Source organism: Erinaceus europaeus, chromosome 17 (genome assembly GCF_950295315.1).
Source record: "Erinaceus europaeus chromosome 17, mEriEur2.1, whole genome shotgun sequence".
Lineage (NCBI taxonomy): Eukaryota > Metazoa > Chordata > Mammalia > Eulipotyphla > Erinaceidae > Erinaceus > Erinaceus europaeus.
Genome location: NC_080178.1, coordinates 64,139,165 through 64,279,616, shown reverse-complemented (window position 1 = coordinate 64,279,616; position 140,452 = coordinate 64,139,165). Strand labels below are relative to the sequence as shown.

The following is a 140,452-nucleotide window of genomic DNA, read 5'->3' as shown; positions in this document are numbered from 1 at the left end:
GCCACCAGGCCTCCTGGGGTTTGAGACCTCTGAGGTTCAGGGCCAAGGCCAGCTTGGGGCACATGAGCCAGGGAGGAGAGACTCAGTCTAGCCTCAGAAGAGCTGGAGACACTCCTGGAGACTGTGCAGCAGGTGCAGAAGGCGAGAGCCCCACCCATGCAGCCTGTCCAGCTCTGCTGTGACCCAGCTCTAGCCCCAGGCTGCCAGTGCTCAGCAAGGTGCTCGCGCTGTGCTCACACTCCTGGAATGTGCTCGTCTGCTCAGCAAGACACATGTGACGGGAGCTCTGTCTGTCAAGAGCCACCCAAAGGATGAGGATGACAATGACAACAATGATGATGGTGACTCCAGTCAAGAGACTGTGAAGTGGGGAAAGGGAGACAAGAAGCCAGAGGCAGGAAAGACCACCCCAAGGCAGACAGAAGGACCAGCTGGACAGAACCAGCTACCTTCAAGGTCCCTTTCCCCAGGAAGGCCAGAACCTTCTCCAGCCCCAGACCTATTTCTGTCTACCCAACATTGTCATTTATTCCCTTTCCTTTTCATTAAAAAAAAAAAAAAACTAAAAAACTAAACTGGGGCCAGGTGGTGGTGCACCTGGTTAAGTGCACAAGGACCTGATTTCAAGGTTCGCACCTTCAGAGGGGAAGCTTCATGAACTGTGAAGCCGTGCTGCAGTGCTCTCTATCTCCTCTTCCCTCTTAACTTCTCTCTGTCTCTAGCCTATATATATTGATAAGAAAGACTGGGAGAGGGAACCAGAGCACGCCTCTGGCATATGTGGTACTCAAGATCCAATTCAAGACCTTCTGCTTGTGAGTCCAATGCTTTATCCACTTCGCTAATCCTGGGCTGCCCAACACTTTCTTGAAGGCACAATTCAAGACCACCCACTTCAGAGAACCTTCTAGAATGTGATGCTGACTGACTGACAGTCTCTGGGTCTTCCACCCTGAGGAGTCCTGGCCTGTCACAGTTTGTCCACTATGGTGTCCTTGTAGTTATTCTCTGGGAGGTAGAGTCTAGGTTTTCATATTGACTGTGATCTCCTCCAGCAGATAGAAGGTCCCCGAGGTGTAGCCAGGCCTTTTCTTAACCGTCTCTGTGAAGACAACCGTCTCTGTGAAGACGGGGACTCTCCTCACCTCATCAGACAGGGGATGGCAAAAGTCCATAGAATGAGATCTTCCTGGTTGTCTTCCAGCCAGGCACCCTCCCCGGGAGTGGCACAGAGAAGAGAGGCCAGGCCAGCATGCAAAAGGAGGTGCATGACTGTGGGGCAGCCCAGATGGGAGCCAGTCAGGAGTAAGACCTCACAATTGGTGAATTGTATCCCAAGCGGCTCCAGCACCAGGAGGCGCCACCAAGAACACCACTCAGGTTCACTGCCTGTGTCCTGTGCCTTCCCCTCCAAGGAAGTGACAGTAAACACAGTGACCCTGGGACACGTGCATCCTCTCTCCACCTCCCTCCACACCCCGGCCCCAGACACGAGACAGGCTGAAAGGAAAAGAACAAAGGCTCCTGGACCGCATCGGGCCGGCTGCCCCAGCCTGAGCAGCGCCGGCCCGGCCGGAAGCCCCAAACAAAGGCCCTGGTCCGAGTAGGGATGAAGGCAAAGGGTAGCCTGGCCTGGGGTGTGTGTGGGGGGTGGGGTGGGAGGGAAGCTAGGGAACGTCACTGGGCATCTCTAGGGATCTGACTGAGAGGGAAACGAGGACAGGATGGCAGCCAGCCCTCCCACCACACACACGTCACTCCACTAATGTTTATGGGCCACCTGCTGTATTCCACACATGCCACATCTCACCTCCTTCACCCACACTCCACACACGTTCTCTCACCCCCTACAGCAATCCACAGCCCTCAGCACCTCCTCAGCATCCAATACCCCTAACCCACTGGGAGACAAGATCACACCATCCACGTGTCACTCTGAAAAAAATCACCCAGCTCAAATGCCCACACCATGACTCATACACATACCTGATTGACCACCACACACATGCATATATACATGCATAGACACATGACCCCCAGACATGGGGACACATGTGAGCACGCCAGGATGTCACACTCTTGTGGGCACTCAGCCCCTCAGCAGACAGCCAGCCCACTTCCTCCACACATACCTTGTCAACCAGCTCCTTGCCCTGGCCCCTGACCCAGCCTGTTGCACTGTTTCGAGTTACACAAACAGCCACCGCACATGACACCCAAACACCAACACATAGGCCCCAACAGACTCCCCCAGATAAGCCCAGCACGTGCCACTGACTCCATGCCAGTCACCTCAGCTGGAAACACTCCCCTTGCCCCCTGGCTCTGCTGAGGCACCCAATGACACCTTTCATCTCCACTCTTGCCCTCAGCCCAGTGGCTCTTCCTGTATAACACACCAGCCAATGGCATACACAACCGTGCCCTCCATGCCCAGGGTGAGTTGTCCCTCCCACACCCCGTGATGACAGACATACAATCACATATGCACAAGTTCCCTACACACACAATTATCATACAACCAGCTACCCCACCCACCCACCCACACCACAGCCCCCCAGCTGCACTCACAGTCCTCATCAAAGGCCCCCACAAGTCCCCCCAAATCCTGCTCATGATGACACAACACACATGATCACATGCACACCACGCACTGGACAGTCCCTACAGGTGACTGACACCAGGTTGTGCCGGCCCCTCCCCCATCCCAAGCCCCAGGCAAAGAATGACAGCAGGAATGGGGGAGTTATAGACTACACCCCGCACCAGACTACAACCCCACTGGCCTGGGAGCCCTGGGCACTGCCCAAGGGCTGAGCCTCCAGGTCAAGTTCTTGCACCCAGTGCCCAGGCCACGCCTAGCCACACAGGGAGGGGCGAAGATACTGGGGACCTGCCCCCACCCCGCCCTGAGTCTGGCCCCGCCTTACCACAAAGTGGAGGCTGAGACAAGCAGAGGAGACCCTAGGGAGAGACCCTGGAGTAGAGACACAGACCTAGAGCAACTGGGGGCAGTGACAGTGGGATGGAGAAGGGAGACCACATGACAACAGCCACCAAACAAGAGAAACAGAAAGGAAGCCCAGAAAGACTCAGGCAAGTGGGGGCCTCCACGCCCCGAGAGCAGCCAGAGGAGAGGGTGAGCTCCTTCAGGAAAAATCTGGAAAGCAGCAACAGGGTGGGAGCGTGGTGACAGAATGAGAGAGACGGTGATGGAAAGAGACCCTTGGCGAGGGCTGGGGGTGTCCTGGGTCAGGACTGGAATCCAGACGTTTGAGGGGACTCTGGAAGGGGGTGCAGCCAAGGCTGTGGAGTAGAAGCTCAGGGGCTCTGGGGTCGAAAACTGGGGGCTTTGGGGCTCTGCGTGTGCCTGAAGGGAAACACAGATGGCGGAGAGTCACGGGTCTTCCACTCCTCCCCAGCTCCGAGTCCCCCACCTGAAGGGAGCCCTCCGCCACCTTGGGGTCCCTCAGCGGGTTAGGGGTGCAGTGCAGGCGTGAAGTCTGGACCCAGGGGGTTCCCACTCCTCTGAGGAGATGTTGCCATTCAAGGGCTCCGGGAAGGAGCTACAGTCCGAGCCCAGGAGTGGGATTCAGAAGTAGCAAGGGGCCCCCAGCCTGGGGGGTTCGGGCAGCAGGTGGCCCCTGGAGCAGGCGGCTCCAGCCCGGGTCTCCTCGTGGCCAGCCGGGGCGGGGGTGGGGGAGCCCTACCTGCAGGCTGTCGGCGCATGGCTGCGGCGGCGGCGGCTCGTCCGACTTGAGGAAGACCTGCTGGCCCCGCCTGAGGAATTGGACAACAGCGATGAGGATGTGGTGCAGCACCAGGACCATGCTCGCAGCCGCCCGCCGCCCGCCGCCCGCTTGCCCCGCCGCTGCGCTCGGTCAGCGCGTCCGCGACAGCTTCAACGGGTCCGCGCGGGCGCCCGCCCAGGCCCCGCCCACACGGACACAACCACGCCCCCTCCCGCCCCCGCCCCGCCCCGCCGCCTTAGCCACGCCTCCTCGTGCCCGGCCCCGCCCGCCCGCAGCCTCCGACAGCCGCGCCGCGGCCCCCACGCGACTTCCCTCCACCTCGGGGTCTCGCACCCGCCCGCTGGTCCACAGCTAGGGTGCCCCGCAGGCCCCCGCACTCGGCCTTGCTCCCTACCTCTGGCCGCTTCGTCACACGTCTCAGGGGGCCCCATCAGCCCTCCCTGCCCCCAACCACTTAGATTGTCCAGGAGCCAGGAGAGAGCCAGCCCCAAGACAGCCCAGCACAGGGCGAGAGGGTGGGAAACAGCTGCGAGGACCCCAGAGCTTGCTCCTTTCTTAAAAAAAAAAAAAAAAAAAGGCGGGGCTGGGGGGGCAGGAAAAGTCGCCGCGAGACGCACAGGCCCCGGGCGGCGCGGGAGCAAGTGCGCGAGGGTGACACGTGCGCACAGACACGCGAGCTCACAGGCCGGCGCTCGGCAGCGAGTGAGGCGCTGCACCCCCAGCCCTGGCCGGCGGTCAGTGCAGGTGGCCCCCGGGGGCCCGACAGGATGCATGCCCCAGGGCCACACAGTCCCGGGTGCCGCGTTGGGATGGGTGCTCGCCGGGCGCGTTTCTCCGCAGAGCCGCAGCTGGGCTTGGTGACCGCGGCAGCCACGACACTCCTGCGCCCCCTGCTGTCCGGACACAGCAGCGCAGCCGGCCCTACTCGTCTCGGAGAGAAGCGGGGCGGGCGGGGCGGGTGAGCCCCAACTAGCTGGAAGGCCAGGGCGGGGATGGCCTGGGGTGTTGGGATGAGTTTGAGGGGCAGGGTGCCTTAGATTCTCGCCTGAACACTGGCAGCGACTTGCTGCATGGCCTCGGTCAGATTGCCCTCCGGATTTCCAGGCCTGTTTCTCAGATCTGCCAGAAGCATCAAACTCCAGTATGGTAGGAAGGCAATCTGCCAGTCCTTGATGCCATCTGACCTAAATCCTTCCGTGTGCACCACTAGTTCCTCTCTCTGCACCCCACCCACCCCACTCCCATTATGAGAGTGACTCAGTGCACCCCTCACCTCTTAGCTTCCCAGCCTCCCCATCTCACTGGGCTGATTCATCTAGGCCCTTTCTCCCCTGGGGAATGATGATGTCCTCCACACTGAGTCACTGGGTCCAGTTCTGGACACTGTCCAGGCACCGAGCACACAGGCTCCCTAGCTGTGTGGCCACCAGTGGGAAGGGGCTTCCACACCAGGTTCTCTCCTGTGGTTCTGGACATGCGGCTTCCCCTGCTCACACATCTTTGATGGCTCCCTGCTACCCAGGACAATAAAGCCCAAGACTTCAGCCTGACACATCAGACCCTGTACAGCTTAATGCCACACTAGCTCAGTAGGACCTCACACTGTCACTTCCTGCCTACCCATACGGGTGACTGACTCATCCTCACCCCACCCCCAGTACCCTCTAGATCCTACTAACCCACTTATCTATCATTCAAAGGCCACCTCCTCCAGGAGTCCTTCCTAGGTTGCTCCCTTGTCCTCTGGGACTCCCTCCTCCCATTTTTCCTAGAGTCATGTTGGGGGGTTTGGGGGGATCAGGGAACTTGCCTGTCACTAAGTGATCCAGGCCAGGACAATGTCTTCTGTAGTCTCTTCAGACCAGGGGCAATCTGTCCTACTTACGAATGCTCTAGCAAAAATTACAAGGGCCCGGATGTGTAAAGGTGCTGGCCCAGAAAAGGAACTCCATTTTTGGCCTGCGTTTCCTGCTCTGTAAAAGGAGGTGACTGGTGTAGGGGTTATTGTGAGAACTGAGTCTCAGTCCGGCACAGTTTTGGTAAATCCCAAGTACCCATCACCAGCTCAGTCCTGGGCCCTGGGCAGCCTGGATAGAATAAGTACCCAGGAGGCATCTGCTGCAGACACTGGTCAGAGCTGCTTAAACTGGCTCTGTGTCTCCTTGAGCTCCAAGAGGTTCAGTAATCAACCTTCCAATTCAAGCATTCCTCAGAGGGCAGAGGTCCAGCCCTGCTCGAGTTTTGCTGTGTGACCCTGGGCAGGGCACTGACCCTCTCTAGATCTCAGAGAAATGTCAAGACACTACCTTCAGTGATCAGACTTTTTCCTGTTGTATTTTTACATGCCATATAGTCCCTGAAATTCTCCAACCAAGTCTCTTTCAGAAGAGGAAGCCTCATGCTCCTTAAGGTGGCAAAGTGACTGGCATTGCCCTGGCACACATGCATATTCTCTCTCTCATTTGTTTATTAAAGCAAGAGAAAGAGAAAGACAGAGCATCATTCTAGCATATGCAGTGCTGGGGACGGAACTCAGACCCTCACACCTACAAGTCCTGTGCTCTGTTGCTGTGCTACTTACTGGGTCACCCTTGCCCTGGCTGTCACTGGGAAGGGACCCTTTATGACTAGACTTCTCCCCTCTCCCACAGGGACCTGTCCCCACCCCCCCCCCACCCCGTCTATATTCTGTGCTGGATTCTCACCCAGATGCATATGAGAATCAACTGGGGGGCACTTTAAAATGCTGATGCCCAGGGACCCCCCCCACATCTCAGATATTTTTATGCTGCCACCCCCAGCCCCCACCCACCTGTCAAGTGATTCTGATCTTCTGGTATGTTGCCAAGTTGGAAAAGCCTGAATTACAAGCATCTTGCCCCCTGGGTGGTCTTACACTCTGCCCTCCTCTGCCACAAGGAAGTCCAGCCCCAGCTGTGCCCCCAACACTGGCTTAGGGGTGCCTGGTCCAGAGCTCACCATTTCTCATCTCCTCACTTCAGGGACTGCTTAAGCCGCCTAGAGGCCTAGCTACCTCAGACTGAGTATTTCAGGAACAGGTGACTCAGCTAAGAGCCTGTCAACTTGGGTCAACTTGACCTCAGGTCTGGCTCGGGAAACTGCCCTCCCTATGCTAATAATAATGCTGTCTCCTCTGCTGTGGGCACTGTGCCCACAAAGCACTTCCTCATCTGGGGCTGAGGGACACACAGCAGATCCCCCATAGACCCCATTTCTGCCCTGAGCGCCCATAGCAATGTGTCCTGTGGGTCTGTGAGGTGCCAACAGCCAGGACCAGGTTGAACCTGAATCTCCTATGGCATGCTGGTGGCCTCAGGATTCTCAACCACTGTAGAGGCTGGCCTGGTTATCTCTGAGGGTCCAGGCTATTCGGGTGGAGGGAAGTGGGATCCAGGCAGGATGAGCTGGGCAGCCAGGTCTGCTAAGTGCACCAAGTCCAACAACCATAATTAAGAACTGATCCACCACAGAGCCTGGACTGGAGCTCCTGGACCAAAAACCAGTCCCATCCTCCAAGGGGCAATCCAAGAAATCTTCTGGAGGAAGCTATCCTCACCACGCCGGCCCTGGAGAGGGCCTGGGTGTGTGCCTGGCCTGTTGGTGGGATGTGGGAGGAGGTGGGAGAGGGCATAAACATAATTCTAGAAGCCTAAAGCCTTGTGAAGGCTCGGGGTACTTCTGTGTGGTAGCTGAACATGTGTGCATGTGTGTGTGCACAGATGGGTTTGTGCATGTACACGTGCAGGTGAGTGTATCCAGGTGCGTGGCTGTCCCAGTATGGCAGGTGAATGCACATGCGTTTGCTCAAGTCACACCTAATGGAGGGGCTGTGGTGGGTATATATACCTGGGTCTGCTCTGTATTCTCGCTCTGGGACCCACTCCCATTATGAGAGTGACTCAGTGCGCCCCTCACTTCTTAGCTCCCCAGCCTCCCCATCTCACTGGGCTGATTCATCTAGGCCCTTTCTCCCGGGGAAATGCTGTCCTCCACACTGAGTCACTGGGTCCAGTTCCGGACACCATCTAGGTACAGTCCAGGCACACAGAGAAGGGTCTGGCTCCACACAGGCTCTGGAGACAATATGGATCTTGACTCTAGGAAGGCAGGATGGGCTCCAGAGCAATGAATGCAGCAGAGTACAGGCCAAGTGTGGTGGGTCAGCCACAGGTCTCATCAGGTCCGTAGTGTCTCCATAGGATTTGCAAATGTGTTTGTTCTGCCTGCAGCAGATAGCCCCCTCTGTGGCCCTAGCTGGCAAGGGAGCCGCAGGATTCTTGTCCTCACCACCCACCAACCTGGAGCTGGCCTGTCCCTTTACCCTCCATCTGCTCTGCTCTCAGCCAACACTAGGCACCTGGCACCTGGCACTGGCACCTGGGACAAGGCTTGACCCAGAGGATCTGCCCCCAAAACCACTGTGGACTGCAGGAACCACCTCCTTCCACCTCTGCTCTATGTCAGGATTCTCTGACTGCATTTGAGTGAGTGCTGCTGTCTCACTCTTCATGCTAGGTGCTCCTCCAGGGAGAGACAGGGTCTGACTCAGTTCTGTGTCCACACCCAGGATGGGGGGCTCACTCCCTCCACAGTCAGCCCTCCCTAAGGATGGCTCTTAGTGGCACAGACTGGCTCTTAGTGGCACGGACTCCTCTCACTGCAACAGCCTGTCACATCCTCCCCGAACATGCCAGGGGAGGGGAGGTGTCAGGGCCACCTCAGCTCACAGCAGCTCTGCCACCCTTTCTTCCAGTTTGGGGTGGAGTTAGGCAAGTGGGCTGAAGGGTCTCCTGTCATCCTCCCTCCTCAGGAGTCTGAGCAACTCAGAGACTAACTCAATAACCTTTGTCTTGGCAACCTCCATGAAGCCCACTCCTTCACTGGACTCCACTATCACTAGTCCCATTCCCTCACTTCACCCCAACCCCTCAATGAGTCCCTACCCCTTCACTGAGGCCTCTATTCCTTTGGTGGTTCCCCAAGACCTCACTAAGCCCCTCCTCTCACTAAAACCCACATTTTCACTGAACCCCACTGAACCCCATCCCCTCACTGGATCCCAAAGCTTCACTGAGCAATCACGCCCATTCTGCAGGACCTGGAGGGGCTGCTCTGACTCAACCCTCAGAGGCTGGGCGACAATGCTCCCTCTTGAGTCCTGGCTGGCAGGCTGGCCTGCATCCCCACCTAGGCAGCTGCAGCCTCAGACCTGCCTTCCTTCCTTCTTCCTGGGCTGGCCCCATATAAGAGTATCTCTATCTGCACAGGCCAGTGACCCCCAGCCCTCCCAAACACACCCCCACAGACACACACTAATACATCCTGCAGACATATATCTATACATACACACATCTTAACCCCTCACACACACACCCCTTATACATATTTGTACATGTGTGTACACATGTGCATATGCACATAACAGGGCTGCTCAGAGGTTTGTTCACTTGGGATGTCAAGGCAAAAGAGACTAAGTAACAAGGACCAAGGCCCCTGTGCTCTGCACACTCCCTGCCAAACCAGACACTGTCACGCTAGGAGGCTTAGAGGTTCTAGGAACTCCCCGAGCTTTGTGTTCTAAGAACTCTGAACCTTTGTTACAGATTACATTATTCTAGGAGGCTGTGCTTCTTGCGTTCTGTGAAAGTGAGCACTGGCACAGGAGCCTCGGGTCTCTCGAATTCTAACAGCCTGAGCTGCTGTGGCGCCATGAATCCAGCACCAGGTTTCCACTTCCTTGGAGCCAGCAATCTGTGAGCTGAAGGACCAGTAGTCCCCGCCAGCCCTGCCCATTGAGGTGACGGCCAGCCTTCACCTCTTTGCCTGCCTCTCTGCTAATGAAACCTACATGACTTTCAGGGTTGGGGAGGGACACACCAAGCGACTGTCTTTCTAAACACCAAGTCTTCCGGTTGGCTGAGTGTCATTTAATCCCGATACCATTAGCCTAATTTTACAGCTGATGAAACTGAGGCCCCAGGATATGAGTTTATTTGCCTCTGAAGTCCCACAGCTAGAAACAGCAGAACAGAGAACCAAGTTGGCCCTTCACAAGCCCAAGCCTGCAGGCTGCCTCCCTCCTGGCCCTTCCTAGTTTGGGGAGCTGCCCTGGAGCCCCAGCTCCAGAAGGCACAGATTGCCATCCACTTCTCTCGCTTCCCTGTGCTGCAGCCTGTCAGGCTTCCTGATCTTATTGATCCAAAGGCACTGGATCTGCACAGACTTGTGGTGGTGGTGGTGGTGGTGGTGATGGGGCTGGAGACTGGCGTCTGTTTCTAGGCAGCAGTTGCTATGGAAGCCAGGTGCTACCAGCCCCGGGCCTAACAACGCGGAGGCGAAAGGCAGGGTGGGTGGAGGCCTTCCAGGGAAGCCAGCAAGAGAGAGGGAGGGTGGGTTTCTTCCTCTCCAGGCTGGATGGCTGCCCTGGCTGGTCAGGCAAGGGGAGGAAAGAAGAGGCAGAGACTCAGATAATAAGAGACATGGAGAGAGACTTGCAGAGACAAAGGGAGTCCAGAGGCTGGGAGACATCATTACAGAGCTCAAGCTGCAGGAAGAAGAGAGAGAGTAAGGAGAAATAGGAGGAAGCCCGAAGGGAGCCACAGGAGGTGAGCCTGTAGCAAGACGTAGTATAGAGGCAGCCGGACAATAGAAGAGGAAAGGACTGGCCAGCAACTCAAGGAGGGAAGCAGAGAGCAGAGAAGTAAGACAATGGGTGTACAAAGGCACTGAGGCCACCAGAGTCCCATGCTGGCCCCATTATTGCCCCTTCCTCCCTGGCCTGCTCTCCATTGAAATCACAGACTCCAGCATCACAGACTCATGCAGGCACAACCCTCAGAAGCCTGCTCACAGGCCCAGGTTTCTCACACTCCTCCCCGACAGGCCCTGCCCTGCCCTGCATAGATGATGGACACTGTCTGAACAGCAGACACTCACGCCCTGGTCCCAAGCCAGAGGTTGGATAGCCATGAAGATGTACTGGGACAGAGATGACGCCTGTCCCCCCACCAGAGCGAGTGAGAAGATGGCATTGCCCTCGCTGTCAAGGAGAAGCCCTAGGGGTCATGGCAGGATGGGGTTGGGTAGGCAGCCTCTTGTAAGGAATCCAAAGCAGCCTGCCCCTCAGGGCAGGAAGTCACAGACATGCTGTGACAAGTGACAATTTACTTAATCCTCTGGGTAACCTGTTACACATGAGAAGACCAAGGTCCCCAAAAGAAAGTCATAGATGAGCACTAACTACCAGCAGGTGCCCGAACCAGGACTGAGCCCAGTCTCCTGGGCCCACAACAGGTGCGAGGGCCTAGTGGAGGCCCCTCTGCCACTCTGTGGGGTAGGGGGAGGTAGGTGGGATGGGGGAGCTCCTCAGAGGGAGAGAGGGGTCCAAACCTGCCTCCAGGCATCTCGCCTCCCCATGTCAGAATGGGTGGCAAGGTCTCAGGTAGCTGCGCTTGGGACCAGCAGCACAGTCAGCCACACCTGAGAGCCACTTTGGGGGCACATGTGCTCTCAGACGCACCTCCTCCCGGCAGTCTGTCTCACTCTCTGCAGCCTCCGGGGGAAGGACAAGATGGGGCGGGCGAGCTGAGCACCTCCTAGGAGGCCCCAGAGGTAGGGAGCACTCCACAGACACCGTCTTACTACTTTGACCTTGAGGACTTCCACAGACCCCACCCCCAACCTGCAGGGGTCTCCCTGTGCTCACCTCTCAGCCGCTGTGACCAGAGCTACCAGTAGCAAGTAAGTGCACACTGGTGTCTCAGTTTGCAGAGCTCATGGTAGGAAGGTAGGGTCTTCAGGCAGAAAGGGAGGCAGCAGGGGACAGTGACAGGCCCCTGCAATCCCCTCACCCACCCCGACTCCACCACACCCTCTGAGAGCTGGGCCTGGGCTGCAGTCCAGAGTATCGACCTGTACTCCCCTGGGCCCCAGTTCCTGGAAGACAGTACTGCAGGGATGATTGACTCACTGCCTCCCAGACTCCCCTCTGCTGCCTGGAGGGCTGCCTCCTCCATGCAGGCCCCCTGGATGGTCAGTGCCACAGGGTGACAATGACCAGCCACCCCTCACCTGGCCCAGGCAGGTAGGGGTAAGAGGGCCTGTGTGGAGTGCATGTTCCACACTGTGGTGTGTCCATGTGTGCTGTCCATGATGTGTGTTTTATTGGCACGTTCCCATGGCTACACAGGCACATATCTGCCACAGGAGCAGAGGAGAAGCAAACGAAAGATATGAGCTGAACAACCTGGATGTAAATCCGAGTACCTACTGCCCCAGAGGTAGTGCTGTGGATAAGGTGTTAGACTTGCAGTCATGAGGTCCTGAGTTTGATTCCTAGTATTGCATGTGCCAGAGTGGTGCTCTGGATTTCTGTTCTTTCTCTCTTTCTCTCATAAATAAATAAACAAATCTTTTTAAAAGTCCCAGCTCTGGGGCTAGGCAGTGGTGTGCCCAGTAGAGCACATAAATCACTATGTGCAAGGACCCAAGTTCAAGCCCCCAGTCCCCACTTGCGGGGGGGGGAGTTTTACAAGTGGTTAAGCAGTGCTGCAGATGCCTCTCTTTCTCCCTATCTCTCTGTCTACTCTCAATTTCTCTCTGTTCTATCAATAAAAGAAAGAGGGGAAAAGTGGGATTGGGGAGACTGCAATGGATTCATTATGCAGACACCAAACCCCAGCAACAGCTCTGGTGGCAAAAAAAAAAAAAATGCCAGCTCCTCTATGCTTCCTGGCTGTGTGGGCTTATGTAAGTCATTTAGGTCTCAGTTTGCCTGTCTGTTCAGTGGGGATGGCAATGGTATTTGATGAGCAGAAGGAACCGGCAATGCTGCAGAGCTCTTGCACAAAGCCCGGCACAGACCGTTGCTACCTAGACCTGCCATCACTGTCACCACTGTGCATGTGCTCACATGCAGGTGAGGGCACTGTGCAGATGAGGGGCTGCAGTCAAACTCCCAGCTCAGCCACAGAGAAAGGAGGCCCACAGTACTCATCTAAAAACACCTGTGCCAGTGAAGCTGAGTGGGGAGATGGATGGTGTGGTAGCCGCCAGCAGGACTGGTGATTAGAAGGCTAACAGCCCAGCATCCGGAGGGGAGTGGAAGGGGGCCTGAGCTGCAAGGCCATCCATCAAAGCTAGCGAGCCCAGCAATGCTGCTTGCTCAAGCAGTGGGTTAAGGGAGGGTGAGGGCGGTGTGGGGAAGAGTGTACGTAAACTGAGGGCAGGCTAAGGCGGCAGGCTCCAAGGCTCCTGAGTGCCTCAGTAACACTGTTGCCTGGGCACCTCGGCTTCCTCTTCAGAACCATGGTGCTGGGAACATCCAGAGATGCTGTAGCCACAACAGGCCCCAGCCCAGGAAAGGCCCTGAAGGGATGGAAGGGGCTTGGGGATGCACTAGCTTCCTCATGGTACCCAAGGTCCCTGTGGCCTGGAGCAAAGGGATGTGTCAGTGTCTGAGCTGGGAACCTAAAGACCCACTTTTTTTTTTTCCCATGAGGATTGTCACTGGGGCTCACTGCCTTCACCACTAATCCACTGCTCCCTGCAGCACTTCCCCCCTCTTTGATAGAGAAGTGAGAGGGGAAGGGGAGATACAGAAACCTGCAGCATGGCTTCTTCATTGCTCCTGAAGCTCCCCCACTCCAACCCCTGCAGTTAGGCACCAGGGGCTGGAAACCAAGTTCTTTTTTTATTATTTTTTATATTTATTTATTCCCTTTTGTTGCCCTTGTTGTTTTATCATTGTAGTTCTTATTGTTGTTGTTACTGATGTCGTCGTTGTTGGATAGAACAGAGAGAAATGGAGAGAGGAGGGGAAGACAGAGAGTGGGAGAGAAAGATAGACACCTGCAGACCTGCTTCACTGCTTGTAAAGTGACCCCCCTGCAGGTGGGGAGCCTGGGGCTCAAACTGGGATCCTTTCACCAGTGCTTGCACTTTGTGCCACCTGTGTTTAACCCGCTGTGCTACTGCCCAACTCCTGGAAACCAAGTTCTTACACACGGTGGCATGTGCTCAACCAGGAGCATCACTGCTTTGCCCCAATACCCACGTTTCTGACCTGGTTTTCTCACCAACCTCAGCGACACCCCTGACTCCCCAAGTCCTTGCCTGGACCCCCCTCTCCACTACCACCACCACACACTTGACTTGCCTAGCCAATGCATCTGCAGGAGGCAGGGAGCGCCTTAAATTCAGACATGTCCATGCTAATCTCATTCAAGCTCAAGGCAAAGCCACTCATGGACCAGGCCAGTCCCATTAGCTACAAAAAAAAAAAAAAAAAAAAATCCTGCCCAGCAGGATCAGGGCAAAAGAAGGGATAAAGTAGGACCACAGCAGAGCCCACAATCTCCATCTGCCTCTAATGACCTCAGAGAGCTTGATATGTCACTGCTTCTTTGGACTGTGGTTTTCCCATCTCCGAATCAAAGAACAGGAATCTCAGGGCCCCTTTTCACAGTGGGACAAGCTACAAATCCCTTCTAATGGCAAGCACCTTGCCTCCACCATCTCCCGGTGCTTCTCCCGCTCCTCCCCATCTTCCTCATCCTCCTCCTCCTCACTTAGGCAGTGCTAGACTCTGTCACTTCCCCATCACACCTGTTAACCCCTGGACCTCTGCCTCTCCATGAACAAGCTTCCTTCTAGCATATCAAGCTCCAGTGCACAGCTCCCCTGCAATGCTGCCTGCTCAGCCCTGGACAGAGCTCAGCCAGACCCTCTAGAGCCTCTGTGGCTCCCACACACTTTCTCTGGGGCCCAAACCTGGACATATTAATTGTGCCCCCATCTAACACTGAACTTCTATGGCAAAAGTTCATGCCAGTCTGATTCCCAGGGTGGGTGGAAGAAGTGGGCAGATTAGGGTCTCTGACAGGGTTCAATATTCAAGGAAGGGGCCAAATGGTGATGCACCCAGTTAAGCCCACGTCCACGTTACCACATGGAAGGACCTGGGTGCACAAGTGGTGAAGCAATGCTGAGGTGTTTTACTTTCTCGCTCCTTCTCTGTCTTTACCTTACCCCCCCCCCAATTTCTCTCTGTCCTATCAAATAAAAGAAAGAAGAAAAAGCTGGCTGCCGAGAGTGGTGCCAAGCCTCAGCAGGAGCACTGGTGGCGGGGCTGGGTGGTGGCGCACCTGGTCAAGCACACGTTACAATGTGCAAGGCCCTGGGTTCGGGTTCCTGGTCCCCACCTGCAGGGGGGAAGCTTTAAAAGTGGTGAAGCAAGGCTGCAGGTCTCCCTCTCTCTCTCTCTCCCCCTACCTCTCAACTTTTGGCTGTCTCTATCCAGTAAATAAATAAAGATAATAAAAAATTAAATAGTATTGGTGGCGATAAAAAAGAGAAAAGGGAAAAAAGGAAGGAAAAAGAAAAAATGATCAAGGAAGTAAGTGTAAGAGGAAGAGGGAGGAAGGGAAGAATGGAAAAAAAAACAAGCAAAATAGATCAGAAAAGAGGGGAAGATACAGAAAACTGTCACAAAGGCCCCTGGCCCCTTAGGCTGTAACAATACGAATGAACTCTGGTCCACCCCGATGTAGTCCTCAGCTCTGGCTGCTGCTCCTTGCCACCCTGTCTCCCCCTCCCTGTACTCCCCTTCGGGCTCCAGCCCTGTTACACATACCAGCACAGAGACCCAGAGCCAAGGGGTCCCTGGCCTCTGCTGCAGCCCCTGCTGGAGGCTAAGAACTCCTCCTGGTCGTCATAGCAATGCTGAGATGCTGTCATCACTAATTCATCCCCCAGTGCCCTGGGAGGCCAGCAAGATATGAGGAAAGCTGGTCAGAGCTGATCAGAGCAGCCGCTGGGGACAGGAAGCTCTGGGCTCTGGGCCTGAGAAGGGTCGAGGATTAAACTCCATCACCCCATCCTGCTGGTTCCACCCCCACACTCCAAGAGGACATAGAAGCACACACCTACTGTGTGCCCAGCTCAGTCCACCTGCAGAGGCAGGTCAGTGAAGCTGGTCAGTAAGTGCCCGTCATCCCTAATGGGGACGGGGAGCCCTCATCATGTCAGAGACTGAGAAGGGGTGGGGGAGGAGAGGAGTGAGCCCACATGTCTGTCGAGCCATCTCCAGGCAGGCAGGCAGGCAGGCAGGCAGGCAGGCAGGTGCCAGGGGTTCCTGAAAAGCCACAGATTCAATTCTCCCAGGAAACCCACAGGGCTGGAGTAATTACTCTCTTTTACAGAGAGCTGGCTGGATTTTCTCTCTGCCTAGTTCCTCCCAGCCAATCCCATACCTTTCTCCAGGAACCCATCCAGAATGTCCCACTTCCCCCTGGTGATAAGTGAAGGTCCCTCCCTCATGATGGATGTGGCAGACGTGTGGGGGGAGGGGGTCTTCCCTTCCCAGCTACCCTCCCGGCTGCTGCAAGGCTATTGCTGTCCAAGGTACTGGAACAGGTCTTGGAGAGAGCAGTAAATTTTCCCTTCTATGTGGCTAGTCACCCTGGAGACACACCCCTGTCCTCTTGTAACCAGGTACCCTCATTCACAAAACCTCAGAACCAGGGTTCTATAAGGAGCAGGAAAATGCCATTGGAACAAATATACATTCACTTAACAAGCATTTAAGTTCGGCCACGTGAAGATGATGATACAACTATGAACAAAACAGATGTAACTGCTCCTACGTTGGGGGTTCAGGCCCAGGGAAGTCAGCACTGGGGTTTGCTCCACACTGCTTGGCATGCTTGGTCATCACAGCCTGTACAGAGGTGGATGCCACTGCAGGAAACAGAAGCTGGTGTGAAGGAGGGAGGCAGTTGTCCAAGGGAGCGAGCTCACACCCAGCAATGGCAGGCTTCCATAGTGCTGGGTGAGGCCAGTCCCCCAGGCTCATTCTGGGCCCATCTTGGCTCTCAGAGTTCACAGTCTAGCTCCCCTGTCCTGACTCTCCACTAAGCACCTCCAGAAGGTGTCCTTGCAACTGATCTGAGCCCCTCCCTCCTTCTGCAGCTCTGCCTTGGCTTGTCTTTGTTTGGGCCTCAGTGGTGGTGGTGGTGGGGGGGGTTGTGGATCAGCTTTCATCCCCTTGAAGACACCTGGGGTTCTCCCATGAGCTCCCAGCGCTTCCTCAACCCCCACCTTGCACAGAGGCCTCCCTCCACAGGAGGGAGTGAGGTGTGTGCTCTAAAAATACCTTAATCCCTCCCTGCTTGCGCTCTAATTAAGCAGAGTGAGTCACTACTTTAAGTAATTTATTGCTAGTTACATAATTGCTTTAATATTTGCTTCTTGAGCAGGGGAACAAAAGCTCCCCCCTTCTTTTCAGGGAATGGCTAATCTACAGAGGGGCTTATGGCCCCTGATGGGGGTGCAGTGCAGAGAGAACACCAGTGTCCTTTCCAGTCTTCTTCTTCTTCTTCTTCTTCTTCTTCTTCTTTTTTAACAAGAGCACTGCTCAGATCTGGCTTATGGTGGTGCAGGGGATTGAACCTGGGACTCTGGAGCCTCAGGCATAAGAGTCTCTGCATAACCATTATGCTATCTACCCCTGCAACTAGTGCCCTTTCCAACAGTTCCCAGCTCCAGTCAACCAACACACAGTCATCTCCACCTGGCCCTAGGGGCACACCTGGTCTCCAGCAGAGAGACTGGAAACTCACCTACTCTGAGTTTCCCAGGGCCCCATGCGAATTGGCCGAACCCTCCAGAGATCAGAGTCTGAGTAACCCTCTTCCCTGAGCCTCTCCGCTTCCACCCACAGGAACTGAGGCCCTGGAGACAGTAAATAATGCCTGGGCCCCGGATGTGTCAGAGATACTCTACTGTGTGTCAGGCTGTCAGCTCAGAGGAAACTCAACCTCTCTCACATCCCTGTAAGAGACCACCCCTTGGGGGTAGGGCAGTAGCGCAGCGGGTTAAGCACACATGGTGCAAAGCTCAACAAATGGTGTAAGGATCCTGGTTCGAGCCCCCGGCTCCCCACCTGCAGGGGAGTCGCTTCACAGGTGGTCTGCAGGTTGTCTATCTTTCTCTCTCCCTCTCTGTCTTTTCCCCTCCTCTCTCCATTTCTCTCTGTCTTATCCAACAATGGCAACATCAATAACAATAATGATAAACAACAAAAGCAGCAAGAAGGGGAAAAAATAGCCTCCAGGAGCAGCAGATTTGTAGTGCCAGCACTGAGCCCCAGCAGTAACCCTGGAGGGGGAAAAAAAACACCCCTCAAGAGAGTTTGATCACAAAGGGCACAGAGGAAGATGATGGGAGGCGATACTAGTATTCTTGATTTCAAATGGTGTTTCCATGACTGTATTTGCCAAAACTCACTGAGCCATGCACTTGACATTGATGTTGCTGTTGCTGTTGTTTTCCTGCCAAGGCTGTTATCACGAGGGCTTAGTACCTACGGGACTCCATCATTCCTGACAGCCATTTTTCTTTCTTCTTCATCTTTTCTCTTTTGCTAGAGAGTGAGTCTACAGCCACTCCCCATGCCCCATCTCACCTGACAGAGGGCAAAAGACAGAGAAACAGACAGAGAGTAGGGGCACCTGCAGCACTGCTCCACTGCTTGTGAACTTCCCTCCTGTCGACGGGGACTGGGGTTTGCAGCTGCATCTCCAAATACGTTAGCGTGCATTCTACTGGGTGAACCACCATCCACCCCTACATTGGTGATTTATTTGTATGTGAATTGAACCTTAATAAAACATGATTTTTTTTTTCTTTACCAGAGCACTGATCAGTTCTGGCTTACAGTGGTGCGGGGAAATTGAACCTGGGACTTCAGAGCCTCAGGCATGACAGTCTGTTTGCATAACCGTTATGCTATCTACTCCCGCCCAAGTACCACATTTTGATAAGAAGTCGCCCTCCTCCTTTTTGGGTTCTTTGGTACAACAGTCATGTGAAACTAGAATAGGGAAAGGGGGCAAAAGCAGGCACACAGAAGGTAGGCACACAGTAGGTATGCATGTGGCAGGTGCTTCATCCTCAGTTCCAATTACAGAGACTCTTGAAGCCTCTCCTGGGGCACCTGCACATCTTCGGCTAGGTCCCTGCTTCCTGGCAGCAGTGGCTGCCCTGCACGCTATCTAATTTAATCCTCACAGCAGCCCCTAATGAGGTGAGCACCTCTCACAGATGAGGGAACCAAAGTGGCGGAACGCCCAGCCCTGCAGCTCTGAGCTAGGAGACAGTCCCCAAGGTTAGGGCAGCTTCACTCACCCCTGCTGCCTCCCCCACTACACTAGACCCTCTGATCCCAGGCCTGGAGTATAAAGTACATAAAGAGGGTGAGTGCTGAAGCAGGAGCCAGGGGAAGGGGCAGGGCTGGCTCAGGAAGGAGGGAGTTGGGCAGGCAGCAAGTCTGGGAGAAATGATGGAGTGCAGGACCCCCTCAGTGCTCCCTGTTGCTGACTCACCCCCACTCCAACTGTTTCTGCCTGCATCCAGGTCCTAATCTCACAGTGACACCCCACCACGATGCCCATTCATAACAACTGTCACCATCCCACCAGGCACAGGTAAAAAAAATCCTTTGTCCCCAAACTTGTCACAGTGGTTGGAAAGCAGCAGAGCTTCTGGGATGAGAAGGGAGGGCTGAGAGTCCGGAGGTGAGGGTGCTCCAGGGAAATGGGGCAGCCTCTGAGTCCCATGTGCCCTCTGCTATACCTGGGCCTGGTTGCATGCCCGCTGTGCACGCCTATAGCTGCTCACTCTACTTCTTTTATTTCTGGATCAATGCTTTGATTCCTCCTGCATCTCTCTCACACTCCTTCCTTAATATTTGTTTATTATTTAGTGTGGGGAACATATCCAGTGCAGGACCTTACACCTGCACTCTGGCGGTGGGCCACCTCCCCACCACACTCCCAGTTCTGAGCATGTACAGTGGCCTGTCCCTGTCTGCGTGCTGTGGTCTGCACGTGGTCTTTGTGTCTGCTCCGCTTTCCTGTGTTCTGTGTTTGTCTGCCCAAGCCTGGACACAGGCTCCTCAGCTGGTGGTGGGGGCAGTGGGGAGCCAGAGTCAGGGGGTGCTAGAGCTGAATGCACTTACTTGTGCACAATAGCACCTAAATGCTTGTCAAGCACTTGGCTGTGCTGGAGATGCTAATTAATGCTGGTAATGAGTCAGCAGCCTGAGGCTGAGGGGAGGGTGGTGCTCAAAGTGGGTCCTCAGGCAGCTCTTCCTCTAGCCCCCAGCTGAGCCCCAGAAGCCCCCAGCACCTGGACAGAACCTCCTCACTGACTTCTGTCCCCTGGAAGCCCAAAGCCTGGCATCTGGAGAGCACAAAAGACATGAGCTCACTCTAGGCTGGAGCTTTCAAAAGTGAGGAACCTTCACCAACAGTGGGCAGGTCATAGAGCCATTAGAAGCTATGGCGGTGACCCCACTTTGTTTGTGGGGGGCAGAGACAGGTACTGGGGGCAGAGGAGCTGCACAGGCAAGACATGGCAGGGAGGGATGGTGGGAAGGAGGGCCTGGAGTGGTCATATCTCCTGCATCAACAGGGGGGGACACTGGGGCTGAGGGTGAGCATGGCTGAGGCCGTCACTCACTCCTCTGGTGTGTCCCCACTGTCATGTCCGCAGAGGCTCTGGTCTAGCTTTACTCAGACTTGGGGATCCACACCACTCTCCTTACCTGGCCCTGCAATTAATTCACTCAGAGCCCCTGGAACCCACAGCTAACCATAGGCTGAGCAGGCTCCTCCCACCCAGTGTCTCTGGGACCCTCCTCTACCTTTCTCTTCACTCCCAACATTCCCTCCAGCCTAGGATCCCCCCCCCCATCCTGCCACCCTTAGGTGCCTGTGCTCACACTTTACTTTCTGTCTCTTCCACCTGCAACTCTCCTGGTTTTGTATTTTTACTTTTGTTTTGGTTTTTCCAGTTTTGCTTTGAGCACTGTTCTGCCGTTTTACAGGGTGCCAGGGATCACACCGGGCGTTTCACCCATGCAAGGTATGCACTCTACCACTGAGCCTCCCAGCCCTTAAATTGGTTTTTGTTTTTTGCCACCAGGGATTGCAGATATTTCCACTGCTTCTCTCCCTCTCTCTCTCCCTCCCCCTTTTTCTTCTCTCTTTTTTTTTCCCAGGCAAAGGATGAGAGAGACAGAGAAGGAAAGAGAGAAAAACGACATCAAAGTAATGTCCATTTCATGAAGCTCCCCCTTTTGCATAGAGCTCCCAAATAGTGGCTGTGGGCTCAAACCCAGGTCCTTACGCATGGTAAAGTCAGTGCTTTGCCAGGTGAGTCATCTCCTCATCTCCTCTCCCTTTCATTTTCAAAAAAAATTATTGATATACTAGTATGACGCAAAGAGGGAAGTAGGTAGAGACAGAGATAAAGAGAACATGAGCAGAGAGAGAACCGGAGTATCACTGTGGTGTATGCAATGCCAGGGACCGAACTCAGGACCCTACACACAAGTCCAATGCACTACCTACTCGCCTCCTCCTGGTCTGCTGCCGCTTGTTTTTCAAGGCTCATCCCTGTGTCCTTTCCTTAGGGAGGCATCCTGATCAGAGGCCCCAGTCCAGATTTTCCTTCTTCCCTGCACTCACCCCACATACCTCACACCCCACAGCCAACTTCCCTGCTGAGGCTGGAGCCTTGTTGCAGCCTCTTAATGACCCCAGGCTGCCCAGCCCTGCTCACACCTGCCTGCCTGCCGCATTCACCCCTGTCTCACAGGGGCTCCCAGGCTTCCCAGCCTCATGCTGCTCCAGCTGTGTCTCTAGGACTCAGATGCTGTCAGAGTTAAGAGATACTATAGGGAAACCCTTGGATGTTGGAAGAGTAGAAGCCTAAATAAGAGTCTGGTTCAAAGAAGAGGAAGTTGGGACTTGTAGAGAAGGCCTTCCCCACTGCTGGGCTGTGCTCAGACTTCACAAGTTCCAGGAGGAGCCTCGCAGCAGGCAGAGGTCTGGGGGAAGCTTCAAAGGCAGCATCTGAGGCTAGGAGCAGTGGAGAGACCCAGGTGCAGGGGGGCTGGGGACCACAATCTGGGATTCTGAGCTGCCTGGCTGCTTTAAAAACTAGAGAGGGAGGCCTTCCAGGCCAGGCACAGCCCTCTCCCCTCTGCCCTGGATCCTGCTGTGGGACCCTGGGTTAATCACTGCTTTTCTCTGGACTTCAGTATTCGCAGTTATACAAGAGGACTTGGCTGGGAGTCTCAGAGGCTCTCTAGTGGGGCACAAATGGGGTCATTAAGAGTTCCCCAGTATAGGGCCCTGGTAGATAGCATAATGGTTGTGCAAAAGACTTTCACCCCTAAAGCTCTGAGATTCTACCTTTAATCCCCAGCACAACTATGACACAGAGCTAAGCAATGCTCTGGTTAGAAAAGAAAGAAAAAAATCTTATCATGAGAATGAAACCATGACCCCTCTCAGCCAAGTTTAGCATCTCCCCCCTCATAGAACGTGGTCCTGACTGGCCCAACCTGGACTCACTGACTGGGGGGACCCCAGAGGGCCCAGAGGCAAGCCAGCCCCACACTGGACAGCACCTTTAGCCCAAGACCACAGACATTTTGTCTCTCCTTTTAGTCAAGTAGGACTCTGTCCATGCTGGGCCAGCAGGGCAGGTGTGTGTGTGTGTGTGTGTGTGTGTGTGTGTTACACATGCTTATTCAGCCAGGCCTTCACACTTGAACATGGACACATGCATACACACACAGCTTTACAGAGTACATGTACATAACATGTTATACACAAACACAGACATGTAACCACTTACCAATAACCAGGTATAAAAGGGTCAGTCACCTGTGCACATATGTGACTGTGTTCTCACTTTCATACAAACACCAACACACTTGCCCTCACGCAGTCAGACCCATATCTACACGGGCACAACTGGAAGCTCACATTCAGGCAGAAACACAAATAAACAAGCACCACCCCATCTCAGTAGCAAGCAAATCATCATTTGATCAAAACCCAGATCCCAACTGTGACATCGTTCTAAATCTATTTCCAGTTCCAAGCCTGATCCAGAACCGTGTGTGAGGTGTCCTGCCCGAGCCCATCCTTCTACCCAATATGTCTGCTCCTGCACACAGGGCCCAGCCTCTCCTCCTTGCTATACTGTTTTAGTGGGACCCTCTCACCCCAAGCCCAGCAGAGAGCGAGACTGATGAGCTGTTTTCTCTCATCTCTGATCTCTGCTTCTTATCCAGTCTTTTCCTTTCCCTGCCGCCCTTCAAAACTAAGCTCCCGGCTCAGACTGCATAGGACAGCGACCCCTGCTGGAAGCACACGGCACTACACCACAGCTCTAAGGTAGACTCATCACTCCTCTGGACAGGGTGGAGAGGTAGCAAGGTCCTGCACCTGCTGAAGCCCCGGTGAACCGTAGCAGGAGACCCACATGCTTAGCCTGAGTCAGGACTCAGGGGTTTGGCTTGAGTGTCTCATCCCTGGGAGCCTGGTCTTTGCCTTTGGGTCTTTGCTCAGCTGCCCCCTGAGGTATCTTTTTATTTTATTTTATTTTAGATTTTATTGATTAATGAGAAACATAGGAGGAGAGAGAAAGAACCAGACATCACTCTGGCACATGTGCTGCCAGGGATCGAACTCAGGACCTCATGCCTGAGAGTCCAAAGCTTTATCACTGTGCCAACTCCCAGACCACTCCCACCTGAGGTATCTTACCCCTGACTTGAGTCATGCATCTCATGCCTGTTTTCAAGGTCTGGCCTCTGCCACCTGCAGCAGCAATCCATGGGAACAAGGAACAGACAGGTGCTGGAGCAGGCAGAACTAGCTTCCCGGCCTTGTGCTCTCAGCCACTGAGTGAATCGCTCTTTTCAACTTATTTCCCAACTCTGATGCTGCTTCTTCATCCAGAAAGCAGCATTCTCTTGGGTTTGTGGTGAGGATTAAATGAGATCATAGATGCAAAAACAATGTTCTGGATGCTGTAAGCTTCTGTGTGAATGCGTGAAGAGTCATAATTATGGCTTAATCCTTTTATCCATGTCCCCACCTGCACACTTGTCCCCACAAGCAAACAGAGCAAGCTGGGGGATCCCTGAGGAAAGAGGTCAAGGCTACTTCACCTGTGGGCCCTGTACCCCTCCCCCAGCACCCACTAAGGCCTGCCCTGTGCCAGCCTCAGCAGCTGGGGATGGATTTGGATTCAAGGAGGCAATACTACGAGCACAGCACTTCCTGCAAAATCATGCCTGACTGCAACTCACAGAATGAATCACAGAGGGCTGTGGGAGTGGCCAGAGGCTCAACCTCTCATCAAGTCCTTCCCTCCCTTGTACTCTCTGGGGACTAGTCCTAGAAGGAGAGAGGCAGCCTGGGGGGTGGGAGGTGGGCAGGGGAGAGTGGTCACCCATGTCCCCTGGGGCCCCTCCACGGAGTATCTGCACTTCCCACCACCAAGGCTCCATTTCAGAACTCCTTCTTTCTCCCACGCGCTGACAGCTTCTGGGCTCCTAGTGCTGGTCTCTCCCCCTCAAGCCCCCCACCGAATCTTTTCTTTCTAAAAGTGTAGGTGAGTGTGGGTGGTTTGTGATGGCGGAAAGTAACCTTTGGAAGCACCTGCTGCATGTGTGATGCTAAACTCTCCACTTCCAGATTCTCCAGTCATTCTGCCAAGGAAGCAGGATGATTCCCACTCACTCTTCACTTGAGGCTTGGAGAAGCTAAGGACCACACAGCTCCTGCGCTGGGGTACTGAAGTGGGGTCCTATGCCTCTCTTTTCTATTTAATCCTCAAGGTTCAGCCCCAGTACTCAGGACTCTGGCAGTCCTGGGGGGGTGTCTGACTTAAATCCTTCCTGCAGTGTGAACCCCAGGGTGTCCTGTTTGGGGGCAGGGCAGTGAGAAGGGTGACTTTAGAGACTTGGAGAAGTGGGTCACCTCACTGGGGACCTGGGCAGCTGAACAATGGGAGATAAATGTGTTGAAAACAGCCCAGTTGCTAAATATACCTGCTTCCCCAGAGAATGGGGTGCTGACAGGGAGCCTGTGGCCCCCACCCTGGAGGTCACAACTGGACAAGCCAAGAACACCCAGGGCCAAAGGCTACTCCGACCATAGCTCCCAACTGGGGTAGAGAAGGGGGGGAGGGGCGATGCCTTCTCTTTGCAGCCAGAGCTGCCAGGCCCCATCCAGACGATCTGCACATTCTTTTGCATTCATTTACATGCCACCTTCTGGAAGGGACTCATATTCCCCAGACTGTGCCTCTCCCAGGTGGTCACGGTATCCGCTTTTTCTCTGAACACCCCGTCCTCAAGCAAGGAGTAACCCTTAGGCAGGTCCTCTTAAGGGGCACAGGAGAGGCCAACACACATCAAGGCTGTTGGGTGTTCCACCCTGGCATCTGAGAGTGACCTCAACTCTCACTCCTCTCCTGCGCTCTCTGCCCACCCCCATACCCCTGTGCTCAGGCCTCTCTGAACCCCTCCAGTCCTCACAAAGCCTTGCCTGCCCTCACTCACCCCCCAGCTTTACAGGAGGCAGTCCCTCTCCGGGAGCTGGCCCTCACTTCTGCTGCAGGCAGCTCTTCTTCCCCCGTTCAGCCCCAACAGCCCCTCTTACACTGACCAGGTCCTGCAGAGACCAGTGGTAATCCTGGGCTTGCCTTGGTGTGACCTTTGGCTCCATCTATTTTGCCACAGAACAGCAGTGCTTGGTGGGGCGGCAGCCCAGTAAACAGCTAGGGAATGGATGGATGGGTGAATGAATGAATGAATGAATGAATGAATGAATGAATTTGGATCACTCTCAACCATTCTAGGCTCCCTCTTCCTGGATGACCTCATTCCCCTGCAGAAAGAGCAGGGATGGCAAGTGCCCCTATCCCCATCCTGTCTGGGGGGACTGTCCCCTGTGCCCACAGCCACTGCACACAAGCGTCTGCCCTCACTCCTGCTTCCCCAGCACTCTTTCTGGAGTGGTGTCAGGGCTTTCCCATCTCAGTTTTCCCATCTGTAGTGGGAACAAAGGGAGCTCTGCTTTCCCTGCCCTCTGCCTAGGGTGTTCTACCACTCCTGGACCCAGCCTGAGGAGGAAGGACAGTGGCCTAGGATGGAGGGCAGGACTGCCAAGGCCAGGCCCAAGGGAAGAGGTACTCACGAAGGCAGGAAGATAGAGCATCCTGTCTCTGGGCTTGTATGAGCAGGGGCTGGAGGGAGGAGCTAGCCCAGATGCCTGGCCCTATGCCCCGAGTAGGGTGGGGAAGCTCCTGCATTTGGGGATCGCCTTGGCTGCTGGGATGAGTTGCTCATACATCAGGGACATCCCAGGGGAAGACAGGCTCAGCACCACTACTGCCTCTGGGAGCCACCAGAGACACTTCAGGGCAGGACATAGGGCCAGAGAGAGGGGGAACCAGGGAGGGCATCCTGGGAGAGGCGTCCTATTTAAAACACCTTCCCAGTTCCCCAGCCCCATAAAGAAAATGCCCACTTTGCCTGGCATTTGGGGCTCTACAGAACCTGGCTGCTTCTGTCCTGTCCTTCTCCCCTGGGCCTTCTCCCTCAAGATCCAGCTTCAATGTCCCTTCCCCTGAAGCCCTGGCTTTGTGGGGGTGCCCACAGTTCTGGGCCACCCTCTGGCCAGCACTGCTTACACTATGGGGTTGCAGCTGTCCACTTCAGCCTCCTACAGCAGTTTGGACACCCCTGAGAGCAGGACTGTGGTCAGTGTCCCCCTTCTGTCCCCAGTGACCCCATCCAGTGGACACCTGTTGGGCCGGGGATCCCTGTGGAGTGAAGGAATGAATGCAGGAATGAGTGCAGCCTGCAGGAATGGGTAGATGGCCAAGGCCTAGCAGAAGCCTGGAGAGTGTGTACCTGCCAGTCCCTAGAGCAGCACTGGGGGGAGCCTCCCAGTCCATTAAGACTCTGCCTCCCCCATTTGGCCAGATCCCAGCCAAGCCATCAGCACTCCCCAGGGACTGGAGGCTGGAGTGGGAAGAGGGAAGAGTGGCTGGCAGGCAGGGGCCTGGGGGTGCAAGGCAGCACGAAGGTTAACCCTCACTAAACCATGCCAGGTCAGCTTGGGCAGCCAGAGGTCTTGGGTGGCCTGGGGAAGAGATGCTGATGGAAGCCAGGAAGGGTGACAAAGCCATGGCCTCTGCATCCCTGTCTGAGCAAAAGGGGCTCTGCCCCCTTTAGTCCCTGCATGCCAGCTACAAACTCCAGCCTCCAGGCATCCTGCCCCCTAGGCAGGATCCTGGGAGCTTTTTAAAAATATATTTTATTTATTTTTATATTTTATTTATTTATTTTCCCTTTTGTTGCCCTTGTTGTTTTTTATTGGTATTGTAGTTATTATTATTGTTATTGATGTCATCGTTGTTGGATAGGACAGAGAGAAATGGAGAGAGGGGAAGAGAAAGATAGACACCTGCAGACCTGCTTCACCGCCTGTACCCCCCTGCAGGTGGGGAGCTGGGGGCTCGAGCCGGGATCCTCACATCGGACCTTGTGCTTTGTGCCACATGCGCTTAACCCTCTGTGCTACCGCCCTGACTCCCCACTGGAGCTTTTAAAAAGCTTTTTCTTCCCAACACCCTGACCCTCTGAAGCTCATTACTGTTCCCAACCTGTCACTTTTGAAACCCCCTTTCCCAGGCTCTTGTCCACATCCTCCAACCTCAGTCTTCAGAGAGTTCTTGGTCTCACCTGCCCTATGACCCATCAGCCCTGTAGTTCACATGCTTGGTGCTTTGTTTGCCACCAGGGCTGTCTCTGGGGTTCAGTGCCTGAGTGACATATGTACTGCTCCCTGTGGCACACTCCCTCTCTTCCTCTCTCTCCTTTCTTTCTTTCTTTCTTTCTTTCTTTCTTTCTTTCTCTCTTTCTTTCTTCCCCGTTGTTGTTGATAGAAACAGAGATAAATTGAGAGGGAAGGGGAAAATAGGGAGGGAGAGCGAAAGAGAGACGCCTGTAGCACTATTTCACCACTAGAAACTCCCTGTGCAGGTGTGGATCTGGGGTTTGAACCTGGGTGCTTGTGTATGGTAATGTGCTCAATTGGGTGTGCTGCCACCCGGCCTCCCACCTGTGATCTCACAAATATCTGCCCACGAGCTCTCTCAGCCATCTTTCCCAGTTCAGTTCTGATAGCGCCACCGAGGCAGCTGTGTCCCTGCACTGCAGAAAACCTGCCTGGATGCTCTGGGACTCAGGATAAAGCCCCAGGGGCCTGGAGCTCCCAGTCCTGCTGACCTCTTCCTCCTCCTCACAGCTCCTCGTGGCTTCAGTCACCCAGTCACCCCCACTCAGACCTGTGTGTAACCACCCCCACCTGTTAGCTAGCTCCTCATCTCTCTGTTGAATTATTCTTTAGCCATTTTGTTTAGGCAATTAGGAGGCCCCCGAGGGCAGCACCATGATTGCTGGTTTCTTCTGTTTCACCCCACAGGGTGTAGAAGGAACTGTCCTGGGCTCACTGAGAAGCTCACACATTCAGCCACTCTTGCCCTGCCCTGGGGATCATGGGGTCCCAGCTGAGTCCTCACTCCCTTTGGAAAGGATACAGTCAAACCCTCACACTCAGAAGAACAGACACACACACACACACTGGAGCATAAGAACACCATGACTGCATACCTGCAGCAGCATGCTGACATGCATAGACAGCCACGTGCACACAGCAGCACCAGCACTCATGCACCAACAAAGACATACGCAGACAGGGCTGCACAGAGCCAAGCAACACACTCAGCCTCGAGTCAGGGTTTTACAGACAGTGCACACGTCAGCATGCATGCCAACGCACACACTCCCACACACCAACCTGCCCTGACTGGCTACTGTGCCCAGCCACCAAGGACCCCAGAACTGCGCAGGCCCCTCTGCACTCACGGGGTCCTGTGCACCCCACAAATACACACACACGCTCTCATGAAGTCTGGCACAGCTTAAACACACACAGCTTGCTTGCAGGTTTCCTCAGTGGCCCTAAGGCAGAGGAGGGGCACCCCGCCAATGCCCCTACACACACCCCTGCACGTGGGTGCACATGTGGATGGTGCACAGGGAACTTCTTCCAGCCCCACACATGGCTCGCTCTGGGATAGGTGTTTTGGGTAAAGTTGCACCAGCTAGCAGCTCTGAACCTGAATCTGAACCCCAGTCCCACACCAGGCACCTACTCCAGACTGTCCTGTGTGTCTGTGTGTGTGTGTGTGTGGGGCTCACTCAGCTGTGTTAATGCATTCTTGCTCATGCACTCCCCTCCTCACCACTGGAGCCCAGGACACAATCCTCTCCCAGGCCCTGAATCAGTCTAGCTCTGGCCCTAGCACTCTCTGGAACTCCCTTGCATATCCCCTCCCCCAGCCCCAACCCCCAAGGGATAATTTAGGTTCATTACTGACCCCACTCCCACCTGCCAGCCCTTTCTAGGGGGCTCCACCCCAGCCAGGCACCCCCCACGCTGCACAACCTCCCTCCAGGCTACAGCTCTGCAACCAGGCGCTGGGCTGGGAGCTGGATCGATCTTCCCACGTGGCTCAGCTCCACTCCGACCCCAGCTCCTTCATGGGACTCCCAGGACCTTCCATGGTACCTCCTGCAGTGACTTACCCAGGCCCGTCCCCCCCACCCCCCACCCCACCCTGGAGGGTACTCACTGCTCAGCCGGTCGCGCTGCCGGGTACTGCTGGCTCCTGCAGAGGATGGAGTGGCCACATGCCTGCCCCATCGCTCCTCATCATCTGCCTCCCCAGCCAGACTAAGGTGGCACCTTGCCCTGTCCACCCTGCCCAGGGCCCCAAGGCAGAGTGCCTGGCCCTGCAGGCACAGGGAACAAGAGTAGCGATCTGTCCCCCACTCAGCCTGGACTCAAAGCCTGATCCAGTCCCACTACCCGGCCGCTCCCGCCCTCCCCACCCGCCTGCCTGCCTCTCCGCCTCTCCCACTGCCACAGCCTCTGCTGCTAGGCTGGCTCTGGGAGGAGACTGGAGCAGGTCTGATAATGCAGAAGGGGGAGGGAGGAGGGAGGAGGTACAGAGAGGCCCAGACAGAGAGGGAGAGAGGGAGGGAGAGGAAGCCAGAGACTCTGACTGGGAGAGAGGAAAAGACAGATACACACAGAGGGAGAGATGGAGAGGATCAGACAGGCAAAGGGAGAGAAACACATGAAGGAGAGGAAAGCGGGATTAGAGCCCCGGAAAGACCAAGATGGGAATAAAAAGAAATCACAGAGACATGGGCACACACACACACACACACACACACACACACACACACACACGAGGGGGGGGAATGAGAGAGAAGATGGAAATAGAAAAAAAGATGCAGAGAGAGTGGAGTTGCTTATAAAATCACCCAGCAAAGAGGATGAGGGATCTTCTGTCTTCATGGGCTCTTCTTGGAAACGGAGTTTGAAGGTGGGCTCTAGACCCTGTTTCATCACAGGGGCCCCAGAGCCAGACCTCCAGGCAGAAGTGGCTGCTACCTGCTCTGGGTCCCTCCCCCTCTAGGATTTCAAGCTTTGGCTGTGTATGGGTCTGAGTACAGAGACCAGTGGGAGGGAGGGGGGTTTGTTGGTGGTCTTTGTAGGAGCTTGTCAGAGTCCACTTCTTTTAAAAAAAATTTTAATTACCTTTTTATTATTGGATAGAGATGCCAGAAATCAAGAGGGAAAGGGGAGATAGAGAGGGAAAGAGACAGAGAAACACGAGTGCTTCACCACTCGCAAAGCTTTCCCCCCTGCAGCTGGGGACTGGGGGCTAGAACCCGGGTCCTTGTGCATTATAATGTGTGCACTCAACCGGGTGTGCCATCACCCGGCCCCTCAGAGCCCACTTCTTTCTGGCTTTCCTCAGTTGGAACTCTGAAGGTCCTGATACTGGAGCATGGACTTCAGCCAGGAGCTATGGGTACCTAGCTTGCACTCCAGCACCTTCCTCTTCTCGGGTATGGACATAAGGTGAAGCCTTCTGTGCCTCTGCCCTGCCACCCCCCCAGACATGCTCTCTATCATGAAGCCTTAACCTGAGAGAACAGGGTGATTCTGGCAATGGAACAGGCAGGGAGCTGACTCCACAGACCTCTTGTTGCACACAGGGGAGAAAATAAAGTCCAGACTCAAGGCAGGAGACAGGAGTTCAAGTCCTGGCTCCCCCATTAACTTCCTAACATTCCCAAAGCCTTACCATGAGCCAGCCTCATCAGTTCAGGCTGTTCTTGACCCTAGAGAAGCACACAGGTGAGAGGTGGGGGGAGGCGTATGGGCTGTGACGGGGGGAGCATGGGGTCTGGGAAGCCCAGGAAGCCCCTGACTCTGCCAACAGATGGGGAGCATTTGTGGAAGTGAGGATATGAACTGAATCTTTACAGATTAGGAGGGATGGCCCAGCAGGTAGTGGAAGGCAAGACTTGCAAAAGTGAGCTTCTGAGGTCACATCCTAACATCACATGCACTAGAATAAGACTCTGGCTCTCTCTCTCTCATAAATAAATAAATATTTTAATTAAATCTTTCAAATAAGGTAAGGAGGGGATCCCAGTGGGGTTTATTCCAGACTAGAACTACATGGAGCCCTCACCAGTAACCCCACCTTTCGGAGCCGTGGGGAGATCATTGCTGTCACCCACACCAGAGCCCAGGCAGGAAAGCCCACACAGCAAGCAGAGTGGAAACTTGACTCATGCTAAGGGCTGGGGGGAGGGGGGGGCTCAGTGATGGGCTGAGCAAGACGGCGGCTGAGCTAATGCAGAGAATCCACCCAGCATGGGTGTTATAGAATGCACTGTCTCATGCCTTGAGGGATGTGCAGGAAGAAAATACCTGTGAGCTTGCCCTCCCCACCGTGGCCCCCAAAGGTAGACTTTTCGCTCTCTGAACACTCTAGGAAAACTATCTTGTCACCAGGGGGAACAAGGTCCAGGCTGACCCTAAACCATCGGGGCCAGCTTTCTCAGACTGACCGGCTCCCCCGGTCTTCTGCTTCATGCCTATGGGCTCAGGAAGTCAAGACCCTGGGCCACGCCCCCCCCCCTCAGGCTTCCCAGCACCTCTTCATGCCCCAGTCAGGGGAATTCAAAGCGTGTGTTTCCTGGGTATGGGGCACAGCAGGAGCCTCAGGACTTCAGGCCTGCCTCAGACCCCTCTCCCCGCCACCCCCAACACACACACTGGAAATGATGGCAGCCTCACCCTTGCAGAGCAAGTCAGGACAGTAGATCTCTTCATTTCCTCCTCACCCTACCACCCTGCCTGCCTCCCCGGTTGCTCTGGACCTCAGAAATTTGCAAGGGGATGAGGTGTAAAACCCAGGATTACAGGGAACCCCAAGAATGAGAGTTAAGCTGTCCGACGGAGCAGCTTCGTTATGCCCTGTGCAAATTATTTCACAAGGCTGAACCCTGCTCTAGCTTTCTCGTCTGAAGATGGAGACAGTGATTCCAAGCAGGAAGAATTGTGAGGTTGGGGAAGGGAAGGAGGGGGTAAGAGCCCCCCTCCTCCCCCCCAGTGTTGGAGTTGCGGCCTCTTGCACTGTCCAGAGTGCAGAGAAGGGAGAGCCCGCACCTCCAGCAAACCAGACCTGCGAGACCAGCGGGAGTGGCCGCTCAGACCCGCCGCTACCTCGAGCCCCGCCCCGCGCAGGCCCCGCCCCGTCCGCTCTCCACGGTGCTGACCCGCTAGTGTCTTGCGCACAGTCTTGTCCCCCCCCCCCGCCCCCATACACAGACACTGCATTTTTTCCCTTCTAGGTGGGTGACTGGATGGAGGCGGGGTGGGGGGAGCAGGGTGCTACCCTGCGCTAGGGAGCCCTTGGGAGCCTCGCCCCAGGGTTGCAGGCTCCAGCAGCCCCAGCTGCTCCTCAGCCTGCTCCTCTGCCCCCCTCAGCTGCCACCTCCCCATCCCCACTCTGCCTGGCTCACTATCTCACCCTATCTGAGAAGCACAGCAACGACCTCCCTCCATCCTGGCTCACCCCAGGGAGCGAGGGGACTTCACAAGGAGTCCAACTGTCCCTGCGGCCCTACCTTGACTCTGGCGCTCTGGCACAAGCAGTCTCCCAGGTCCTCCCCGGGCACCCCATAGTCCTCTCATGCTCCAACACCCAATGCCCAACACACCCTTTGTCTTGGCCAAAGGCACCAGCAAATTTCTCAGTCTGAAGACTTCAAAGTCACTTTACGTTCTCCACCGCACCCACTTCTCTGTCAGATCTGACTGCCTCCCAGCCTGTCCCTTCTCCTCGGTTCTCTTCTGTCTCCCTACCTCCTACTCCCTCCAGGTGCTGTGTCCCAGAAGTCCCCTCAACCCCTGCCACTGTTATTCTCCAGCCCCTGGCCTTAGTCCAACTCCTTTACTCAGCTCCACCTTGCACCTGGTGCCAGTTCTCTAAGCTCTGTGACTACTCAAAGTCTTTGATTGGCCTCCCAGTGTCTTTGGGCAAAGATCAAGCCCCTCAGTCTGGCTTGTGTGGTCCTTGTGACCCAAGCAGGGAATGGGAGATGGTGCGGGGTCTGGGCCTAAGCACACACACAGTCTTATCCTCTCCTCTGCCCACCCCAAACCCAGCCCATCCTGCCAGGGCAGCTGTCTACACCCTGTCCCACCCACAGCAGCCAGAGTAGGTCCTGTGGTCTCCCCAGCTCTGGGTTGAGCAGCCTTTTGCTGCCCCATACACACACACACACACACACTCTCTCTCTCTCCCTCTCTCTCCAACTTGCCACTTGCCCACCACCATGTCATCTCATTTCTTTGACTGGACCATACTTCCCTCAGGGACAGGCCAAAGCCCCATTTGCTTAGTTCCTAGCCTCAGTCTTTAGAAGCCCTGCCAGCTACAAGAACATCGCACTGGAGGAGAGGAGGAAGGAGGCAGAGACAGCGCAGCAAGGAGGTTCATATCTGCTCTCAGCCCAGCATCACAACAGTAAGGCCAGAATGAGTCTGCAGATGGATGCGGGGACACAGATGGTGAACGGGGATACAGGGGGCCCGTTGTGTAGGAAACACACACACACACACACACACACACACACACACACACACACCCATCAATACAGTGTGAACAACCTCTTGCTCTCTCTGGAGGAAGCTGGTAATTGGTTGGACATGGATTTCATGGAGGGCTGGCCTGGAAAGCCTGTGTGTGACTCCGTTTGGCTGGGGGCCAGTGGGCCACGTGTGGGTGTAGGCAGCAGGAACCAGGCTGGGGAAAGGAGGCGTGCAGCTCCTTCTTGGCCAGGAAGCCACCACCTGTGGCTTCGAGGATGCTGGCTGGAGAAGTGCCTTTGGCCAGGGCTAGGACAGTTCTCTGTACCCTCACTGAGCACGGCCTGCAAGGCCTTTACCAACAGAGCATGGAGGCCCCGCATCCTTCAGGGGGGAATGCAGAAGGGGGGCTTTGAGGTCCTGGAACAGAAGGCTGAGGTGTGGGGGCTGCTCCAGGCTCCTGGCTCAATCAGAGTTGTCCTGCGAGGGGAAGGGTGACTCCAAGTGGGTGTAGTCAGTGCCCTCTTCCTACCGGGCAGAAAATAAAGTGGGGGACAGGTGGTAGTAGTTCAGGGAAAGAGGCCCCTTGGCCCAGGAGGGTACACAGAGAGGGAGGGCTGGATGGGATCTGGAAGTCCTTCTACCTAAGGCTGAAAACATCTCCAGGGACACCAACAAGGCAGCATCAAAGGCTGAAGGTGTGCACTCTCTCTAAGGATGGGGAAACTGAGGCAGTTTTGCTTAAGTGGTGCAGTGAGTAAAGAGCAAGGCTGAGCCCAGGGTACTACTCACCAGGGCGCCCTGACCTCCAGCTGTGGCTCACTGGCCCGGAGAGGGCTTCCCAGTAAGAAGGGACCTGACAGTGGTGGGTAGGGCACAAGCCAGCCTTTCTCATCCTGGGGGAGGGCCCCCCATCCCCTCCTTACCCCTTCTCTCTAGCCCCCCTCACTCCCCTCCCAGCCTGCACATCAGGATCTCCTTGTGGGATATCCTAATCCTAATCTACTTCTTCCCCCATAACTCCAGCACCTGAGGGGGTGGAGGGGGTGTGACTCGGTGGGATAAAGGCAGCTGCTATATTTGAATGGTTACATAAACCACGAGGGAGGCAGAACAATGTGACTCCTGCAATCCTTCAAGGTCACAGACAAGTTGAGGCTGCCTGCTCCCTCCACCCCAGGTAGGGCTTCCTCCTTTTGTCCTCACCCCCAGGGAGTCTCCTAGCTCAAGCAGAGCATCCTGCCTGGGGCCTTCTAGTTTCTGGGAGCGAGATCTCACTGTTCCATGTTCCTTCCCCAGTCTTCCAAGGAACCGAACCTCCTGGATTCTAGAAATCCTAGGGCCAGACCTACAGGAAGCCCCAACTCTCCCCAGAACTCTCCAGGAGGAAAGATGGGACTGGAGACAGCCACTGCTTTGAAGCCCAATGTCTGGGGCGAGAGTAGGGGCGCAGGCCTGAGCCCTGGGTTCACATGCACCAGTGGGGAAGGACTATTCATCTGTGCCTCTTACTAATTGCCTGAAACCAGCCAGCAGGCCTCAATTTCTTCACTTACAAAATGCGAACATGAAAAAAGCATTCTGCATATGGCTTGTAATCAGGGTGAAGGAAGGAAGTCGGTGAGGAGCCCCAGCCCAGTGACCAGGGCTTGTTCAGGGTCTCTCCAGCACCAAGGGCTGGCTGCAGCTCTCTGTGACCCAGCTGGCACTTTAGCATCTGAGACCACTGACTTGTGGGGAACCTGAGGCCCAAATCAGACTTGCTATGTGCCCCGGGGCAGGCTCCCACCCTCTGGCCCTGTTGAGAAATGAGCCCTCATGGTACCCAGTTCTGAGGCTCAGGTTTGCAAGAGCCCCTCCATCCCACTCAACCTCCAACTGCCCCAGCATAGAAACCAGTATCTTGTGGTACTGGAAGCTAGAGTTTAAGCCGAAACAGCCAAGGAGGGGTGCTCAGTGGGGTGAGCCGGGGTGACCCAATACATGGCCCACCTCACCACAGCCTGTGGAGTGTTCCTCCTAGAGGGGGCAGTACGAGGCCTGAGAGGAAGGCTGTGCCCACCCAAGCCGTTGCCATGACACTGGTCTCCATGGTGCCAAGCACAGGAGGGACCAAAAGTGACAGTAACTGAGGCTGCCCAGGCCCCTGCAGCTTGTCTCTCTGTCCCCACAGCCCCTGTGGGGTCCCCACCCAGAGCCCCTACTCAGAAGGCAGAGAGTGACGGAGGTGACGAAGAGGTGCCCAGGGCGTGGAGACATGGCAGAGCTGGCTGGGAGGCAGTGCCAGGGCCAGGAGATGCAGAGGTGGTGCCTCCCTGGCTGATGAGAGGTGGGAAGCGCGGCCCAGCCCTTCTCTGTGCCTGGAGGCGGGTGGTGGTGGGAGGACAGAGAGGAGGCGGAGGAGCTGGAGGGTGCAATTTTCCTAGAGAGCTTTGAGTGGGTTGTTTCTTCACGTGCCTCCAGTGCGCGCGTGCGTGTGTGTGTGTGTGTGTGTGTATGTGTGCGCGCGCGTGCGTGCGTGCACACGCACACACAGGCACCACATGTGTGTGCAGCATGAGTGTGTATGTACCATGTGAGTGCCTGGGCCACCGTGTCTCCAGGGTGATAAATACAGCGGTGGGAGCTGCAGTCAGAACAGAGAAATTGTGGAAATTTCCAGAGGCTGGAAGTGGCAAGGGAGAGGGGCCACTCCAGGGCCAGGAACCTGGGCCAGTCCTTAGCTGAGGATAAGTATCTCTGTGTGCACCTACTCCCCCAACACGCGCGTGCGCATACGCACACGCACACACACACACACATCCTACGTGTACACAGTGCAGATGGAAGAATAATCTAGAAGAGCTTCCTGAAGGCGGTGTCTTTGGAAAAGAGGCTGGAAGGTCCTTGCCAGTTCTAATGTGTATGAGAGGCTGACAAGCGTTCTCCACATCAGGATTGGGTCGCTTAGGCCAAGATTCCCAAGAAGCCCATCTGACTGGGGTGTGGTTGCACTGATACAGTGTGTGGGGGGTAGAGGCTAGGACCCCAATACCGAAGCGTGGGGCACTTAGCAGGCTGCTCACTGTAGGGATTTGTCACCTCACCTTTCACACTCGCCAGCCTGCACCTGCAGATCTCCTCATGCCCCCCCACTACCTGCAGAAAGGCTGTGTCTTCCAGGCTTACCTCCTCCACAGCCTTTCTCAATCAAGACCCCATCCCCCATGGCTACCCCCTTCCCACTATAGCTCAGTGTGACACAGAGGGTGTCAGTCACTACTGGGTGAATGAGAGAACACTGAGCCTGGAGAGGGTGCTCCCAGACACATTTTCGGGAGTCTCTCCAGGGCCTGAGCAAGGTCCTCATGTGGATCAGCTCTCAGGGATACTGCTAATCTCTCCAGAGAACAGTGACAACAGAGGATCTGAGGCCCTGGGAGCTCAGCCAGAGGCACTGGCTGGAAGGCGGCCACCCACACCACAGCAGGCAGCTGCAAACAGGACTCAGGAGTCACTGCAGCTGGGGGTCAGGGAAGAAGGCTCGGGCCCTCCCTGCCCTGCTGCAGAGCCTGGGGGGGGGGTTGGTTCCCAAGACCCTGATGGCCACTGAGCAGGCTGCTGTAGCACAGGCCAGCAGAGCAGGAGAAGTGAGGAAAGATGTTCCTTCCAGCCCCCCATTACCCACAAGTTATCTTCTCCCACAGCCTTCCCCTCGAGCACCCTCCTGCCACAGCTTCTCCCAGGGCCCTTGTGAGCAGGCCTGGTCCAGGGCTGACCTGCCAGGCCGTCCTCTTCCTTAGCACTTCAGACCTCTCCCGCCTGGCCACACACTTCTTCATGCTCACACTTCATGCTCAGGGCACCACCTCCTCCTCCAGGCAGCTGCCTCCCTCTCCAACAGCGGCTTCCCAGCCTTCAGCCTCTCACCCAAGCCCCCAAACCCAACCTCAAGTTGTATGTGAACCAACTACCTTAGGCCCTGAGAGGTCTCGCTTTTAGGAATCCTATGACAAAGGCCGGGAGGGCAGCCTGGCCTCACCTATCCAGCAGGGCTGCTGCTACCACAACCCACTGAGGCCAAGGCCCTGGGGCTCCTGAAGAAGCCAGCCCCCACCCCAACGACAGCACTGCCATTAACACCCAACTGTCATCATCTCTTCCCCAGTGTGTGTGGGGGGGTACAGAGAGGAGGTCTCCTAACGTGAGGCAGTGGGAATGGTCTTAACCCTGACTGGGGGCTGTGTGACCTCAGGCAGGTGGCCTCCATTCTCTGGGCTTCATTCGCTTTTCTGCTAGGAGTCCCTATACAGGGCATAGGCACCCACCCAGGTTCAGTATGTGGTAAAGGGTTGTTTCACCCCCTACTGCTCCCACAGCCTCCTCCCCACCGCGCGCACTGTGCTGCCTTCCAGAATAGTCCAGCCTTAGAGTGCAAGGCAGGCCAGGTCCTACCCCAGTCACCCACACACAGGCTACCTCCAGAGCTTACTCTGGGGCCAGCCATGCTGAGCGGTCCGCTGCTTCCTCCTGGCGGACTAATGCAGGCACTGCAGTCAGTCACTGCCTGGAACAGTGACAGTGGCAGTTGGTTGGGGTGGGGGCCACCTTCAGCCCCTCTAGAGTGAAGGCACCCCTTTTTTCTGCTGGCCTCAGGACTAACTCACCAGTGCAAGGTCAGATTCAGGGAGGAATTCCAGCCTCTGAGCACCCAGGCCAGCACTCTGTCCTGATCGAAGGTGGGGTACTTAGCTAGGTGGGGACTGAGGCTGGACAGAGTGGGAGGTCCAGGGCTGTGGCCCCAGCTGGTGACACCAGCCAAGGACAACACTGCTGCCTCCCTGCCCACCTTCCTCTTTTCCAGAGGAACAGAGAATTTGGAGCCCAGCTCTCCAAGGCCCCCAACTGCTCCCAGGCCTCTCCTCTGAGCAGGAGGGCTGCCATCCTGCACCCCCCTCTGCTTGCCCTTCTGGGAGAGATCAGCCTGTAAGGAGCCCACACCCCTCCTGCAGAGGCAAGGGTGTTGTGTCTGGCACCTTCCAGGCAGTCCCTAACCCCCTCTCAGCTCATCACCTCCCTAGCCCAGAGGGGCTTTTCCTCCCTAGAGACCAGGTACACCCACATCCAGCAGGAGCAGCTTCCAGGCCTAAAAGCTCTCTTCCTAGCACTGGATTCCTGTGACTTGATGTCTGCAGAGAGGAAGGCGCCCAATTCAGACTCAGCCTGTAAAGTCCACAGTGGCAATGGTGCTTAGACAGCTTGGGGCTGGGTTAGGCAGAGTTCAGGTCAGGATCCCAAGCACAGAGCCCTAGACCTCCTGTCCCCTACCACCCTAGGATATTCCAAAAGCCCAAATCAATTAATCACAGACCTCAGCAACTTAGGATAAAATATACAGATGTATTTATATTATCAAAAGGTCCCCAAAGTAAGGTGGGAGGAAGAGAGAGGGGCCTCCTCCCAGTCAGTCCAGACCAGAGGGGGCTGCAGCCCCCACAGTCCAGGTCTCAGCACTGCAGAAACTTATTGGAGAGCTCCAGCCCCTGGCCACAGACTCCCTCAGCCATTCCTGTAGCTGTTCTGTTGTTTGGGCCAGGCCCAGGGCCAGGGCTCCCTTCTGCAAGGCCCGGGGCCTCCAGACTCCCTACTTTCTGCCTGCTCCCCAACCCCGCAGCCTTAGGCAGGGGTCCCGGGGATGAGCAGGCCAGGCCTGGAGGGAGTGCTGGGCACCTGGACAGAGTAGGTGGGGGCATTTCTCCTCAGGCAGGCTCAGCCACCTGCACCCCCAGGCTCAGAGCTACGTGCTGCAGTCAGAACGTGGGGTGTGGGGGTGCTGCTTTCCTTCCGTCTCCCTGGTAGCTCACACCAGGCATGCTAGGCACACAGCACTTAAGGGTGTCTGAACAGGAAGGCTTCCTGGAGGCGAAGTCCCAGCACTGGGTCTGGCTCCATGCTCAGACGTTGCGAAGGAGCTGCAGGAAGACCAGAGGCCCACGTCCCATTAGGCGGGTTGTGCAGGTCCCCAGCACCAGGGTCCCCTGAAGTTTCTCCAAGGCCAGCCTGGGCAGATCAGGTCAGCTGGGGCTCCAGGGTGAGAGGGAGGAGATTGGAGGGGGGTGGTGGCAGGAGAGGCAGACTCAGGCGGGTGGCTGCACTCACAGAGAGGGGGTCCGAGGTGAAGGCAGCCACACTCCGGCGCATCTCGTTCTCATTGCCGCGCAGGGGAATGAGCGACACGCTGCCCAGCCGAGACACATCAGGCACCGTCCGGGACACACGGGAGGGCTCCGAGGGCCACACCATACCATTGTGCTATGGGGCAGGGGAGGTTGGGGGGCACTGGGACCTCAGCTCCGGTCTACCCACCCTTCCCAGAGTCACACTAGCTCTGACCCGGCAGTGCTGAGAAGCCAAAGTGAGGTGGTCAGGACCATGTCCTGGTTGCCAAAGTCAGGACTACCACGGTCTCTGGGCCTGCAAGCAAGCCGCTGTGAGAACCAGGCAGCAAAGCAGCCTGAGAGGCATGTGTCTGAGACTGTGAGGCGGCACGTGTCTGGGACTGTGAGGAGGCACGTGTCTGAGACTGTGAGGCGGCACGTGTCTGGGACTGTGAGGCGGCACGTGTCTGAGACTGTGAGGCGGCACGTGTCTGAGACTGTGAGGATGCACGTGTCTGGGACTGTAAGGCGGCACGTGTCTGAGACTGTGAGGAGGCACGTGTCTGGGACTGTGAGGAGGCACGTGTCTAGGACTGTGAGGCGGCACGTGTCTGGGACTGTGAGGCGGTACGTGTCTGGGACTGTGAGGAGGCACGTGTCTGAGACTGTGAGGCGGCACGTGTCTGGGACTGTGAGGAGGCACGTGTATGGGACTGTGAGGAGGCACGTGTCTGGGACTGTGAGGAGGCACGTGTCTGAGACTGTGAGGCGGCACGTGTCTGGGACTGTGAGGAGGCACGTGTCTGGGAGGCACGTGTCTGGGACTGTGAGGCAGCACGTGTCTGGGACTGTGAGGAGGCACGCGTCTGGGACTGTGAGGAGGCACGTGTCTGGGACTGTGAGGAGGCACGTGTCTGAGACTGTGAGGCGGCACGTGTCTGGGACTGTGAGGAGGCACGTGTCTGGGACTGTGAGGAGGCACTTGTCTGAGACTGTGAGGAGGCACGTGTCTGAGACTGTGAGGCGGCACGTGTCTGGGACTGTGAGGAGGCACGTGTCTGAGACTGTGAGGCGGCACGTGTCTGGGACTGTGAGGAGGCACGTGTCTGAGACTGTGAGGCGGCACGTGTCTGGGACTGTGAGGAGGCACGTGTCTGAGACTGTGAGGCGGCACGTGTCTGGGACTGTGAGGCGGCACGTGTCTGGGACTGTGAGGAGGCACGTGTCTGAGACTGTGAGGCGGCACGTGTCTGGGACTGTGAGGAGGCACGTGTCTGAGACTGTGAGGAGGCACGTGTCTGAGACTGTGAGGCGGCACGTGTCTGGGACTGTGAGGAGGCACGTGTCTGAGACTGTGAGGAGGCATATGTTTCACCAGGAGCTGGGAAAACCACTGTAGTGAGGTGTACAGGCAGCAGTGTACCCGGATGAGAGCACAAGGACTTAGGTTCAAGCCTCTGCTCCCAACCTGCAGGGGCAGAAGCATTACAAGTGGTGAAGCAGTGCTGCAGGTCTCTCTCTCTCCCCCTCTATATCTCCCTCTCCTTTCTCAATTTCTCTTTGTTCTATCAAATAAAAAGAAAAATGGAAAAAAAAAAAAAACAAAAACAAAGGCTGCCCAGAGCTGTGGATTCAACCTGAAGGCAGTAAGCCCCAGCAATAACCCTGGTGGCAATAAATATTAAAAAGAGAAAGAAAGAGCGACCACTGTGTTTATGCTGTTTCCCTTCAAGCCTCAATTCTCAGCTGCAGGACAGAACTCAGCCCGCGTCCCTGGCTCCATTTCCTATCTCCCCTCCCTGCACCTGTCACTGATCAGAGTCCATGCTCAGCTGCTGCCCTTGGCCCTGCTGGGAGCCCACTGCAGCCTGCCTGCCTGCCCCAGGCTCTCCTTCTCGGCGGCCTCCAAGATGGCTCACTCCAGCAGCTCGAGGCCACCCCATGCACAGCACTCTCCTCCAGGTGCTCTGAGGGGCTGTGACTCCCTTTGCAGCTCCTGACACCTGGCTTCTCCCTCCGCTGCCCACTGGGCCACTGGAGCTCACTCAACAGGCCTCTGTGCCAGCTGTCCGCTGGACCTAGGATTCATCCCCATCCTGCCATCATGATGGCGCCCTCATCCTCAGAATCACCTCCTCTGATACCCTTCCCTACTGCCTTCTCACCCCTCCACTCCGAGGTGGATCACGCTGGACCAGGACTTGGGGTGGCTAGGTCTGCTTTCCTGATCACAGGGAGGCTCCAGCAGGCAGGTCCAGTCCTGTTACTAGCATGCCTGGCTCGGGGCTGGGTTGGAGTGAGCACTGAGCAAGGTGTGCTGAGTGAGTGAGTAACATGTGGATTAAGAGCAACTCAGGGGGGCTGGGTGGTGGTACACCCAGTTAAGAGGTGCAAGGACCTGGGTTTGAGTCCCTGTTCCCCACCTGCGGGGGAGGAGGAACTTCACGAGTGGTGAAGCAGGTCTGCAGGTGTTTTTTTTTTCTCCCACGCTATCTCCCCTCTTCTGTCAATTCTTTTTGTTCTCTTAAATAAAATAGAAAGAAAAAAAAGGAAAAAAACAGCTGCAGAAGTGATGGATTTATAGTGCTGGCAATGATCCCCAGTGATAACACTGGTGGCAATAAAAAAATAAAAATAAAAGAGCAACTCAGGGCCTGGTAGTAGCCCACCTGGTTGAGGGCTCGTGTCACAATGCACAGGGTCCGGGTTCAAGCCCCTGGTCTCCACCTGCAGGGGGAAAGCTTTGCAAGTGGTGAAGCAGTGCTGAAGGTGTCTTTCTCTCCCCTACCCTCTCAGTTTCTGGCTATCTCTATCCAATAAATAAAAATAGTAAAAATAAATAAATAAGTAAATAAATCAACTAACTCAAGGCCTGGCTAGAGAGCTTACCTGGTGGAGTGCCTGCTTTGCTACACACACAGCCCAGGCTCCAGACTGGCCGCCACTGCATGAGGGAAGTTTTGGTGTTGTGCTCTTTCCTCTCTCCCTGTCTGATTCTCTCTGAAACAGTCAGCTCGGAATAGTGAAGCCCCAGCAACAAATCAACAACTAGATAATATAAGACCAACTCAATAAAAGACTCTGGGGTGGGAGGAGGGCTCAGGTCTTGGAACATGATGGCAGAGGAGGACCTCGAGGGGCTTGTAGTTATGTGGAAATGTTGTACATGTACAAACTATTGTATATTACTGTCAATTGTAAACCATTAATCTCCCAATAAAGAAATAATAACAAAAAAAAAAAAAAACCCCTCAAAACCCCATGGAGGCATTACAAGTAGTTAGAGAGTGAAGAAGCAAGCGGGCCTATTCTCCCTTGAGGTACCTGCACAAAAAGAAAGGTGGCGAACCACTCCCGGAGCTCCATCTGTGTCTCACAGCAGAGGTACCTGCAGGGCAGCACAGGTCTGGATGCTGCCAAGGGCCCAGCCCAGGGGCTCCCTGCTGGCCCCCCAGCCCAGGCCTCAGGGCAGGACATGTATCAGACAGTGGGGGTACAGTCAAGGGGCATAGACGGCCATCTCTCCAGGGGGTGGGGGCTCACTCACCATTGCTGTTTCTCATGCTTCTCTGTCTCATGCACTACCGTGAAGCCCCAGCTGCAAAAAAGGAGGCAGGCAGAGTCACCCCATGAATACAGGACCTTGGAGGCCTCAGGCCAGGTGCCCAGCAGAGGGCAAGGGCTAGAGCAGTGCCAGGGCCAGGGCTAGGCCTTCTCATGGGCCAAAGACATCCTGGCCACTGCCTCTTCTTCCCGAGGCCCCCAAGGCTCTGGGCACCCTCATCCGCTGGCGCCACCCTGTCCCAAGTCTGCCTTAGCTGACAAGACACAGTCAGGGGACAAGAGAAGGAAGTCAGAAAAGCAGGTCTGGCAACAGCAGTTAACAGCAATGGCAGAGACACACCACTGCTGGGCTTCTTTCCATTTGAAAGAAGCCAAAACATAGCCCTGCAGCTTGTGATGTTCTGCTTACTTTTTGTTTGTATGTGGTGCCAGCATAAGAACCCAGGGTCTTAAGGTCTGTGCTCTAGCACTGAGCCACCTCCCTGGCCCCTATTGTTCACAGTTTAGCAGCCTGCCCGCTCCCTGAAACGGGTGTCCTGCCTTGTGCAGATGTGGGAGGTGAGGCAGTGATGGGACTTCTGCTGCATCAGGACAGAGGTTCTCAAAGGCAGGCAGGCAGGCAGGCAGGCAGCAGATGGCCAGCCCAGCCCCTGTGCTCTCCCCAAGAACTGAGGACTAAAGTGCCTGCAAGAGCCTGGCCCCACCAGAGTAAGAGTGGCTGGCTGAGCCTCTGGCCTTTGCTGAGCCCGTCCACAGCCCCCGCCCCCAACCCTCCTTGCTCACCAGGTGGGCGGCCGCAGTTTCTTCTTCACCCCCAGGTAGACTTTGAGGCTCTTGATGGGCCACTCCTTCTCAGGCCGGTGACTCTGGGTCGGGGACAGGTCAGGGAGAGGATGCTTCAGTCAGCAACAGAGCCCCTTCCTGCCCCTCTCCTCAGCACCCTCTGCACTCCAGCATAAGGAGCCTCCTCCAGGAAGCCCTCCTGACAAATTTCCCCCTTTGCATGGTCCCACCCCAATGAGCCCCCCACCCCCCAGCTTCTCCCTCTGCAGCAACACCAGACAGTCAACCCTGAGGCCTTGGGGCAGCTGTCCTGCAAACTGGGGGACTGGCCTACAGCACTGGTCATACCAGGTCACCCATCCAAGGAAGGAGGGTGCTATGTGTACATCACTCTGGCACCAAAGCACTGAGAGTCCTCATCCTTTTTACCCCTTGAGGCCCCAGGGGTGACCGTGTGGCGGGACTAGAGCCCCTTGGCTCCCTCAGAGGAAGACTCAGGACTCAAGCTGAAGCGGGCTGTGCCCTAGACCAAAGGGGGAGCACCTGCTGGTCTAGGTCAGGCCGGGAGACCAATGCGTGGGGAGGGGCCCCAGGCCTCTACACAGGACTCTGGCTTTGCAGGAGCAGACTGGCTCCAAGGCAGGGGACAGGCACAGTGCCCCGCAGGAGAGGGCTGACTGGAGGGCAAGCTAATGAGTCACCTGCTCAAGCCCTTGGCCCCTAGGTGCCCCCAGTGCCAGGGTGGATGGCAGGGGAGGGGACCCACTTACAGCCGACCTGGGGGGTCAAAGACTGAGTTGACTCCCCTCTGGGGCCCTGCACTGCTCTCAGTCACCCCCAGGCATGGCTCCTCAGCAAGGACAGGGAGGGGACTGGCGGGGACTTCCCTGTGCAGGCTGCCTTGGGGACAGAGGGATCTGGCATTGTCCCAGTGGTGCGGTTTGAGAGAGGCCTGCTGGAGCCCTTTCGCCCTGATTCTCCAGGGGATCCAGGCCCTCCTGGGCTGCCCGTGTCTTCCACACAGAGCCTGTGCCCTGACAGTGGCCATGTGTCCCCAAGGGTCTGGGATTAACTGCCTGGGGACAGGGAGGAAACTGTGAGGTGGGGAGAGAAACGAGGCTGTAGGTGGGGGAATAGGGTGCAGAGACTACAGTGGAGATCTGCACACCAGCAAGAGAGAAGGCAGGCAGGCTGAGAGCAGGCAGCAAGCCGGGGAGAAGCCAGTGAGTAGGAGAGAGATGGGAATAGAGACAGGCCATGGGGGAAGCTGGGCTGAGACAGGAGACCACTAGGCTCTGGGCATGAGAGGGACAGGGCATGGAGGTCACTGGGCTGTAGTACAGCAGGAATGGGGAGCAGGCTGTGGGCAGGGAAGAGGCTGGGCTGTTGCAGAAAGGAAGGAGATCAAGGAGCAAGGACAGTAAGTCAGGAGAGAATGGAGCAGCCCAGCAGGTGCAGGTGTATTGAACCCTTGGGAAACTCCTTGAGAAACTTAAGAGATGGCCTGGGCCTGTCTGCCTGCAGCTCTGAGGTGCTTGGTATTTGTGTGGCATGTAAGTGGCACACATGGGCATGGTCAAGACGAGAAGGTGGAGGGAGCCTGTGGAAGCTTCTCTGACTCCCTAGGACTTGGTTTCCAAGCAAAGAGCTGATGCTGCTGCAGCATTTCTAAGCTGTAAGGTCAAGGGCACAGAACAAACCTTACTCCTTGCTGCCCAAAGATCTCTGCTGAAACTGAGATCTTTCTAGAATGCACTTCTCCCAGGAGTCTGGGGGTCTTAAAAGACAAACAGCAAAAGATATCTCCAGTTGAGGCCTGGGTGTCCACACATCTCAACTACTAGGAACTGTCCTAATTCCAAATATCTGCTCCCACTGCCCCAGAATGTAGTAAATGTGAGAATGACGTGAATGCACCTTCCCAGGACTTCTGCCAGGCCCAGGTGTGACTGCTGGCAGGTAGGGAACCACCTCCTGCACTCAACTTCACACAGTATGTCCCGATGCTAACACATCTGGGCTTGAGCCTCACCTTCCACGGAGATGGGCAGGGGCTTCCATCTGAAATGAGGACACTGCCCCCTGCCCAGGAAAGCACGGAGGCCACACCCAGGATATGCTGGAGGGCAAGTATTGAGACCCTTCAGTAAACATCACGTTTCCTGCCCAGGGATCAGCAACTGCGTGTCCAGATGCCTTGTCCCTCCTCCCATCTCCCTGCCTACACTGAAGATCTTTCTCTGCTCTGGGGGGTAGGGTGGTGGGGGGGAGGGCAGGAAAGTATCCCCTCAGAACCAAGGGAGGCTGATGGGAGATATGAAAAGCTCCAGAAGTGAGGGTGTGGACACAGAGGGAAACAAAGAAGAGGAGGCAGCCCCCCATGAGAGTCAGCAGGAGCCAGGCTGCATTAGAGAAGGAATGATGTGTAGTGGTGTGAAGAGGAGGTGGGGATCCTGCTCTGTGGCCTCTGCTCCCCACCCCGTGGCAGCCTAGGCCTACTGAAAGCTCTCTGGAGATACTGGGGCAGGAAGGGCTGAGACTGGGGGGGGGGGGACAATTCAGGCTAGACCACCAGCCTTGGAAACACTTTAGTTTCTTTTGGGGTCTCTGAGGTACAGCTGGGATCCACAGGGTTTTATAGGAGGCAGAGATCCACAGACTTTCTGGCCTGTTCCTGATCCCAGCATCCCTGTGAACAAGGGAAACTCTTCATGGGATGGGCCAACAATCACAACGTGGTAGCAGCCAGGGATGGAACGGGCACACAGGTGAGAACATGTTGCTGATCCCACTCTGGCCTGACACAACTCTCTCCAGGCAGGAAAGCAGATGCTTCAAGAATGACAGTGGAGGAGCAGTTAGCTTGAACTCAAACCCGGGGGCTCGACTACCAAATCCACAGCCTCCCTGCTGACTCCTGGGGAAATACTAGTCATGCACCCAAGGCGACCCTATCTTGAGGAGGATTCTAGGACAGGACTGGAGGGGAAGGACAGAAGTCTTGACCACTACTGGGTGGCCAGTGCTGACTGACAGGGAGCCATGCCTGAGGACAGCCTGGAGCCAGCCAGCGCCCCTATGCTGCCCCAGGCTCACTCGGCCCCCAGGCGGTGTAAGGCAGCTGGCAGCTGGCCCCATAACTACTCACGGTGTCAGGGGCCCCGTTCCACGGCCTCTGGCTCTGTTTGATAGAGGATCAGGGTTATGAAGGAAGAATGCCCCAACTCAGAGTGAGAACACGTCATGGGTCATAGCGTGTGTGTATGTGTGTGCGCGTGCGTGCGCATGTGTGAAATGTGGAGGGCAGCAGGTGTACCAGGTAGGGCTGAGTCTGAGAGGACACCTGGCAGAGAGGGTGTGTGTAGGGGTCTGACTTGTGAAGTGACATGGTTTGCATGGGTGCTAACTTGACGTTGTCACTATGCAGCATGTTCCTGAGGGGGAGCCTGTGGGTGCTAACGTCAGAGAATACAGATGCTGAGACCTCGTGGGGTTCAGAGCACAGCACAGTGACTGCCCAGAGTCACTGACACTGTCCAGTCACAGTGGTCCCCCAGTGTCACAGCACAGTCAGTGTCGGGCAGCACAGTACCTGTCCAGTGTGACTGTCCAGCATCACAGTGAGTGTCCGGTCTCACAAGTGCCTGTCCAGTGTCAGTGACTGTCCAGCATCACAGTGAGTGTCCAGTCTCACAGTGCCTGTCCAGTGTCAGTGACTGTCCAGCATCACAGTGAGTGTCCAGTCTCACAGTGCCTGTCCAGTGTCAGTGACTGTCCAGCATCACAGTGAGTGTCCAGTCTCACAGCACCTGTCCAGTGACTGTCCAGCATCACAGTGAGTGTCCAGTCTCACAGCACCTGTCCAGTGTCAGTGACTGTCCAGCATCACAGTGAGTGTCCAGTCTCACAGTGCCTGTCCAGTGTCAGTGACTGTTGAGCATCATGGTTGTCCAGTGTCACAGCGACCACCCAGAATCACAATAACTGTCCAGTGTCACAGTGACTGTTCAGCGCCATAATGATTATCAAGTGTCTAGCACCAGTGGACAGTCAAGTGTCACAGCAAAGTGACTGTCTAGCACCACAGCAGGAGTCCCTGAGCATCTAGACCTCTCCACCACAGAGCCATCTCAAGATCCTAGGAGTGTTCCTGGCAGACCCCAGGGAGTGTGGCTGCAGGAGCCTGTGGGGGGGGGTGTAGAAGGGGGGCTTACCCGAATCTCCTTGTAGAGCCGCAGACAGCTGCTGTTGAGGATGAAGTAGCGGTCGTGAAAGCCACCTGAGGGTAGGCCCAGGCCCAGGAGGCTGCGGTCCTCACGGAACTTCATCATACCGTGCTTGGTGTCACCCACGTGGCTGGCTGAGGGAGCACTGCAGTGGGGATGGGCCACCAACTCCCTGCCCAGGCTCCCGGGGCCCCGGCTAAAGGCTACTAGCCTGCACTGAAGAGGCCTGCTTGTGGGTGTCCTCTGCCCTCGGCCCCACCCCTGCAGGCAGCACCTACCCAAGTAGAGCAACATGGCCTCCATGGACTGCTGCTTCTTCACCACAAGGTAGCTGTCTACGCCCAGCCCGTGCAGGATGGGCAGCACCTTCTCCGCAAAGTGCAGGGGGCGTTCTGGGGAGAGGGCACGCCTGCTGTCAACAGGGCCGTGAGGTCTGACAGCTCTGAGGACAGGCACATGAACACAAAGCACCATCCACCACCACCCCCGGCCTGACAGCACAGTCACCCTTACACTATGCCCACGCTTTCCCATTCCTGGGTAGTAGCTCTGGCTACTGCTGGGCCCCAAGCTGCTCCAACTTCACATGTGGAAACTGCTGTGACCTCTGCCAGTGTGTCCCCACCAAGCCACTAAAGTCAGAGGCAAGTCCTCTAGCCTCCCAGAAGACAGATTAATCCTCCACTTCTCTGTTGCTGCCCCTGCTCCACCCCTACTGCCCCCCCATCTCCTCCCTGGATGGACATGGGGCCCTGCAAGGAATCTCCTGCAGATGCCACCAACCTGTAGCAAGCAGCTGTCTGTTCAAACTTCCCCTCATTAACCTTGACGTCTGTCAGGCCTCCACCTCTGCCCAAACCCCTTGCTTGAAAGGGCAGTGTCCCTGGTGACCACAGGGCCTTTGCCTGTGCTGTTCCTACTGCTGGGAAGCAATGCCCCCACCTGACCCTTTCACCAGATCATTTCTCCTCTCCCTTCAGTTTCTAGCTCAGAAACCACAGAACCTGTATGGGCTCTGGAGGTGCTGTGGTCCCTTCCTACACTGCAGCTAACATGGCAGGCATTGTACTATAAGCAGTATGATCACAGGATGAATGCATCTACTCCAGACTAATCCCAAAAAGGTAGGGACCGCGCTGTGGCTGACTCTGCAGCCCAGTGCCTGGTACTCATTAAGAAATAAAACCAAGAGGAGTCGGGCGGTAGCGCAGCGGTTTAGCACAGGTGGCGCAAAGCACAAGGACCGGTGATAGGATCCCGGTTCAAGCCCCTGGCTCCCCACCTGCAGGGGAGTCACTTCACAGATGGTGAAGCAGGTCTGCAGGTGTCTATCTTTCTCTTCCCCTCTCTGTCTTCCCCTCCTCTCTCCATTTCTCTCTGTCCTATCCAACAACGAAGACATCAATAACAATAATAACTACAACAATAAAACAAGGGCAAAAATAAAGGGAAAATGAATAAATAAATATATAAAAAAAGAAAACCAAGGTCAGCATAGCTGTTCACCTGATTCAGTGCACCTATTTTGTCGTATGTACAACTCAGGTTTGAGGCCAGCCCCCATAGCAATGGGAAAACCTTCCGTGGTGTGATGTTTCTCTCTTTCTCTCATCTGTCTACTTAGAAAAGTCAGCCAGGAGCAGTGAAGCCACAGTAACAACAAAAATAAACAATAAAACCAGTGAACAGGTACACTTGATCCTTCATCAAGACCTCCCTTCAAGGCCTGGGAAGATAGCAAAATGGTTATGCAAATAATTTTTGATGCCTGAGGCTACAAAGTCCCAAGTCCAATTCCCCACACCACCAGTGCTCTCCCACTGTATCTTTCTTTCCTTCAGTAAGATAAATAAAAATACTTTTTAAAAGATCTCCCTACTACATCAAATTAAAAAGTTTTTGCACAGCAAAAGAAACCAATACCCAAACAAAGAGACCCCTCACAGAATGGGAGAAGCTCTTTATATGCCATACATCAGACAAGAGTTTAATAACCAAAGTATATAAAGAGCTTGCCAAACTCAACAACAAGACAACAAATAACCCCATCCAAAAATGGGGGGAGGATATGGACAGAACATTCACCACAGAAGAGATCCAAAAGGCTAAGAAACACATGAAAAAATGCTCCAAGTCTCTGATTGTCAGAGAAATGGAAGTAAAGACAACAATGAGATATCACTTCACTCCTGTGAGAATGCTATACATCAGAAAAGGTAGCAGCAGCAAATGCTGGAAAGGTTGTGGGGTCAAAGGAAACCTCCTTCACTGCTGGTGGGAATGTTAGTTCATCCAACCCCTGTGGAGAGCAGTTTGAAGAACTCTCGGAAGGCTAGAAATGGACCTACCCTATGAGCCTTCAATTCCTCTCCTGGGGATATATCCTAAGGAACCCAAAACACCCATCCAAAAAGATTTATATATACCTATGTTCATAGCAGCACAATTTGTAATAGCCAAAACCTGGAAGCAACCCAGGTGCCCAACAACAGATGAGTGGCTGAGCAAGTTGTGGTATATACACACAATGGAATACTACTCAGCTATTAAAAATGGTGATTTCACTGTTTTCAGCCCATCTTGGATGGAGCTTGAAGAAGCTTAAGTGAAATATGTCAGAAACAGAAGGATGAATATGGAATGATCTCACTCACATGCAGAAGTTAAAAAACAAGATCAGAAGAGAAAACACAACTAGAACCTGAACTGGAGTTGGCGTATTGCACCAAAGTAAAAGACTCTGGGGTGGCTTGGAGGGGAGAGTACAGGTGCTGGAAAAGGATGACAGAGGACCTAGTGGGGGTTGTATTATGTGGAAAACTGAGAAATGTTATGCATGTACAAACTATTGTTATTTACTGTGACTGTAAAACATTAATCCCCCAATAAAGAAGTTTAAAAAAAGATCTCCCTCTTCACCCTAACAGCCTTGTCATTGTCTGTTGCCAGCCACATCACCACCACCACTCCCTCACCTCTCACGCCACCTACCTCCCCTTCCATGCCCAAAGACCCAATCCCACACCTTGTGAGTAACCCCACCCTCACTGAGAAAGCATGAGCAGAGCCAACACCACCTACCCCCACAGTGTGCCCCCTGCCGGATGCATCTTAGCCATCACCATCACCATCACTGAGACCATGATGTGACAGTAATACGTGCCACCCCAGCGCCCTTCTCCACTGCTGTCTCCACATTGTAGGGTAGGATAAAGACAGACGGGAGAGCAGCCAGGCAGGAACAGTCTCAGCAGCCACCCACCTGCCTCCTCCCTCTCGTTGACCTCAAAGCAGGTCCAGTAGTCCTTCTCTCGGATGCCAACATTCCTGCGGTCCAGGATCTCCAAAGTGAGCTCCTGGGCTGTCATGGATGCTGGGATCTGTGATAACCAAAGAGGAGGAGGGGCTAAGCCTAACCTGTCCCCATGCAGGCCTTGTCTGCCACAACCTTGCCATGTGACTCTGGGTGGGTCTGAAGAGCTGGGTATGGAGAAGCAGCAACAGGTCCTAACAGCAGTCAGACGCAGGTCCCAAACCTGGACGTCCCCCAGTATGAAAGCCCTGCTTCCCAGCCTCCTAAGCTTGTGCCAGCCTACTCTTCTGGACCCTTGACTGCTCGGTCCCAGCCCCACCTTGATATGCTGCTCAGCCTCCGCCTTCTTCTCCTCCAGGTACACTGTGCAGATGAAGTCACCAGCGTGCTATGGGGCAGGGAAGGGGTCAGGGAGAGGGCTTGATTGGAGGCCTGGGCAGCAGGTGCAGGTGACCCACCTGAACTGCCACCCCAGGCCTCTCCCTCACCTGGGTGCCACTGGCTGTGCCAGCCACGCGCATCTTCACAATGGCAGTGATCTCCTCCCGTTGCTTCCTCAGCTCCTCCTCGTCTACCTGAGAAGGGATGAGGGAAAGATGCCCACTGCCGCCTGGGAGGCAGGGGGTGTGGTTTGGGAATGCCTTATGCCACCCTCTGTCAGAGGACTGACACTGAACACCGCTACGTAGTGACTGATGAGGTCTTCTACCACACGGCCAGCCTTGTAGTCTTGCCCATCTGTCTGGAAGAGCGTGGGCCCGAACACAATAGCCAAGTTGTGTGTGTTCATCTGGTTGGTGTCTGAGAAGCACTGGACACTAGAGAGGGAAGACAGAGGCTCTGTCTGAGTGAGCAGACGGGTCCAGAGTCTCCCCATCTCACCTTCCTAACGCCCCATAGGTCCATGACTGCTCCCTTCCTTAGAGTGAGGCCAAGGAAGTTCCTGGTGAGAGTAGACTACTAGTTAAGGGGAACAAGAGGCAGTTTTTCAGGCCATGTCTTGGATCATGGCAAAAAGGAGGGCTGGGAGGATGGAAGACAGAGCCGAGGGACACTGACCCCAAGTAGAACCCCCCACACACACCTTGCAGGAGATTAGTTGGGAGATAGTATTCTAGATCAGGGCAAATTCTGAGTCAGCACTCACCCAGGTCTTCCTAGTTCTCTGAAAGCAGAACTGTCCCCGCCCCATCCCAAGATTAGCAACAGTCTGCCCTCACCAGTACAGGTGGCTGATGAGGGCCTTCACTGTGGCCCGGTTCACCGGGGGCAGTCGTGTGAGGAGCTCTCGGTACCTGGACACCTTCTCTTCACCTTCGACCTCTGGGTGGAGGGAGACAGAGCAGGCTGGGAATCCCTCTGAAACCCCTTCCCCTCTTCACCCTAGAAGGTGTTCTACATCTCATCCTACACAATGGCACCCCCAGTCCCCCTGCAAGCAGAATCAGGCTACAGAGCAGGAATTCCACAAGGAGAAGGGATTCTCTATGGGGCAGCCCAGCTCCGTGGGGCACCGGTGGGAGTAAGAGGCAGAGGAGGCGGGGGACTGGGAACCTGACTGCAGGCCACGCCTAGTCCAAGGGCAGGGCAGGGGACAGAGAGAATCCTGAGACACAGCACTAGTCAGGGTTCCAAGAGCGTGGCTGTGGGGCCCACCTGAGGCCTCCAGCCAGGCTAGGCGCTGGGCTCGAGTGAAGAGCCCATCTGGCAGATCTCGCAGGAAGCGCTTAAGCGCAGAGGACACATCGTCCACGTGCTGTTCGCCCTCCTTGAGGCGTACAGAGCGTGCGTCCTGCCGCAGGCTCTCCAGTAGCCGCTGAGTTTTCGATGTCTGCCCACATTTCCGGTAAATGCCTTCGGAGGTCAGGCCTGGAGAGGGGTGGAGAGGGATTGGGCGAGATGGACAGAGCAAATCAGGGGCATGGACAGTCCAGTTAGATGTTAGGATAGGGCAGATAGGGGGAGTGCCCTGTCGAGGGCGTGCCCAAGACAGCTGGGTGGGTCGCTGTGGAGCTGGGGGCGTGGCTAAATCTGGTCCAAAGGGACTAAAGGGTTCATCCTGGGGCTGGCCAAGAAGCCGCTGTCAGCTGCTAGGAGGTGAAGCTCGGCCCTAGGGCAGGAAGTGGAGTTGGGGGGGGGGGTCGCTCACCACACTGCGTGATGTAGTCCACACAGCGGTATACGATCACCGGGATATCCGAATCTCCCAGCTGCTGCTCCGACAACGTGTCCCCCGAGCTGGCTGCTGCTTTCTGGATGGCCCCCAGCCAGCCTGTGAAGTCCAGTCGGCGCTCCCCCTGGATGTACAGCGTCCTGGGCAGGGGGCCATCAGTCACTCTAGGGGCCCTACCTCTCCCCAGCTGTCACACTTCACAGAGCACCTGGGGAAAGCCTGGGCTCACCTCCTGCGCTCCACCAGCACCAGCACCTGGTTCTCACTGTCTCCTTGGATGGCTGTGGAGGGCCCGGTTAAGGTGAGGCTCAGGCCTTGTTCATGGTCCCCAACCTGCTCCCTCCTGAGGATCTCTGGGCACATACACCCCCAGGACCCACCCACTGAGATGGGGTGGCTGAAATGTACCCCATGGCAAGAGAGGACATGAGAGCACAGGCTGACTCCTTCCAGCCAGGCCAGGGTAGGTCCAGACCTGCAGGGAGGGGCTGGGGGACTGGAAGCCCAGGAGAGGGGCCCGGGTCTGGGTCCACGCACAAAGCTCCTGCAGTTTCCGGAGTTGCAGTGGCTCCTCACAGGGCCCCTCTGAGAAGACAGCACGGAGCTCTGAGCCAGTGAGGGAGAACCAGCCCTCCCGGGCGCACTGCAGGCTCAGGCCAGCTTTGTAGGGTAGGCGTCCCAGCCGCTCAAAGTCCCGGGCCAGCAGATCCTCAGCCAGTGGAGGCACAAAGGCCTGGGGGGAGGCCAGGGAAAGGGGAAGGGGCCCGAGAGATCGTCAGCCGACAGAATGCCTGCCTCCTGGGACCCCCAGCTTCTTCTCATCCAATTGCCTCCTCTCCCTCCGCCAGGGCTGGACCCAGGCACCAGGCCCTATGTCATCCCCTCTCTGCTCTGCCAACGTGGACACTGGCAGGGATGCAGAGAGGCCTGGGCTCTAGAGCCTGCATCACCATGTACCCTCGGTAGTGGCCTTGTTGCCTGAGCCCATCCACCTCCCCATCAACCTGGGAGCTACTGAGAACCAGGACCCAAACTAGTTCACCTGGGCCCCAGGGCTCTGAGGACTGATCATCAGAGGGTCCAGAGAGTGGCCAGTGAACAAGCAAGTAAGAGTCCTGGTCCCCAGGGCAGCCTCCTTGACTCCTGGGAGCTCACCTTCCCCAGCCCATGAAGGCAGCAGTGTCCTGACTTCCATTCACTACTAAACACACACTGAGTGATGACAGAGTACAAGGCCCATAGTGCTTCCTGCAGAGCTGAGCTGCAGACCACAGCTGGGCCCTAGGTCCCAGGCCTGCTCTGTGCTTGGTGCCATCCCTTCCAGCCCCTGCCTCCTGAGGTGAGGGAACAAGGAATAGTCCAGAGATCCCACTCTGGGCCCTTGCAGAACCCCCATACTTGTTGGCTAACCCAGGCCCACCTTAGCAATGCACTTGACCCACTCACGAGCCAGCTCCGCACTCTCCAGCCCGAATAGGTACAGCCGCTCCCCCTCTGTGTACACCTCAAAGGTGTGCTCAAAGCTGTGGAGACACAAGTCAACCCACCTAGACTCACATAGACCTCTCCACCCTGCTCTCGTGACTGTCAAGAGGTAGTGAGTGGGTGGGCCCTATGCTGGGGCTTCAGGAGATCTGGTCAACCCTTGTGAAGCCCTGGTCTGCTGTGTGACCCTTGGGAGGGCCTGCCCCCCAGTGGGTCTGTTGCCTGGCTCCTCAGCAGGGAAGGGGGTGGATTATCCAAGGGTGCTCACCCATGAGTTTCAGGAGGAGGCACTGCTAGGCACACAATTTCGCTGGCCCGGATCTCGCCGTTGGGGGTTACTGTTCGCTCATTCTCATAGTAGCTCAGTACCCCATCGCTAAGGACACACCAGCGTCGGCTGAACTCTGGGAAAAGTAAGGCAGGGGAATCCTGAGCAAGACTTCTGGCCTGCTGTCCACACAACCTCTGCACTCTGCCTGGACGCCCATGCCCTCCTCATTCAGATTCACCTGCTTCTTCCAGATCCTCCATGCTGTGGCCCGAACCCTCAGCCCAGCCCACATCTCACTCATACTCTTCAGCAACCTCCTGACCTTGCTTCTTCCCAGACCCCAAAACAGTTCGGCTGAAATCAGACAGCATTCTTCTGCTCAAGACCTCATTCAGGCCCACGAGCCACCTGAGGCTCAGTGTGAGCCGCTCAGCCTGGTATTCAAGGCTCTGCCGGGCCTGCCCCTCCCTGCCTCTCCAGCACCTCTCTGGCCAGTCCTGGCACATCCCCACCCTCCCTGCTTTTGCCCACCTGTTCCCTCCACTCACACCTTCCTTCAAAGTCACAAAAGAAGAACAACAAGCCACAGAGACTAACAGTTCACAGCACTGAACTTCACATTGCCCAGAGTTTCCTGGCACCAGAGCAAGAAGGGTGATCTGGGCAGTAAGATGAATCGTGTTACCAGCAGAGAGTGGGAATCCAGGGTCAGCACCCCAGAAACAACAGAGTTCCAAAGAATGTCCTTAGAAACTTGAGGGACTCAACTAGGGATGCAATGGCCTCCACAGTTTCCACCACACTCTCTTGCCTTGTCTAAAAGGATGTGACATGTGTCCTCTGAGGGTAGTGTGTCCCAGAGCTAAGTCCCCAGGCTGCGCCCTTCTAGGAACCAGTCCTGCTCCAGTCACTCTTTACCCTCCAGATGTCTGCCAAGTGCCTGCTGTGGATTAAATCCTATTTCAGGGACAAGTACAGACCAAGAGAATACACACAGACACACATCCATCCATATACACATAGCTCTCTAAATACTGAATAGTCTCTTAATAAAAAAAAAATGGGGCCAGGTGGTGGTGCACCTGGTTGAGTGCACACGTTACAATGTGCAAGGACCCAGGTTCGAGCCCCTGGTCTCCACCTGCATGGGGAAAGCTTTGCAAGTGGTGAAGCAGTGTTGCAAGTATCTTTCTGTCTCTCTCCCTCTCTATCACCCCCTTCCCTCTCCATCTTTGGCTGGTACTATCCAATAAAGATAATAATAAAAGTGTGTGTGTGTGTGTGTGTGTGTGTGTGTGTGTGTGTGTGTGTGTGAAAAGAGAGGCAGAGAGAGAAGAGACACCATATTACTGCTCCACCATCCATGGAGCTCCCCCCATACTGTCTATGGTACAGGGCTCCAGCCCAGGGCCTTCAGTATAGTAAGGCACTGGCCCTACTGTGTGCTATCTCCTGACCCCTAATGAGGGCTTATAGGGCAGAGAAACAACAGAAACCTAGGACTAGCCAGATGAGCCTCATAAACGCAGTGATAGCACTGTGAGCAGGGAATGCTAGCTGGGACAAGGTGGCTGGGATCTGGTCTCAGGGGTGACACTGTAGAGAACTGGTTGAAGAGAGGCAGTGCCTGTGCAGACACTAGTGGGGAAGCAACAGAGGCCAAGGCCATGACACATGCAAAGGCCCTGGTGGGAGTGAGTATGCATGTCTGATCAGCAGCCAGGAGGCCCAGACAGCTGGGGTACAGTGAGGAAGGGGGCCAGAGAGGCCCTGGGGCAGGGGACTAGCATTTAGGTTGGTACAGGGTACAGCCAGGACTGGGGATTCTGATGAGCTGGGAAACAGACAGGAGGCTGAGCAGAAGAGGGACAGAGCTCTAGGCTTAGTCCTCGATATCTTAATTTTCACAGGATCCATGACCAGGTTCCTGGTATAAGGCCACACACAGGAGAGGCTCAATCAAGGCTGCCCGGGTCTCAGATGCACGATCCTGGCCACTCCCTCCCATCGCCCATTTATTAGGCAACTACTACTCTGTGTGGAGCCAGATCAAGGAGCCCTTCCCTAGGTGACCGAGTGCAGTGGGCAGCCCTGGGGGGTGCACCCAAGCAGGGTGTCTGTGTCAGTGTGGCACCCACCTTCCCGGGCACGGCGGTCCTGCAGCAGCTTGCCTGCAGATGCTGTCTTGTAGAGGAAGCCGCTGTGGCTCACTGTGGGCAGGATAACTGAGTAGTGCTTTTCCAGAGGCTTCACAGGGTCTAGCCGAGGCACCTCTGAAGAAAGTGAGGAAGACTGGCCAGTCAGGCTCTGTCTCCGAGGGTACTCCTGATCACCAGCCCCAGAGGTCCCACTCCTAACTAGCACCCCATGCTCTTATCCTGCTTCTAGTCTCCCTATGTGCGCAATTCCCACTCCACTTGCCAGCTCCCTGACAGCCCAGCCCAGTCCATGTTGCCTAGTGGAGACACCGAGGAGTGAGCGGCCCAGTGGGAGGGCTGCCCCAGACACAGTCTGAGGAAGCAGCACAGTCTGGCTCCAGACATTCTCCCAGCAGTCCCAAAGCACAGCTGGCTGGGTGGTCTCCTACGCCTCCCCAGACACCAGGGTTCTCTCCGGTCCAGCACACCCCACCTTCTCATGGCCTCAAGCCCAGAGACTGGCTGAGCTCCACCCTTAGTCCTGGGATGTGGCCCCAGAATCCAGGTCTGGGCCATGACCAGGGTGGCTTACTCTCACCAGTGAGAGGGAATTGAGGGGATGCAGCCCCACTCGGTGATGGAGCCCTACCCAGGGTAGACAGGCTGCAGGGATGGGTGAGGTCACCCACCCAGACAACTGCAGCACCCCCCACCCCAGCCACAGGCACACTCTGTACCCCAGCTGCAGGGAACCCTAGCTCCCAGCAGCCCAGTGATGTTGCCCAGAACCCCATGTTGCAGGTCATGGGAGGACACACAGACACACAGGACATGTGCAACAAGGGGAAGCCCACACACAAATGCACATGGGTGTGCGATGAGGCACACTCCACATCACCCACACTAGCACCGAGGGCGTGCAGGGAGCAGCAGTCACAGCCCAGCAGTGCCCTCAAACCCTGACTGGCTCTGCAGAACCTTCTGCGTCCCCAAAAGGCAGACCCTGCAGCAGAAGCCCTGTCCCTCAAGCCCCCCCCTCCCAGTGGCTCACCCGTGCTTCGGTTGTTCCGGAGGAACTCCATCTGCAGCATCTGCCCTGCCTGCTCGGCAAGGGCGAGGGGTGTGGGGGCTTCAGGGTCCCCCGAGAAGCAATTGACCCCAGCCCCGCAGCCCAGGAGTGCCTGGGTCTCGGCCAAGTCTGTGGTGGTGACCGCAGCACACAGAGCCTGGGGAGGGAGCAAAGGGTCAGTCCACACTAGGTGGGAGGACCAGCGGGAAGGGGGTATGGGACAGAAGATGCGAGAGGAGGGCTAACCAGGCCTGGGGCCCACCCGCAGCTTGAGAGAGTGAAGCAGGAGGGACAGAGAGGAGAGGAGGAAGAGAAAGGGCCGGGTAGGGGCTGGGGTGCCAGCAACTGGCTTCACCCACGGGTGGCCCTGCGGACCCTGTCAACAGCCAGGCTTGTCCTCTCTGCCTTGTGGAAGAGGAGAGGGGGACGCTTTGTAGCTAATTCCTCCCACATTTGAATTCCTCACGGCCTGCCCAGCCCTTCCAACCAATGGGAGTCGCTGCCCCTCCCAACCTGGCGGGCCAGACTGGGCTGAGCCAGGGGCTGGATGCCTGGGTTCCTAGGAGGTGGCTTCTCCTGGTCAGGGCCCGCCTGGGTGGGGAGGCCTGGGGGAGGGGCTGAAAGTCAGCCAGAGGTCACTATGGCAGCCCCCTGCCTCAAAGCAGACACTTTCTGCTGAGGACAGCCAGGCCAAGGCCTAGGACTTGGCTCCCATCCTGCCAGGTCCAGGTCCTCATCTTGAGTGGGGTGTGGATGGGGTGGGCTGGGCGGCCAGCTGTTTCTCATGAGCCTGACAGGAAATAGCATCCCCATCAAGTTCCCTCCTTTTGGCAGGACTCAGAAGGAGCAGGACAGGGTGTGGAGACAGTGGAGGGGGAGAAGGAAGCAGACAGATGCTGGAGATGTGGCCAGGGGCTAGGGGTCAGGCCTGGCTCCTCCTTGCTTTGTCCTAATTCTCTCTTTTTTTAAAAAAATTTTTATTATCTTTACTTATTGGATAGAGATAGCTAGAAATTGAGAGCAAGGGGGAGATAGTGAGGGCGAGAGACAGATACACACAGCACAGCTTCACCACTTGTGAAGCTTTTCCCCTGCAGGTGACGACTGGGGGCTTGAACCCAGGTCCTTTCACACTGTAACATGTGTGCTCAACCAAGTGCACCACCACCCAGCCCCTGTCCCAATTCTGTGTGGCTCAGGCCCTCATCCCCCCATCACAGCTCATCCCCCTGAACTGCCAGAAAGAAATGTGGAATGTGGTTCTGGTGGGCAGGACATAAAAGGGGTGGCCTCCAGGACCTCCGGTGCCCTAACCTTATCCAGTTCTTCCTGGTTGCCAAAGAGCAGGTGGTAGCGGCGGTACTTGCCCTCACGGTACTTGGCCTCCAGGTGGCGCCGCCGGGCACCGGGGCTGCTGCCGGGCTGCAGGGCCTCACTGGGGGGCACGTTGGCAGCCCAGAAGCGATTCCCAGCACCGTTGCCCAGCTGCAAGAAGAGCTGTGGGCATGAACAGGCAGGCAGTCAGGAGACAGCTCAGAGAGGTCCAGTGGCTGGGTGGTCAGTCAGGGAGCAGGGAGAGCCCAGCTACCCCCCCACCCCCCTAGGGAAAGCTAAGGGGGGAGGGGAGCTTTGCTCAGTGACAGGACAAGGGCAGACAGCTTGACAGGTAGCCCCACCCATGCAGGACCCCTCCTGCTGCCCCACACTGGAACACATCTGGAATTCTTCATTCCTAAGCTTGGAAGGGGGAGGAGGGCCTGGCATGTCAGCCCGCAGGATAAGCACATACACTCCCTGTCCCTGACATTTCTCTCTGGGCTCAGGAAAAGGGACAGGGGCATATTTGGCAAGCGACAGGGCCAGCACTCGGGCTGAGTGTATTTATCTGTTACTGCCACAGCCACTTCCTAGAAGCTGGGTTGGCTTTTTCGTGGGGTCCTGTAGGGCTTACACCACTGAGCTCACCACCGAGCTCACTGGAACTTCAGGCATGTCCCTTTCTCTCCATGGGCCTCAGTGCCTGCAAACTGGGGATGGGAGCACTCACTCATCACTCATCACTCACAGGGATAGAAGATAACTAAATTGCTCTGGCGCCTGCAGCCTGGCTGGGGCTGTGAGGATGGTGCTGGGGCCCTAGACCAGCCTCCTGCTGGTGTTCTAACCACTGTAAGCACCAGTGCCTGGGTTCCTGTGACCAGACGAGTGGAGACATCTATGAGTGTGCCCCCAGATGCACACACTGAGCCCCCAGGAGCTTGTGCATGCAGGAGAAATGAAGCCGACATTCGAGGCCCTGTGGAACACACAGTCCCGGGGGCATGTTCTGTCTTTTTCACAGTCCTTTCAGACGATGCAGACATCCTCAGCTCACTGGCCATCCGCTGTTGCCAAATAGCAACTTCTCCAAACTCCCCACCCACAAGAGGATTCCAAAGGATTTTCCTGGCTCCAGGATTCTGGGGTCTGGGAGAGGTAGGGTTCACAGATAGGCCACAACTGAATGGGGTGCACCCCCCAGTCCAGATGGCAGCTCCCCACCTCAATGAGTGTTTCTGTCCACACTTTCCTGTCCATCTTCAAGCTCCGCACCTTGGAGATGGCGGCACCCAGACCTCGGTGCTCCCCTGTGCGAAGAGAGTCAGACTCAGGGCTGTACCTCCCTGTCATATAAGCTCCTCCTATGCCCACCTGGGGGCCAGGCCTGCAGCCTACCTCCTGTACAGCTTGGGAATCCAGCCACACACACCCTGCACTGGTTCTTATGTGGATTTCTCCCTCTCCCTACTAGAATGGGAGCTGCATGAGGGCACAGATCACTGCTCTAGGGGCATGGTGCACACTAAGAAATCTCCAACGTGGAAGGGCAGATCCAGGCCTGGGCTGCAGGGAATGGGCCATGCTTGAATTCAGGTCCCACACAAGGTCCAGGAGCAGGAGGCGGAGCCTACTGTACCTGACTGCCCTTCCCAGCCCTCCTCCCACTCTTCCCAAGTAACAGACCACTTAGCCCCTACATGCCTGGGATCATGTCCAGACTCACTCACTTGCCGGGTGGCCCTGACTGAGCTGCTGTTCCCTCTCTGTGCCTCAGTGTCCCTGCCCATGACATCATGACTCATTAAATCCTGGATTATAATACATGCACTGGAGGTCAATGGTGGTGGAAAAGGCCTGGCCGAGGAGTGCCACTTATACACAGGGATCTTAACTACCCGGTTCACTGTGCCCCCAACAACCAGCACAGCTGGCCAGCCCTTGCTGGCTCGGTGCCCTACCCACACACCTGCGCAGCGTTTGCAGATGACCACACAGAGGTTGATGGAAGCCCAGTCAGGCTGGGCAGCCCCACAGTCTGCACAGAACCTGTTAGGGGCCGAGGACCAGATGCGCTCAGCCACCTCCAAAGTGGACAGGGCCTCGGCGATGGCATCCTGCATGGTCTCCAGCCACTGGTCCTTCTCCAGCTCTGACTCAGCTGAGAAGCTGGGAACACAGAGATGAGCAGTGGGTGAGCTGGTGGGAAGCTGTGAGGGGAGCTGGGAGAGTGGTCAGGAGGGGCAGCCTCCTATTTAGAGAAGGGAATGCTGAGCAGGAGAGAAGCTGCAGTGAGGAGGGTGCTCACCTCAAGGTGAGGTGGGGGACGGAACTCACCTGAAGATGCGGTAGGGGGTGGTGAGGTCGAAACTGCGCCGGTCAGCTGCAACCTTCACGTTGCCCACACTCATGTCTATGAAGGTGATGCCCACGCCCAGGTGGTACTCCTGTGGCGGGGGGAGAGGAAGGGAGGTGGCACCGTAAAGACTAGAAGGTGTACAAGGAGGACTGGGGAATCTGGGTTCCAGGGAGACGGGGCTGGGTTCAGGGAGCAGATGTGTGTGTGGAGGAGAGAAAGGCAGAGGACAAGCCAGGACTCAGGCACTGGGGGGCGGGAGGGTGTGTGCAGAAAAAAGCACGGGTGCAAGACGGGCAGAGGCGGCAGGGATGAAGGGCTGAAGGGTGGGGGAAGGAGAGAGTCTCTTTGTCTGGCTGACCGCTCACACCTCTAGATTCTTATAGAGCTGCACTTTGTCCCCGACCACGACCACGTACAGCTTGTTCTTGAAGCCACGCAGCTCCAGGCTGCCAGAGCGGTCAGGCAGCTCGGGGCCACAAATGCCCAGTGGGTGAGCACTAGACAGCCGGGCCCGGGCACGCTGCTCAGCCACCGCCTGCTGCAGGGCCTGGATCCACTCTCTTCGCTCTGCTGCAGGTGAAGGGAAGTGTGAGCTGGAGCCCCAAAGGGCTCCCCAGCTGGGGAAGCCAGAAACCCTGGCCCAAATGGCCCAACATCCCTGTGTTCAAGCTCAGGCTCCAACCCCTTCAGCAACACCAACTGCCTGAGCCTTGGTGAGAACATGTGGCTCTGAGGACTGGGGTCAAGCACAACCGCCTCTCCCTCCCTCCCTCCCCTCTGGTCTGACATGGGTATGTACATGTGCCCTTGGCCTCTCCCTACCATCGCTCTCTGCTCGGAAAGCAAAAGTCCGGTTGTTGGTGATGACTTCAAACTTCTGATCCCCAATGGCAGCCACGCGAGAGATGCAGGCCACAGAGACAAAGCGCTTGGAGTATGCGTCCTGCAGGAAAGGGGGCTGTGCTGGGGGTGGGGAGGCCAAGCTGCCCTGACTCCCTAGAACTGGGCAGCCTCGCCTCCCACAAGGGATCAGGGAAAGGCCTCCACAGCTGGTCATGAGTCAGACCGGAGCTCGGGGAGGTCTGGCTCAGGGAGGGAGGGGCCCAGGCCAGGCCAGCAGACATGGGCCTCACCTTGTTGCTATCAAAATAGCGCAGGTAATCGGAGTCCAGTCTCACCCAGCGCTTCTGATAGATGTAGGACCTTCAGGGGCAGAGGATGACAGGGTCAGGATGGGGGGTGGGGCTGGACAGTGGCTCCAGAGTTACCTCCCTACCCCACCATGGGCAGTCACAAAGTGAGGGAGAGGCGTGTCTGAGTGGGAAGGAGCCCAAATGGATCTCAACTACCAGGTGGATTGAAGTCAGACGCAAAGACAGACTACTCAAGTTTTTTTTTTTTTTTTTTTTTTGTCATTTTTCAGATAGAGTCAGAGAGATGGTAGCCTGGGAGGTGGTGCGTAGATAAGGTGTTGGACTCTCAAGCAGGAGGTACCGAGTCTGATCCCCAGAAACACAGATGCCCGAGTAATACTCTGGTCCCTTTTAAAGAGAGTGATACCACAGCACTGAATCTTCCCCCAGTGCAGTGAGGGCTGAGTTCAAACCTGGGCCATGTGTGCAGCACAGCAGTGCCCTATCCAGGTGAACTACCTTGCAGGTCTATGACTTCCCAACTTCAAGATCACTGCTCTGGCAGGGGTGCTCAGAGGCTACAGTCTGCCTGCAGGGGACCTGGCTAGATCATGCTGACCCTTCTGGTCTGGGGTCCCTACTTGTAGGCCAAGGCACCGCACGTTCCATGAACCTCCCAGGTGTCACTCACCCCTGTGGTGGGTTCTTATCCAGCCAGCCGGCCTTGATGACTGGGGCAGCGGGGCGGGGCCCCCCAGCCAGCCCATCCATGGGGTATGGCAGGAGCTCAGGGGTTCGGAGGCTGCTGGGCAGGGATGAGCTCAGGCTGCTGGTGTGCCATCCACCACTGTGGGGCAGGAAGGAGGGGGTGAGGGCTCAGAGGGAAGGCCTGGGGGAATGGGCTTGGGGAGGAGGGTGCTGGGCAGGCTGGGTACTCACTTGGGGACGCCCTCATAGGCAGGGTCACTCTCATCCTCGTCTCCTTGGTCATCCCCAGACAGCTCCTCTCCCTCGCTCAGCAGGCTGGCCACACGCACTGCCCGTGGAACTAGGCTTGCCGAGAGCTCCTCCTGTCCCCAGCCCAGATGGGCTCAGTGTCATGTGTGCCCTCAAGTCCCAGTTCACACCCATCCAACGGGGGCTGTCTCACACTCCCGACCACTCTAGCCTATGTCCGCAGCTCAGTGCTTTTACTTCTGTCTCCTCACATTCCCTCCCCCACCAAAACTCCACAGGGACCTGGGGGCTTGGAGTCACAAGGACAGAAAGAAGGACTAGGGAAAGACCAGGGATAGGGACTTAACTCCAGCACTCAGGAGACAGAGACATGGGAAAACAGAAAGTGAAACAGACAGACACTGGGAGACAGATGTGCTCGAAGCAGAGAAGCCACACGGAACTGTGAGCTGGAGCCTTAGCTTGGGCCTTGGGCCTGTGCGACCCTTACAAGTGAGAGGGGACTCTGCAGGAAACACAAGGACAAGATTCTGGGCAGACAGCCCACACCCTCCACCCACCTTCTTGGTCATCACGCCGGCTGGGAGCCCCAGCCTCTCCTTGGGGGCCTCATCGTAGTCTGAGTCATCTGAAGAGAAAATGGGGTGGGGGAGACTCAGAAGCAGGGAGACTGGCCTCCCCTCCGAGGGCACCTAGGCTGGGCTTCGAAGCCCGAGAAGGGCCCTGCCCCCAACCCGCTGGCTTTCAGAAAAAGACACAGGGGCAGGAAGTGCTATTTATATTCTGGCAGGACAGCACCAGGGTGGCCAAAGGAAAGGGCGTGCATAATAGGATGCCAGGCTCAGGGTCGGGTGGGGACTCTAAAGAAAGCAGAAGTGCAGCAAGGATGAAGGGTCTGTACAGAGGGTGTTCCCAGGACGAGCAGACCCCCAGGTCTCGGAACCAAAGCCTGTCAGGCTGCACTGACAGCCAGGAGGCAGGGCAGGGAGCTGCTGGCCCCACCTGGAGGGAGGACAGGCAGGTGCCCAGTGGCCTAGACCTGTCCCTGATCCCTAAAACCTCTGGCTGTGGTACTCACCGAACTCTGGGACTTGGCGGACAGGCTTTGGGGGGACCTTCGGGGGGCTGGGAGGTGGAGATGGGGGCTCTGCTGGCTGGGGAGGGGATGACAGTGGCAGTGACAGCAACTCCTCTTCCTTGGAGGGAAGGCTGGGAACAGAAGGTGGGTACTCAGGGGTTAGCTCGGTGTGTGTCACAGGACTGGTGACACTAAATGACAGTCAGGACTCATAAGCACAGAGGCCCCAGCCACAGCAGAACTCCTTCCCACCACAGACTCAGACAGGTACCCCTCAGTGCACACTAGCCTTAGCCTCCCACTTTGAGTCCTCTGGGGCTAGCGGCAGGACGGCCCCTCTTGGAGTCTGCATTGTGGCCATAAGACCAACTGTCCCCGAAGCTCTAGCACTATGTGTATCTACTCATTCTCCATACTCTAGGAGGCTGCAAAGATCAGAACTGGGGGCCAGTGGGTTCATACCTTTAGACTGGGAGTCAGGGTTACTACAAGAGGTGAAGCAGGCCCTGAGCTTTTACTGCTAAGAAGGTATTCATCGTTTTTTTTTTTTAATTTAAGAAAGGATTAATTAACAAAACCATAGGGTAGGAGGGGTACAACTCCACACAATTCCCACCACCCAATCTCCATATCCCACCCCCTCCCCTGATAGCTTTCCCATTCTCCATCCCTCTGGGAGCATGGACCCAGGGTCATTGTGGGTTGCAGAAGGTAGAAGGTCTGGCTTCTGTAATTGCTTCCTGCATGCGTCGGTTTTTAAAGGTGGCTCAGTGGGTAGACCACATGTTTTGCCATGCCTCAGGCCCTGGCATGTGAGAACATCAGGGATAGCACCAAGGGAAATGCGTGGATGGTGACATGGTGCTCTGATATCTCTCTCTCTCTCTCTCTCTTACCAGAGCCCTGCTCAGCTCTGGTTTATGGTGGTGCAGGGAATTTAGCCTCAGGCATGAGAGTCTCTTTGCATAACAGTTATGCTATCTACCCCAACCCTCCCCCTCAATCTCTCTTGCCCTCCCCCTCCATCTGTATCTGCAAAGACAGACTATCCTTGGGGAAGAAGGCAGCTAGCTTGGCAGGGTGGCACATGCGGAGGCCCCAGGTTCACTGTATCCCCCCCTCCCCAACCAAAGCAGGGTATAAGAAAGCATTCCCTGGCAAAGGGAGGAGGCGGGACTGACTGAGCACTGAGAGGCAAGTGCTAAGTCTCCCAGCTGTGGGTCTCCAGAGCTTCGTATCTCAGATCTTCCCCAGGGAAGATCCAGGCCCCTGAACCCTTCAAACTCAGTTTACCCCACTCCTCTCAAACACTAGCTCCTCATCTCTGCCCTCACTCCTCAGGAGCACCCCCAACTCTCAGACCAGGCTTGGGGACCCTGCTCCCTAAAGGATGCTGATATCAGATCAGAGACAGGCTGGAACCTCAGCCTCTCTGAGCCCTGTTTCCTCTGCTGCCTCATGGGGAGCACAGCCCTGGCCTGTGACTGTAGCTGGAGGGTTGAGGTGTACCGTGCACCAGCACAACATGATGGTGTGTGTGTGTGTGTGTGTGTGTGTGTGTGCGCGCGCGCCCAGAACCCTCAAGCCTGACCTCAAAGGCTGACTGTCCAGGGCCTGACGGCCTGTGGGAGCAGGCAATAACGTCTTCCTTCTCTGTGGTTATTCTCAGCCTGGTCTATTGTATTGCCTCAATGTTCCTGGCAGACAGTGTGACTACTGAGAAAGTGAGGAAGGGCCGGGATGTGATGTGACAGGACAGAAAGGCTGGTCCTCCAGTCCTGTGGCCCCTTGGAAGAACCTCACCACCCTTTACTCCTCGCGAAGATCCACCTCTTCTGTCTTGCTGGTCCGTCCTCAGTGCTCCCCAGACCCTGCCCAGGCCTCCCTCTGGGATAAGCTTTAGAAAAATTATTCCCTAAACTTTTGGGGGGGTGCAGGGGAGGCTGGGGAGACAGCAAAAACAAATTACAGTAGGGGAGATAGCATAATGATGATACAAAAAGACTTTCTTTCTTTCTTTTATTTTTTTAATAGTTATTTATTCATTTTCCCTTTTTGTTGCCCTTGTTGTTTTACTGTTGTAGTTATTATTGTTGTTGTTATTGATGTCTTCATTGTTGGATAGGACAGAGAGAAATGGAGAGAGGAGGGGAAGACAGAAAGGAGGAGAGAAAGATAGACACCTGTAGACCTGTTTCACTGCCTGTGAAGCGACTCCCCTGCAGGTGGGGAGCCGGGGGCTTGAACCGGGATCCTTACGCCGGTCCTTGTGCTTTGCGCCATCTGCGCTTAACCGCTGCGCTACCGCCCAACTCCCTACAAAAAGACTTTCATGCCTGAAACTCTTGAGTTCTCAGGTTCAATCCCCTGCACTACCATAAGCTAGAGTTAACAGTGCTCTGATTAAATAAAATTGGAGCTAGGGATGGCACACCTGGTAGTGTGCACATGTTACCATGCACAAAGACAAAGACCCGAGTTCAAGCCTCTGGTCCCCACCTGCAGGGGGAAGCATCACAAGCAGTAAAGCAGTGCTGCAAATATCTCTCTTCCTCCCTATCTCCCCTTCCCTCTCAATTTCTGTCTCTATAAAACAAATAAGTAAATATTAATAAATAAAATTAATTAAAAGGCAGGCAAATAGCTCATCTGGACTGTGCACCTATAGCCCAGGCCCAAGTCCCACCTCTACTACACTGCAAGCGCCTTTCCTTCTCTGTGTTCTTGTTTCTTTCTAGCTAAAAAAAAGTCAGCCCACAGCAGTGAAGTCCCAGTGATGAAAGAAATGGGTTAAAATGTTCTACCAACTTAAAAATGAAGACATACCATCCCCTTGGCAAAAAGGGCTCCCAAGCCAGAGAGGAGCATCTGCACCTGGCCACTGTGTGGTCCCCTAGCTCTGGGCTATCCCTGGAGATGATGAAGAGGCCTCGGAGGCCAGCCAGGCCCTCTCTGTGCCTGTCAGGGAGCCTTGTGCCACATGGGCCTGTGCTGGTCTTGAGAGTCTGAGTGCCCTGCTGCATGGGCACTGCCTGGCCATCTGCCCCACCTGCCCCCAGGCCCATTTCGAAGGTTGACTGTGACCATCACCATGAAGTACAGGGCCTGGCTGAGTCATCCACAGGGTGGAAGCTGGCGAGGTGGGAGGCAGCCAGACAGAGGGGTGAGTGGGCAGATGAAGTGAGTGGGTGGGGAAGGAAGTGGGAGAGCTGGTCATCTGTGTCAGGAGGTCAGTGACAGGAGACAGTATGCCCTCAAGCCCTTGGGCCTAGCCTGGGTGTGATGACTGTGGACAGCAGGTGTCCACAGCCATGCCTCCTGCACTCCACGAAGAAGGGTCCTTGGGGTGTCTGGCTTGTGGCGAGCTGTGGGTCTGCCCGTCATCGCCAAGCAGGGCTGAGTGGGCCTGGCTCCCCAACCTCCCCAAGTCAGGTGGCCAGTGCAGAGTGGAGGGTGGCAGAGACAGTGCACAACTACCACCTGCCCCTGCCCCTCCTCAGGGCCTGAGTGGCACCAGTTCTCCCTCCCCTGGTCCCTTCACTGCTGTCCTGGGTATCTGGGGGGGTCTATCAGCCCACAGCCTTCCCAGCATGTGAGATCCCTGAGGCAGGACCCCTGCCTCCCCCACTCCTCACTCTGGCACTCAAGCCCAGCTCACCCACTGCTGTGACACGTGTCCCCTGCAGCTCCTAGGCACATCACGTGGCCCCATCAGTCTACTTGTTACAAAGCCAGACAGCTCACCTGGGAGCACTTGCTCTGCCATGCACGCAACCAGGGTTCAAGCCCTGGTCCCCATGGCACTGGGGAAGCTTCAGTGTTCTCTCTCTCTCTCTTTCTGAAAAAGTCAACTCAGAGCAGTGAAGCCCCAGTGATGACAAAAACAAAGGGGGGGGTGGTCCCCTAAGAGTTTTGACTTACTGCTGCCCACACTTTACAGATGAGGAAACTTGAGGCACTGAGACACTAAGCAACCTGTCCTGGGCCCCACAGTTGGAGTATGAAGCCAGGCAGCCCAGCAGCCCAGCCTGAAAGATTAACTATTACCGGTAAGGGTGGGTGCATGGCAGGAGGCGAAGCTTCACTGAGGCCACCTCCTCACACTGGCCCGAGACTTAGGGTCCTGGTGGCCCTGAAGCTGACATTATGCCCAGAGGGAGTAATGGTTACAGCCCTGGTGGCCCTGTGACCAGGAAGGAGACGGGAGAAGAAGCAAAGGGTCTCCCAGCAGAGTCTTCACAGGAAAGGTTCTATGTGCCAAGAAGGTGGGAGCCCCTCATGGCCCTCTGAGCTTTATTTTAGCTACCTCCCCCAGGAAGCCTGCCAGCTGACATCAGCAGACTTCCACAGGGCAGTGGGGAACTGCTGAATCAGGGCCAGCCCAGAAAGGAGAAGTAGTGTTGGACGGCACAGCATGTGGGAAAACCCCAGGAGTGAAGAAGGGGTTGCCCACTGGGCCCTACCCTCACCCCAGCTAGAGCTAGTATAGGCCACTCAGAGCCTATACCCCTAGGAGTGGCCCCAGCTCCAGCCTGCAGCTGGGACCCAGCTGGAGTGCTTCCCACTGACCTGCTCATCCAGATCTTCCCTGGCCTGGGCATGTACTGGGTGGCCCTCCCTCCAGTGTCCATTTGCACTGGCTCTTCCTCCTCACCGACCCTAGGAAGCCCACCTATACCTTCAAACTTGCCTCAATGGATTGGCCCTTTGGCAGCTCCAGAGGTACCCCAACCCTGGCGCCTCTGTCTCCTCTGTTCCAAAACAGGCATCTACTGTCCCCTCTGTGCCCACACCAAGATAGGATACCATGTGCAGGGGCAGGAGGTGACCCAGAAAGGCTGGGCCCTGAGCCCAAGAGAATCTGCTTTATTGAAGACAAATAAATATTGCTGGGGCTTGGAGCCTACACAATCCACTAATCCTAGCAGCATTTTCTATTTCCTTTTTCTTTCTCTTTGATACAGCACTGGTTCACTGCACACACACACATACACACACAGACACACACACACACTCTCTCTCTCTCTCTACCTGCAGGTGGGGACCAGGGCTGGAGTGTGGGTCCTTGTACATGGTAATGTGTATGCTCTAAGTCCACCTCTGCCTCCCCCACAGAGCGGGGAGACTGAGGATGCTGAGCCAGAGGAGGGTGGCGCTCTGATTAACTACACAAAACAGAACACTTTCCTAAGAGCTGCAAGATGCATTATCAGTGCTTTTGCCAGGGCACCAAGATCAAACAAGAGGGAAAAGGTCACTCTATGGAAGAGAGAGAGAGCTTTGGAGGCAGGAGGGCCTGGACTTGAATCCCAGCTCAATGTCTGACAGTGGCCGTGAGAACAGGTGACTTCTTCTCCCCACCCTCAAGGACATTCCAGTCACTTAGCCTGAGCTCATTCCATAAAAGCATATTCCCAGGCCTTTGCATATGCTGTTCCTTCCATCTACAATCCCCTTCCCTGTCTGGCTTGCTCCCACTTTTCCTTTCAAAGGTCTCATTTAGGGAGTCAGACAGTAGCGCGGCGGGTTAAGCGCACATGGCGTGAAGTGCAAGGACCGGCCTGGAGATCCCAGTTCAAGCCCCCGGCTCCCCACCTGCAGGGGAGTTGCTTCACAGGTGGTAAAGCAGGTCTGCAGATGTCTATCTTTCTCTCCTCCTCTCTACCTTCCCCTCCTCTCTCCATTTCTCTCTGTCCCATCTAACAATGATGACATCAATAACAATAATAACTACAACAACAATAACAAAAAATCCAAGGACAACAAAAGGGGAAATAAATAAATATTTTTAAAAAAGGTCTCATTTAGGCTGGGTGGTAGCACACTGGTTGAGCGCACACAGTGCCATGCATAAGGACCCTGGTTCGAGCCCTCAGTCCCTACCTACAGGGGGATGCTTCACAAACAGTGAAGCAGTGCTGCAGGCATCTCTTTTTCTCTCCCTGTCTCCCCTCCCCTTAATTTCTCTTTGTTCTATCAAATAGAAAATGTCGATGAAACAATGAAAGTAAAAATAAAAATCTTAGCAAATCACTATGGGCTCCCCTCATGGTCTGGGGCTCCCTTAGCCTCTACACTTCCTTTAACTCGGAACAGCTGTGGACATTAGTGTCACAGGGCTGGGCCCAGGGGACCAAGGACACAGGGGCATGCCATCATGGAATGGGGTCCTTGCCCTGATGTCATCCCAGCAGGTTGGACGCAGCTGCTCCTGGCCCTGCCCAGCCCTTTCCCCCCTCCCCACAGGGGTGAGCTTTCCCAAAGCCCACTTCCTCCTGCAGGCCCAGCCTCAATCCTCTGTTCCTTGCTTCCTCCACAGCTGTCCCTGGCCACCCTCTCCATCATCAGACTTGGGGGCCAGTCCTGTAGCACCCCTGCTCTATCCTGCAGCTTCTTCCCTGCCTGGGTCTTGCTGGCCCTCAGCATGTGGATGGATGCCTATGAGCCCCCTCCAAGCTGCCAGCACTGTCATGAGAGGAGGCCATGGGGAGTGGGTATTGAATGACTTGACAACCACCACCCCGCTCACAGTACACTCACTGGAGAAGGCCTGTAGTCCCATCTCCCACACAGTAGCACTTGATTCATCTTCCCCCAACTCTCAGCATCTCTGCCCAGGACAATAAGTCCTACTTGCTAATCTCTCACTATGTTCTGGGGACCACTCTTGCTTTTATCCCCACAGTGACCAGAGTTATATACTCTGCTGTGCTCAGAACATGCCGCCTCTGCCTAGAAGTCCACCTAACTGCTCCCTTGTCTAAGCCCACAGAGGCTGTTGGGCCTGTCATGGCACCTCTCCCCCAGGCCTTCACTGAGCTTTCCCACAGGACAGCCCTGCAGTTGTTGGCAGGTGCCCTTGGCAGCTCTATAAGCATCCTGGGTCTGGCCCAGTGCCAACTCCTGAAGGCAGGGGGATGTGGGGAGGTGGTTCAGCCTTCAGGGTGCTCCTGCCCCAAGTGCCCGGCTCAGGGCTGACTTGGTGGAGCAGAAGGGATACAGGGTCTGCTGGGTCCCACTAAAAGTGAGCAGAAGGACCGGGGCTGGGGAATGTGCACAGGACTGGGTTGATGTGACTGTTCCTCGTGACCCTGAGCCCAGGACTGTTCAGTTCACTTTGGGTCCACAACAACTGGGAGGAAAGGAGGCTACTGACACTCCCACCAATACAGGCACCCAACACACTCCCAACCATGGAGGGCAAGGGAGGGACCACTCCAACTCTGCCAGCTGCCCTGGGCCACAGCACCCCTAAACGTGAAGCTGACAGAAGTCCCCATAACCCTCCCAACAGCACTCCTCAGAGGCAAGAGCGCCAAGAGCAGAAGCAGAGGGGAGGAGGACTGGCCTGGACCCTAGACGGCACAGACCACCCCTCATACATAGTTCCCTCTGTGGCAAAGTTCAAGAAAGGCCCAGAAAACAGGCACCGTGAGCACACACTGGAAGAGAGAGAGAGACAGACACAAGTACAGGCAAGCCCAGGGGAGAGGGAAGGAAGAAAGAAGAAGAGGAAAGACCCAGGAGGAAAACAAAACAGTGGAAAAAGTGAAAGAAGAGAGAAAATTCTGAGAAGAGAAAGGAGGGAGGGGCAGGACCTGCAGAGAAAAGCCAGCACAGTGGTGACTGACAGACAGCAGCGCACAGTTGTTCCAGCAGGTCCGGAGGGTGTTCCCTCCCCCAGCCACCAGCCCCAGGCCCCTGGCTCACCCTCAGACACCCCGGTCTTGGGTCCGAGAACACCCGCAGTTGTAGCCAGGTGAGGTTATGCTCAGGTGTGCTGTCTGCGCAGTCTGTTCAGCTGGGGGCTGGCCTGGGACGCCTGGCCCTGCGTCCTGGCTGTGTCCCAGGCTGTGTGGGGGCCCAGGTAGAGCTCTGAGGCCTGTAAGCTGTGTCGCTGAGAGTCTAAGCTCACCTGTTTGTCTGTGCCTGTGTGAGTGAGTGTGTGTGTGTTTCTGTGTAGAACTGTAGATCTGTCCCAGACTGTGTGTGTGTGTGTGTGTGTGTGTGTGTGTGTGTGTGTGTCTGTATCCAGCTCTGGTCTCCCCTGGCTTCCTGTTCTCCGCCTCCTCCACCCCTGCAGCCCTGGCCAACACACACTTCCGGAAAACACAGAACCAGAGCAAACTCACCCAGAATCCCCTGGGGCAGGCACTTCCTACTCACCCCCAGGCTCCCCCCACACACACACACACACCCGCTCCAGAGAATGGGATAACTGCCACCCCAGGACCATCCAGTGGGCCTTACAAAGTGGACGCCCAGGAAGCCTAGGCCAGCCCCTTCCGTCCCCACAAGGAGGCCCAGAGAGGTTGTGGGAGAGCTTCTCCGAAGGGAGCAAGTTTCGCCCCAGCAACAAGTGATGCATCTGCAGGAAGATCAGGGATTGGATGCAGGCAGCTACCAGAGCATACAGGCCAAGGCTTGTCCAGCCCAGGTGTCTCTAAACCAGAAGAGGAAAGTGAGGCCTAGAGTAGTCTGGGAAGGACTCTGGGGGGGGGGGGGAGTTTGACTCCAGAGGCCCAGATCAAGACATAACCTCCCTGTAGACTCAGAGGGACCACTTGTCTGATACTTGGAGCTATGGAGACAAGGGCCCAAGGCAGAGCAGGTGAATAGCATCCTGACCCAGGCTGTGTGCCTGTGAGCAAGCTTCTCTGCCTCTCTGGATGCTCTGGCCAGTTCTCCATGACAGGCTTCAGTCACGGTGGGTCACAGAATCTTGGGTGGACACCAAGGCAGGCTGAGTGGTCAGCAGAACCTGAGAGCGCTGGTTCTGCAAGGCAGGGAGGAGGACCCCTCCCCCACCCTAATCTATGCTCTCTCTGAAGCACCCCTCAGGCCTATTCCTGCCAATAAGTCTGGAAGTCTACTGCCATACCACCCTGAACACGCCTGATCTCATCTAATCTCGGAAGTTAAGCATGGTCAGGTCTGGTCAGTACTTGGATGGGAGAACAAAACAAAATTCTGGGAAACACAGGCCAGGGTGGAGAGGTATGTGGCACGGGAGCTCAGGGCCCTTTCACTGCAGTGTCCAGTGCTCACTCAGTGCCACATGCTCACCAGCAAGGCTCCTGTACCAGTCCACAGGTTGAGGACTCGGCAGCAAGATGGTCAAGGCTCTGGGCCCAGCTGACTCTCGAGAGGACTCGTTGTACACTGTGTATAAGTTCCTACAACTCGCCCTGAAGAGTTCTCAAACAGCACATAGGCCAGTGTCCCCACAGGTGGACGGGCCTGCCGGGAGTCCCCATGCCAGTCCATGTGGGCACATGAGTGTGAGCACACAGGCCTGGAAGAATCCACACACACCAGAACAAGTCACCATGTGCACTTCACAGACTCCCTCACCCAGGCTCCTCAGGACCTGGGTGGATGTGTAAATACTAAAGCTTCCTGCCCTGTGCATGTGATACACACACACACACACACACACACACACACACACACACACACACACGGAACTTGAATAGAGTCATCACAAGAGGACACATGTGCACTCGTGGCAGAGACCCCCAAATTCCGCTGGAGAGCCTGGTGAAGGGCTGGAGCAGGCACAAGTGCTCCCTTAGCCGCTACATCACCTGGTGTGTGAGTCCCTGAAGGCCAGGGAGAGTGAGACCACCATCATGGGTGGGAGGGGAGTGAGGAAAGACAGGAAGCAGGACTCCGAAGTTCGGAGTCATCCCACTGGCCACCTCTCACACAAGCATGAGGTTCCCTCCTCCCTGAGTTCTTCCCCCACCAGCTTTCAGGGTTATCGATCCCTGAGACCACAGGTGTCCCAAACATCCAGAGCCCCAGGATACAGGAGGCCTGGTGGCTCACCTCCCAGCACTCTGCCCTGATGATTAGCTTACCTTGCAGGGGGGTGGCTGCCTATAATTCTCTCAGAATCTGGGAGGCTTTAGTTAAAAGGGGTCAAATGCTGATTATGGCAGCCTGGATGTCTCCTGAAGGTGCCTGCATTTAAGTCAAAGAAAGGTCCTGAGGGTGGGGGGGATGGATGGGACTGTCACCTTGGGACAGGTGAGTCTCAAGCTGTAAAGCAGGTCCTGACCTCAGACGTCAGGGAAGCCAAGGGGGCACCTGACGGGAACGAACCCAGACACCTACAAGGCGTCCAGGCCTCTACTCTCAGCCTCCCACAAGGAGTCCCAGCTGCCTGCAAGGCATCCAGACCACTCCTGACCAGGGTTTTTGCTTCCTCAGCCTTTGAGGGTTGCTTACCCACTCCACCTCCCAGAGACAAACAGATGGACACACACACCCCTCCCTCCTAAAGATTGACTGAAAAGAAATTGACAAAATTACTCCTGCATGCAGCAAAGTGGCCAGTAGAGGGCAGAGTGGCACCAGGGGATGACAAGCTGAGTCCTTGAGGGGCTCTAACTGTTCTGAACCCAGCAGACACAAACTTTGTGCTTCCACCAAGCAAACCTCCTGTGGACCCAGAAGTGGCTCAGCTGGGAGAGTGCAGGACTTGTGTCCATGAGGTCCCTGGCACCCCGTGTGTCAGGGTGATGCTCCATTTTCCTCTCATTAATAACCAAATCTTTAAAAAGCACAAAGGCTGAAGACAGCGCTCACCAGGGGAGGTACTTTGGCCACAGATGGAGCTTTGCTGCTGTGGCGCCTCTCCCTCTCTGTCTTCCCTCTGTATCTGATGAGAAAGGTGGCCCAGAGCAGTGAAACTGCATGTGTGTGAAGCCTCAGCTCTACCCAAAATAAATAAATACACAAAACAAATATCCCACAGTCCTAGCTTGGCCCTTATTGAATGCCCTGCAGGTAGGCAGTGAAAACTCACCATGCCCTTCCTTGAGCATGGACTTGCCAACCCATATCCCCCTCCTTTTCTGCTTGAAAACACAACAAAGAGGATGACTTGAGCAAAGCCCGTAGCAACAATAGACACCTCCCTACCTGCCCCCCTCTCTTTTTCAACATACCTTCCTCCTCCAAGAAGCCTTCTCAGATTAGGCTTACCAGGTCCAAGAGCTTCAATGACTCTTTGCCACACCCCTAACCCCAGATCCAGCCTCAGTGAGGATCATTCCTCGCCGTGGGCACCCTAGCCAATGGCAGGCAGGAAAGACTCAAGGAAGGGAGCTAAAATAGGACATCTTCAGAGGTGGGAAGAAAACAAGGAGAACCAGTAGCCCAGAGGGGAGGAAACTCTTCTGAAGAGGAAGGAGGCCTGACACAGGTCCCTGGGATCTGGTGACACCTGGCAGGGTGGCAGCACAAGTGCCTGGCCCCACACAGGTCCTGCCCTCAGTGAGACTCCCTTCTCCCACATGACTCCGTCACAGGCTCCACCCCTGGTCACACATTCCTAGGCAGCAGCAGAACTTCAGAATTCCACCCAAACTCACTGCTGTCCCCACGTCCTTTTCCGTGACCCGTGACAGTAATGAGGCCCACTCCAGGTGGAGACCAGGACACCAGTATGGCTCCCTGTGCCCACTCAGCCAACTGACCCGAGGTAGTCCTGAGTCCTGGCCCCTCCAGGGCCCCTGTCCTTCCAGTCTACCCACGCCTCAGGCCTGTTTGGCACAGCCTGAGTGGGGCCTCTCGCCTGGCCTCTCAGCCTCCTCTCCATCAACTGAGCTAGCAGCCAGTCATCCTCTAAGCACTCAGATGGGACCCCCCACCCCAGCCTGCACAGCAGGCCCCAGTAAGCCAGGGGTCTGCCTAACTCTGAGCTTTGTACCTAGTACTCCTCCCTGTGCCAAGGCCACAGGTTACCCCAACCCTAAAGGGCCCCATCTGTGCTCCCCCCCCCCGTGTCCACTCACCTCACCAGCAGTCGAGGGGGTGCTGTTCGAGGAGGCACAGGAGGGAGGCTGGATTCTGCCAGGTGCCGCTTGGCAGGTAGCGGGGGCAGCATGGGTTCCGAGGTGGTCGTGGTTAGGGCAGAGAAGCAGGTGGGTGGAAGGCAGCTCCTCCGAGGTGGGATGGGGGGTGCAGGGAGGAGTCCCTCGGCCTCACCCACTGTGGAGGGCATTTGCGGTGTGGTGGCAGAGGTGGGTGGAGAACGGAAGACATGGCGCTTCATGGGCACGGGCCTCGAGGAGGGCCTGGGCGCAGGGGCCGGGGCGGCATGGGCTCGGAGCAGTCCAGCCAGGACACGGCGGCGGTGCCCAGGGAGCTGCACGCCCATGTTGAGCAGGCGGGCGTCACTGAGGCCCTGGCACTCGGAGGCCCACACCAGCCCATGCTGCTCAAAGAGCCCTGTGTACTGCTCCAGGTGCAGTGCCCGCAGCCACTCGGCCACCGACAGCGCGGCATCCCCAGCCTCGGCCATGGCTCCCACCGGCAGGGCCAGCCTCCGGGGGCCTGTCCAGACCTGCAGTAGACAGAGGGCACAGGTCATAGTGCAGATCCCCAGGCGTGGTCTCCCAGCTGACATCCCATATGGGGTCAAGCTTGGGTCTGAGCTTCCTCTCCAGCATCAGGGAAGGCTGGGCACCTCCAGGGCTTCGAGCACATGGGCATTCTCTCTGTCTGACCTGCTACTCCTGCCCTGCCCCTGCTCCTAACATCTGGCTCACACTGCTAGGGAGCCTTCCAGCACCTCTGGAGTTGGTGCCACTCCTCACACCACCGGGGGCCCAGGTCACTGTTGTGAGGCTGACCAAGGGTCCCGTTAGGGCGGTGCCCAGCACACATATATACAGGAAGTCAGCAAAGAGGTGCTAGCTTTGTACTGAGGGCAAAGCTCTGGAACACAGCCAGGGTGAACAGGGTTGAAGAAATCCCCGCTAGCCCACCTGCCTAGGAAGAAGCTTCGTTCACCTCACTGCCATAGATGAGTGACCCTGGCACCACAGTCTACCATGCTTGCCCATAATAACCCACTACCGGGCAGTGGGCACTCAGGTGCCAGCCCTGCACTCATGAGCTCCTGGCCTGGGGCCGGTAGAACAGCTCACTTGGGGAGTGTGCAGCTCTGCCATGTGCTGGACCCAGGTTGGAGCTCAGCCCCCACCTCACTGGAGGAAGCTCCACTGCTGTGAGCTCTCTCTTTCTCTTTCTGTCTCTTTGTCTCTATCTGGAAAAGTTATCCTGGACTAGTGAAGTACTGGAGATGATAAAAAACAAACAAAAAACCTCTCAGCCTGAAAAAGCCAAGAACAAATGACACAAAGAGGTGATTTATAGATCAAAAGAGAAAAGACATTTGATCCGCCCCACAGGTATCAAAGAGATCCAGGATAAAACGCAACAAGCAGGGTACAAGGAAGATCTAACAGAAACAGGCTGCTTCTTTCTCTTTGTTGATTGTTACTGCTGCTGTCGTTGTTATTATTAATCTTATTATTCTGAAAGTTCTAGAGTACAAAAACAAACAAGAGTTACGAAAATTGGGAAGGAGCACCCAGGAGGTGGCACAGTGAATAAAGTGTTAGACTATCAAGTATGAGGTTCTGAGTTCAATCTCTGGCACTACATTTGCCAGATGTATGTTCTGGTCCTCTCCACCATTCTCTCATAAATAAACAGTTTTTAAAAAGTGGGAAGGAAGAGATAAACTATTAGGTTCTAAAAATAGAGTTTTAAGTTGGTAAGTCCAAAGACTCAACTCAGAAATTATTATAATAAAAAAATTTCATAAGGTAGTTAGGTTCAAAATGAGAACAGAAATACTGGGTTGTCCAAAAAGTCATGACACATTTTTACGTAGAAAAATACATCATGGGCAGCAGTAGATAGTATCATGGTTAGGTGGGAGTCGGGCTGTAGCGCAGCGGGTTAAGCGCAGTTGGCGCAAAGCACAAGGACCGACATAAGGATCCCGGTTCGAACCCCGGCTCCCCACCTGCAGGGGAGTTGCTTCATAGGCGGTGAAGCAGGTCTGCAGGTGTCTATCTTTCTCTCCTCCTCTCTGTCTTCCCCTCCTCTCTCCATTTCTCTCTGTCCTATCCAACAACGACAACAACAATAATAATAACTACAACAATAAAACAACAAGGGCAACAAAAGGGAATAAATAAATAAATATTATTTTTAAAAAGTATCATGGTTAGGCAAAGAGAGTTTCATCTGGTCCCCACCTGCAAAGGGAATACTTCATGAAGGTGAAGCAGGGCTGCAGGTGTCTCTCTGTCTCTCTCCCTCTCTAGCTCTCCCTCACCTTTAATTTTGTCTCTATCCAATAACAAAAATAAATAAATACTATTTAAAAACATAATAGAGAAAGACTCTCATGCCTAAGGCTCCAACATCCCAGGTTCAATCCCCCCACACCAGAGCTAAGCAGTGCTCTGGTAAAAAAAAAAAAAAAAAAGCAAAACAAGAAGAACATCACTTTTCTGGCAACCCAGTAAATACTTAAAAGCCACATCCATGTAGAAAGCAGGATGATTGATCTTAATTTACACCAACACTGCAAAAATCTTCAAAATAAAGTTGGGAGATCTATAAGGGGAAATGTGGGGTGTCACAGAGGAGCAAAAAGATGTCCTGGACAAGTGGAACAACACAGCATGTTCCTGGACAGGGAGATAGCAGAGAGATTAATTTAGAAGTATACACAACACTAACAACATAAAGAATTTTTGAGCTCAACAAGCTAATTTGAAAGTCCACATGGAAGAATAAGCAGGAAGTTAAGAAAATTTTGAGACATGAGGTGGGGAGAAGGATGAGGAGTAAGAATCATTATGTGACCACCATCTTATAGACCACTATCCACCCCACCCCTCAACAAAGTGATTTGGAGTGGGGGGAATGAGAATCTGCCTTAATGTGTACTAACACATACAAGCCACAGTCATCAAAACAACACGTGGACATACTAGTCAGTTAAACAGGACAAAAAGTTCAAAAACAGACCTAAAGAGATATTTAGTATGCAATAAAAGTAGGACCTCCTACTAGTTGGACAAAGAAAAATGAATTAATAAGGAACAGCCATGAAGTAATCTAGAAACAAATTAAACTGAACACCTACCTCACACCTCACTACAGGGTATCCCAGATGAAACAAGTATTTCACTATTAAAAGGAAAACCAGAGGAGGGTGGGCGGGACCGCAGCGGGTTAAGCGCACATGACGTGAAGCCCAAGGACTGGAGTAAGAATCCTGGTTTGAGCCCCTGGCTCCCTACTTGCAGGGGGGTAGCTTCACAAGAGGTGAAGCAGATCTGCAGGTGTCTATCTTTCTCTCTCCTTCTCTGTCTTCCCCCATCTCTTGATTTCTCTCTCTCCTATCCAACAACAACAGCAGTAACAACATTAATAATAATAACAATAACGATAACAAAATGGAAAAAATGGGCCTCCAGGAGCAGTGGATTTGTAGTGCAGGCACTGAGCCCCAGCAATAACCCTGGAGGCAAAAAAAAAAAAAAGAAAAGAAAAACTAGAAAAGGATTTTAAAAAACATCTCAGAGATGCAAAATAAATAAATAAATCTTTGGAAAGGCTACCCAGAAAGGAAAAGTGAAGCATTCAACTACTCAAAAAGCAACCAGTCCTGCATGATTTAAAAATAAAAACACTGTAAGTAAAGTCAATCAAAAATGATCAACTCAGGTTTACTTGCCACTCACACTCCAAATAAAGGACTAACTGTTCTCAAAACTGAAAAAAAAAAAAAAAACGGATCTAAAACTAAACAGATAAATAACTAACAGAAAGATGTGTAGAGATTATGAACAGAAAAATTTATAGAAAACAAAAGGGTCTGGCTGGGTGGTGGCGCAGCTGGTTCAGCGCACATTACAATGTGCAAGGACCCAGGTTCAACCCCCTGGTCCCCACCTGCAGGGGGAAAGCTTTACAATTGGTGAAGCAGGGCTGCAGGTGTCTCTCTCTCACCCTCTCTGTCTCCCCTTCCCTCTAAATTTCTGGCTGTCTCTATCCAATAAATAAAAAATAATAATTTAAAAAATTAAAAGAAAATAGAAGGGTTTAGGGTAGGGGTAGACAGCATAATGGTTATGCAAACCGACTCTCATGCCTGAGTGTCCAAAGCCCCAGGTTCAAGCCCCTGCACCACCATAAGCCAGAGCTGAACAGTGCTATGGTTAAAAAACAAAACAGAACAAAAAAAGAAAGAAACTTCACATTTTAAGAAAACAGAAGAGTTCTTAAACATAGTGAAGGGACTTAGGCCACTGACAAAAGAATGAATGAAACATGCTGAAGGACCACTTTCCACGGAACAAAGGGTCAGGGAACAGGAAGCCTGGCAGCACCTGGCACCAGTGATAGGGGAGACAGGCCTCTGGGAAGGGCAGGACACACTGGCTCCAGATCACCTGTGCTCTGCCCTTTGGTCCAGCACCTCTGTCCTCACCCTACAATCTAAGTGACTCCTCTCAGGAACGACATAGAGAGACGGTCATTGTCTACAGCACTGGGCACAATACACAAGACTGGAAAGAACCAAAACGCCCATAAAATAGGGGCTGGTTAACAGTCATGGGGCCATCCTAGCAGAATAATGAGCAGCTATGAAAAAAAAAAAAAAGAAAGAAAGAAAAAGAAGAAGAAACTCCTTACATGTAATACTTGACAACTCCCCAAACACAGTAAATGACTAAAATGCAAAAGAGTGTATATAACATTCTGGCACTCGTGCGTGCGTGTGTGCATGTGTGCGTGTGTGCATGTGTGCGTGTGCGCGTGTGTGGGGGGGAGAAGAAGGAGGGGGCTGAGTGGTGGCACACCTGGTTAAGTGCATTTATTACCATGCATAAGGACCTAAGTTCAAGCAGGAGGCACAGAGCCCAAAGCAAAGCCTGTCAGCTTTTAAAGGCCCTCCTCATTCCTGCCTTGGGTGAGAGGCAGACTGGACTTTTTCTTTCTTTCTTTTTTTAATTACCATCAGGGTTATTGCTAGGGGCTCAGTGCCAGTACTATGAATCCACTGCTCCCAGCAGACTTTTTTTTTCCTTTCTATTTTGTTTGATAGGACAGAGAAATATCAAAAGGAGAGGGGAAGATAAAGATACCTGCAGACCTGCTTCACTGCTCTTGAAGCATTCTCTCTCTAGGGAGTGGGGGCTCAAACCTGGGTCCTTACACATGGTAATGTGTGTGCTTAACCAGGTGCACCACCACCTGGCCCCCCATGCTACACTCTGCATCCTTCTCCTACCACCTTAGACTTTATATTTATTTATTTATTTATGTAACCACCTTAGACTTTAAACTCGGGGCACTGTTTTGTTTTAAAGATTTTATTTATTTATTTATTTATTAATAAGAAAGATAGATGAAAAGAAACAACTAGATGTTACTCTGGTAAATGCTGCTGAGAACTGAACTCGGGATCACATGCTTGAGAGTCCAATGCCTTATCCACTGCACTACCTCCTGGACTACAAGGGATTTGTTTAAAGGATCCTGAGGGACTCACAGGCAGACTCAAAGAGAAATGCATTCCATGCCCCTGACATTATCTAAGGGTGAGCTCTCCCAGGGTTAAGTTATGTTGCACACAGCCACAGCTACAGGGACCTGGAACAAAACCAAAGCACAGAGCAGCGTCTTCTTGCATGAGCGGCTGGATTAGAGAAAGAGAAAACACACATGATGTGCACACGAACGCACACACATAGAACACCTCTGGATGTGGGCCACTGGCAGCTGAGAGGAGGAAAGAGGGAGGGCCACGTCTCACTAGCTCTTTCTGCATCTTTTCAAGTCTTAGCCCATTTGCAAAAGTACATCAAAAATGCAAAGACAATGTGCTTACCTGGGGATGAGGAAGAGGCCAGACCTCACCAGACAAGGAGGGGATCTAGTAAGGAGGTACACCCTCTAACAGTGGTGCAGTGGTGCTGCACACACATCCCCACCCCAACATCTTCAAAAGCCTACTGTGAGGCTCCCCCGGTGTCTATGGGCCTCTCCCTTATGTGTCAAACTCCAGTTTTGGAATGAAATACGGGCCTCAGGTCCCAGCCTCCAGGAGGCCTCCCTCCTCAATGCTGTGGTCCACCTCCTCACTCACCAGCCACTGCTCAGGATGCTGGCCCTCCTGCAGCCACACTCACTCCAGCGGGCTCCTCATCTGGCCTGGGGGAAGCTGCAAAGACAGGAAGGAGAGAGTCTGTAAGGAAGGAAGAACCACTGAGAGCAGGAAGATGAAAAGGGAGACACGGGGAGAAGGAAAGGGGAAGAGAAGGGAGTGGCAGAAGCCAGGAGGGCAGACCTGACCAGGGTCTCCCTGGAGGAGAGCACTGAGGTGGTAGGCATGTCTGCCCAGAGGAGATAAAGGGGAACCGGGCTCTTGATTCTCCAGATTTCCTCTGGGACCAGTGCTAGTCATGTCCAGGAACCACTGGACAGCAAGAGACTAAACTGTTGGGGTGGGGGTAGGGAGCAGCAAGTGAAGCAGGTGCATGAGACCTAAGTCTCAAGTTCCCTGGCTGGTGTCCCCAGGAAGGCTCCACGCCCTGTGATTCCAGCCACTGGGCCAGGCAAACACAGAGCTCCGTGTGGTGGTTTCAGGGGGGTCTATGAGCATCATGAATTTACCATCAGGCATTCATTTCCTCGTTCGGAAGGCTCTGCAACTATAACTCAGAATAGAGTTCAAATAGGTATATGCTATAAAAACAAATATGTTAGGGCTGAGGAGCTAGCATAATAGTTATGCCAAACAACTTTTACACCTGACGCTCTGAGGTTTCAGCTCCACCAGAAGTCAGAGCTGAGCAGTGCTCTGTCTCTCCCTCTCTCTCATTAAAATAAATAAACATTTTTGAAAGAAGATGAATATTTTAAAGTACATTTTAATGACTTCAGAGAGAGTTGGCTGCAGTGCTATAGCCTAGGAGGTGCTGCTCTAGCCTGTCTTTCTTTCATGAAATAAGTAAATTAAGTAAAAAATGACTGTGCTACTCAAAAAATTTTAAAAGTTAGGTCTTTACAGGGTCAGGAAGATACCACACTGATAGCACACAGAACTTGTATGAGAAGTCATAGGTTCAATCTCCAGGGCCTCCGACAGAGCCAAGTGGCGCTCTGATCAAAAATTAATTGAACATATACACGTGTGTACACATATATGTTCACTCCATAGACTACACACCCGTCTTAATGTGCATGAGGCCCTGATTTCAAGTCCCACAGACAGTACCAGGGAGAACACCATAGATGGTGAAGCAGCGCTTTGATGTCTCTCCTCTCTCTAAAATGAAGAATGAAAAACACTGGCCAGGGCAGTGGTATTACACAAGCACTAGAGAAGAGAGAGAAAATATTGGGCTGTCAGAAAAGTAATGACATATTTTTCTATGTTTAAAAAAAAAAGTGTCATGACTTTTCCAACAATGCAATATTTATTTATTTATTTTATGCACGAGAGAGAGAAAAAGACCAGAGTACTGCTTAGTCATATGCAATGCCAGGAATGGAACCAGGGGTCTCAGGCTTGCAAAAAAAAAAAAAAATAGCACTCCTGAGAGCCAGGTGGTGGCACACCCAGTTAAGGGCACATATTACCATGAGCAAGGACTTAGGTTTGAGCCCCTGCTCCCCACCTGCAGGGGGGAAAGCTTCACAAGTGGTGAAGCAGGGCTGCAGGTATCTATCTTTCTCTCTCCCTATCTCCTTGTCCCTCTCAATTTTTCTCTGTCCTATCAAATAAAAATTGAAAGAAAAAAATGGCTGAGAGAGCAGTGGATTCATAGTGCCAGCACGGAGCCCCATCAATAAGCCTGGTGGCAATAAAAGAAAAAAATGCACTCCTTGCCACACCTATGGACATCTAATCTTTGACAAAGGGGCTCAGACTATTAAATGGGGAAAGCAGAGTCTCTTCAACAAATGGTGTTGGAAACAATGGGTTGAAACATGCAGAAGAACCACTGTATTTCACCAAATACAAAAGTAAATTCCAAGTGGATCAAGGACTTGGATGTTAGACCACAAACTATCAGATACTTAGAAGAAAATATTGGCAGAACTCTTTTCTGCATACATTTTAAAGACATCTTCAATGAAACGAATCCAATTACAAAGAAGACTAAGGCAAGTATAAACCTATGGGACTACATCAAATTAAAAAGCTTCTTCACAGCAAAAGAAACCACTACCCAAACCAAGAGACCCCTCACAGAATGGGAGAAGATCTTTACATGCCATACATCAGACAAGAGTTTAATAACCAACATATATAAAGAGTTTGCCAAACTCAACAACAAGACAACAAATAACCCCTTCCAAAAATGGGGGGAGGACATGGACAGAATATTCACCACAGAAGAGATCCAAAAGGCCGAGAAACACATGAAAAAATGCTCCAAGTCTCTGATTGTCAGAGAAATGCAAATAAAGACAACAACGAGATACCACTTCACTCCTGTGAGAATGTCATACATTAGAAAAGGTAACAGCAGCAAATGCTGGAGAGGTGTGGGGTCAAAGGAACCCTCCTACACTGCTGGTGGGAATGCAAATTGGTCCAGCCTCTGTGGAGAACAGTCTGGAGAACTCTCAGAAGGCTAGAAATGGACCTACCCTATGATCCTGCAATTCCTCTCCTGGAGATAGATCCTAAGGAACCCAACATATCCATCCAAAAAGATCTGTGTACACATATGTTCTTGGCAGCACAATTTGTAATAGCCAAAACCTGGAAGCAACCCAGGTGTCCAACAACAGATGAGTGGCTGAGCAAGTTGTGGTATATATACACAATGGAATACTACTCAGCTACTAAAAATGGGGACTTCACCGTTTTCAGCTGATCTTGGATGGACCTTGAAAAAATCATGTTGAGTGAAATAAGTCAGAAACAGAAGGATGAATATGGGATGATCTCACTCTCAGGCAGAAGTTGAAAAACAAGATCAGAAAAGAAAACACAAGTCGAACCTGAAATGGAACTGGCGTATCACACCAAAGTAAAAGACTCTGGGGTTGGTGGGTGGGGAGAATACAGGTCCAAGAAGGATTCAGAGGACCTAGTGGGGGTTGTATTGTTATATGGGAAACTGGGGAATGTTATGCATGTACAAACTATTGTACTTACTGTTGAACATAAAACATTAATTCCCCAATAAAAAAAAAAGTGAAGAAAAAGTAAAAAATAACGATAATAATGACCACAATAATGGTAGGACAACCAGGGTAACAAAAGGGGAAAAAATGGCCTCCAGAAGCAGTGGATTTGTGATGCAGGCACCGAGCCCTGGTAATAACCCTGGAGGCAAATAAATAAATAAATATAATTTAAAATTTTTTTTAAAAAATAAAACTAAAAAAATTTGGCATCCTATAGAATATCCTCCATTGAAGAAATTCAAAAGGCCAACAAACATATGAAAAAATGCTCCAAGTCACTGATGGTCAGAGAAATGCAAATAAAGACAACAATGAGATACCACTTCAAAAAAAAAAAAAGTGCACTCCTTGGAAAAACTGTATAAAAGTCAGACTAGACCATCACTTAACAACATGTGTGAAAATCAGGTCAAAATGGATCAGAGGTCTGAATATTAGACCAGAAACAATAAAGTATATAGAAGAAAACACTAGTGAAACATTGCAGGACCTTCACATCAAAGATGTATTTGGAGAATCAACCCAGGAGCATTTGAAAGGAAAATAAGAGTAAATAAATGAGACTACATCAAACAAAAAGTGTCTACCCATCAGAAGCAAGCTATAATCAGAAGCAACCCAGTAACTGGGCGGAGATATTTACATGTTACTCATCTGACAAGCCACTGATATCAGACATCTATGAAGAACTAGTAGAGTTCAACAGAAGAAAAGTGGGCCAAAGAAGTGAATAAGCAGCTTCTAAAGAGATACATACAGCCCACAGACACATGAAGAAATGCTTCACTTCACTTTCCATTAGAGAAAGGCAAATTAAAACTACACTGAGATTCCATCTCACACCTGTAAGAATGACTACATCAACAAATTAGGAAATGACAAATATTGGCACAGTTGTGACGAAAAGGGATTCTTTCACACTGCTGGTGGGGATGCAAACTGGTGTAGCTCCTTTGGAAGACTCTCTGGGGAGTCCTTAAACAAATAAAAATGGAGTCGCTGGGAGTCGGGCAGTAGCGCAGCAGATTAAGCGCACGAGGCGCAAAGCGCAAGGATCCCGGTTTGAGCCCCCGGCTCCCCACCTGCAGGGGAGTCACTTCACAGGCAGTGAAGCAGGTCTGCAGGTGTCTTTCTCTCCCCCTCTGTCTTCCCCTCCTCTCTCCATCCTATCCAACAATGACATCAGTAACAACAACAATAATACAACAAGGGCAACAAAAGGGAATAAATAAGTAAATATTTTTTTAAAAAATGGAGTTGCCAAAAAAAAAAATGGAGTTGCCTTATGATCCAGCAATACCACTCTTAAGCATTCATCCAAAGGACATGCAAATACTAATTTGAAAAGACATAAGAACCTGTATGCTCACAGCTGCATTATTCACAATAGCCAAAGAGTAGAAGCAGCCTAAATGCCCATCAACAGATCACTGGCTACAGAAGTTATGGCATATATATATTCCATGGACGACCACTCTGCAATAAAAAAAGATGACACTGTATCTTTTGGGACAAAATGGATGGAACTAGACATGATTAATTTCAGCAAAAGAAGTAAAGAGATGAACAATAACTACTGATGCTTTCACTCATATGTAGAATCTAGAGAACTGATATACATGAACTTGCCAAAAAAAATAGGAAGCAAAAAAAAAAAAAAAAAGAAAAAAATAGGAAGCAAACTGTCTCTAAGACTTTATAAGAACTATGATGGTTCTCTTTGGGAGGGCGGGCGGGGGCACAGAACTTTGGTGGGTGGGTGGATGGATGTGGCGTGGAATTATAACCTATCATTTCACAGTCTTGTAAACCATTATTAATCACGTATAAAAAAATAGCTTAAAATGTACTCTTGGGGGCAGGCTGTGGCACACCTGGTAGGGTGCAAACTTTACAGTGCACAAGGACCAGAGTTCAAGCCCTCGGCCAACCACCTGCAGGGGGAAAGCTTCAAAAGCAGTGAAACAGTGCTTGAGGTACCTAACTCCCACTCCTCTCTCAACTTCTCTCTGTCTCTATCCAAAATAAATACATTTAAAAAATATTTGGAAAAAATGCGCATTTACCCGAGTCACCTCCCTGGTCCTTCAAATAACTAAAATGGGTAGTAAAGGGGGCCAGGGCATACATAGTTTACCTGGTAGAGTGCATGCATTACCATGTGCAAGGACTCAAGTCAGAGCCCCAGTCACCACATGGGAGCACTTACACAGGACAAGTTTCACAAGCGGTGCTATAGTGTCTCTCCTCTCTCTGCCTCTCACCCTCCATCTGAAAAAATAAGAGTTCACCTAGAGCAGTGGAACTGTGTAGGTGTGTCGCCAGGTGAAGCTCTGCTTGAGAGTCCTGTGCTTTATCTCCTGTGACACTTCCCAGGCCACATGTAGCTCCAATAATAAACGGCTGTATAGACTACACAGTGGATATGCTATTGAAGAGAATAAGCACAATCCACAGGAATATTATTACATCTGAAATGTAATGGCTCCAATGTCTGGATAAAATGCAGTGTTACTGTGCAAGGACCCAGGTTCAAGTCCCTGGTCCTCACCTGAAGGGGTGAAATTTCATGAAGCAGTCTCTCTTGCTCTCTCGGTCTCTCTCTCTCCCCATCTCTCAATTTCTCTCTGCCCTATAAATGTTCTAAATGATAATTAAAAAAATTTGTAAATGTAGTGTTACAATTAACTTCACCTGCTTCTTTTCTCTCACCTCCCCTCCCCTCCCTTCCTTTCCCCTCTCATTCATTTCCAGCTAGAGCACTGCTCAGCTCTGGCTTATGGTGGTGCAGGGGATTGAACTTGAGACTTTGGAGCCTCAAGCATGAGAGTTTTTTTTACATAACTATTATGCTATCTCCTCAGCCCTCAACTGTATGTTTTTTATGTGGCTGTTAGAGCATACCCACCTGCCTCCCCTTGGACAGCCCCTATTGCCCACCACCCCACTCACTGCCTCTAAGATCTGGCACTTCTTGCTGCCAGGGCCAGGCACTGAGGGGAGGTTTCCACAGGACTGATCAAAGGGGTTCAACTACCCTACTGGACTGACCAGCTCTGGGAAACAGGAAACCACTTCTGTCCCTGAGAAGGGCCCAGTCCCCTGCTGGGCCTCTCTTTAGTGAGTGTGGCCTCACTCACTAAAGACCTCAGGGCGGGCCAGACACTCAGGACCTCCCTAGCTGCACACCTCAGGACAGGCCCATATGAGAAGCTAGAGTCAGACTGTAGCCTGGACACTCAGACCTGCTGCTCTCACACACCATCCCACCACGAAAACAGTCCACAGGGCCTTCACCAGTCACGGAAGGCTTCCTGAAAGAAGCTGCTCTTTGAAAAAAGAAGTGAAGTTGGAAGCAGCACTCTGCTAAGCCATACTGAAGCATGAGGCAAAGAAAGGATCAACAATACTGAACCTTTGTGTTTAAAATATTATTTTGTTTACCATGGAATACTCCTATGCATTGATTTTTTTATTTTATTTTATTTAATAACATGAGAGAGGGAAAGAGAGAGAATGAACATCACTCTGGTACATACAATGCCAGGGACAGAGTTTGAGACCCCGCCCTTGGGGGAGCAGCACTTCCTCCACTGTGCCACCTCCTGGGCCACACAAGTTTTTTGTGTTTATTTAGCACCAGACAGAGAATGAGCCCAGGTCTCACATGAGAAATACCACCACCGAGGGGCCTGCCAGTTCTGATGTTTCATTCCATGTTTCTTCTAGGAAAGAGAGAGAAGACAGCAACATTCCACCACCCACGGAGCTCCCTGGTGCTGTTCACAGTACTCACATGGTGCTGGGGCTCGAACCCAAGGTCTCGCACACAGTGAGGCATGTAGTCTACTGAGGAAGCTATCTCCTAGACCCAATTCTGATTTTTTTTTAAATACTTACATATACCCTTTCTCATAACTGCTAAGCTTCCTGAGCCCTCCACTCCCACCACCACCTTCACCCCATCAGTGAGTCCCCCCAACACCCAAGCCACCCCCAGGGAAATGGCCCTGCAAGAGGAGTGACAGCCTATTGCAATAGCATGGCCACAAGTGGGGGGGGGGCTTCCTCTCCTACCCCACCCCGGGCACCCAGCTCAAGATGCAATAGCCCATCACCCCCACCTTGCCCCTGCTTCTTCCCCCCTTTCCCTCTAACCTCTTAGCTGGGCCAACCATAGTCCTACCCCTACTCAAAGCCCTTCCATGGCTCCCACTGCCCTCAAGTCCAACTCCTGACCGTCATTTGACCTGATCCAGACCTGCCGATTACAGATGAAGAAACTGGGAGGAAGTGACTTGCCCAAGTGGTCTGTGACATACCCCAAGCCTCTCCACAACTCCCTCCAGTTCAGTTTTTGCACGAGGCAGCTGCTTAGCACAGGGAGCCCCTCCAAACTGACTGCTGACAATGAGTAAGTGAATCCTGTCTCCCCATCTCCTGGTACTGAGTCCTGGCTGCCTCCTCCAGAAAACCAAGAGATCCTCAGGTACTAGGTGGCAGGGGCTGAGCTGGGAAGATCAGCACTGCTCCTGCTCTGTCTCTAGCTGCTCCATTTGTGGGGGACCATCTCCACCCAATGGCCAATCTGGTCTGGGGTATCCTGAGAGCCTTATCCTCCCTCCCACCCCCACATCCAACTCTCCTCAGTAGAGTCCACTCAGTCCAGAAATAACTGGTGTCAGAAAACTCTAATCCTGGCCAGCCAAGGGTCTGGGAGAGCACAGTGGTGATGCAGAAGACTCTCATACGTGAGGTTCTGAGGGCCCAGGTTCAATTCCCAGCTCCACCATAAACCTGAGCTAAGAGAGGGGGTGGGGGGATAACTTTTAAGGCTGAAGAAATAGCTCACCTGGAAGGGTACCTGTTCTCCCATACCTGAGACCCAGGTTTGAGTCCCCTATAAACCAATATGATTTACAATACTGGAAGAAGCTTTGGTGCCGTGGTGTCTTCCTGTCTGCCTCTCAACCTTAATAAAACCTTAGCTTAGACTCATCCTTGCCAGTTGGCCCCTGTCTGATCGGAGCCCCCTCTTGCTAGAGCCAAAGCTGCTGTCCTCAAAGGACCACTTCCGCCCCCATGGATAGCTCCTGCCCTAGCCAGGCCAGCAGCTCCTTCCTGCCGTCTCTGCCCACAGCTGACTAGTGACAACTATTTCACTGGCCCAGAGCTTTAGCCCAGAGGGACACACTCCTGCTTCATTTCCCCCGGGCCTGTTCCTGTCACCATCTTCAGATGTAGACGTCTATCTCGCTCTGTGAAGGTGGCACCTTGCCTGGATCACTGGAAGAGTGCCAAGGGGGGACTGCAGGGGCTGTGCCTGCCTGTCCTGAGACAGACTTTGAGGGTTGGGAGGTTGCCGTTCTCCTGAGCAAAGGGTCCTTAGTGTGCCAGCCTCTGTGAGAAAGGGCCCAGACGGCAGAGATGGCAGGATGCTGGGGTGAGCAGGAACAGGGGATGTGAAAGCAGAGGTCAGGGACCAGCCCTCCCCAGCCCCAGCACACACAGCCAGCAAGGGTGTGGGCCTCCTCTATTCCAGATTTGCATGAGTGAGTCAGACTGGGCCAGCGCTCCTGACCCCCTCCTAGGACGCCTCCCAGATGGCATCCTCAGACCCCTGTGCAGAGCACTGCCTTGTGTTCAAGGGCTGGGGCTGGGGTCTACACCTGAGGGTTGGGCTTTTCCACACCTACCCCCTCCTGCCCAACACAGCCCTGCCATGGCCCCCACAAAGACCCCAGCAGCAACCTCAGGAAACCCCTCTAAGCTCCCACACACAGGAAAGCAACCACTGTCAGATTCATGGACAGCACACCCCACTTCCACCACAAAGACACCTTGTACCCTGGGGACACTGCCTCCCTCCCCTCCCAGCAGACCTGTCACACACAGATAGACAGACAGGAGCGCGCGCACACACACACACACACACACACACACACCCTCCCTACCAATACCCTACCTGGGTGCAGCAGCCCGGAATCCTATTCCCCTGCAAGCCGGCTCGCCTAGTGATGCCCAGGCAGGGTCTCCTTGGCTGCCCTCCTGCCCGTGCCTGGGACTCCTTTCTGTGCTGTGAAGTTGCAAGGCTCTGGAAGAACTTCCCCCAGACAGAAGGAACTAGGTGGGGGCTGGGTTCCCAGGCCCAAAGCAAGAGCGCCGCCCTCTGCAGGCCGCTGAGCCTGTGCCCGCTGCTGATCCTGCCCCAGAATCAGACTGGTGGCCACTACAAATAGGGCCTGAGGAGGCATGTGGGGTTTCCGACGTCGTACCAGGCCCTGAGGCTCTGCCCTGTCACTCACTCTGGTGCTGGGCTTCTGTCCCCATCCATCTATGGTGTGGTCTGTTTTCAGGAGTCCCCAGAAGAAGTGGGGCTCATGAGAGGCAACCCCAGAGCAGTGAGGGCTGCATCAACAGTGCCCAAGAAGAACCTCTGCAGCCACCCTGCGAGGTGCTGGGAGACTAGCAAGTCCAAGGCTCCATGCCCCCTTCACAGGACATAAGGCAATTCTGGGTTCCATTCCAAAGAATGGCAGAGGTAGTCATTCTTTAATTCACACACACACACACACACACACACACACACACCTGCAACTCTGTCATTCATAGCTCTACTTTGTGATCTTCTTTCTTGTTTTATGCCCTGTGGGCTCAGAACCCAGGGCCTCACTCCTGCAAGGCCTATACTCTCCAGCTAACCCACCCCCTGCCTACACGCACTTCCTGCCCAGCTTCCCTTCTTCCCTCCAGGAAACAGAGCTGTCCACTGCTGTCACCCAGATGACTGGACACGTCATCATATGTACACTAGCGGCCACACTTCCTTGTCTCTTGCTTGTCATTGCTCTAAAGTGACACTACCTTGGGCAGGTCTGACTCAGGGACCGACCGTCAGCACCCTGGAATTCCTGCATTCCCCACACTGACCACCACACCTCTGGCCTTTACCCCCTGCAGGACTCTAAACTAGCCCCTCCATCCCCCCTGCTTTGTGGGAGCTCCACATCTCACACTGGAATCACCAGCTTCCCTCCTGGCAAAGTGGGGCTACCTCCAGTTTGGGGGAAAGTGGGGCCTCTGAACAAGTTTTCACAGATGTCTCTTCCTTCAGGAGCCCCAAGGGCACACAACTCAGCAAAGAGAATGAGAGGGCAGCAGGGTGACGCCCTATCTGCCCAGTCCCGGGGGCAGTGCACAAGCATTCAAGACACCGGGAAAAGCAGGGGGTCTAACACCCTCCTGGCCCAGCCCCTCAGCAACATCCTACCAAAATGTGAAGCCAGCAGAGGAGGGGCAGCCAAGCCCACAGAGTACACACTCAGAGCCTGAGGCCCGCCTTCTGTCCCCAGGGTTTTGCTCTGTCACATAACAACTCTTTAAAAATAAAATCCGTGCTCCAGGAGCTGGTGCAGTGGATAAAGCACTGGACTCTCAAGCATGAGGTCCTGAGTTCAATCCCCAGCAGCACATGTACCAGCGTGATGCCTGGTTCTTTCTCTCTCCTCCTATGTTTCTCATTAATAAATAAAATATTTTTAAAGTTAGTCTTAAAAAATAAAAATAAAATAAAATCCAGGGAGTCAGGGGTCGGGTGGTGGCGCAGTGGGTTAAGCGCATGTGGCGCAAAGCACAAGGACCGGCGTAAGGATCCCGGTTCGAGCCCCTGGCTCCCCACCTGCAGGGGAGTCGCTTCACAGGCGGTGAAGCAGGTCTGCAGGTGTCTTTCTCTCCCCCTCTCTGTCTTCCCCTCCTCTTTCCATTTCTCTCTGTCCTACCCAACAATGAACAACATCAACAATGGCAATAATAACCACAATGAGGCTACAACAACAAGGGCAACAAAGGGGGGAAAATGGCCTCCAGGAGCAGTGGATTCATGTTGCAGGCACCGAGCCCAGCAATAACCCTGGAGGGAAAAAAAAAAATCCAGGGAGTCAGGTGGTAGCACAGCCGGTTAAGCACACATGGCGCAAAGCGCCAAGGACCAGCATAAAGATCCCAGTTCGAGCCCCCTGCTCCCCACCTGCAGGGGGGTTGCTTTACAGGTGGTGAAGCAGATCTGCAAGTGTCTATCTTTCTCTCCCCCTTTCTGTCTTCCCCTCCTCTCTCCATTTCTCTCTGTCCTATCTAATAATGGCGACATCAATAACAACAACTACAACAATAAAAGAACAAGGGCAACAAGAGGGGGGAGAAAAGGAGAGAAAATAAATAAATAAAATCCAGGGGCTGTGGCACAGCTGACTGACCACACACACATCAGCATGTGCAAGGACTGGGTGTTCAAGCCCCCAGTCCCTGCCAGCAGGGTGGAAGCTTCACTAGCAGGTAAACCAGTGCCGCAGATGTCTTTCTCTATCTCCCACGCTCTTCTCAGTTTCTTTCTGTCCTGTCAAATAAATAAATGAACCTTGAAAATAAAACATGACAGAGGCTGGTAAAGTAGCTCGCTTGGATGTCATGCTGCTCGGCCATGTGCTTGAGCCCAGCTTCCACAGCTCTGAAGGAAGCGTCTGTGCTCTGGTCTCTTTTACACTCACTCACTCTCTGCCTCACTGTCTCTATCAGAAAGAAACAAATAAATAGAACAAAACAGGATGTCAGCTTTATGAATGGCCAAGAGACATTAAGAAGTAAGAAACTGAACATCTTCGACCACAATTTCAGCCCTGACCTCAATTTCTCCCCCCGCCCACTTCAAGGAGGGTCTCTTTCTTCAATTTTCATGTCTATACCACTGAAGTGTTTAGTTTCATAGCATTTTTATAATCTGAAGGAAAATTTAAAAAACTATGCTACTTTTGAGTCCACTGGGGTTGAGTCTGTCCCAGTCTGTTTCCCAAAATCACGAGCGTAAAGTAGCTTATATGACTTTGAATACAGTGTGAGTAAACTACTAGGAGAACAGTTAGAAGCAAAACTGCTGGCTTCTGAGACTATCTGGACAGGCACGTGAGAGAGATCAAGGCTCAGGGCTCCCCCCTACTCCCAGCTGTGTCCTCCTGGTGGTCTAGGACACAATCAAAGTCCCCTCATCAGGGACCCAGGTCTGCAGCAGAGCGCAGCCCAGGGACTCTCAAACAGGAAACGGCCTGAGGACCATAAGTAAACATAAGACTAGGGTCCTGCAGTCGGCTGCCCTGACACTGCGATCCTCACCCAGGCCCTAACTCTCACCCACATCCCCTCAAACCTCAACCAGGACCCCCTTCATGCCCTGGCCCCTTCCTGCAGAGGGTCAGACTGGAGAGAGGTGTAAATACGCAGTGACTGGCTAAAGGACCTCACGACAAAGCCACAGAGCTCAGGTTAAATGGTTTGGTTCGGGGGTCTTGCCAGAAAGTCTGATATACTAGTCCCCTAGTCCTATTTTGTGTCCTCACCTCTTAATGAGTCACTCTACATGCCCTCCTCTGCCCTCTTAACAGCTTCCTGTTACCAAACTGGGGGCAGGTCCCCTATTCTCCATCTCCACTGAGAGTGGGCAGACCCCCTGGGGACCTCCTCCAGTACCTCCATATGTGTCCAGGGCACCCTCAAGCCCACTTTCTAATCACTCCTAGGGTACTACCCCAAAACCCGCACAACCCTACCACATGCCTGCTTCCCCACTCTGTACCCTGTAGCCCTAGGCTTCAGCTTGGGGCCCGCCCCCTTAACTGGAATGACCCAGGTAAACCCACCAGAAGCCCTGCCTCCAGAGCAGAGCAGGGAGCCCCTCTCCAGTCCCCTCCCCCCAAAGGTGCAGCCAGGGGTGTGGGTGCCAGGGTACCACAGTATGACTCCAGAAGAGCCTTCTGTGACCGCTGGCCCCCGTGTGGGGGTTGGGGGGGCCAACACTGAAAATGAGACAGAAACAGGAAGAGGCCAGCTGACCACAGGGGGTGGGAATGACAGAGCTGGCCACAGACTCACAGGCTGTGGGAGTGGACACACCACACAGATGTGCTCATTTTGCTGCCCCTCTTGCCCTCCAACCCTCATACCAGAGGGGCTGAGGGCTACCCTAGCTCTGACAGGCTCATTCACCATGTAAGAGAGGCCTAGTGGGGCTCCTGGGGTCCCCCCCTGAAGCAAGTCTGGGAGAACAGGAACCTGGGCCTGCCTCTTCTGGGGGCTGGGGGTGGGGAACTGGAATGGAAAAGCCAAGAGCTGCCTTTGCTGCTGAGGTGAGGTGATCAGGTGACGTGGGACAGGGACCAGCCACTGCACAGGCTCTGGCCTCCAACCGGTAGGTGACCGCAGGCTCCCCCAGTGTCTCACCAGTCACCAGACCACAGAGTCCTCTCAGCTGAACCTGCCTACAACATGCTGCGCACCTGTGTGGAGGACAGGAGGGGTACAGCCCACTTTGCAGGAAGAGAAGAAAGAGCCAGGGGTGGTGGGAGGCAGGCTGAAGACTGCTCACACAGGCAAAAATGGACCCAGGTCTGCCCAGCCCTCTTCTGCGATGGGCTCCTCAGCGTCAGGCAGGAGGCAGAGAAGGATGAGATTGGCAGGCTCATGTAGCCAGAGTCTTAGTCTCAGGGGATCACGACAGCTGCACCCGGCAGGCTTGCAAGAATAAATGCAGGGCTCCCAAACAGCTCCGGACTCAGCTGTGCTAGCCCCCACCCTCCCCATGCTACCTCCTTAGAGCTGGGTGGGCCTGGAGCTCCCTCATTCTGCAAGCTACAGCAGCACCTTGCACACGCTGGCCTTCCTACCCTGACCACGCCATCTCCTCAAAGTGCCCGGCTCTCTGCTGCCTTCCCCACCCCTGTTGAGCACTCACACTTCTTCTTCTAGCGTTTGCCCTTCTTCCGTAGCCAGTCAACAGCATCAGGTTGAAAGCTGTCAGGAGCTGCTTGTTGCTGGCTTTGAAAGTGACTGGGATCCATGTGGATTCAGTCGGCTAGGAAGGATCGTCAGTTTCCCCAATGAATGGGTACTCACGGGATGCACCACAAGAAGGACGATCCAAGCACTCACACTGGCTGATACACACACTCCACTGAGGGGGGCACTAGCTCCTTCACTCACCCCGTGGCCAGACATAGCCAGCAGATGCTCCATCAAGAAGTGCAGGATTAGGGCCGGGTGGTGGTGCACCTGGTAGAGGGCACACATTACCATGTACAAGGACTTGGGCTCAAGCCCCCAGTCCCACCTGCAGGGATGGGGGGCTTCACAAGCAGTGGAGCAGGGCTGCAGGGGTCTCTTCCCCCCCCCTCTTTTTTTAAAGATTTTACTTATTTATTCATGAAGAAGACAGGAGGACAGAGAGAAAGAACCAGACATCGCTCTGGTACATGTGCTGCTGGGGATTGAACTCAGGACGTCATGCTCAAGAGTCGAAGGCTTTATCCACTGTGCTACCTCCTGGACCACTCTTTCTCCCTCTCTATCTCCCCCTTGCCTCTCAATTTCTCTGTCTCTATCTAAAAGGAAAAGAGAGGAAGGAGACAAAGGAAAAAAGAAAAGAAAAAGGAAAACTATGGTCTCTGGGAGAAGCAGGTTTGTCGTGCTGGTAGCAAGTTCAGTGATAACCTTGGTGGCAAAAATAAAAATAAATGTGGGATAGAAGGACAGAAGGGCACAGGCGGGGCAGGGCAGGGCTCCCATGCCAGATCTGGCACCCTCTGTGGCTGGGCCTGCGCCTGCTCTGCACCTTGGGGCTGCCCCAGCCACTTCCTGCTGTGCAGGGCAGATAAACACTGGGGGGGTAGGGAGGGAGAGCCCTCGCCCACACATGGGAAGCGTCAACTCTCAGACCCCAAACTATCCACCAGGGAAGGCCAGAAGTACCTCAGGCCACTGGAGTCTTTGGGTCAAGCACCTCAGCCTTGGGCTAGAGGAAGGTGCTGGCCCTCCTCTCCACGGGGCTGAAAGGGGCTCCACCCTGTGGCTCCTGCCAGCAGCCCTCTGCTTCTCACTTCCTCCACTCCTACCCCGGGAACTTTCCCTCCTGGACTCTGCTCAGATGCTACCTCTGCTGAACCATCTGCTCCATCACCACATCTGCCCCAGGATGCAACCCCTACTCACTGCCCTCGTCACACAGGACGTTGCCACATGTGACTGTCATACACACTCACTCTCTCTCTCACCCCAGCCGTGGCTGGGGGTTCCCCAAAGGCAAGGGTCCCCAGCCGCCAGCCAGGCTGGCACATGAAAGTACCTGCTGGCTGAATGAGCAGCCCCCAGCTTTACACATAGAGAATCACAAGTAGCCCAGGGAAGCAGTGCCATGCCAGGATGCAGTCAGTGGGCAAGCTCTAATCACAACCTAACCACCAGCCTCCCAGCCAAGCCCCCCAGTTACAACTCTCCCCTCCCACCCACCAGAGCACCCTGCCTTACCCAGCATTCACAGCCCCCAACCGCCTGCTTGCTCTCTGGCACTCAGGAACCACTTGCTTCAGGGCCCCTCCCAAGGCAGCAGTCAGATCACACACAGGGGCACGTTCCGAGTTGAATGCCCAGCATGACACCCCACCTCCCATAGCCTGTTGCTCGGACAAGCCAACAGAAGAGGAGAGCTCAGCCAGGCTGCAGTAAACCCCCACTGACAAGTGGGTTCTAGGCCAGCCCCCACCCAAAAATGTGGGTTTCCAGGCCACCGGTGGGAGAAGTGAGGAGTGAGTCTGTTCTTGGTCCTGGAACAGAAACTGGAAGAGAAGCTCCAGACTGAGAGGCTTCCCAAATTCAGTCTCCCTGGCTTAGCATTTCTGTCTTCACATCCGAGGAGGCACCCCAGCTGGGTGGGAGGCAGACCCTTGGCTGAGCTCTGATACCCCACCCGACTTCCCCATGCTGCTGTTGCCTTCACAGGCTCCTCATGAGAGGACAGGGCAGCCGCCAGGAGCAAACCTGACTGGAATGCAGACCAGACCCACAGGGCTCCTAGCAAGGCGTGCAGAGCCAGAAGCCCCACCTCAACCCCTGGACAATGAACACAGATCACACCCATGTAAGGGCACCAGCCAGGCCCAGATGGACATGGGAAGATCTGGGGAGGCTGTGAAACTCGAAGGTCCCCAGCCCAGCTGCCCTGTGTCCCCTGTGAAGCCCCCCTCACAAGCCACAGGCCTCCTGTGTCCCCTGTGAAGCCCCCCTCACAAGCCACAGGCCTCCTGTGTCCCCTGTGAAGCCCCCCTCACAAGCCACAGGCCTCCTGTGTCCCCTGTGAAGCCCCTTCCCCCCCAAGCCACAGGCCTCCTTCCACTTACTGGCCTCCCCTGCTCCCTCTGGCCCTGAGCACCATTCTAGGCCTCTGCTTCCTGACCCCCCAGGCTCTGGAGTTTCCCAGATTGTTCCTTGGGTCACTGGCCCCTGCTCGGCCTGAGCCCAGGCTCCTCGAGAAACTGGACTCCATGACAAGGCAAAGTATCCAAAGAAGCTTGGGGCAGAGAGGTGGGACACAGGCTCCAAAGTCCCTGCCTGGTGCCACCCTGGCTCTCCCCACCCAAGGTTGATGGCAGACAAGTCACTTTACCTGTGCTGATCCCAGTGTCCCTGCAAGATGAGGGCTGGAGCACTACTGTCCTGAGCAGAGGTCAAAGGGGTGACATCCCTGACAGCAGTCAACACAGTCAGCTGGACACAGTAATGTCACTTGACCAGCTCCTTGCCTGCTCCCAGCAAGGAGTCCTTGGGGTAGGGCAGGGTAGCCCAGTGCTCAGGGTCCTCAATGTTAAGCAGAGAAACTCAGACCCCAGGCTGTTCTGTGAAACAAATGATCAAGGGCTAATCTTTCAGTCCTTCTGGGCCTCTGTGTCCCCAGCTGGAAAATAGGAGTGGTGCTCACCCCACAGGGCCACTGTGAGGGTCCAGTGACAGCAGTAGACTAAATGCCTAGCACAGTGGCCTGGGAGGTAGCACAATGGATAAAGTGTTGGAAGTCCTGGGCTTGATCCCTAGCAGCGCATGTACCAGAGTGATGCTCTAATTCACTCTCACTCCCCACTGAAATCTCTCTACTATTTTATTTATTTATTTATTTATCTGCCAGAGCAGTACACAGCTCTGGCTTATGATGGTGTGGGGGATTGAACCTAGGACTCTGGTGTCTTAGGCATAAGAGTCTCTCTGCATATCCATTATGTTATCTCCTCTGCCCAACAAATAAAAATCTTTAAATTTTTTCAAAGTAACAAATGCTTAGTACAGTGTCTGTTATATGTGCACTTAACCAGGTGTGCATCGCCTGGCCCCAGCACAGTGTCTGTGATACAGCAAGCTTGCAGGACATGGCAGTGACTTCGTTATGAACTGGTCACTCAGGTCCATGCTCACCATCCTGCCATCTGGCTGTCCCACTGGTCTAGATATCCTGATCACGAGACAGGACCTGCCCTTCTGAACTTTGGGCCAACAGATAAGACAGAGAAATTCCACAAGAAGGAAGGACAAGAGGGAAACCATGTACTGCCTCCTCCCATCCCAAGGTGTCCCTGTCCCTAGCACAGGGTCATCTCCTCAGTGGACTGGACCTGTCCTCTCAGGTCCCTGGTTAGAAAGCACGGGCTGGTGCCTGGTCAGGAAGGGGTTAAAAAGGAAGAGGTTTTCTCTGGTGGGCTGGGGACTGTGCTGAGTCAGGGCAGACCCTGAGCTTTGTGTGAGGTATACTTGGGGGGGGGGCGGGACTATGAGGAGCCCTCCTGCCGCTCACACCTCTGGAGGGACCACACTTAATGCAAAACCCCTTCCTAAGTGTGAGGGGCCCTGGTATGCGGTATGCGGGGCTCTGGAAGGGCTGGGTTCAGCCAAACTGAGAGCGATGGTGGGGTGGCAGCAGTCATCCCAGGGACTGAACTCTGCTCTGAGGGAGGGGTCACTTTCCAGACTGTCTGAGCCACCTCCCAGGGGACATCCCCTCTGAGCCTGACTGATGCGGGGTTCAGTTCAAGGGGTAAGGGCAGGCAGGGGGAGGCAAGCACCTGGGTCTCAGCATCCTCTCCACAGGGTGTGCTGCGGTCTTAGAGCAGCTCCCTCCCTGCCTCTCTGCCCAGTCTCCTCGTCCACCCTGCTGGAGGACGCAACTGATCAGATCAGCACTCACTGAACTGCCTGCACTGAAGCTGAGCGGAGGGTTCCCTCAGCTTCTTCCCCCATGTTACAGGGTGGGATTATTGTCTCACGGAACAGTGTAAATTCCACAAGAAGGAAGGACAAGAGGGATCACCTAGGAGGTGGTGCAGTGGGTAGAGTGTTAGACTCTCAGATACGAGGTCCTGAGTTTAATCCAGGACACTGAGTGTGTGAGAGTACAGTCCTGATTTTCATTGTTTTTCTCTTTCTTTCTCTCTCTCTCCCCACCTCTGTCTTTACTTGATCATAAATAAATCTTTAGAAAACAGTGTGTAGGGTGAGGGAGATTGCTCAGCAGGTAGGACACCTTCACTGCCATGTATGCAGCCCAGGTTCGAGTCCCAGCACTACAAGGGAGGTGCATGGCAACAAAGTAAGCTCTAGTGCTGTGGCATTCCCCACGCCCCTTCTCTTTCTCTAAAAGAATGAAAAAGTGACCTGGAGTGGTGAAATCACACATACTCTAAGCCCCATTTTCACATCCAAGTAAAGTGTAGTGTCAGGCATTAACGCAGATATTCGATTCCAGGACAGCTCCTTCCCTTTCTTTCCTTCTCATGTCCCCCAAAAGATCCAGACTTGGTGTCAGGCCCAGCCCTGACTCCCACCGAGGCTCACTGTGTGTCCTGATCCCACCTCTGGCTGTTGCTCTCATCTCTGTGAGAAAATTCAGGGTCAAGTGGTCTCAGACAATCTGGTCTTATCTACTCCAGTCTCCCGCCCACTGAGTCCCCTTCCCTCTCTACTGCAGAGCCCTGGGAACCCTAAATTATGGGGTGGCAGGGGCAGCCGGTGGGAAGGGGTGCCACGCTTTATGTAGCCCAGGCACCATTCTAGGGTACCAAGGGTTAAGACCCAGAGTGAAAGGCAGGGGGCCAGGGTCAGCGCTGGACAGACGGGCCTGCAGCCCAGGACCTGCCTCCCCTCCCCCCATCTCGGGAACAGAGGCTACTTGTTTGGGCATCAGCCGGCTGGCTTTGAGCTTGGCCAAAGGGAGAGTAGGGTGGGGAGGGGAGACGGCCCCAGAGGATGGAGGGGACTCCCCTTTCTCTAGCCAATGTCCAAGGCTAAGCACTGGGCTAGTCCACTGCCGGCCAGCCGAAGGCTCTCAGAGGCCCCTTCCCCATCTGTCCTGATCTCTTCTGCCCAGTTCTCCCTTTCCTGCATCCAAACATGTACCACTGGGCCTCCAACCGGCCCTCTCACCTCAGCATGGTTTGCCTCTGGAGCATGGAGCCAGAGCTGGTCACCCTACCCGGCAGATGGAGAAGTGGAGGCTCTGAGAAGTCTGGGGGCTTGAGTCAGTGCTTGGTGGCTGCCGGGGACTTCCCCAGCTTCGGGTCACCCTCATGGCTCCATGCTACCCCAAGACCCTATTACACAGTGCGAGGCAGGCGGGAGGGAGCAGCAAGCCACCTGCGTGTGGGTGGGGGGCAAAGGCCTGAGGAGGTCTGCACGGGGAGGAACCAGGGTGGTGGGGGCGGGGCTGAGCCGGGAGGGCTGTGGTGACCCTGCTGAGCACTGCCCCCCTCCACTCAGACCCTATTCCGGGGAGCAACCACCCAACGAGGAGGCAGCGTCCATCTGTCCATCTGGCTGGGCAGACCCCAAGCAGCACAGGGCTGGGGGTGAGCTCCCTCCACACCCTCTCCCGCCAGCTCTCTCCCCGTGGCAGGTCTCACACACACAAGTTCACACCTGCACACACACCGCCCTCCTCTGGTGGGTTCCTACCAGAACAGCCCCGGCCCCTAATCCCACCCTCACCAGTCGGCACCTGCTTTCCTGACTAGGCAGCTCCGCCGGCCTGTACGGGGGTGCTGGGGGGCGGAAAGGCGGGCTGGGTCTTCTCCACGGGCGGGCGAGCGCCAGATACTGTCCCTGAGCTCCCCGGAAGGGCCCTGTAGCACCCCCTCCCCCAGCCTGGGGCTCAGGGGCGCTTCGGAGCTTTTAGGGAGGGAAGGCGAACGGGGAAAGTTCTCCCATCAGCCAGGCTGCGCGCCACCTCAGCTCCACCGCCCCACCCGTGACCCCATTCAGCGCGCTCCTCCTCCTGCCCCTGCCGGCAAGTGGGCCAGGTGGGGGCTCCTGGGAGGCCGTGCCCCCATTTGCCGGCGAGGATGTTGGCACGGACGCCGGAAGTTGTCGGCCCAAGGTCAACAGAGCCCCGGGTCCAGGGCACAGGGGCGCGGCCTCCTCAGGTCACTCGTCTCAGGGGGCGCACGGGGGTGCGAGCCGCCTTTCCACAGAAAAGCGGGGCGCCTTAGGACCCGCGGCTCCGCACCCCCGGAGCTTTCTGCCCCGCACCTGTCCCTGAGGTGCGCCCCCGTCCTCTCCGGCCCGACCGCGCACCCTCACGGGGCGCCCCGGCTCCCACGCTCGGCAGCGAGGGGCGCCCGCGGAAGTCGCGAGGGGCCTGCGGCCTCGGCGTTCCCTTCTGCAGGATGGGGGGATTCCGGCCGCACCTGGCGCAGGGCCCTCGGGCGCGGGCCCTGCCGGCCGCACTGACCTATTCGCAGCCGACACTCCGCGCGGGGACCCCCGCGTCCCGTCGCCTCCAGACTCGCGCCGCAGCCGCCAACTCGGGGCTGAGGCGGGGCGCGCCCACCCGGCCCGGCGCTTCCGCCCGCCCCACGTGACGCGAGGAGGGGCGGGGCCTCGGCGGGACACGCCCACCGCCCGCCGGGTCTGGAGTCGCAGGTCGGCTGCGGATCCTCGGCCGCTCGCTACCCTCTCCGGGTACTCTGTCCCCGAGGGTTGACACAAGCGCACTGGGCGGCGACACGATGGCTCCTGCCTCCTCCCAGGAAACCCGTCCCTGCCTCATTCTGAGGACATCCCACTCTCTCCCTGAGCATAGGGTGGGTGACAGAAGACCTCCTGAGTATAGGGTAGGTGACTTCCACCCAGGGAGTCCTCACAGGTTTGCAGCTGAGGGCCTGGACTGACCGCCCCCAGACACCTTCAGGTCCACCCATCCTGCCAGCAGGATGTGGGGTCAAGGCTGGCCACATTACTGGGTCCTTTGTCCAGGGCACCCCAAGATCTCACAGAGCTCCCCTCTAACCCCTTCAACGCCCCCACCCACTCCACCCTCCCACCCAATCTGCTCCCCTGTGTTTCTGTTGGAAGAAGAGTTCTCACCTGAGTCAGGAGTGCGGGTTTACTCAGAGACTGGAACTCATCAATTAGAGCACCCGCTACATGCTTGATCCAGTGCTGGGCAATTTAGTCCTTTCATCTCAACTATCACACTCCAGCTTACCGGCAAAAATAATCATCCCTGGTGAAAACCAGATAGTAGGTTTAAAAATGAGCGGGTGGGGTATAACAGGTTTGCATGTTGCATGAGGGTCCAGAGTATCAATCAGGTTCAACCCCTAGCACCACCATGTGCAATGTTCTGCTGTCTCATAGAAGTGAATATATATACATAAAATTTCCCCCCAAAACAAAGTTCCAGAAACTTGCCCAAATTTAGTCAGTATTGGGCAAACTTGGAATCAGACCTCAAGTGGTAGTAAGTTAAGAATATCCTGCCCTCCACTAGGGCCCTAGTTGGGGAGTCCTGGGATTCCCACACAAACACGATGAGCCTAGACCTCGAATAGATCCCTCTCCCCATTACCACTGGTCATCTCCATCAGGAACAACATAATGGACCCCTCTGGGGGCCCCCATAGGATCTTGCCCTCAATGTGGATCAACATGGTAGAGAATGTTCCATCCTCCAAAGGGGGGTTGGACAACATACTCTATCTACCACCTGAAGAAGATGGGTCCTGAAATTGGTGCAACTCAGAATGTTCCTACTGATGACCACAGAATGCAAGTTCAGACCTACAGGGATGTAGAGGTTACATAGGCTCCTATGCTGAATATAGGCCCCAGATCAAATCGATGGGGATTACAGTCAACAATATTTATACACTTTTCCCATATTTGGGAGCTACTCTCTTCCATGATCCAGCTTTCTAGCCCCTTTTCCAGCCATGACATCATCTCCCCAGACAGTAACCTGGGTCCACCTGCATATCAGATGTCAGGCTCAGGCAAAAACTAATAAAGTTATGGGCCCTTTGGAATATACCTAAAATAGACCTACTAACTATTTTCAAAATGAAGACCCCAAATTTTCATCTGCAATATCCCAGCCTTTAGGTTCATGAATAATCAACAATTTGAATTTGTACGGCTTTATATGTTAACTCTTCTTCAGCCACCAGGTTCCAGATGCTACCATGATGCCAACAGGACTTTCCTGGACAGATGATCCTACCAATGTGTCCTGGAGTTCTGTCTGCTTCCTCAGAGCCCTACCCCACTAGGGAAAGAGAGAGAGGCTGGGAGTATGAACTGACCTGCCAATGCTCATGTTCAGCAGGGAAGCAATTACAGAAACCAGACCTTCTACCTTCTGCACCCCATAATGTCCCTGGGTCCATATTCCCAGAGGGATAAAGAATAGGAAAGCTATCAGGGGAGGGGATGGGATATGGAGTTCTGGTGGTGGGAATTGTATCCCTCTTACCCTATGGTCTTGTTAGTGTTTCCATTTTATAAATTAAAATAATTTTTTTTTAAAAAAAGAATATCCTGCCCTTCCAAGAGTCAATTTCAAGATTAAAGCAGACCTTAGCAAGGCTAACATAAAGGGCTTCACTGAAGGGGACAGGAGGGTCAGGCCTGGGGGAGAACTTCTCAACTGCCAATTCACATGGGTACAAAAAACGGGTGGAGCAGGGGGCCTCCTCTAGACCTGACTGCAGTGGAGCACCAGGCATGCCTCCAGCTCTCCCAGCAGCCAGATGGATGCAGGATGGTGCACTGCACCTAACCAGTCACTAGGGGCTGGGGGCCACCCTTCTGTTAACACAGGCCTGAGGTCTTTAAAATGAATTGGGTTGCTGCCCTGGTCTGAGCTCTGAAGCCCACAACCCACAGCTCAAGGCTGGAGACCTCTCCCTTCCCCTTCTGGGCTCCCAGCCCATGAACTGGACTCTAGTCCTTAAGCCGAACGCCACACAGCAGCAACCTGTCTGGGAACAGTGACGGGAGCAAGGCACGGTGATCGCTGAGGCTGAGGGATGGTTTATTAGGGTTGCGTCCAGTCCAGCTGCAGTGCCGAGTGGGGAGGGGAAGCACGCGAGGGCAGCCCCGCTCCAGTCCGCCCCAGCTGGCTCATCTTGGTCCTTGTCTGCGCTCTGGCTCAGGTGAGCGAGGTGTCATCGTCGCTGCCCTCGCCACCGGCCCCACTCGAGCGCTCCTCTCGGCTCTCGGCCACTGTGCTCTCGTCGATATTCTCCAGCGAGTCCGCGTGCTGCACTGACAGCTCCGACAGCGCCAGGCTGGGAAGTGGGCTCTGCTCCGGGTGCAGCCAGGGCTTGAAGTGTGGCTGATGCTTCTGCTTCCACTCGGGGTACTTGACGCACGCCTTGTACATCTTCTTCATGGCCTGTGTGGAGGAGCCCAGGTCCAGTCAGAGGTGAGCGTGGCCAGTTGGTCCCTTCCCCCTACAGGTTCCCCCAGACCCGGGAGGGGGCGAGGTTCGGATTCCACCCTTCCACCCAGCCAGAGTCTCCCAGTTGCTCACCTTGGGAGCCAGGAACTGCGAAGACTTATTCACCACCCACTTGGGTAAGGAGCCTGAGAGGGCAAGGGAGAGGAGTGAGGAAAGAAATGAGGGGAAGAAGAGGAGTGAGGAGTCCCCCTCCTCTAGGAGTGTGTCAGGGACTCACTAACACTCATCTTCCTCATTCCCACCACCCACATCCTCAGGCTCAGCACCCACCCCAAACCCCATGCTGAGCCCCAGAACTGCACTGAAGAAAATCAAAGAGCCAAGGGAGATAGCATGATGGTGATGCAAATGGCTTCCATGCCTGAGGCTCCCAGGTACCAGGTTCAATCCCCAGTACTACCATAAGCCAGAATTGAGCAGTGCTCTGGTAAAATAAATTTTAAAAAATAATAGTAGTAATAACACAGGGCTGAGGAGAGAGCATAGTGGTTATGCAAAAGGCTTTTGTGCTTGAGACTCTAAGGTCCTAGGTCCAATCCCCATCATCACCACATTAGTATTCTGGTCTTGGTCTAAAAATAATAGTAATAATAACACAGGGCTGAGGAGAGAGCATAGTGGCTATGCAAAAGACTTTTGCTTGAGGCTCTGAGGTACTAAGTCCAATCCCCATCACCACCAGATCAGTGGTCTGGGTCTCAGTCTCTCTCTAATTAAAAATAAAGTAATTTTAGAAAATAATGAGGCTGGGGGCTAGGCAGTGGTGCACCGGGTTAAGTGCACATAGGACTAAGCAAAAGGACCTGCACAAGGATCCTGGTTCAAGCCCTCCACTCCCCACCTGCAGGGGGGTCGCTTCACAATTGGTGAAGCAGGTCTGCAGGTGTTTATTTTTCCCTCTCCCTGTCTTCCCCTCACCTCTCAATTTCTCTCTCTCCTATCCAACAACAACAACAAAAATGGAAAAAATGACCACCAGGAGCAGTAGGTTCGGAGTGCAGGCACTCTGGAGTTTATAGCGGTAACCCTGGAGGCAAAATACATAAGTAAAGTAAAAAATAATGAGGGCTGGAGGGATAACCTAATGGCTATGCAAAAAGACTTTCATGCTTGAGGCATCAAAGGTTCCAGGTTCAATCCCCAGCCTACCATAAACCAGAGCTAAGCAGTGCTCTGGTGAAAATAAATTAACTAAATAAAAATAATATAAACAGTGTCCCAGGCTGCGTGTGAGTTGAATACTGACCTCTAAGCTCCCAGCCGGCACCTGCCCTCTTCCCCGCCCCTCACCATGAATGCTGAGCCTAAGCCCCTTGTCCTGGGAGGCTCTCTGACAATATGGGCTTCTTGGCTGGGTGCTAGGACCAAGTTTTCCACCTGGCTCCACCTCCAGTGTCTACTCTGCCTCTGGTACCCAACACAGAGCAGGAGGTGTGGGGAGCCCTGGGCTTGGGCACCCTCAGCAAAGATGCTCAGGGTGTGCATACTAAGTCTTTGTCAAGTGTCTGTAGAGATGCTCTGGTCACTCACATAACTCACTCAGAGTGACAGTGACACCAGCCCTGGGCCTGGGAAGGTCTCGGTGTCTGAGTGTTCCAACAGCATGCCAAGTGCTAACAGATCAGAAATAGATGAGCTCACCAGTGACAGATGAAGCAGCACCAGAGATGAGGAGAGGTGCTCCTAGGCTGAGGGGGGAGGGAGGCCTAGACCAGGAGGTAGGAATGGAGAAGGTATGGGAGGGACTGTGAGAGCCCAGGAGGCAGCACTGAGGGTAGAACACCAGACCTGCAAGCATGAGGTCCTGAGTTTGATCCCTGGCATCATATGCACCACAATAGTACTCTGATACTCCCTCTCTCATTGGCAAATAAATTATATATATATACACACATTACCAGGCTCAAGGACCAGTCCCTTAGTCCCTACCTGCAGAGGGAAGCTTCATGAGCAGTGAAGCAGTGCTACAGGTATCACTCTTTCTCCCTCTCTATCTTCCCTTTCCTCTCAGTTTCTCTCTGTCCTGTCAAAATTAAAGAAAAAAAGGAGGAGGAGGAGAATCATGAGGAAATCAGTGTTTGTAAATAACCCTTTCTGGTAGCCGTCTGGACAGACATGCTGAGTGTGAACAGAGATGACAACTTCAGCCACTACTTAGGAGGCAGAGTCACAAAGACTCAAGTGACTGGACCTGGGAACCAAGGGTGGAGGAGCCACGGGGACAGCCAGATTCTGGGTGTGCAGGGGACAGAAGCTCAGAATGGGCAAGTTAGGAGGGCACATGGTGAGTTCAACAGTAGATGCATGGAGTCCAGGTCCTAGAGGACAACCTGAAGGGGGCGTCCAGGGAGCCAGTGGCCACAGGGAACTGGATCTCAGCAGAGAGGAACATGGTCATCAGTCCACAGAAGCTTTGGGAGCGGCAGAGCCCTCCCATGAGTTCAGAATGACTGCAGATGAGAGCCAGCAAAACAGACACAGTGAGAGTGGCCAAGGAGTGTGGGGCAAGGCAGAACAAGCTGGGGGGGGGGGCGGAGAGGTGGCGGTAGGCAGAGCCCAGACAGGTAGCCTCAAGCTCCACTCTGGAGCAACCATCTTGGCCCCTGCTATTGAAACCACTGTAAAGTCTCCAGCCTTGGTTCAAATACTGTTGTGAATGCAATTGCTCCCAGATATAAACTCGCTCCACAGAAGCACTTCTGGGTCCTGGGCAGGTCAAGCCCCTCCCCAGCAGTACAGGGAAGGAACCAGGGGGAGGCTGCCAAAGCCAAGCCCTCACCTTTGGGGTCCACCTGGGCCAGGTAGGTGATGATGCAGCTCTTGGGCCCCGTGCTCTGGATGAGGTAGCCCGTCTGGATGGACACAGCTCGGACCAAATCTTTCCGAGGTGGGTATTTCTGCAGGTGGAAAGGATAGGAAGGTGACACTTAGGATTGGAGTGGGGTGGGTCTTTGTGGACACAAACATGCATATGGTCCATCTGTTCACCCTGGTATCTGCTCCAGGCCTGATATGGGGAGTGGAGAAGCCAGGCTAGTTCACCCTTGCCCCCCCCCAGCTTTCCCTGAAGCCCCCAGTCTGGAGTAGGGCTCATGTGCACATATGTGGAAGCCTGTAAATATACATGCGCATCTTTGCCCAGGCCAACTGTACCTGCCTATCATGGAGATCGAGAGGCCAGACCCACAGAGGGCCAGAGGACCCCACCTCTCACCTCTTGCTCCCCACTTACCCACAAGCCCATCCTAGAGTCCCATGCCCTTCCCGTGGCCCACGCCATGACCCATGCCATCCTCTCCTGTGAGGCTGAGCCTCCAGCAGGGGGAAGGAGCTGACATTCCTCAGTCTGGGCAGGAAGGAGGCATGGTGTCTGGCAAGATGTCATGGGGAAGTCGCAGCAGCAGCCAGAGGCTGGTACCTTCCTCTGCCCACCCCACAGGGAGGCAGGTAGACTCACGGGATGTTTGACTGAGTAGTTCATGATGATGTAGTCAGTACCCATCGGAAGCCAGGAGCGGAGGGTGATGACATCACGGTTCTTCAATGGCTTTGGACACCTCCCTGTGAAGAGAAAGTGGTAATTCAGCCAGCCCACAGTCAGTCCACCAGAGAGGGAAGACAAGGCAGAGGCCAGAGGTGCAGGGGAGTAGGGTCAGCTCCCCAGGTCCAGAAGGCACCCCCCACACACACACACACCCCAGACCACAGTACCACAGCCAGAAGTGGGAAAGAGAGCAGAATTCTCTCTGTCCTGCCTCAGCCCCTCACACCCTCACAGGGCCCTGGCCTTGTTCCCCTGGCCTTTCTGGGGAATGTTCTCATTCTTGAAGGGTATGGGCAGTGTGTGCACCCCTATGGTTGTGTGTGTGACTGTGTGTACACGGGTGTCTGTGTAGAGGCCCTACATAGGAGCATGGGTGTGCACTCTCAGGGCATGTGTGCTTGTGTGCCTGGGAGTACACAAGGCTGTCAGAAGTCGGTGCCTTCCCCAGGGCAGTGCTATCCCAGCTCTCGGGACTCAGGACAGCCCAGCCCAGCCCAGCCCAGCACTATATCCTTCCTTGTGGCAAGAGTGGGAGCAGGTGGTGGGGGCTGAGTGGAAATTGAGGGGCTGGGGGCTGCGCCTGCTCACAAGAGTAATAGCCCACATCGGCGTTGACCGTTAGGCGAGCGATGTCGAAGGTCTCGATGACGTTGCTGTCCCACTTCTTTCGGTACTCAATGTCGTGGAGGACATCATAGAGGGTCTCGGCTGGCACGTCTCGGCACTCCATCCGGCACTGTACACAGAGGAACAGACAGACAGTGGTCAGGGTCACAGTGGGCTCGGGCCTGGTTAGGAGGTGGCAGGGCTGGCAGGCAGAGCAGATGGAGAGGAAAGAGGAAGAGAAGGAGGACAGAGAAAAAGGCCCCACTCAAGCTGCTAGCAGAGAGTCACTTCCTTCCTTCCACAAGCCCTAAGGAGCCCAGGGGTCATTGTGCCAGCACAGACAGCTCCTGTGTTCACAAGCCATCTCCCCCACTCGGCCCTCACCAATCTCCCCTTTATCTCACCTTCCCCCCCTCCAAGAAGCCTCCCTGAATTGCCTGCCAGATCTCTGGGCTTACACACTGTCTCCAGACCTATGCCTTCCAGCACCTTGCAAACATCTCAGCTAGAGGCTCACAAGTGATTCAGCCCAGAGCCCTGTCTGGACTCATATGGAATGACATGAAGGCACAAGTGAGTAAACAGATGTTGAAATGGGTGGTTTCTTTCCTCCATCATAATTAGCAGCTGGCCACAGCACACTACTTGTTCTTTTTCTTTGCCTCCAGGGTTATCGCTGGGGCTCAGTGCCTGTACTACAAACCCACTGCTCCTGTGGCCATTTTTTCCATTTTATTGGATAGGACAGAGAGAAATTGAAAGGGGAGAAGCAGATAGAGATGGGGGGAAAGACCTGTGAAGTGATCCCCCTACAGGTGGGGGACCTGAGGGCTCGAACCGGGATGATCCTTGCCCGGGGATTTTCGTACTATGTGCACTTATCCCAATGCACCATTGCTCACTCCTTTTTTCTTTTTCTTTTTTTTTAATATTTATGTATTTATTCCCTTTTGTTGCCTTTGTTGTTTTATTGTTGTAGTTATTATTGTTGTCGTCATTGTTGGATAGGACAGAGAGAAATGGAGAGAGGAGGGGAAGACAGAGGGGGTAGAGAAAGACAGATATCTGCAGACATGCTTCACCGCCTGTGAAGCGACTCCCCTGAAAGTGGGGAGCTGGGGCTCTAAGCGGGATCCTTACACTGGTCCTTGCACTCTGTGCCATGTGCGCTTAACCTGCTGTGCTACCACCCGACTCCCTCTTTTTTCTTTTTTATTCAATAAACATTTTGGGGCTTTTTATTAGCATTATCCTCCAAGAATGCTTCAGCTAAGGCAGAAAACAGCTGAGAGTACTTTAATTTAACCCTCACAATATCTCTGTCAGAAGTCCAAGAAGAAACTTGAGGCTCAGAGAGGTTAAGTCACTAGGTCACCCCACCAGTAAGTAGTAGAGCTGAGAATTAAACCAGATCACGTGTGGATTTTTAACTAGATCACATGTCTGAGCAGGAAATAAAAGCAAAACTGGTTTTCCTTAAATTTGCATCTCAGCAAGACGAACGTCAATCTATGAGCTGCCCTGTGACTTTTTTTCACCTAAATGCCTAAACTCCAGTTTTCTTGTGTCATTTAAAAATGATTATAAGAGACCTACATGCTTTCTACTAAAAGTGGGATACAGTGGCCAAGGAAATAGCTCAGCTGGTAGAATGTAGGACTTGCATGCCTGGAGCTCTAGGGTTAATCCCTGGCACCACCTATATCAGAATGGTGCTCTAGTTTCTCTCCATGTGAAATTCTCTATCCCATATTAAATAAAGAAACATCTTGGGGGCCGGGTGGTGGCACACCCAGTTAAGTGCACATATTACCAAGGGCAAGGATCTGGGTTTGAGGGCCCCCCTCCCGTTCCCCACCCGCAGGGGACCCACTTCACAAGCAGTAAAGCAGGGCTACAGATGTCTCTCTTTCTCTCCCTCTCCCTCTCTCTATCTTCCTCTCCCTTTTCAATTTCTCTGTCCTATCTAATAAAAAAATTAGAAAGGAAAACTATTTAAATGGCTGCTGGGAGCTGTGGATTCGCAGCACCAGCACTGAATCCCAGTGAAAACCCTAAAGGCAAAAAAGAAAGAAAAGAAAATCTTTTTCTTTTTCTTCCACCAGGGACTTTACTGGGGCTCTGTACTTGCACAACTCCATCACTCCCAGTGGGCATGCGTTCTCTCTCTCTTTCTCTCTCTCTCTCTCTCTCTCTCTCTCTCTTCCCTTTGCCACTTGTGAAGCTTCCCCTGTGCAGGTGTTCCCATGTGGTGGCCAGGGGCTCAGACTTAGATTCTCCCACATGGTAAAGTATGCACTTACTCTTCTTCCTCCCCCAAAGTAAATAATCTGTTAAATAAAAAGAAATAAATATATGAACAAGGGAGAGATGGGCTGGGGAAACAGCATAATGATTACACAAGAAGTCTTTCATGCCTAAGGCACCGAGAACCCCAGATTCAACCCTCAGCCCCACCATAAGCCAGAGCTGAACAGGGCTCCGACTAAAAATAAATAAGCAAATAATTGATATAAGCAACTACTGATCTACAAGGGTGGGGTCACACTACCTACTCCCTCATCTTGGGAAGAACTGTGGTGGCACTAGTGGTGGTGAGAAGCCAAGGAAGGCTACACCACATACCTGTTGAACACTCAAGCACCAGTGAGCCCTGGCCACACAGACTTTACTTTGCACAAAATCTATAGCACAGCTGAGCAAGCTAAGTCACACCAAGAAGAGAATAGCACCAGACCCAGCCAGGACACACGTTCTACGGGGCTGTAGCCGCCCAGCCTAAGAGAGGAACTGACAGGGCAACACTAACACCTCAGGACACAACCACCAGATATGCATGTGGTCTTGGACTGCAAGCTGGCTTGCACCCAAGAATACAATAAAGGACATATTCAGGACAGATGTGGGCGTGGTCTGAGTATTATCTGTGCTGAAATTTTACCAAGACTTAACAGTGGAAATTGCTACCTGCAAAAAAGAAGGGGAAAAAATTTTTAAAGCAGGGCAAGGGTAGGTAGCATAATGGGTAGGCAAAGAGACTCTCATGCTTGAGGCTCCAAAGTCCCGGGCTCAATCCCCCACACCACCACAAGCTGAAACTGAGCATTGCTCTGGAGACAAAAATAAAATAAAATAAAATAAAATAAAGATTACGAAACAATGCATAGCATACTATGATGACTTTGTTTTCTTTACAGCAGTTTCCTTCTCTATAATATATAGTCCTGCTTCTGCAATAGTGGGGGTGGAGGACTTTAAAGGTCTCCTGGGAGCCAGGTGGCACACACCTGGTTGAGGCACCATATCAACATGTGCAAGGACCTGGGTTCAAGCTCCCAGCCCTCATGAGGGAAGGCTTCATGAGTAATGAAGCAGGGCTGCAGGTGTCCCTCTCTCTCCCTTGCTATCTCCTCCTTCCCTTCCCTTTCAATTTCTCTGTCTTGTTCCAAATTAGATAAGTATTCTTTTAAATTTTGTTATCCTGAAGATTCATACAGGTGCACTTCCCACATGCCAGTTGCTATGAGTGGCTTTTCAAACGCATTCATTACATATGGTATAGAGCTTCATGTGGGGGAGAAAGAGAGCAAGAGATAAGAGGGATGCAAGTCCAGAGCTCTACCAGCTGCTTGTTTCTCTGTTGCTCCATCCGGTGCTTTACACACTCGTCATCATCTAATCTCACAGTAATGCTCGGGTATTAGCCCCATCTTAAAACCAAGAAGAAGAGTTCAAGGATAGACTGCAGTCTGCAGACTTATCGTGTGGCCCTGAACCAGCTACCCTCTGGCTGCTTTTCTGCTCTGAGAGGAGCACTTGACAGCCCCTGGTGCCCTCCCTGCATGGAGCAGAAGCATCAGACATGAGGCTGTGGCCTGTCTTGAAAGGCTCCCAGTCCCAGGAGGCACCAAAAGGACCATGGAAGCAGCTCTAAACCAATCGGGGGTATGGTGGAGGTGGTCATTGTGATCAAGTGAGTGGGCACAGGGCTTCAAGAACACCTGAGTCTGGGAGGTCGGGGGTCTGCACCACAGTCCTGGTGGAGCCACCAAAAGTACAGCCTCCAGAAACCCAATGAGGGGTTCTACCTGCTCCAGGCCCCAGGTATAGTGCAACACAATCCCCAAAATTCATATTCCACTTATTTATTTATTTATTTGAGAAAGGAGTGATTTCATTCAGTACCAGAAAGTAAGGAAGTTCTCAAGAAAAGATAGAGCTTTGCCCAGCTGATGAAGCGACTGGCTGGGGGTGGGGGGTACCCACTGTTTCCTTGTCAGCCCCTCAGAGGGTGCTGGGCTTCCTCTGTTTCAGCACTGAGAGCCCTGAGTGCTGGGGATGTCTGCAGTCACTGGCCCTGGCCAGCGGCTACAAATGGGACAACCCGTGTGTTAAATAATGATGGTAACATTATACTCCACCGAATGAAGTAGGAAGCCAAAGTACATACGAGTGTGAATGAATGCATTTAATGTTTGATGAGTAAGGAGGTCTTTACATGGTTTCCAGCTTCTCATCATATGCTTGTTAATTACAAAGGGAAAGCGAGTCACTTTGCAGCAAAGAAGCCTGCAGATACCACTTTAATCAAGCGATCAAAGTGAGCATCCTCAGTAACAGGGCAAGTTGCAACTAGGTGTGGCCTGATAGGACATAAGGAATAGAAGCACACAGGCATCACTTATGGGACATTCCTGCCAAAGATGAATCATCTCGCTCTAACCTTGAGAAAACATCAGGCAGTGGCTGGGAATACTGCTCAGCTGGTAGAGTGAAGGACTTGCAAGCCTGAGCCCCAAATGCTATGTCTATGTGCACCAGAGTGTTGCTCTGACCTCTTTATCTTGTATGACACAGGTAAAATAAATCTTAGGGGAGTCGGGCAGTAGCACAACAGGTTAAGCACAGGTGATGCAAAGTGCAAGGACGGGCGTAAGTATCCCGGTTGGAGCCCCCGGCTCCCCACCTGCAGGGGAGTCACTTCACAAGCGCTGAAGCAGGTCTGTAGGTGTTTCCCCCTTTCTGTCTCTCCCCCTCCATTTCTCTCTGTCCTAACAATGACGACATCAATAACAACAATAATAACTACAACAATAAAACCACAAGGGCGACAAAAGGGAATATTTAAAAATTTTTAAAAATAAGGCAAAAATAAATAAATAAATAAACCTTAGCAGTGATTTACTTTAATAATTCCATAAAAACACAGACAAAACCCAAATGAAGACCACTTTATACATTAACTGGACTCCAAGTGTCAGGGCTGTGGAAGTCAAAAAGAGTCAGTGGTACTGATCTAGACTGAAGAACACCTGAGTGAGTGGATTAGTAAGTGACTGAACTAAGCACTGGGGGGAGGGGGAGGGGTAACATTCGCGAGGCACCTGGAGCTCTGTCAGCACCCAGACACCTACTCCCAGAGCAGCCAGGTGCTGCTCCACACACAAAACCCTCACTCTCCTCCCCAAACTCCTGAACTCACCCTGCTCTCTGCCCTGCCCTTCCCTTCATGGCTTCACTATGCCCAAACAGAAAACTAGTAACAGGGCAAGACACCTACTCCCAGAGCAGCCAGGTGCTGCTCCACACACAAAACCCTCACTCTCCTCCCCAAACTCCTGAACTCACCCTGCTCTCTGCCCTGCCCTTCCCTTCATGGCTTCACTATGCCCAAACAGAAAACTAGGGTTTAAGAGGCTAAGCAAGAGGGGCCGAGTGGTAACACACCTGGTTGAGCGCACATGTTACAGTGCAAAGACCCAGGTTCAAGCCCCTGATCCTCATCTGCAGGGGAAAAGCTTGACGAGTGGTGAAGCAGGTCTACAGGTGTCTGTCTGTCTGTCTGTCTCCCTCTCTCTCCCTCCCCTCTCAAATTCTGGTTGTCTCTGTCCAATAAATCAAGATAATTAAAAGAAAAAAAAGAGGCTAAGCCAGTCCCCCACCGAGGGTCCCTGCAGCAAGAATCCTGCACAGACAGAAAGCCTCCAGGTCCTAGTCTAGAAGCTGGTCTGACCCTGCAAGTCCTTAGATGTTTTATTGTGGACTGTGGGGCAGTTAAGTGCAGTGAGTACAGACACACACTTTGTGGGTTAGAATCCTGACACTCTGGGCACCCCCAGGCCAGCTGCTTTCACTGCTGGGGTGCAGACTGGGAAGGGGCCATTCTCCCTGGGGCTCTCAGATGAGGGCTGTGTGGTGGTATCTGGGCCCAAGTCTCTGAGAGGGAGCAGGGAACATAAGCTGCCCCCACAAGACACCCAGCTAAGAGTAAACTCTCCACAGTTCCTCTCTAGGAAAAAGAGGAAGAAGTCACTGGCTTCCTGAGGGAAGCAAGTCAGCAGTAGGGACCTGTGTGGAGGAGGGCCATGGGGTGGGGAGTGAGAGCCCTGCTGTAGTGGCCATGCTTCAGGTGCACACGCCATGGGAGGCCTGGCAGCCACCCCCAGAGAGTGTCATGAGCACACACACACACACACACACACACACCCATGCTGGCCTGGCTCTTTTCACAGACCCCAGGAGACAGCACAGCTCTGCTAGACAGGGAAATGACAGCCTGCGTTATCTCTGCTCACCCCAGCTGCAGCCACACCCACCTCAGAAAGATGCAGTTCTCAGAGGCTCTCACAGAAGGGGTGGCAGTGGTGGGGGCGAGGGAGGGCAAGCAATGAGTCATCAGAGTACCCCAGCAGGTAGACTTGTCACCAGGCCCCACAGCCATTGGATCCTGGGTGGATCAGTCACTGTCCTGATATCAGGGAGACCTCCTCCAATGAAACCCAGACAAGGGTAGAAGGGGTGGAGGTGTCAAGGCTACCGAGCAGGGAGGTTGGTGTGTAGCTATTCCACAGCTGAGGAGACTGAGGTCTGGAGGAAGCAAGTGGCACCTGAAACTATGTGTCCCCTGTCCTCTGCACTCTCCAAACCCTCCAGGGCCAGAAGGTCCCAGACATGCAGGCGACCATGGCAGACTCTGAGGGCCCATGAGTTGGGCCACCCTGGGCTCCGGTCTGAGCTCCTCCCCCTGAGCACAGGGCTGAGCTCTCCCGAGTCTCAGGTCCCTGCAGTGAGAGAAGGAGGAGGAGGATGATGGCACTGTCTGAGGGCGGGCGGTGACCGCATTCAATGAGAAGGCGTGGGCGTGTGATGGGCCTGCTGGTACTGCTACAAGCATCAAGGGGAGTCCTCCAGCCCTATTTAGATCCAGGCCATGGTGGCCTGGCAGTGTGCCTTTTGGGGCACTTCCTGCCTCACCCTGCCCTCCCTTTCATCTCTTCACCCCTTCCTGGAGTCCACTGTGCATCAGGGTGGCAGCTAGTGGGAAAGCAGACCTGGAGATCACCTCCAAAGAGAGTCTGGGGGCAAGAGGAATGCACAATCCCGGCAAAGCATGATCAGGGGCAGGGTGACGATGTGGGAACACAGACCACTCAGCCTAAAACAAGGAAATAGGCTGCTAGAAGGAGTGAAGGCATTTCAGGCAGAGGTACGGGGACTGTGAAGGAGGTTTTGGTCAGTGTGTACAGAGCAGGGACAGAGCCCAAGCAGTGTCTCTCTGCCTCATCCTCTACCCCCCCCCCTTCAGGTTCCCACATTCCAGGAGGCCTCTCCATGCTGGGGTTAGAGGAGGAGGGACCTCCACCAGAGAAACAGAAGGAGGCCTGCAGTAGCTCCAGGATGGAGGGAGACAAGAGAACAAAGCCAGGTCACCTCCAGGAAAGGTCAAAAGCCAGAGAGCTGACAAGCAAACAAGTAGCCTGCAACCTTGCCTGAGGCCTTGTGACACACGGACAGTCCCAAAGTCCTAGGGGCCCAGGAAATGATCCCTCCTACCACCCCTTTGTGGCTATATGCTACAGGGAAGCAGAGGCCCAGAGGAGAGTACAGGTCCATCTGGGCTTAGGAACATGCCTCTGGCTGTGCGGGCAGCTTGCCAAGTTGCACTTGAGCAGGTGGTTTTGTAAAAGGAATGAGTGCTAAGCAAGTCACTCTCTGCCAAGCAGAACCCTGTTCACATCAGAAGAAGGTGTCCCAAGGGAGGGAGGGAGGGACACTCACCAGCAAGTCAGTCACAGTCCACACTAAAGTTAAAGCCTCAGAGACCACTGCTACATGCTCCAAACCACTCACTAACTTGTGTCCCACACAGGCAGAGCAGTCCCTGAACTGTGCACACCCTGGGGGCTGAGGTTCAGGCCAAACACCACTACCAGCTGCCAGGGGCACCAGCCTGCATATGTGTCCTCTATCACCCACTTTATAGATGCAACAAGGACAAGGAGCAATGCACAAGGTGAAATGGTGAGGGGACAGGCAAGGCTGGACAGTCCTGCCACACTGAACCCTGGTGCCCTGCAAGCTTCCCACTAGCCCTCACACTCTCTTCCCAAAAAAACAGGTACTGAGGTGCAGGGACTGGCTTCAGGTACTTTGTGGTCAGAGCTCCTATGACAGCCCCTGGGGGTAACCTAACTTCCTTTCTCCTGTCTCCGTGGGTTCTGACAGGTTCTTCAGCCCCTGCTCCCATTGCTGACCCAAAGACCTGGTGGCCCCATCTATTCCAGGGACAGCAACCCTGAAGCTTGAAGACAGAATTTAGGAGAGGGGTGTAAACAGGAGGTCCTGGGAAGGCACTGCGGGTGGGTTTTGAGGAGAAAAGGCCTTGGAGCCACTCGCTGGTCCTCCACTGTGGGAGTCCCAGAGATTCAGAGGCCAGGGTGTGTATTCTGCCAGTTTGGCTGCATTGGGAACAGCAGCAGGAGAGTCCAGAAGCCAGAAGGCAGGTGGGGAGCCAGTGCACAAGTGGGGCCCTGGGCTTGCTCCCCAGCCCTAGCATCACACACATACCATAGCTGTGATCTGGCCTCTCTCCTCATCTTTTCCCTTAAAAAGACCTTTAGTAGTTTGTGACAGCTGAAAAGAAGTAAAGTTAAATTATACAGAGGGGGGAGTCCGGCAGTAGTGCAGCAGGTTAAGCACAGGTGGCACAAAGCACAAGGACCGGCGTAAGGATCGTGGTTCGAGCCCCCAGTTCCCCACCTGCAGGGGAGTCACTTCACAGGTGGTGAAGCAGGTCTGCAGGAGTCTGTCTTTCTCTCCCCCTTTCTTCCCCTCCTCTCTCCATTTCTCTCTGTCCTATCCAACAATGACAACATCAACAACAATAATAATAACTACAACAACAATAAAAAAAAACAAGGGCAACAAAAAGGAAAATAAATAAATAAATATTTAAAAAATTATACAGAGGGGGCAGTCACCTGGCTAGCTTAGTCGACAGAGCAAGAGACTCTAAACTGCAATGAGGTACCAATTCATCCCTGATAAAATACCAAAGACATAAAATTCTCACAATGTATGAGAATGTGGTAAAAGCTATTTCATGATTAGTGACAGCAAAAACTGGCTCTGCTGCTCTGAAAAACAAATCTGCAAATATTTCTAAAAAATCATTAGAATATGTCTTTTGACTCAGTTCCTGGAATCCTCAGACCAGACAGAACTCAGTATTCAAGGGGGAACATACAAATTCAGAAAAAGTGCCCTGCTACCAGACTCGTGACTAATTATTGCATTTGTAATTAGCAAACCACACTGGTGAACAGACTGTAATAACCAGATGGGGGGTCCAGCTGGTCAAGGATTGGTGAGGTCCTAACGCTCAGGGAGACCACCATGGGGACTGGGGAGTCAGGCACCTCTGAGCCCAGAACAAGCAGGGCAGGCAGAGCTAGCTGCCTGACAGGTCATTTTGTAGAAATAGGAGAAGCCTATGGAGATGTGATGTGAGGGAGCCCAGATGGGTTAAGCGCACATAGTACTATGCGGAAGGATACACGTAAAGATCCGGTTTGAGTCTCCGGCTCCCTACCTACAGGGGGGTGGGTCGCTTCGCAAGCAGTGAAGCAAGTCTGCAGGTGTCTTTCTGTCCCTCTCTCTCCCTCTCAATTGCTCTGTCCTATCAAATGAAAATAAAGAAGAAAAAAAAGCCACCAAAAGCGGTGGATTTGTAGTGCCGGCACCGACCCCCTCCAATTAAAAAAAAAAGAAAGAAAGAAAGAAAGAATAAAAGAAAGATGTGATGTGAGATGAATAAAAGAGGATATGGCGTGAACCCAGTCTCATAGGTGAGGCAGGAAGGAGCCAAGGAAAAGTATTACCTCAGGAATGGAGGGCCTCATTTTTACATCATCTAAACTATCTATTTGCATGTGTGTGAGGGAGCAAACTCTGGCACATTCATTTCCCCCATGTGCCACCTCCCCAGCTGCAATTTTTTCACTTTGGGACTCTTGCTCCTGTTGATACAATATAGCTTGTACAGGCTGGGGAAATCAGGGCCAGGGGAATGGCACAGAGGTAAAGAGACTGCCTCCCTGGCTTGCGTGTGCAAAACCTTGGGTTTGATCACTGGCACTGTGTTTAAAGAAAAGTATAGGAACTATACACTTCTAAGTTAAGAATGCTTTCCTGGGTCTGGGAAATGGCTCATCCAGTGAAGCATGGGCCTTACAAGCATGAGTTTTGGGTTCATACCCCAGCACCACAGGGGAGCACCATGGACAGCAGCATGGATGGTGGAGCTGTGCTCACTTTCTCATTCTGTCTCTCCACTCAGTAAAGAACATGAAAATTGGCCTAGGGAGATGTCTCAGTGATGATACTGTGAATGCATCAGGCTACATTTCAAAACAAATGCCAAAGGAAGAGGGGAGAGGGGCAGAGGTCTTCCAGAATCCCTAGGCCCTCATTCCCTGGACCTGGAAGCCTGGACACCTGGACACCTGGACACCTGGACTCATTGCTGGGATCTGCGGCTGTCAGACTGCGAGAGCTCAGCCTCCTACAAGGTAACCTGAGTTAACAAGGATGGAGGCCCAGGAAATGGAGCCGTCCCTTGGGTGCCTCACGCTGTTCATTCACTCATCCGTTCAGCAGCTGTGAATGGCACGCCGGGCTCTGTTTGAGGGGCCATGCAAACCCATCTCCTTCTGGAAGGCTTGTGAATGATGGCTCAGAAAAGTGCAGTGGAGGCGACAGTCTGAAAGCCAGTGTGACTCAGAGTCTATCCCTAAGGCTCTACTTGAGGGGGAAGGGACCAAGGGAAAGCCCGGTGAGGCCTGGCCCTAGCAGCCACTGCTAAGGATAGCATATGTGGGGCATACTCAGAGCAGATCTCCATCCCACCTCCGGACTGAGGCTTCCCACCTGCAAGATATGTGGCCTCCTTTTCTGAAAGGGAGGGGATCTACTGGCACCCACCAGCCCACCTTCTGCCCTCAAACTGGGTGCCCTAAGACTGGGGCGAGTGAGTGTCCCTGAGCTGGCTCCTTCCAGGCTCTCCATACAGGCCTGAGTGACTCATCCCTCCTCTGCCTCCTCCTCCCTCCCGCTCCTCACCAGCAGCCTCCCTGGACCTCACCTCCATCCTCCAAGCCCCAGCCCTCCAAGCCGCTCTGGCATCCCTGAAGCTGACCTCTGGGTCTGGGCCTCGAGCCTCAGAGGAGGCAGGGAATGAAGCAGAGGAGGGAGAGAGTAGGTGAGCCTGAGAGGAAAAGGAGAGAATGGAACACCAGTGAGACATGAGGAGACCAGGCCTGACACACAGACATGAAGACAGAAGACAATATCCGGGAAGGAGCCAGCTCAGGGCACTCACTCTCCCCAGCCTCAGGGCACCCAGTTTGAGGGGAGAAAGTGGGTGTGGTGGGTGTCAGAGGCAGCAGTTGTCTTGTGCTCTCAAGTTGTCCAATAAGCTCCACATATCCTCAGCACCTCCTGTGTCCGCCCCGCTGGCTGTGCCCGCTGCCGCAGCATCTACCCAGAGTCCACTCCCTCCTGCTCTCCTCTGCTTGCTTCTGGCCTCACCTTCTCTGCCTCCTTGCATTCAGAAACATCCTTGCCTCTGGTGGCCTGAGCCCGGAGTCAGTCTGTCCCTATAGGCAGAGCTGTCTAGAACCCAGAGCTGATGACAGCACTGCACCTGCTATGGGGTCTCTCTGCCTCTGGGATCAAACATGACCCCCCCCCCCAAATCCTCCTGGCCCTGGCTGCTCCTTCCTGACCCTCAGCCTGCAGCTCTGGCCCTGGGTGCTCACTGAGGGGTTCACCTATCCCTCAGCCTGTCCCCTGGGTCCTGCTGCCCCCAGGCCCTGTGCTGTCAGTGCCCCCACCTCCCTCAGCCCAGGTTGTGCAGCAGGGTTGTTCCCTCCCCACCAGTCTCCCCATGAGAAGGGATCCTGGTCCCCAGCACCAGCACAGGGGTTGGCAGAGCAAGTAGGAGGCACAAGAAGAGATTTATTGAATAAATGCTTGGAACAGTGGGGAGAAATGGAAGAAAGGAGATAAGGAGACCCAGAAAGGCAGAGGAAAGAACCAAAATACAGGGTGAGACAGCACAGCCTAAGGGGAGGCTCTGAGAACCTGGGAGGCCCAGAGACAGGACAAGAGGCTGGAGGGAGTCAGGGAGGGGAAGTCGGGCAGAGGCCGAGCTGAGCCAGGGGGCGGGTGTACCAGGATACAGCTGAGGAGACATAATTGGATCAGACACAATTCTACTGCAGTGAGGGGGTGTGACTCACTCAGAGTAACGCCAGACACAGAAACATACACAGTCTCACACTCAGGGGCACACATACACACGGCCTTAGCACATTTGCTCTCTTTCTCTCTCTCAATATAAGTCTGTCCAGTGCCTGCTCCAGGCCTGGTACCTGGGCAGCTGGGAGGAGGCTTAGAGTCCACCTGGCCAAGGACCACATCGCATTAAGTCATCCCCAGCCCAACCCCACACACAGAAGGTCCAGGCCAAGAAGGCCAGGCCCCATCCCAGCACCCTGTCCTCACAATACCCAGTTACCATCTGGTATCTTATTCAGTTACTGCCGGCTTCTGTTTTGCTTGTCTCTCCACTCAAGATGTAAACCCATAACAACAAGGTCTGATCTGTCTGGTTTGCCACCAGATTCCTGGGCATAGCACAAAACTTGGCAAGAGCATGTGCTCAACAAATGGGTTTCAAATGAATGAATGTTGGAGACATGCAAGGGAACTCCATCTATTCTGGATGTCAGGACTCTGCCTTAAGAGTCTTCACTTCCCTCCTCCAGTGTCAGGCCCCAAGCAGTCTGAGAGAGTCTAGAGACAGAGGGGAGTCTAGGAGATGGTAGGAGATGTCACAGAGCCAGGGGGCAGATGCAAGCTGGGGTAGGAAACTCAAAGGATGAGATAAAATGACCCGGGGAAATAGCCAGGGAAATGGCTCACTGAGTAGAGAGTAGGACTTACATGCCTCAAACTGCTGGTTCAGTTCCTGGCACTGCAGATACCAGAGTGGTGCTCTGGCTTTGACTTGTCTCCCTCTTGCTCTCTGTCTCATGTGAAACTCTTTCATATGCAATAATTTAAAAAAAAAAAAAAAAAGGAAATGGTCCAGGTACCAAAGGGAAGACCAAAAGTGGTACTCACTCTCCATTTCCTGTGTGTGTGTTTGTCTGTAGGCTTTGGTGACCCACCCCAGGACATAAGAGGCTAGAGACATGGCAAACAGCAAGCACCTGTCTTGGGGAGCCCCAGTGAGAAGCAAGAAGGCACCTGCTTGGTGGAAAGCCCCAGCTGTGTGTGCTGCCTGGCCCCAGCTCTCTGCACTGACAGCTGACACAGCTCTGTGTTCAGTCAGTGTGAGACCCACACATAGTTACTTCCATGGCCTGTGCTCCTGCAGCTGCAGGAGTCCCAGACATCCAACTCATGAACAGAAGCACCTAGGGGGGCACAGAAGCCCCTGGCCTGAGCAGCAGTACCCTCACGTGCTGCTGTAGTACACTTAACTGGCCAGGCCAAGGGCACAGGGCAGAAGTCAGGACTGGTATGGGGTTTCTGTTCTGCCTGCCTTGTGGGCGACCTGGCACCCAGGCCTGAGGTACAGACTGCAGAAGCCCAGTTGAGGTCCTAATGCCAGGCCTCTGGGGTCACGGCGCCCCTGGCCCTGGTGCCAGGAGGCTCAGTCAGGCATGGAAAGACAGGGAAAGAAAGAAAACCCATCTGTCTCCAGGGCTCCCTCCTTTCTCTCATCTCCTGAAACTTTAAAGACTCTGCTGGAAACTGAGCTGGGGCTCGTTAAAGTTTAAACACCAGAGCCTGGGGAGCTGGGTGTGGAGGGCACACAGCCAGCTTGGGGACTGAGGACTCCTCTGGCCCCTGTGGGGACAGTGACTGGAGGTGTCCACCCCTCACAGCTCCCACTCCCAGCTTCCTCACCCCTGGGGCAGGCCCCACAGGGCTGCACACACGCCAGCTTGCACCCCAGCCTGTGCAGCACCTGGCAGCTTGCACACTGCCAAGCACCATGCTGTAAGCACATTCCAACTGTGTCCTTCCTCGTCTCTCCAGATGCAGTTCCTCATTCTGGTTCCCACAGCCCCTGCTTCAACGTCAGTTCCAACACATCTATAGGGAGGGGTAGAGTAGTAGCCTCCCCTACACCCCAGGACCTCAGAACCCGAGTCTCAGCACCGTGGTCTGACTGGCCTGGCATCCTGAGTTCTATTCAAGGCTCACACTGATCTCCCTGTGCTTCCCCGATGCAGTGTCCTCCTGCCTCCTTGGCCTGCACAGTGGCTCTGGTGGAATGCCCCCACACCAACAAACATGCATTCTTCTTCCTCCCAAAAACTTCACAGGGACTCCCCAAACACTCCTTGGGGAAGACTCTCCTGGTCCCCAAGGCCAGCTCAGAGACCCCTGTGAGCTTCCACAGTTCCTGAGATGAGGGTCCATCCCAGCACTCAGTTGGGAGCTCCTTGCAGGCAAAGGCTTACATTGATGCCACTCTGTCCCCAGCCTCCAGCACACGGCCAGGTGGAGAGGTTTTCAGTGACAATGACACCAACTATATAAACCAATGAACAAATGACAGGCAGGCAGCAGCACTATCCACATCTCACAGGTGAAGAAACAGATCTAGGTAGAATTGGGGACTTGCCCAGGCCACCTGGCCTGGACTCTGAACTCCTGTGTCTGCTAACTTCAAGCCTCCAGAAAGATCACCCTCAAGTCTCCAGCTGCCTCTGGTTGTTCCCTCCCCTGAGGCCATGCCTGAAGACGAAGACCTGGATGAGGAGAAGCCCTGCACTCTCCTCAGAGCTTATTCCCTGAGGACAGTTCTGGAGCCACTTCCTGCAGGCATCCCCAGCCAGGCAACCTAGAGTCAGTCAGGAAAGGGACTCCAATGCCTAGTTTGGACCCCCAATGCCTCACATGAACTGCTGGCACAGCCCAAGGCCAGGACAACCTCTGCAGGTCACCTGCCCTACAACTTCCCCTTGAGGAGGAGAAACAGCTCCTGGGGGTGGGGGGGGGTGTGTGTGCGGAGAATAAGTCTGAACTGAGCACCAGTCCATCCTAACACCAGGTGAGTCCCTGCCCTACCACCAAAGTCACATGGCAAGGAACAGAGTTCAGTCTAGCCATCCGAGGGCCTGGGTTCTGCTCCTGTGCAGTCATTTTCTAACTACTGGACTAGATAAGGGATGTCCTGCTCATAGCCTCAGTTTCTAAATCTGTTGGAGGGGCTGAGAGACTCAGGCCACAAGATAGGAGTGTAGACTCAGTGGGGAGAAAATATATCCCAGACCCTCAGATGACACTGTCTCTCTCAGGGGAGAAGAGGTTCAGCTGAAAGGATAGAGGCCAGAGTACTGGCCAGAGCTTAGGACCCAGGGGCCTTGGGTTCCCTAGAGGAAGGGGAGGGGCCCCTGGACAGGAAGTCAGAGCAGACAGGTCCCCACTACCCCACTTCCGGTGACAAAAGGAACCTCAAATTCTCAGCCACACTCCCCTCTGATGACCAAGCCCCTTGAGCCCTGCCCACCTGGTCTACTCCTGTCTCTGTAGGCTTCCTGGTTCATCAGTCAGGCAGCAGGCCTGGGTTACCTGGAACTGTCTGTCCTTTCTCCACTGGGGTTTGCAAATCTTTGAGGCCAGGGGCCAGTGTCGGGATCTCTCACAGCTTGCCAAGCCTAGGACTAGGCACACAGCAGCATGGGATATGCCATCTCGTGTTCTCTGTCCCCAATTCCTCATCCCTCTCTCAGGGGCCTTAACATAGACACTGAGATCAGACTCTGCAGTTAGGAGAGCCTCACAGTGCAGAGGGAGAAGCAGCCCAGAGAGGGGCAAGGGCATGTCCACCGTCACATGGTGAGAGGATGCCACACCCAGGACTAGACCCCACACTTCCTTCTCTGCTAACCCTGTCTGAACACCTGGAAGACGCCTAGTTCTTCTTCTTCTAGCGTTTGCCATTTTTCCGTAGCCAGTCAACAGCGTCAGGTTGAGCCTGATGTAAAGTTTCGAGACCTCCTTTGAATCTGGAGAGGTGGCAGTTGACTATGTGGGTCATAGTCTGTCTGTAGCCGCAGGGGCAGTTCGGGTCATCTCTGGCTCCCCAGTGATGGAACATAGCGGCGCACCGGCCGTGGCCTGTTCGATAGCGATTGAGGAGGGCCCAATCATAATGTGCTAGGTCAAAGCCGGGTTGACGCTTGCAGGGGTCTGTGATAACACCTAGTTATGCCACTTGGCATTCATGGAAGCCTGGCCTGGGGACCGAGACTCAGGTTCAAGTTCCACAAAACCATTTCCCTTGGACCCAGGATCCAAGTTCAGTGTCTGACTCGAGGCAGGAGGCTGACCCTTCAGGAACTGGTATCTGCCTTTTTACCAGCATCCAGGGCTTGGGCCCAGGCCAGGAGGGGCAGAAAAGGAATGTGGCCTCCATCCAGTCCCTTCCATTTGTGCTGGCTCCAAGGCTGAGCCCTAGATATTGGGGCAGGTGATGAGGTCGATTAGGAGATCAGCAAGGTGAGCCTTATACCTCCCCCTCTCCTTATGTCCCCCCCCCATCACAAGAACAGGGCACATTCTGTGCCAGCTGACCATCCTAGCAAGTGAGCAGGCCCAAACAGAAGGGATCAGACACTCCACAGCCCCGGACTCCTGGAGTGACCCAATCATTGCTGGGGACTCTGGCTTCAGAACTGTGTGTGACCTTGGCAGGCTGTGCCCCTCCCAGGCCTCAGCTTTCTCAATGATCAAACAAGAGTGGAATAAAGAGTACACCATGTCATTCAAAGAGTTATTGATGGGGTTAAATGCCATCATGTTGACTAAGAGGTAAACCCAAGCAGACAGGGGTGGGAGCACTGGAGGCCACTGTCCTGGGTTTCCCAGGTGACATCACCTCCTAGCCTCAGTTTCCTCTTCTGGAGTGAGCAGGATGGCTGGGGACAGATAAGCTGGTGGGAAGAAATGCTTGGCACAGCTCAGGAAGCCTGGGACTTTGTCAAGGGAGCACCCACAGACTCCTGCCCAGCCATCCAGAGCTGAATCCCTGTGCCAAGGGGTCAGGAATATGGCCTGCTCAAGCCAAGGCTCCAGCCACTGCTTGGGCCCCAGTTCTGCTCACCTGCTATCTCCAACCCTCCCTCCACTGTAGGGTAGCAACAGGTAGAGAAATAGGCTGTGTGGTTAGAGATCTGGGTTATAAGCCTAATTCTGCTGGGACCTGACGGTAGACCCTGGGTTAGTCCCTGACCCCAAGTAGGTGGAGCATCCTCAATGCACCCCAGTGGGGGGCTACAGAAGAGACAAAGCAGAGACCACCAAAGGCCACTTAGGATCTCTGACCCTGTCCAGTCTGAGAGCAAAGATGGGCAGAGTTCTGGCTGCCTTGGAGGGCAGATGCTCTGGTCCAAAAGTCCATGACACTCCAGTTTCTCGAAGACCCATCCACTGCCACAGAAGATTGTGTGGCAAAGTGTAATCTAGTCATCAGGGGTCTGGTGTGGCAATCAGATCCCCAGGCCCACCAACTGCAGTCAGTCCTGGACTGGACTGGGTTTATTCATTAACCAAGCCAGATGGTGGTGGCAGCCCCGCCCTGTTGACAGAGGGTGGGGGGACTGGATTTGGTTCAGCCCTTCCCTTGCCCTCACTTCTGAGAAACCAGGCACCCCACTGCACAGGACCAGACCACTTGCAGGAAAGCCACTTCGCCGTCACTGACTGTGCTCACCTCTCATTCACTTTGTTCCTTCCTCCCATCCTTCCCTCTGTCCTTAGCCCTGCTCTGTCTGTGTCAGACACTGGGGACTCAAAAGAGGGAGAACATGTCCCTGTCCCCAGAGAGCGCCAAGCTGTCCTCCCCTTCCTTGTTTCTCAAACTCCGACCTGAGCCTGGCCACCTTGGGCAGAGAGCAATCAGACAGCCAGTGCAGACAGAGTCCTGGAAGAAGGCAAGGAGTGGAGCCAGAAGGCCACATGGGGCTGACGGACAAGGCTGGATGTGACTAAGACAAAGGGAGGCAGACAGACATGGGGCCTGAGCAGGAAGGTTGGCCAGCTCCAGCCCTGGTGCGAGGCCAAGGAGTCTGAGCAAAATCTAAGAGCAGGAGCTGCTGGTGGAGACAGAGCAAAGCCCCCCTCTAGTCCAGTGTCCAGTGCCCTGTTCCCACAGGGCTCTTCCCATCCAGGTGAGACTGACCCTATACAAAGGGCTCTCCCAGCAACTCCAAATGTGTGGCCTCTAGGCCAGGGTTTTCACCAGCCTCTGTCCCACAGTCTGGGGGAGGGTATCTCAAACCTGCCCTATAATGGCAGAGGGAAGACCGGGAGGTGGGGGGGGGGGGGCATGAGGAATGGGGCTGCTTGCAGCTTTGCATCTGTGGGCCTCCTGGGGCCCACTCCTCCTCCAACCCAACCCAGTCTGGCCCTGCCTTCAGGACTCCTGCAGGAGACTCTGGGATCAGCCAGGGAGTGGGAAGAGAGGAAATGAGGCAGGAAGGAATCAGGTCCCTGGCACCCCAGGGTATGGAGCCAGGGGAAAGAGACCCAGTTCTGGGCAGAGGAGGGGAGAAAAGGATTCAGCATCCCAGCTGCTCCGAGCAGAGGCTCAGGAATGGTGACTCCCATAGAGGGGCCTGCCTGACAAGCTGCCCTATCTCTGGAACAGGCAGGGCAGGCATACCCCCTATCAGGGCCTCGGTTGACCCATCTGTATGATGGGGACTGCTGGCTGCCCAATCCGCTTCCTGCAGGGCAGCTCTGCCAGCTCGGGTGCACGGTGCCGCAGAGGGAGCACCTGGTCCCAGGTGTCCTACCTTGATCTTGTGCAGGGGCCGGTCCACCTCCACAGCCTGCACCCACACAGACACGCCGGCCTTGCTGTAGGTCAGATTCCAGCCGGCCTCTGCCTCGCACTCGGACCGGAAGCTGCGGAAGTCCTGGTCGTCGGGCACCTGGACACTGTCGCGGCCCAGGAAGGGCCTGGGCCCGGGGGACTCGGTGGAGGATGCTGACTTCTCCATGGGGAGGCCTGGGCTTCTGGCCCTGATCCGGCTCTCCTGGGTCCTCCAAGGAAGCTCCGGCAACGTTGACGCCGCTGCAGATGCTGACGCCACCTTCCTGGGACCTGCAAGACCGGTTTGGGGACCCGAGTCAGCGTGCTGGGGGCGCGGGTGGGGCTGTCCGGGGGTCCCGGGCGGGGGGAGAGTTCGGGCCAAGCAGGGGGTGGCCCCCGGGTGAGGACGCGCCGACTCAAGGCAGTCAGGGGCCACCCGGGGGCGCCCCAGGATCTCCCGGGGGCTGGAGGGGAGGCTGTGGAGCGTGTGCCAGGGGACCCGAGAGGAGGCCGGGACCCGAGGGGACTGGAGTTGGCGGGGCACCGCGCAGCGCTGGCCGGACCGGTGCAACTAACTCTGCCGCGGCGCGGCGCGGGCGCGGGGCGCTTGGGGAGCGCGGGGGGGGGGGGCGCGGCGCGGGGGGGCGCGCGGTGCGGGGAGCGCCAGCTCACCTGTGCCCGCCGTTTCGCCGGGCCCACGGGGCCGGGTGGCAGCGCCACCGCCGCTGCCCGGGCGACAGGACCGCTGGGGGCTCCGGGGGAGGAGCAGTGGGTCTTGCCGCCCGGCCCCGCCCCGAGCCCCCCGCCCGCCTCCCGCCTCCCGCCTCCCGCGGCTAGGCTCGGGGCTCCAGCTCCGCGGGCTGGGAGCTCGGTATTTTCCAGGCTGCAGAGGTAGAGCTGACGGCGCCCCAGCCTCGCCCCGCCCCGCCCCGCAGGGTCCTAGCGCTCGCCCCGCCGCCCCGGGAGGGGCACCTGTCCTGGGGCCCAGGGTGGGCGGGGACCGAGGAAGAAGGGGCCTTGGGAAGGGCGGGTTCTGAGCGGAGGGACTAGGGGATTCCAGAAGAAGGATTCTTCTACAAGTTAACTGCGAACCCCTTCTCTGCACGCGCCCCTCCCCCCCACGCACAGGTATAACAACATATAACAACATACCACTCAGGCTCACTGTCCCCAAAACAGCCCAAGAGCCCCCCACCCCGTGGCACACCTGAGGGACCCAAAGGCTGCAAGGCAGTCAGAGAAGCCGGTCTGCTCGCCCTTGCAGCCTCGGGGCACCCCAAGCCCACCCACGCACATCCACTCCAACTCCCGGTGAGGCACCACCAGCAGCCCGGTGCTTGAGTGTTTTCTGATCCCGAAGGCCAAGGTTCGCTGGTTTGCATAATCTCTCTAGGGTCGCTCCCAGCCGGATCTCTTCCAGTGCCAGACTCTAGTCCTTCTCCCTCTCACAGACCCCCTTCCCCAGTACCCTGAAGTGTCCACAACCTCTCATGGACTAGACCAGGCTCTCAGAGCATCTGACTTCAGAACCTGGGGCTCCCTTATGCCTTTCCCCAAGCAGAAGTGGCCCCGGAGGGGGAGTCATAGGGAGCTGTGTGCTGTGTCCACCTGCACTCCAGCCACCCTTTCCAGACTGAATGGCTGCCCCCGTCCCCCCACCCCCCCCTTCTAGGGCCAGCGCTGCCTCCACCTCCGTGTAAACCCAGACCAATGGGTCAACGTCTTGGAGGTCAGGACAGTATACATGTGGCAGAGGGCCTAATCTAGTTGACCTCAGTGGCTGGCCCTTGACCACGGAGGGGCAGGAGGGAGCTTGTACCCAGCTCCTCTGTTGGGACAGCTGCACGACTTGCCCAGTGTGGCTTGCTGAGTAGGCGGCACCCTGTCCTGAACCCAGGCCTCGTCCTCCCTATCCAGGCTCCCATCTGTACACTCAGGGAATCAAGAAGTGTCTCTCTCTCTCACTCACCCCCCCCATCCTAGAGCTCTGGGCTTCAGCAGCTTTTCTGAAAGGTGCTAAGGAGGGATGAGGAGCTGTCACGGTAGGTTCACAAATAGAGGTGTTTCTTCCTGAAGTGCTTAGGACTCCAAGACGTTTGTGAACTAAGTTCCTGCTTTACAAGTGAGTGGGGCCAGCAGAGAGCTCTGATAGCAAATCCTGCCAGAAGATTCTATACAGGAAAAACCCTGCAGTCAGGTGCAGGTTCCCTGAGACCCGAGGATGGCAGTGGTTTCATCTGAGCCTCACACTAGAGCTGGCGGCAGAGTAGGATCCAAAAAGGGCTCTACCATGGACTCAGAAGGCCATGCCCATGTCTCAGTCCTGGGTCTTAGGTTCAGGGCAGGATAGGTAGTCAGTGGCGAAGGGAGCAGAGGGGTATTTCTCCCCACCCTACTTGTCATTTATCTGCCCTTTTTAACATGGGGGCGGGGGTGAGAGCAGGAGAGATCTAGGTATTTCTCACTCTGGAGCTCATTACAGCCTCCCAAACAGAACCAGGCCAAAGCAAAGACTTGTCTTGCCTCAAACAACCCTAGTAGCAAAGAGAAGACCCTTCAGCTCAAAGGCAGAAAAGTGAACCTAGAAAGGCTGGAGTGAGGGAGAGGGAAGAGCATGAGGAAGATTCTAGAAGTCCTGGAACTGGGATAGCCCTGCTTTCCACGGCCTGGACCTGGATTCAGTTTTCAGCTACACCACTTCTCAGCTGTGTGAGCAAGGGTCCTGACAGTCCACTATTTCATCTGAATAGCCAGGCTCCAAGAACTCAGTGTTTTGGGGCAGAGAACTTGCAGGCCTGGGACCCCTGGGTCCATCTCAACACCACTGCCAGAAGCCAGAACCGAGCAGTGATCAGGACTCTCTTCTCTCTCTCCTAAACATGAATAAGTCGATCTTGGAACAGTAATACCAACTCTCCTAGAATCACTGCAATGGAAAGAGCTTTAAACATGTGTCATTTCACCCCCAAATAAGTAACCAAAAATATAACTGGGGATGGGGACGGAGTGGGTGTATGGTGGAATACACTGTCCAAAAGTGACATGCTTCCCCAGAAGATGCTACAATAACATCTTGACATGACAGTTGTTAAAATATTCTTGTGAAAGAGTGAACGTGGCAAAGGCTGGCAGAACAGGACCCTGCTCTGCCTTCTGCATCTTCTTGCACCAGTCCCAAGATTCCTCACAGAAGAAAACAGTGTGTTTCTCTAGGGTTCCAGGGCCGGGGACCCAGATCTGGCTCCAATTCTCCCCAGTCCCAGTGTGGGGCATCCCCAGACAAGGACCGGAGTGAGTGTGGAAGGCGGAAGTGGGTATGAGAAGGAGAAGGTGCTCAGCAAGCTGAGATGTGTGAAGGGATAGGAGGAGCTTTCTCTAATTACTGGGCAGGCACCTGGCTTCACATATGCCACCTGCTACGGCCCTGGGAGCATGGCCTGGTAGGACCGTCCTGAATCACACAGCAGGTCAGAGCCACACAGGGACCTCTAGGGCCTCAGGACTTGACTCCCAGTAGGTAGCAGGGATCTTCTGAAGATATTCATACTGGACTTTGCCCTTTGCCTGCTAGCAATTGTTACAGCAGTGCCAGGGCACCTTCCTGGAGTCACCCACTGTTGCCCTATCAGATCTGAAGACTCTTGATCCCAGCCCCTCTCTGTACAGAGGGGGAAAGAAAGACCTGCAGAGAGAAGAACCCAGACCTCCCTACCCCTAACTGGGCTCTCTGTCCCTGTCCCTATGATATGCCACCCTTCCCACTCTCCTGGGGTGATCTTGGTGTAATCCCTCTTCCTTGACTTCAAGGTTCTGCCTCCCCAGCCCCAGGACCCCCAACCAATATCCTACACAAACAGGGGCTCCCAAGTCTTGACTTGCTCTTGGGTGCCCTTCTTACTCACCATCTAGTCAGGCAGACGGATGACTGCCTCAATCTCCCCTCTGGGAGATGAGGAGAAGGGCCCCCCCACCCCCTGGCCCCTTATTCCCCCACCCCCTCCTCAGGGGTAACTGGGCCAGCCAGTTGGGGTGGAGAAGTTCCCAGGCTGCCCAGGGCAACCAGGCAGTATACTGGGAGCACTGTTCTAGAAGATTGGGCAGGGACCAGTGTGATGTCACCAGGCAGTAGCAGCAGTGACAGGGGTTCCAGAGGCCCCTCTGGAAAGGCCCAGTACAGAATCCTGTGAGGCCTCAGGGCTGGCATAGCCTGAAAGGGACGTGTCCTTCATAGGGGTGGCATGTGGCAACAGAGTTCCCACGTGGAGCCGGATTTCAGTGTTTGCCCAGGGTGGCTCTCCTGCCCCTGCCAGGTGCTGAGCAAACAGTCCAAAAGCTGCCCTGAGCTAGCTGTAGCTTTGCTCCTCCTGGCAACACCATCACAGCCACATGCCCTCACCCCAATGTCCTATCACAGTCCCCATGGCCACATGCCACCTTGCTCTCATGCAGGCCTACTCAGCACAGGTCCACAGCATGCCAAATTGCATGGAGCAGCCAGAAGTAACTCAGGACGCCAAGGGAAATCCAATTTTTCATTTCTAGAGTTGGAGAAATAGTTCATCTGCAGTGCCTTGCCAAGTATAAGGCCTAGGTTGGAGCCCAGGCACTACATGGGAGATGCTATAGTACCAGAGGAAACTCTGATGCTATGGTGTCTCTCCTCTCTCTGTTTATGTGAATGGAAAAGAGGTCTGGGAGTGGTAAAATTACACATATGCAAGAGACCCAAGAGACACACACACACACCCCATTAATACTAGTATGTCCCAAAGTTTTGCTAAATCTACTAACTTTATTATACCTGGATGAACTGTCACAGGTAGCTGCAGGGTCCACTGAGAAGAGGCACTGTGTGAGCATAACTACCCAGTCTGTCACAACACCCTTAGGTGGAGGGTCAAGAAGGAACCCAGCCACAAACAGAAGCTGTCCCCACATGGGTGCTCTGGTCACAGGGTAGAAGGGTATGTTAGAAGCCCCATGACACCTGGGCCAGGCTATGTCCTGCTCCCTCAGGAATAGTGGTGGCCTGGTAGGCACTCTGGCCCCTTCTACAATCAGGTCCTGAGTCCCCCTCCCCCAGCACCCCATGTTGTCCCTAGAGGTAGAAGCTGTTCTGAGCCTCCAGCTGACCCGACTAGCTTTGGGGGACTTCATAGTAAGGACACTGTGCGTGTGTGAGGCCCTGGGTTTGATCTCTGGTAGACACTACAGATGCCAAGAGATGCTCTGCTTTCCTGCTCTCTCTCATGGAAGAAATCACTCTTGGGACCAGGTGATGGCACGCCTGGTTGAGTGCACATATTACAATGCACAAGAACCTGGGTTTGAGTCCCTGGTCCCCACCTGTAGGGGGGAAGTTTCACGAGTGCTGAAGCAGGGCTGTAGGTGTCTCTCTGTCTCTCTCCCTCTCTATCTCCCTCTTCCCTCTCTATTTTTAAATCTCAGAGATTTCTCTCTGTGTCTATCTAAGAAAGTAAGAAAGAGAGAAATCACTCTTAAAGGGAGAAATAAATGAAAGAGGAGATAAATGGCAGGAGGAAACCACGTGGGCCACCAGAAAGAGAGCAGTGGCCCCGCACTGGAGTTCCTGCCCTGGTGGAAGGAGGGGTTCGGGAAGTCTTGTCCTTGCAGAAGACACACACACACACACACACACACACACACACACACACACACCAGCAGAGCTGAGGGAGGGGCTGGGGCAGAGATGATTCCTGAACCGCTAGCAGGAGACTGTACTGACCAAGCTATTGAACAGGGTTCCTGCAGGCAGCAGCACCCAGCAGACAGTGGAGTAGTCGCATGAGGAAGGCAGGTGGCCACCTGGGCAGGGTGCCTGCCTGAAAGAGGACTCCTCTTGGTTTTGCTATGGGCACTGCCTACCATGGCCAAGGCCCTGCACTTCTGTAGGTTTTCCTCTGCTGGGGTTCAGGATGCCTGCCTGCTAGCAGGGGTCAAGTATCAGAGTCCTCTGTCTTGGGTCCTGCAGCTGCCCAGAGTGGCTGCACTCCCCGTGGCCTAGACTAGGGAAACTGTCAGGGTTCTAGGACATGGAACTGGACGATGGGGGAGAAGGCAGGTGGGACAGGGTGAAATATACTGCTCAGCACTGACTCAATGGCTGAGGGCTTAGGCTAGGCCCTCTGACTGTGTGGTCTAGAACAAGTTACTTAACCTCTCTGCATCTCAGTCCTCCTGTTTCTAATCTGGGGAAATGAATGGGCATTACGTTGCTGCAATGAGATGGAGCAAGTCCATGCATGGGACATCTCTGTGTGGGGCCTGGCACATAGCAAGCTCTTAGCAAGCACCATAGCTGCTTTCAGTTCTTCTTTCTAAGTCCCCTCACCCCCAGGCGCGGCCCATCTCCAAGGTGTGGTTCTCTGCACCCTTGCTCCTTGACTTGGAGGCAAGGAAACAGCCTGGCTTTCACTGGAGCCTGGAGGACTGAGAATAAAACAGAGGAGGGTGTGATGGCATCTCCCCCTCACCTTCAAATCCCAACAGAGCTGCAAAGATCTGGATGGGTGCTCTTTGGAGGCCTTCACCCAGTTGCACAAAAGTGTTCCTTTGCCTGACATGGGGCAGGTGGCATTGAGATGCCCACACTCTGGGGGCTTCAGGAACATATGACAGCATGGGGGGGCACTAAGGGCTGGGTCAGACGGTGCTTTTTTTAGGCTCAGAATCCACATCCAGCAGTCTCTGCTTCCAAGAGGTATTCCAAGGGGACTGCTGCCAACCACTGCCCCCCGTCCTGAGGCCCTGGAGCCTTGGGTCAGTGGGCATCTCTATAGTGCTCCCCTGGGGGAGGCTGCCTCCCTCAGCACCTTCTAAATTTAGGGCCTGAGCTCTGTGACTCATTCTGAAGCTGCTCTGCTCCCCTCCTCCAGGAGTGTGCTCCCATGGTATTTTTATCCTCTGCTGCCTCAGACTGATTAAGACCCAGGAGCCTGCAGCAGCTACGCACACTGAGCACTCCCATCCACCTGCCCCAGATGGGCTCTGGAGTTTCCTCTGACTAGATCCCCTCCCTCCACCCCTACCCCAGTGCTCCCCAACCAAAGCCACATGGGTGGCTTGCACAGGCATTGGCTATAGGCAGGGTAGTGGTGGCAGTGTGGGAGGCAAGGAACCAACACCTGTCCCCTCCAAACTGCTGGCAGAGCAGAATCTTGCTAAATGTCAGGACTGCTGAGTTCTGGCTCCGTCCTGCCTCACTGGGGGGCTCATGGTGAGTTCCTGCCCTTTTGGGCTTCTCTTTCCTCCCTATGAGTAAAGGGTTAAAAGCAGTCAACCATCAACAAACAGGCTGGAAGGGGCACCGGGATCTGGATCCCACCTGCTCTCCTCTCTGTCCCTACATCCTATTCTATTCTAGGACTGGGGCAGGCTCCCGGGGTCAGCGGTGTCTAAAGGGGTGTGCAGGACTGAAAAGTGCCCAGGGTCTGTTTCTGATCTGTCCAGGTCTGTAATGTGCATCTCTGGACTACAATTAACTATAGACCCAGGTCACAGGGGGAGAGAACCCTGTGGCCATAGAGGTACAAAGGCTCAAGACATTTGCTCCCTGCAAGGTTTCTATTCCCAAAAGAGGGAACAGCAATGTGGGTGGACCCCTCCTGACATCCAGAAATGCAGGCTTCCAAGGATCAGAGAAGCATCACGAAGATGGGCAGACCTGGGGCTGCAGCAGCTCTGCTCCTGCCTGGCTCCAGAAGCCCTGTCTACAACGGCCTCAACCTGTGCTCTTGACTAGTAGTGATGCTTCCTGAGACAGGTGTTGTGTCACTTCATTCTCATCCTAGATAAGGGTTATCGCCCCACCCTATAGACAGTACCAGACAGCAAGCGGGAGTGACTAGCTGATGGTCGATCATATTAAGTCACCGGGAGGGCCTGTTAGAAGCCAGGTCTGACTGCAGTCCTGGCTTCTGCTTCTCAGAGTATACATTAGACACTCAATAAATGTTTGATGAAGATGTTTTATCACTGCAATGTAATAGAAAGATCCCTATCCTAGTCCAGTTCTTACTCTACCTCCTTGTGTGTCCTTAACAGAGTCCTTTTCCTCCTTCGGCCTCAGTTTCCCCTGCTACAAAGAGCAGTGACACACAATGACCCAGGGAAGTAGATATTTGGAGATGGCAGGAGGATCCTGACTTTCTAATTCTATAAACACCTGGTTTTCAGGACTTACCTGAGGTGACTGTGCAGCCTGTGTCTCCCAGCCCGACTCTGCTTGTGTGCAGAACCTCAGAGAAGCTAAAGGAGAAACTATTGGGTACAACAGCCCCAAGTGACAGTGCAAAGGTCACCTCCCTCGTGTTGATTCTGCCTGGTTCTGGAGGGTAATGGTGTGGTTCCAGTCCCAGAGTCAGGAGTTGGGTGGGCTTTATTTAGATCTTACTCACAGGCTGCTGAGACCAAGGCAAACTCCTGATCCTCCTGTGGGTTCTCAGTTTTGCAATTTGTAGAGTGAGGAAATGGGTGTCAAGATCGGCAACCGCCTGGTTATAATCATCTTTATTTTTTTTTATTTTTTAAAAGATTTTATTTATTTGTTAATGAAAAACATAGGAGGAGAGAGAAAGAACCAGGCATCACCCTGGTACATGTACTGCCAGGGATTGAACTCAGGACCACATGCTTGAGAGTCTGATGCTTTATCCATTGCGCCACCTCATGGACCACATAATTATCTTTCTTGTCTTTACAGACTGCTTGGGAATTTTATTTTCACTCCTGGCTCTCCTTGGATCCTCCCAACAACCTATTTCCATTTACAAATAAGAAGGCTTGTTCTCTTAGGGAAACACAATTACCCAACATGGCCAGTCAGAGGCGGAGCCTGGGCGGGAGGCCCGGAACTCTGAAAAACACACACACACACACACACACACCCGGAACACACACACACACACACACACACTCGGAACACACACACACACACCCGGAACACACACACACACACCCGGAACACACACACACACGGAACACACACATACACACACACACACACACCCGGAACACACACACACACACACACACACCCGGAACACACACACACACACCCGGAACACACACACACCCGGAACACACACACACACACCCGGAACACACACACACACACACACACACCCGGAACACACACACACACACCCGGAACACACACACACACGGAACACACACACACACACACACACACACACCCGGAACACACACACACACACCCGGAACACACACACACACACACACACACCCGGAACACACACACACACACACACACGCCCAGTCCTGCGCGCTTCCCGATGCTCACACCCTGGCTGGTGACACTGCTAAAAGGATTGCTCGGAGGGTCGAATTACGAGCGACGAGGAAAGTGGGGCTGTGCTTTTCCAACCGCTAGGGAAAGCGGAGCCGACAACGGGACCGCGCGTCACTATTTTTCAGTTATCGGCACGCAGGCGCCCCCGTGTTGACCCCGAGACTCTCGGCTGGCGCAGGCGTCCTGGGGCGTCACCCGGGCCGCGAGGTCCTTCTTCTGCGCGTGCGCCTCCCTCCCGGCCCCGGCCCCTCAACCTCAAGGGCCTCAGGCTTCCCGCTGTCAGTCAGCGCGGTGCTACCCCCAAGTCCCCTGTGGGTTGTGGCCGCTCTGCCACACGGTTCCTTGGGGGCGCTTCAGTCCACTCCGCTTCGGTTGAGGAGTCTCCACAGCCCCAGAGCGGCGGCAGAAGGGGAAACAGCACGGTCGCTATTCTAATGCTCCCCCCGGACTCCAGCATCCCTGCCACCGCCACTCTCCGCCTCG

General features: G+C 54.4%; 3 protein-coding genes across 13 annotated transcripts in view; all 3 read right to left on the bottom strand.

Moving 5' to 3' along the window:
* The window catches only part of PDE2A (phosphodiesterase 2A), a 102,421-nt gene extending 72,837 nt beyond the window's left edge, over positions 1–29,584 (bottom strand). The window contains exons 1-2 of one of the 3 annotated variants that reach the window (XM_007527495.3): positions 29,349–29,584; positions 3,711–3,780 (exon numbers count right to left, since the gene is read on the bottom strand). In XM_007527495.3, coding sequence (XP_007527557.2) covers positions 3,711–3,780; positions 29,349–29,419 — 141 coding nt within the window. In that variant the 5' untranslated portion in view covers positions 29,420–29,584. Of the gene's footprint in view, positions 1–3,710; positions 3,905–29,348 lie in introns of those variants that run through there. The other 2 variants (XM_060176889.1, XM_007527496.3) reach the window with 2 other exon arrangements.
* A 9,451-nt stretch (positions 29,585–39,035) lies between these two features.
* On the bottom strand, positions 39,036–104,428 carry ARAP1 (ArfGAP with RhoGAP domain, ankyrin repeat and PH domain 1). Of its 8 annotated transcripts, XM_007527493.3 has the most exons (35): positions 104,297–104,428; positions 83,654–83,728; positions 77,484–78,034; positions 65,680–65,810; positions 65,162–65,229; positions 64,584–64,714; positions 64,336–64,491; positions 63,645–63,714; positions 63,334–63,454; positions 62,879–63,081; positions 62,490–62,599; positions 62,122–62,321; positions 61,377–61,462; positions 60,150–60,332; positions 58,818–58,992; positions 57,767–57,901; positions 55,626–55,761; positions 55,293–55,395; positions 54,410–54,605; positions 54,102–54,153; positions 53,849–54,012; positions 53,356–53,568; positions 52,920–53,022; positions 52,370–52,517; positions 52,188–52,274; positions 52,019–52,087; positions 51,649–51,766; positions 48,665–48,778; positions 48,375–48,520; positions 47,309–47,341; positions 44,161–44,243; positions 43,361–43,411; positions 43,138–43,201; positions 39,815–39,967; positions 39,036–39,627 (listed from the first exon to the last, which is right to left on the bottom strand). In XM_007527493.3, exons 3-35 carry the CDS (start codon positions 77,990–77,992, stop codon positions 39,610–39,612), a joined length of 4,329 nt encoding a protein of 1,442 aa, XP_007527555.1. In that variant the 5' UTR covers positions 77,993–78,034; positions 83,654–83,728; positions 104,297–104,428; the 3' UTR covers positions 39,036–39,609. The 8 variants fall into 8 exon arrangements, with proteins under 8 accessions (XP_007527555.1, XP_060032857.1, XP_016045649.1 ...); XM_060176874.1 differs by lacking the exon at positions 43,138–43,201; XM_016190163.2 differs by lacking the exon at positions 47,309–47,341.
* A 2,434-nt stretch (positions 104,429–106,862) lies between these two features.
* On the bottom strand, positions 106,863–131,551 carry STARD10 (StAR related lipid transfer domain containing 10). 2 transcript variants are annotated; one of them, XM_060176873.1, is made up of 7 exons: positions 131,311–131,551; positions 130,619–130,929; positions 111,441–111,588; positions 110,766–110,869; positions 110,088–110,205; positions 107,381–107,433; positions 106,863–107,242 (listed from the first exon to the last, which is right to left on the bottom strand). In XM_060176873.1, the coding sequence occupies exons 2-7, from the start codon at positions 130,823–130,825 to the stop codon at positions 106,997–106,999; spliced, it is 876 nt and encodes a 291-aa protein (XP_060032856.1). In that variant the 5' UTR covers positions 130,826–130,929; positions 131,311–131,551; the 3' UTR covers positions 106,863–106,996. The 2 variants fall into 2 exon arrangements, with proteins under 2 accessions (XP_060032856.1, XP_060032854.1); XM_060176871.1 differs by lacking the exon at positions 107,381–107,433 and having other exon boundaries at positions 131,311–131,442.
* Between the last annotated feature and the right edge of the window lie 8,901 nt (positions 131,552–140,452).

Excerpts from the sequence above, each read along its gene's own strand:
- STARD10 (XM_060176873.1), bottom strand. The coding sequence starts at position 130,825 with ATGGAGAAGTCAGCATCCTCCACCGAGTCCCCCGGGCCCAGGCCCTTC. Across the intron at positions 111,589-130,618 it reads GGCCCCTGCACAAGATCAAG|TGCCGGATGGAGTGCCGAGA; the intron begins GTAGGACACCTG and ends CTCTGTGTACAG. Across the intron at positions 107,243-107,380 it reads CGCAGTTCCTGGCTCCCAAG|GCCATGAAGAAGATGTACAA; the intron begins GTGAGCAACTGG and ends TCCTCCACACAG.
- ARAP1 (XM_060176874.1), bottom strand. The coding sequence starts at position 77,992 with ATGGCCGAGGCTGGGGATGCCGCGCTGTCGGTGGCCGAGTGGCTGCGG. Across the intron at positions 57,902-58,817 it reads CCGGAACAACCGAAGCACGG|AGGTGCCTCGGCTAGACCCT; the intron begins GTGAGCCACTGG and ends CACTTTCTTCAG. Across the intron at positions 48,521-48,664 it reads GGCCATGTTGCTCTACTTGG|CCAGCCACGTGGGTGACACC; the intron begins GTAGGTGCTGCC and ends GTGCTCCCTCAG.